General features: G+C 43.9%; 3 protein-coding genes, 1 non-coding gene and 1 pseudogene across 8 annotated transcripts in view; all 5 read left to right on the plus strand.

Moving 5' to 3' along the window:
• The window catches only part of LOC142443376 (uncharacterized), a 20,097-nt gene extending 13,954 nt beyond the window's left edge, over positions 1 to 6,143 (plus strand). For 2 of the 4 annotated variants that reach the window (XM_075544786.1, XM_075544785.1), the window contains exons 2-4: positions 2,533 to 2,659; positions 3,454 to 3,637; positions 4,051 to 6,143. In XM_075544786.1, the coding sequence (XP_075400901.1) occupies positions 2,533 to 2,659; positions 3,454 to 3,637; positions 4,051 to 6,124 (2,385 nt within the window). In that variant the 3' untranslated portion in view covers positions 6,125 to 6,143. Of the gene's footprint in view, positions 1 to 2,531; positions 2,660 to 3,453; positions 3,638 to 4,050 lie in introns of those variants that run through there. The other 2 variants (XM_075544788.1, XM_075544790.1) reach the window with 2 other exon arrangements.
• Positions 6,144 to 33,755: 27,612 nt separating this feature from the next.
• On the plus strand, positions 33,756 to 65,259 carry LOC142443410 (uncharacterized). 2 transcript variants are annotated; one of them, XM_075544798.1, is made up of 6 exons: positions 33,756 to 33,871; positions 40,685 to 40,760; positions 40,878 to 40,990; positions 60,371 to 60,497; positions 60,933 to 61,116; positions 61,686 to 65,258. In XM_075544798.1, the coding sequence occupies exons 4-6, from the start codon at positions 60,464 to 60,466 to the stop codon at positions 63,322 to 63,324; spliced, it is 1,857 nt and encodes a 618-aa protein (XP_075400913.1). In that variant the 5' UTR covers positions 33,756 to 33,871; positions 40,685 to 40,760; positions 40,878 to 40,990; positions 60,371 to 60,463; the 3' UTR covers positions 63,325 to 65,258. The 2 variants fall into 2 exon arrangements, with proteins under 2 accessions (XP_075400913.1, XP_075400908.1); XM_075544793.1 differs by lacking the exons at positions 40,685 to 40,760; positions 40,878 to 40,990 and having other exon boundaries at positions 33,758 to 33,871; positions 61,686 to 65,259.
• An 18,183-nt stretch (positions 65,260 to 83,442) lies between these two features.
• On the plus strand, positions 83,443 to 115,478 carry LOC142443426 (uncharacterized). Its single transcript, XM_075544807.1, has 6 exons — positions 83,443 to 83,558; positions 102,281 to 102,432; positions 107,905 to 108,069; positions 110,272 to 110,398; positions 113,431 to 113,593; positions 113,939 to 115,478. Exons 2-6 carry the CDS (start codon positions 102,388 to 102,390, stop codon positions 114,813 to 114,815), a joined length of 1,377 nt encoding a protein of 458 aa, XP_075400922.1. The 5' UTR covers positions 83,443 to 83,558; positions 102,281 to 102,387; the 3' UTR covers positions 114,816 to 115,478.
• LOC142437875 (small nucleolar RNA SNORA48) lies at positions 95,132 to 95,273 on the plus strand. The gene has a single exon (XR_012782381.1). It is a non-coding gene; the product is annotated as a small nucleolar RNA SNORA48 (small nucleolar RNA).
• Positions 99,232 to 99,721, plus strand: LOC142430359 (small ribosomal subunit protein eS25 pseudogene; annotated as a pseudogene).
• Positions 115,479 to 123,593: the final 8,115 nt, after the last annotated feature.

The raw sequence follows: 123,593 nt of genomic DNA on the forward strand, positions 1-123,593 counted from the left end.
CACTGTTACAACCCATACTTATGAAGCCTATTTTATTAAAAACTCAAGGTACATACAATGGTTCATGATAACAAGTAGGAACTACTTTACAATGTGCATCAAAGCATTATTATGTTCTACTGTATTACTATGTCAAAGATGCTTTATTATCTGGAAGTGTTTCTTCAATGTTATACAAAGAAAAGGACACTATATACTAAGACAGACATTTGACCAAGCAATGTTAGACATGAACCTCACTCTCCGTCAACCTCACTCTCTGTCAACTGAAAGACAGACCTAGGAATGGAATTCGTTCAAAATCTGGGGACTGCCTGTACTTGCTTAGCTTCATTTAGAAATGCGATAGGAAATTTTGATAATCTATAAAGACCTTAGGAAAAATTGTAAATATTCCATTTTTAAAAAATTAACAGAAATGCTTTCCTCTTTAAAATGTAAATATCCAATAAATAAAACATACATGGTACTCCAGGCATAGAAAAACAACAATCCCCTTATGAAAAAGGTGTCTTTGGGTGTTTGATGGCAAGCTTTTTCTTTGTCTCAAGTGTAATGCACTTCGCCAAAAGATCCAGGCCATTATTCTGTACAGATCTACTCTTTCTTAATTGAACAGAAATACATCAATTCCTATAGAATGTTGGCTATAGGACCAGGCCACAGGAAAGGTCTCAAATAGCTGAAAGTTGTTTGGCTAGATAAAAATGTCTTGCGACTTAGAGGCAGGCAGTCATCCATTCATCCTTGAAGGCATTCCTCAGCGAACTACTTCTAGTCTTGAGAGTAAAGCGCAGGATCTGGGCTCCCGGAAGGGCTTGCTTCCTGCTAGAACCCCGACCAAGAGGGCGTCTTGCAGGCGTTCTGCATACAGTACTGTTGAAGCTCTGCAGCTGCCTGAGTAACCTTGATCCTCTCCACGCTGGCTTGCAGCTTGAGCTGCTCCAGCAGGCGCTGCAGGGCGTTCAGCTGGGCCCGGAAGACATGGCAGCGGTGTGGGGAGGCGAGGGCCTAATGGAATGTTTTAACCTTCAATTGACTCCAAGCCAAATGGGAGTCAAGGTTAAGACCTCTATCTCAAGGTTAGCAAAGCCAGCATACTTTTTTTGTGTGGCTTTGATGGAAAGAGATCATTGGGCATCATCAGTAATGACCTTGGGAAAACAGTCTGGGTCACTTCAGAGCTGTTCTTTAAAAGCATGGCATGTTTCCACAAATTTTGCAGTAAAACTTGTGTTAAAATTTGCTGAATGTGTGTTAAAACTTGCTGAACTGAGTTCCAAGATAGCCCAGATAACTTCCCTTTCTCTTCAATGAGCCAAGTGCATGAATTTTGTTGACATTTTCGTCCATTCGTGAAGTTGATGGATATCCAGAACAAGGTTTGTCATCAATCAACGTTTCATCTTTTTTGAAATGAGAAAACCACTCGTACACTTGAGTTTTTCCCATAGTGCTGTCCCTGTAAGCTGTGTTCAACATCACAACCTTTTCTGCGTCATTTTTCCCAAGCAGGAAACAAAATTCCATAGTCTCTTAAATCAGCCATCACAATGAGATTTGAGCAAAACTGCTTTCATGAAAAAATTCACTGTGACCAGAGAGAACCTTCCCAGGCGATGCCACTGGGTACAGCAACTCAGAGCGAGTTGCTCGGTGCTCACCTAGCTGGGGGGTGTGTGTGGGGAGCATGGATGCATACTACGAAAGCTCCGCCCAGCGGATCTTTTCCCAAGGTTTTCTTTTTTTTTTTTGCGGGGTGGGGGGTACTCCATAAGTAATGTGTGGCATTCTAAGTTTTTGTTTTGCTTCTCTGTGATTTTTTTATTTCTTGAACGTTATTTTTAATAACTTACTTTTCATGAAGTAGCTCAAAGAGGAAGATAGAAATAGTTTGTGATAACTATTCCTCAGATAAATGAAATTAGTACTTCTCAAAAAGATATTTTCATCAGTCAGTATGACCTATCTGCTTTAGTTCTGATGGCCTGGAATTCTTGAAAATACTGTCACTAGCTGGCCCTCATGGTAAGTGGGGTTTCCACAGGCACCCTGTCTCTCTTCTTCAGTCAAGGGAATAGTAGCAGTTCTGCTGTAATGTTTTTATTCTTAAAAAAACTCATTCTGGTTTAGCCCCGAGCTTAATGTAGTGCTCAGTGGTGTGATGAACCATAGGGAAGGAGATAAGGAATTGTTTTTTCTCATAAGGAATTGGTTTCAAAATGAAAATGTTTCATTCTTACAGTATTTCTCAAAATTATCCATTTTTCTCTCCATTGTACTACAGATCCTTCTCACAGAGAGGAATAAGACTTGGAAGTAGTCATAGAAAACCCACAGAAACATCTATGTATTAGTAATGCTGTGTAGTTTATGAGTTTAGTGAGTTGCAAGTACAGATGAAGTGTTTTAAGATCAGAGTCATAATGTAGATAGGAAGGGCCCCAGAATCTTGTTTGAACTGCCAGTGAGTTGAGGCCAGTTTCTCAGCTCTATCAGTTGCACTCATCCTCCTGCGCTCATATATCTTAGGAGTCTGTGGTCTTTGAGGATGTAGCTGTGCACTTCTCTCTGGAGGAGTGGGCTCTGCTGGACCCTGTACAGAGGAAACTCTACAGAGATGTGATGCTGGAAACCTTCAGGAATCTGGCCTCACTAGGTAAGGATGACATTACTCTCTCACATTTAGAGAACAAGAAGTTCTTACTCATCGAACTTGTTCCAAGATTTGTAATATGGAAAGAAGAGTATGTTCCTCAGTAACACAGGCATGATTGTAACCTTCATGGAGCTATAATCTAGTAGTTTCTCCATGACAATGAGAATTTGTGTGTAAACAGATTGTCTTGTTAGAGACTCAGAATTATCTCAGTCTCATCAATGTGGATGTAGAAGTCAAGAATCAAGTTTGGCCCTAGAGGATATTGGTTTTGGAAACTGAAATAATTTCATTATATTTAAATTTCTGTCCACTATGTCACCTGGTGACTTTCAATACAAAATTCAGAAACAGCTAAACTCTTCAATGTCTTTTATGCCAACTGTTGTCTTTTCCTTTTTTTTTTTTTTGACCTTTACCATACACATTTTTTTTAATTTTAACAATTTATTAGGGGCTCATACAATTCTTATCACAGTTCATACATATACATACATCAATTGTATAAAGTACATCTGTACAGGCTTTGCCCTAATCATTTTTTTCTCCTCTTTTCTTTTTTTACATTTTATTAGGGACTCATACAACTCTTATCACCATCCATACATATACATACATCAATTGTATAACGCACATCCATACATTCCCTGCCCCAATCATTCTCAAGGCATTTGCTCTCCACTTAAGCCTCTTGCATCAGGTCCTCTTTTTTTTTTTCCCCCTCCCTCTCCTTTCCCCACTCCATCTGTTGTCTTTTCCTTATAACATTTGTGTACACTTTTTTTTTGTTTCAGATACTGAAACTCCATTTAAAGCCTGTGGGTCTGTCTCTCTACCTGGTATATATGGGGGGAAATTGTCCAAGGAACATAAAATCCCAAAGTTCACAAGAAATTATTCTTGGGCCTCCGTTTTAGGAAAACTCTTGGAAGGCAGTAGCACTGTAGATCAACACAAAAACCAGAGAACGCATGTGAGGTGAGTTGCACAAACAAGATACTGCAGTATCCATGGAAAGAGCCTTTGTGTTTATTGAGAATTTAAAAAGCAAACAAACGCCCCCCCCACGACACCATCTTCATTTATTCACAAGAAATTTTTACAACCAGTTTTTCACTAAATGTGAGTTTATCATTATTTAAAACATGAAGAGACCTCAAAAAATTTCATAAAAGTGTAATTGAAACAATGGAATTTCCCCACAAACTTTTAGAGCCCCCCCCCCCTTGTAAATTAGTTAGAAACAGTTGTCTGTGGAATAAATGAGTTACATGCACTGTTCAGCCAGAAAATCCAGTGTTACAATGATCAAAAGGAATCCTAAATTAATTTCTACATATAAATATATCATTAACATATTATTAATAATATACTTCTCTTCATTTTAACAGAAATCATATGAATGAGAGGCTCTGTGAAATTAATGATCATATTCAATGTGGAGAAACCTATAACCAGCTTCTAAATCTTAATCTCTCTAAGGAAGGTTCTGTTCTGTTCAATCCATATGAATGCAACGAGTATCCAAAAGTCATCGTGCATCATTCATGTGAAAGTCACATTGCAAGTGGCACTAGACACGAGCTGTGTGAATATCAAGAATATATGCCGACATGTAATTGCCCATCAGATGTGAAAGTACACGAGCAACCTCACAGCACTGTAAGGCCACCAGCATGTAAATTATGTGGGAAATCCTTTAGTTGTCTCCTATCCTTTCAAAGTCACGGAAGGACTTATACCAAGGAGAAACCCTATGAATGTAAGCAATGTAGGAAAGCTTTCAGTTGGCCCATATCCTTACGAAGACATATGAGACGGCACACTGGCGAGAAACCCTATGAATGTAGCCAATGCGGGAAAGCGTTTAGTTGGCCCATATCCTTAAAAAGACATGTGCGAGTGCACAATGGAGAGAAGCCTTATGATTGCCATCAATGTGGGAAAGCTTTCAAATGGCCCTTGTCTTTGCGAATACATATGAGTACACATACTGGAGAGAAACATCATGAATGTAAGCAATGTGGAAAAACCTTCAGTTGGCCTGTATACTTACGTGCACATATGAGAACACATTCCGGTGAGAAACCCTTTGAGTGCAATCAGTGTGGTAAAGCTTTCAAATGGCCATTATCCTTGCGGACACATAAGAGTATACACAGTGGAGAGAAACTTTATGATTGTAAGCATTGTGGGAAAGTCTTTACTTGGCCTGTACACTTAGAAGCACATTTGAGAATGCATTCTGATGAGAAACCCTATGAATGTAAGCAGTGTGGGAAAGCCTTCAAATGGCCCTTGTCCTTACGAGCACATCTGAGCACACACACTGGTGAGAGACCCTATGAATGCAAGCAATGCAAGAAAGCCTTCAGTCAACTCTCCTACCTTCGAGAACACTTGAAAATACATACTGGAAAGAAACCTTATGATTGCAAAGAATGTGGAAAAGCATTCAAGTGGTCCTCGTCTTTACGGAAGCATACGAGATTGCACACTGGGGAGAAGCCCTATGTGTGTAAGGAATGTGACAAAGCTTTCAACTGGCCCATATCCTTAAGAGCACACATGCGGATGCACTCTGGTGAGAAACCATATGAATGCAAGCAATGCGGAAAAACCTTTAATTGGGCCATGTCTTTACGAACCCACCTGACTACTCACACTGGAGAGAAGCCCTATGACTGTAAGCAATGTGACAAAGCCTTCAGTTGTCCCAAACACTTACGAGAACATATGCGAACACATTCCGGTGAGAAACCCTATGAGTGCAAACAATGTCGGAAAGCCTTCAGTTATCTCCAGAACCTCCGTAGGCACGAAAGGACTCACAGTAAAGAAAAGCTCTATGAATGTAAGGAATGTGGGAAAGCCTTCAGTCAACTCTCATACCTGCGAGGACATGTGAGATTGCACACTGGAGAGAAACCTTATAGGTGTAAGGAATGTGGGAAAGCCTTCCAGTGGCCCTCGTTTTTATCAAATCATATGCGAGTGCATAGTGGAGAGAAGCCCTACCAATGTAAGCAATGTGGGAAAGCCTTTAATTGGCCTGTATCTTTAGAAGCACATATGAAAACACACTCTGGGGAAAAACCCTATGAATGCGATCAATGTGGGAAAACTTTCAAATGGCCATTATCTTTACGAACACACATGAGTACCCATACTGATGAGAAGCCCTATGAATGTAAACAGTGTGGGAAGGCTTTCAGCCAACTGTCCTACCTTCGAGGACATTTGAGGATGCACACTGGAGAGAAACCATATGTCTGTAAGGAATGTGGAAAAGCCTTCAAGAGCCCTTCTTCTTTACCAATACACATGAGAACACACACTGGAGAGAAACCATATGACTGTAAGACATGTGGGAAAGCTTTTAATTCTTCTTCTGCTTTAAAATATCATGTGAGAACACATACAAAAGAGAAATATAAGTGTAAGGTGGGAAAGTGTCTGGATTAAATATGTATCATGAAAGTAATTATGTATCATGCTCTGGGAAGTTCACAGCAGAAGGAAAAAACCTTATAATGTCTACTTTTATTAGTATTTCATCCTTAAAGTACGCTGATAGATATTCTGATAATATTCGCTCTTACCCTCTGAGGAGATGCACAGCAGCCTTGTTCCTACCAGAGTTAATTGGATTCCTAACGATCTTCCTACTCAGGAGTCATACAACAAGGCTTGAGATAGGAACTTCTGAAGCAACAAGTCAAGGGAGAAAGTGCTACAAGAACACTTTTAACTATAGTAAGTTTTAACACTACCTCCCCAATCTCATGATCATAGAATGGATTCTGACCCATAGTAACCCTATGGGACAGAATCGAACCACTCCTAGTGTTTCCCAGGCTGTAATTCTCCTTTTTAAAATTATTGTCATATAATTCACATGTACAACTCAGTAGTTCTAGCATTAAGAAGGATTGTACACACCACATTTTCTTCTTATCGTAGTTGTTAGTATCCCATGTCCCATCCCCACCTCCCCTGCCATGTAATTATTAATCCAGTTACTTCCTCTATAGATTTAGCTACCCTGGATTTCATATACAAAATAAAAACAAGAAATGATGAGAGAAAAACCTAAATTGAAAAGAAAGAAATTAAAATGAACAAATTTAAAATAGCTTAAAAGGAAGATAAAATTATAAGGTGCTACATTGTAACCTAATTACATCTGTCATAATCAGCATTACAGTGCTCGCTCTCTATGATAGCAAGTCTGTGCACATCCCTGGGCTATGGTCAGTAGATTCACTGTAGGCCTAATCCACGTGGTGATCCTACTAATGGATTTTGAGTTCCCATTTTCACCCATAGCCTTCTGCAAACAGGATGTAAGTTTTGATACAATTCTCACCTCCAGATTTGTGTTTAATATTTAGAATCTTTGGATCACACAGTCTGGTGTGCCTTTTCTGTGTATATGTAGCTGAGATCTCACTTGGATGGCTCTTTGTTTTAAGACAGCCTTTAAGATCTCAGAGACTATTCTTTCTGATAGCCAGCCTCCATCTGACTTCTTCACTGAGGGTGAGTATTAAGTAGGGCAGTGCCATAAGAACTAATTGTTCTTAGATCAGGGCCACAATTCAGTGTTAGCCCAATATCTATTCTTACATCTACGGTTTATAGAGGCCCCTGATTCATTTTAAAGACATAATTTTTTCATTGGTGAGCATTAGAAATCATCCCCATTGAACTTAAGGTAATTCTGTTGATAGTAGTATTAGTTTAGCACAGTTGTAATTCTTAGGATTGCAGCCTGTCACATTTTTCTCCTGTTGAGTGACTGATGGGTTTGAACTACCAACCCTGTGGTTACCAGCCAAGCCCTTAACCATCACACTACCAGGGTCCCTTCATCATATATACATACACATGTATATGTTCAAATGTGTAATGTTTTTGAGGAACACAATTCAATCTATAATTAACCACATTACTTTGAGATTTTGTCATAAAATAATAAAGATACCTTGCATACTTCATAAGAGAGACCCTGCTTTTAGCTAGTTTCTAATCCTTTAGCATCAGTTTTACATCTGTGCCTGGCATGACGCCTTTTCCAGTCTTTTAAGTTCCCATCTCAAGCCCTGTTGTAAGACTCCTGGTTGCGAACATCAGTAGGGAGATTTCAGGTGCTGGATGGGTGTCCTTCAGGTTGTTCCCAACATGCAATGCAAAGTCAAATGCAGCATCTCTGGTATAGGGACTCCTGGTAGTTTTCACCATAAAGTGCACAGGTGTAGCTTTTTAAATTGGTGCTCCTTTGGTAGCCACCGTCTCCCATGGTTCACAGAGGCTGAAATGAGATAAAGGCAGGCCTGTTAATAGAATTAGAGAAGCTGCACTCCCCCTACTCACTCATTTGCAAGTCTACTGGTGACTGCAGAGAAGGATGTGGCAGCTTAGCAATGGGCAAGACCCAAGTAGCTTGGTAAGGACATCTCTGAGGTCTAGCACGTTGCTGACTGGGAGTTTGTTAGGTCATGCTTACAAGGTGAGATCCTGGATAGACTTGAGTCTCTGTTCCCCACCAGAAGGAGGCGTGGGTCTTTATGACTGGTAAACAAAGATGGCTGGGTGCCAGGGCCCCATATCTCCCAAGGCCACCTGAGCATAAAAGTAATTTATCAAATAAATAGGTGAGACCAGCATTACTACAACTAAAGGCTCAGTTAATGGGAAAACAGCAAAACAACCCTATACTCAGGAGTAGATCGACACCTAGATAAACCCTGGCCAACTAGAGGAGGAAAACAAGTGGCTGAAGCAGACTAGTCATCAGGCTTGTACAGGGCCTCTGTTCCTTCATTTGACCTAATCAGTGTTTTATTGGTTGTTGGCACATGGGTACAGCATCTGGTCCTCACTGAAGCACATGCCCTAATTAGAGCTTGTCAGTGTCCAAAGCCATCTGATCCTGGAAGGATACTTCCTCATCTGGTTGGTTAAAACAATTAGCCATAATTTTTCCCTGCTGTCATTCAGGGCCTGTTTAGTAAAATTGGTCAGAGCATCAATTTGTCCCATTGTTTTCACAGAATCAGAGGGGAGAACAGAAATAGTCAAAAAATCATCATTGCAGTGGGGAACACCACTTGGTCCACCCCACTTACCCTTCTTGAAGACTGGCGTCATGGCTTCCAATAGTATTTTGCAGTGAAAAATTCACTTTTTTTTCCTTTACCATCTTATGAAGCAAACTCACCATTTGCAGATACTGTCAATCAAAGACAAAGCTCACTTCCACTCAAGCCTTCTACAATTTACTCTGTACCCTCAAGTTTAGCTTTTACAAACTTTCATATTCTGGCACGCATAGACATTTTAATCTCCCATTTAGTCACAGTGGCTCCAATATGCCCTCATATGTCTTCCACAGCATCCCGGTCAGTTGTGGTCACAGGCTCTATGTTTGACCAGGGGAGTTATCCACGAACTCAGCAGAGTTTGTGATTTTTTTGGCAAAGCTGTGAGCTCACCTTAGGACAACATTGATAGCCCTGAAGGGTAGAAACCAAAGTAGAATATCCCCACAGTTGGACAGGTGTTCAGTAGGTACCGAGGGAGGTCAATCTTTCCCTTCTGTTAGGATCTCTTTAGGCAGTAAGAACAGCAGCTCTCAGGTATTTTCTTGGGCTGAATGTATTGCGGGAGATTTTAAAAGTTAAAAGGAAACTTCTATGATCTTTTAACTCAAAATTTCCAACATTTTGAACCCCCCTTTTATGTGGTGCCCCAGAAGGTCACCTGAGGACTTGTGGGACGCCATCTGTTTTGCAGGGTGCCAGTTCTGCTCCTTGTGCTATAGCAGTCCTCCCAGTACAGGTGCAGTGTTCCCTCTCCTCTGGCTGCTTACTAACCAACATGGGAACTCGTGAATCTATTGAGCAGCTTCCCCTTCTGGACGCACAGCTCTAACTTGTGTTACAGCAGATGCTTCTGGGTTTTCCAGTGAAAAAAGGTGTCTGGGCTGTCACATGGAAAGTAGGTTCTCAGCTAAGGTTTTGAGGCAATGTCAGATATCTTTTTTGGATTATGAACAAATCTGTTTGTAGGATATATTTTTATTTTTTAATTAATCGTTTCATTGGGAGGCACTTAAAAATCTTATAACAATCTATCATCCAATTGTATTAAGCACACTTTTACATGTTGCTATCATTTCCTAAACATTTTCCTTCTACTTGAGCCCTTGGTATCAGTGCCTGCCTCCCCGTCGCCGTGAATCCTTGATCAATTACATATTATTTTTTCGTATCTTACACCATCCATTGTCTCCCTTCACCCACATTTTTGTTATTTGTCCCTGGTGTGGGGGGGCTATATATCCAACCTTGTGATAAGTTCCCCCTTTCTACCACCACCCTCCCTCTGCCCTCATGATATCACTACTTCCACTAGTGTTCCTGACAGGTTTATCTGTCCTGGATTCCATGTGTCGAGAGTTCTTATCTGTACCAATGTGTGTACTCTGATCTAGCTGGATTTGTAAGGCAGAGTTGGGCCATGATAGTGGGGGAGAGGAAGCTTTCAGGAACTAGAGGAATGTTGTGTGTTTGCTCGGTGCTACACTGCACCCTGGTTGAATCATCCCTTCCTTGTAACCCTTCTGTGGGGCATGTCCAGTTGTTTCTAGATGGGCTTTAGGTCTCCACTCCAGCCCGGCTCATCTACGTAGATATGGTTGTTTGTTTTTTTTTTATCTTTTGATACCTGATCCCATCGACACCTCATGATCACACAGGCTGATGTGCTTCTTTCATGTGGGCTTAGTTGCTTCCCTGCTAGATGGCTGCTTGTTTACCTTCAAGCCTGTAAGACCCCAGACACTATTCAGACATCTTACTTGACTTTCTCCTATAGGACTTTGTATGTTATCTTCTCCTGTTCTTTATGTCATTGCTGGTTTTCACATAGTCGAATCACAGGTTACTTCCCAGTTGATGAAGGGCCAAGGTTCATGGGTGATGACCATCCAGGTAACCCTGGTATGTTGTTGCCTTGAGCAGGTTTCACATCCTTCACCAAAGCTGTTTGAATACCAGATGTCCGCTGGCAACAGGCCTTCCCTTCTCATCAGAGAGGGACAGTAGCTCCAGGAGGACCCTAGCCTAGCTGAGGGATCATCTTCAATGTTGTCCTTCTTGCACCCAGTGACTTTACTTGTGCGACCAACATGTTCTTTTTCTTGAAAGCTTGCTGTTGATTTTTGCCACAGTCTCAAGAGACATTCTTTTTGCCAGTTGATAGTCTCAAACACTGGACCTTGTAAGGCATACATATCCTCAAATAGCCACAATGCCCTGATGGTGCTGTTGAGTAAGCATTGGGCGGCTAGTTGTAAGGTTAGTGGTTCAAATCTACCAGCTGATTTTTCGGTGAAAGGAGGTTTATAAAGATTACTACGTGCTGGAAGGCAGTGGGTTTGGGTTAATACTCCCAAAGACCCACAAATATCTGTGCTTCATTTTGTATCTTTGGGGGTGTGGTAACCTTGTCCACACATCCAACCAGATGACTTCTAGGAATTGTACTGAAATTCTACACCCTACACCTTTTGGGGGTTCATGCCTTTCCTTTTCACTGTAGGTAATTGAAACAGCTAAACATTTGTGTAACACAGAAACAGCAGCAGCAGCTAACATAAAGTCAGCAATGTGGTGGACCTAACTGATAGTACCAGGGAAATAAAGTCCCTATTAACTGTCCCATGGGAATGATGGGTACAGTGCTAGGTTCATGCTGAATTATTCAGTACTGTTTTCACCTGCAGTTTGAATTTTCCCACAGAGAGAAATAATGAGTGTGGCAGGAAGGGGGACTTGAATCAATCAAGTGCTCCTAAATTTCAGCTTAAAAATTTTTTTTCCCTTCACAATTAAGAGGTACCTCTTTAAGCTCTACTTGTGAGGTGCAGTCCGTTCAGTTCTGACGCATAGTCACCCTGGGTGTACAACAGAACAGAACACTGTCCAGTCATGTGCCCTACTCACAATTGTTATGTGTGTCTGAGCCGATGGTTGCAGCCACTGTGCTAATCTGTGGAGGCCTTCTGCCCTCTTATTAACAGATATGTAGACTTTGATGTTCATTTTTCTTCATCTGAGGAGTTACATTCAGTTAAACATTTCAGAGTGCACACTTGAGGCAAGTCTTTCATCACTGAGTCTGGGTCACAAATAGACGCAGATTCCACAAGTCTCATCCGACCCTGGACGTAGAGGACTCCCGGCCCTACTGTGCCGGCCGGGCCTGAGCGCCCCTGTGGGTCTGAGGCGGGGGTCGGGCCCTGGAAATGGAGTCCGGAGTTCCCGGCGGCCAGCAGATGCCCGGGATCGCTCCGAGCAGGAACACCCGCAGTAACTGCGGACGACCCGGGAGCAGGCGGGTCAGATCCTCGGAGCGCCCACGGACGAGCTTGTCGCTCAGGACGAGACGGCGAAGCCGGTTGGCATAGTCCGGACCGAGTGGGCGGGACTTGAGAAATCTATCCAATTATATGCTTCGGGGGCGGGACCAGGCGCCACAAAGCCGCTCGGACGTCATCACCCTGCGCCGCCGGGGGCCGGCCAGTTCTCTAGGCGCGTCCTTCCGCGGTTGGTACCTGGGTGCCGGCGGGGAGTGCGCCCGACGGTCTCCAGAAGCGGGAGATGGTGAGCGCGGTGCCGAGGTCCAGCACAGGGACCAGGGGAGGGGACGTGGCAGCCGGTTGGAACTGGCCGTGGGCTAAGGCCTCGGCCCCCCGCCTCCGCCTGGGGTCTCCGGACCTGAGTCAGCAGCCGGACAGCTGGACCTCCAGTCCCTTGGCAGCCAAGATCCGGGCGCCCTGTTCCGTTCCCTAGCGCTGGGACCTCCCCCTTCCCCCCGCCGACCCCAGCCCTTGGCTCGCCCAGACTTTGGGGGAAGCTCTGACTCGGTCTGCGGGGTTCTAAGAGGGAGGTACTCTCAGGCCCCCCGTTTACTGGCGGGGTGGCCCCTGCAGCATGAACGGTGGGGCCCCACGGCACGCGGTTCCCCCTAAGACGTTCCCATGTGTGGGAGCAGGTGCCCAAACCCACGGCCCCCTGTGCTTTCAAATGTTTTGTAAAGTCCCTCCCTCCCTGTATTCCTAAAGCTAGATATCCTTTCCTCCTCAGACACCACTCACCTGCCACTGTTTGTGAATAACCGTTCCTTATTATTTCTCCACTTAATGGATGGCCGTTACTAAATAATGCCTTCCCCGGAACTGTCTACGTCTCAGTGTTTAAGGATCGCCCAGACTCCCACAGCTGCCATCTCTCCTGGAGGATCTAGTGAATAACCTGATCCTGAGTTAGTACCTTCCAAGGGATCCCAGCCCACTTCCATCCCTAGGTGGCTTGAGGAATCTCCTGATAAACCCTTTGTGGAGATTTTCCACCCCATCCATAACTTTTCGAGGCACATGAATCGAAGCTCTCACGTAGGGACTCAAACCAGAATCTGCCGTCCGTTCGATTCCGGTTCCTGGGAGCCCTATAAAGCACAGTAGAACTGTGAGTTGCAGAAGCTGTAAATCTTTACGGAGTAGAAAGCCTCATCTTTTGCCCGGAGAGCCGCTGGTGGTTCTCAACTGCTGACCCCAAGGCCACCAGGTCTCCCTAAATTAATGTCAGAGAATTATTGCTGCCAGTGGGTTTTCACGAACAAGTGATGGGGGGTGTGTGAGATAATGCCATGACCACAGCTGAGTAGTGAATTCAACTCATAGTGATATGATAGGGCAGAAGGGCCCCCCAAGAGGGTTTCAAAGGCTGTAAATCTCTTTAAACGCATTGGCCTCCTACAGACCAGCTGGTTGGGTGTGAACTGCTCACCTTGTGGATAGCACCCCAACATTTAGCCTGCTAAAGGATGCAAGCACCCCAGTGAGGAATCCGGAATACCATGAAAAACACCTGATGCTTTTGAGGAGGGGGGCACTGTCTGGTGTTGGCTGGAGGGTGATCAGGGAATGGCTCAAGGTGCAGGGACCTGACTTGGAGCCTTTGAGTCAGACATGTTTATGTTTCAGTTCAATGCTACCCCTCCCTTAGCTGGTCACCGTTAAGGAGATTTACTATTTCAGCTTCTGTTTGTCCTCTAGTTCATAGAGTTTAAAACATTAGGTTAGAATATTTCCAAAGAGACAAAAGGTGAATGTCTAGGGGTGGGAGGTGTTGATTAGAACTTTCCTGCTATTGAGGAGGGGTTTAGAATTTTCCTGTCTGATACGCCTTTTGTTAAAATCTCTACCACACTTCTTTATTTCCAGGAGAATGTGTACTACGTTGTTTGATTTTTTTTTCCTGTAGTAACAAATGAAATTCCAGGGTTTGGCCCTGTAGGAATGCTACCAGGGAAAAGAATTTCAGTGAAAGAGAAAACATCTCTTTTCCTTTATGACTAGACAGAAGAGTACTTTCCAGCAGGGTGGGACAGTGTGGGAGATCAAGGGTTGCTTTATAATGCTTCACCAAAACATCTCATCACGCAGGATGGGGAGTTTGAGATAGTTGATAATTATGTTCTGCCTATATTTGGATTCTGTACACAAAGGGTAAACCACTCCAAATCTAAAAATTATCTACCACCTTATTGTATGAAATAGATAGCTACGTGGTGGGTGTTTTCTTGTTGAGTTATAAATAAATTTTGCCCATTTTATTTCCACTTTTATACATAAACATTGGGTCTGAGTGATTTTGGTGTGTTCCTCACATGCTTTGTCTCGCTTGAAATATCAGTGCTGTCTCAAATGAGTGCATAGCTTGACTGGCTAGTCACTTGCCCAAGGACCATGATTCTAGCCCCAAGCCCACAATGGGAGTAAAGGAGAGGCTGGCTCCTGGGCAGCATCCCCTGTCAGTTTCCTAACCATTGAATAGCTACCAAGGAAGGAGCTGCTTGTGTTCAGAGAAGCTCTAGGGGGTTGGGAAGCTGGAGAACTTCACGAAGATGCTTTTGGCTGATGCCCATTCCAGGTTGTCACTGCCATTGACTTGGGGCTGTTTCTAGACGGTAGGTGTGATTTGTGCATCCACATAATTAGTGCAGTAAGCATGTAGTTTGTGGGAATTGCGAAGGCTGTGAAGGCATCATAGGCTCTGTCTCATGGAGAAAAGATGGATGACGCTGAGGTCTAAGCTGTGATGCAGAGTTGACTTGGGGTGAGTGTCCTCATTCGTAAGAATTGAAGGGAATAACCCAACCTGGGGATTGTGTCTCAGCAGTGAGAGTCTGGGCCTGAGGGCTGGCCATGGATGTAACTTCACTGTTGGTTTTCCTGGTAGACTGTTGAGTACGCGGCTGCTCTGAGCTGGTTCAGGTACGTGCTTTTCTGCCTTTTGGATTTCTGTACCAAAATGGTCGCCATCTACATTGTTCTATGCACATTTGGCCAGCAACTTTCTTCCATTGTGTTCGTGAAACTTCTATTTTATTTTATTTTTATTTTTTTTGAAACTTCTATTTTCTTAAGAGAATGTTGAGAGAAGATGAAAGACTAGAGAATTCTAGAGTCAAATGTCTTCTTGGTGAGAAAGTCTCCTGAGATGGGTATACAAGGAGGCTCCAGGAAGTTGGTGGCAAAGTGGATTGAAAAGATACTAGATCTTCCACCCACTTTGGGGCTACTTTTTATATCTTTAAGTTCTCAGGCATGCATTTCAGTTTATAGACAGTGTGTGTGTGTGTGTGTGTGTGTGTGTGTGTGTGTGTGTGTGTGACCCGTGATGTTGGCATTTACAAGGCTATGTGTACGATGTATTGCCAGGAAGACTGGTGGTGCAGTGGTCAAATGCTGAACTGGGAGCTGAAAAGCTGACAGTTGGAACTTGCCAAGTGCTCTCTAAAAGTAAGATAAGGCTGCCCGTGTCCATGATTTCTGCTAAGTCCTCCAAGGTCTCTCTGCACCGGTAGTAGATTGGGATTTTGGTATGTGATTCCTAAGGTCACCAAACCTCTATTTCAAATGTGAGTAAAACCAAACCTTGTGTTCATACTAGGATTTCTGTCAGCTCAGGCCCAAACACCTAGTGTATGAAAGTGCCGCGCATTCCTGACTCTCCTCTTTTAAACCCAGTGGAAGTATAAGCTCAGGGGCCCTTGATCATTTTACTTACAAAGAGGTAGGAAATTTGTAAGTTTTCATGGTTTGCACTTACAGAAGGCGGTTGAAAGACCCTTTCACAGGGTTGCCTAAGACCATGTTTCCAATGGTCTTAGGAAACGGGCACCCCTCCTCTATCCGTCTCCAGGCAGTCTGCCCACATGCAGATATGCCCACATACGGGGTCACCACAACAATGAGAACTGTATTAAAGGGTCACAGCATTAGGAAGGTTGAGAACCACTGATTTAGAGGATTAGATCTAGGCTTTCCATTTTGAAAAAAAAACAAAACCCAAAACAAACGAGAATCCTGCAAGTCTGTGTGAAGAGAAAAAATAAAACACATAAAAATCCTAACCTTCCATTGAGTAGATTCTCTCGCAACCTTTGTAGGGTTTCTGAGACTGTAAATCTTTCTGGGGCAAACAGCCTCTTTCTCCTGAGGAACGAATGGCTGGTGAGTTTGAACTGCCTGCTTCAAGGTTAGCAGTTCAACACGTAGCTGACATCTCCCCACCGAGGCTCTTAACTTATTACAGCAAAAGAACACTTTGCAAAATGGGAAAATACGAGCGTCGAAAAATTCTGACTAAGTGTTTCGCACACTATAGAGACAGAGGTTAATAAAGCGAGAAAATGCTGGGGAAGGGGTGGGCTCACATTTAGGTGTGTTAAATTGGACAATATTTGTAGAGTCACAGGTGAAGTCTTGATTGACCATCTCTGCAGAAGCTGGTTGTTGTCTGGATGGCACCAGGCATTTTAGCTGCACCCCCACTCCCCAAAGAACAAAAAAACAAACACACCGCCATTTAGTCAACTCAGCGACCCTATAGAACAGGGTAGAACCGCCTCTGGGTTTCCAAGACTAACTCCCTATGGGAGTAGAAAGCTTCATCCCACTCCTGCCGAGCGGCTGGTGGTTTTGAAGTTAGCAGTCCAACAATTAATCACTAGGCCACCAGGGCTTTAGATGAGCATAAGTTTCCTAAAACAGTATCAACCGTGCTGCGGGGATGAGGGGAATTGGACCACCCACCCAAAGCGCGTTTCCTGGCACATTAGATCATTTAAATGTGGTAATAATTTCTTTTAGAAAATTAATACCAGGCTAATCCCAAGGAGTTAGAGATTAAAGATGGACCAAATGTCCAGCTTTTCAAAGGTGCTTTTCTGTTCCATTCTCTTCCCCCACACCACTCCTCCTTTGAGCATATTCTCTTCTGTCCCGAGTTTTGTGATTCACGGAAACTTCAACATTTTAAGGAAATGTCTCAAGTGGTGGTAAGTGCTGTTCAAGTGGAGGCAAGCTGAATGCAGGATCCAGAACCAGAAGCCACAAATGGCCCAAAGTCACAGCAGGTCTTCTCACTTTTATCGAAGCTCACTCAGGAATCGGAGGTGTAGCTTTCCAGGTGAGATGATGTATATTAGAACTGTATGTGGTACCAGTATATATCCAAGGATGACAGGATAGTATTTCAAGTCACAATACAGGATGCCCCCAAGGATCAACAAAGTTGATCCTCTCTACTAAGATCAGGTCTGATCCCAGACCAATCTCATCTATTAGTATAACAGAGAAGGCCCTCCAAATGGGATTATAGCAACAAACAGATGAGTCCAGGATTATACCAAATAGGAATTGTGCCTAGAAGGGCCATATTACTTGACCGTAACTCGGCTCTTCTAGCCATACTTAAACCAGTCAATTCTGACTCATAATGACCCCAGAGGACAGCATAGATCTACCACTGTGGATTTCCAAGGCTGTAACTTTACAGGAATAGAAAGCCTCAACTTTCTCCTGTGGAACGGCTGGTGGTTTCAGACTGCTGACCTTGTGATAACCACTAGACAACCAGGGCTTCTCTGAGATATTATTCCCTTGCTCTGAGTTTTTTTTTTTTTTCAAGAAATAAGCATTAAAAAAAGAAAAGAAAGAAGCCTAAATGTTAGATTTTCCCCACTGCATAACACATTTATTCATTCCTTTTCATTCAGCAATTATTCTTCTATTTGTCATTTAATATTACTCAAACTTTTCCATCAGGTTCAACTGCTGTGCCATCCAGATTGCTGGTAGCAACACCAGTCTAGGAAGTGCTTCTCACGCAGTCTGTTCCCACGCATGGGTGGGGCTACATACAGAGGAACGCAGTGAGCTATCTAGATCATTAGGTATTATGACAGTATGGGCAGTCAACCCCAGCTTTACCAAATAAGGAGAAGGCACAGGGCATCCCAGCAGGCCCTTGGGGATTCGTGGATACAGGTGCAGGAGTTTAGTTACAGTGTCTTGCTGAGGAGTCACCCCAGCTTCTGGCACCTGAAGCTGCATCCCTGGTCCTGGGACTACATCACCTGGCAGGAAAAAATCAATTTCAGGTGATGTGGGCAAGAACTGTACAAAGACACCAGCATCTTCCCCCACCCCTTCTTCTGCAGACGCTTCCTGAGAAATGTAGGAGTCTATCGAGGAGTGAGTCTTCATTTGTCCCCCTCATGTTGAGTGTGAGTACACATTGGTGAAGGTGTGAAAACCAGCCCCTCATGCCTTTATCTCCCCTGATTTTTGGAGCAAAAAAAAGTAATAACTGCCCGCTTCAATTCTCTAGCAAACCATAACTCTGAGGTGCTATGCAACATGGTATGTCCATCTAATGTGTTTCTCGGGCTACTTTATTATATAATAATAGCCATGCAGGAAAATGTGTAAGCACATAATATGAATAGATACTCGTATAGAATATTGAGTGATACAGTGAACATCAAGAGAAGATGGAAAGATTATCCAAAATAACCATACCAAAAAGAATTAGTCAACATTTCAAAATTCCAGGAAGCAGCATATGAGCAAGAACCAAAGGTGCTGAAGGAAGTTCAAGCTATGAAAGTATCAACCAAAAACATGACTCCAGGAATTGATGGAATTCCAATGGAAATGTTTCAAGAAACTGATGAAGCACTGGAAGCATTCACTCATGCATGTCAGGGAATTTGAAAGACAGCTACTTGGCCAACTGACTGGAAGAGATCCATATTTGTACCCATTCGAAAGAAAGGTGACCCAGCAAAATGATCAAATTATAGAACAATGTCATTGGTGCAATATGCAAGCAAAATTTTGCTGAACATTACCCAAAAACAGTTGCAGCAGTACATTGACGAGAGCTGCCAGAATTCAGGCCAGATTCAGAAGAAGACATGGAATAAGGGGATATCATTGCTGAGTAAGCGATCTGATAGCTGTGTCACAGGGTAGTTCAGAGATCCTAGAATCCCATTTCCACTTCCCATGGCTTGAATGCTGTCCCCACTGCTGACTGCTTCACCTATCATGCATACATACCAATACACAGAACACACCGGAGAGAAACCATATAACTGTAAGACATGTGGGAAAGCTTTTCATTCTTCCTCGGCTCTAAACTATCATGTGAGGACACATGCAAGAGAGAAATATAAATGTAAAGTGGGAAAACGTCCTGAAGCGTAATTCATGTATCATGCTCTAGGAAATTCATTCACACCAGAAGAAAAGTCTTATAAAAATTTCAAATGTCTTTCCGGTTTTATTTCTATCTCATCCTTAAAGTTGACTGATAAGTTGATTCTACATAACCACTTTTCAGAAATAAATATGAAGGGAGAAAAAGTTCTGTAAGTATACTTTTAGTATAGTGCAAACATTTTGACAAAGTCCGAAAAGGTTGCCATTGCATCAATTCTGACTCATTGATTCAAAAGGACAGAGTAGAAAGGTTTTAGAGGAATTGCCAGACTGTCAATCTTTACAGAAGCAGACTGCCGCACATTCTCCTGCTAACAGCTGCTGAATTCAGAGTACCAGTCGTAACAACTGCTCCATCAGGGATGCTCATGTTTTGAGAGGTCATATTTTGTTTGTTATTAGTTAATAAAAGTTTCATCTTTCTAGTTTGAAGTCTATATGTCCATGTGTGTTTTAAGATATATTTTCAATGTGAAGATAGACTTTTATATTATTTTATGGGGTTCTATAAGTAATGAGTATTAGAACAAAAAACAATGTGGTATTTGTTGGGATTTAAAAATCAAGTGTGTGATGCAAAGGGCTTAAGTGGAGAGCAAATGCTTTGAGAATGATTGGGGCAGGGAATGTATGGATATGCTTTATACAATTGATGTATGTATATGTACAGATTGTGATAAGAGTTGTATGAGCCCCTAATAAAATGTAAAAAAAGGGAAAAAAATCAAGTGCGATAGGTAATGGATATCAGGTATATGATACACATACAGTCTACTGTTCTTACCAAATCTTAAAAACAAAAATAAATGACCAGTTTTTAGATGGCAGAAATATATATTAATGCAAACTTCTTCCAGGAGCATCGTGTGAGGTACATTATCTTCACTCTTTATTTTTCTTCTTTTCTGTTTATAAAATTGGACAGTGAGCTTTATGTTAAGAGATGCCATGATATGATAATAAAGTACAGAGCTGGAAGTGACTCTGGGATTGTGCTATGTCCACATTGGATGTGTTGGGAAATGATATGAACAAGAATTCCCTTTTCTCTCTGGTCACACATTTCAATTTACCAGTATCATAATGGGTGTGAAATTGGAGAGGCAGAAGTGAAGAAGCTGGTCCTGTGGTTTTGCTAAAACACAGAACAACAGATATAGTGTATACAATTTTTGGCAACCAAATTCCAGCTCCTTTTCTTCATTTCTCCAATATGTTCTGATTGATTTTGTGTTAAAAGCTGTGTGATCTTCACTTTTAACAAAACAGATGCATAAGCAAATGTGGTGAAGAAAGCTGATGATGTCCCCCCCCACCCCCAGCCAGTCCTAGGGTTTTGGGGATTGGCTCAAGGGGAGTCCCTCTGGGACATGGGGGTACAATGAATAATATGACCCTTTGCTGGGCATGCCTACACAGGAAGGGTATGCTGGGCCCCACTAGGGTTTCCCGTGTGGGCTCCAATAAATTTCTTCCCTTTTGCTTAAAAAGAAAGAAAGAAAGAAAGAAAGAAAGAAAGAAAAGCTGATGGTGCCTGGATATCAAAAGATATAGTGTCTGGGGTCTTAAAGGCTTGAAGATAAACAGGCAGCCATCTAACTGCGAAGCAACAAAGCCCACAAGAAAGACACACACCAGCTTGTGTGATCACGAGGTGTCAGTAGGATCAGATATCAGTCATCAAAGAACAAAAAAATCAAATCATTGTGAATAAGGGGGAGTGTGGAGTTGGGGACCCAAAGCCCATCTGTAGGCAACTGGACATCCTCTTACATAAAGGTCATGGGGAGGATATGAGCCAGTCAGGGTGCAGTGTAGCAACGATGAAACATACAACTTTACTTCTTTAATGCTTCCTCCCCCCCACTATCATGATCCCAATTCTACCTTACAAAATCGGCTGGACCAAAGGATGTACACAGGTACAGAAAGGAACTGGAAACAGGGAATCCAGGACAGATGAACCCTAAGGACCAGTGGTGAGAGTGGTGATACTTGGAGGGTGGAGGGAAGGTAGGGTAGAAAGGGGGAACCAATCACAAGGATCTACATATAACCTCCTCTCTGGGGGACGGACAACAGAAAAGTGGGTGAAGGGAGACATCGGACAGTGTAAAACATGATAAAATAATTTATAAATTATCATGGATTCGTTGGGGGGGAGTTGGGAAATGAGCTGATACCAAGGGCTCAAGTAGAAAGCAAATATTTTGAGAATGATGATGGCAACAAATGTACTTGACACTATGTATACATGGATTCTGATAAGAGTTATACAAGACCCCAATAAAATAAAAAAATTTTAAATGCACTTTTTAAAGTATTCAATTGTGTACTTCTTTGCTTTATTTTTCCTTACAGAAAGTCTATGAAAAGACCATTGCAGTGATGGATTTCAAATCACCTATTATCTTTTCAATTTAGAAGCTATACATTCTGAGTCAACATTACTAGGCACATTACAAATTCAGTCTCCCACTCCCACACACTATGTAGGTCTCTTTTGTTGTAATTCTTTTTTTTTTTTTGCTCTTTTGTTGTAATTCTAACCCATTGTAAACATTAAAAAGTTAAATAATGCTTTTATCAATGCTCTCTAGACAAACCCATTCAGATTTCATTTGTAGTTAAAAGAAATTTGGGTATATTGATTGGTGGCAGGTTGAATGAAGACATCATAAAGTACACCTCTATCTGGGGGTGTTCTTTAAAAAGAGTAGGTGGCTGACTTTCACAATGGTTGGGTGATTTGGGTGAGTATTTAAGGAAGACAGGTTGTTTTGCAGTAGTGGTGTCAGGACTTGTCCAGCTTCCTCAGGGATACGAACTAAGATCCACCGAGACGGAGGTCAAGGCACACCTCCACTTTCCAACCCTTCACTGGTTCTGAGACCAATTGTTCCCCCATCCCCTCCACTCTCTGCTTCTTTTAGGTTCAAACATTTATTTCACTGACCACACGGAACTCAGACCACGTGAAGGGCTTTCAAAATGTTTGTGGAAGAATGGAATTAAGAAAGAAAGGGGAAAAAGCCTTTGTACTTGCAAGTACCTAAACCCCTTAGTACTTGGAAGTAAGAGGTTTAGAAAGGAAATAATGGTATATTTGGTGATGGGATCAAAGGGCTACAATTGGGATTCAGATTAAGAAGCTTGTAGACAAGACTTGGCAGGCTCCCCTACAGGGAAGAACACATCCCTGGCCCATCCATTACAGGGAAATTCTCTCAGCCAACTCTTGCTGTACAGGCAAACTATTTCTTCTCTCTGTCATACCCGGCTCTTCTCAGGCCCCTGGGGATAGACCTCCTCTGGGTGTGTCACACCCACCCACCTTGGCCTTCACCTCCCTGCCATCCTTTCCAGTGGCCCTGGGCTCCGTTTATAGCTGCTTCCCTCAGTGCTCTGTTAACCACACACGTTCTTGCCATTGTTGCTGAGTGCCCTGCAGAGAGGGTCCTTCCATTCCCTTTGCAGGCTCCAGCATTACAGCTCTTGACCCTGTGACTACTCTTTTCCGAGGGCCCCCCTCCCCCTCAGGAGCAGACGCAGGAAGCTGTTCCATCCTACACAGACAGAGTGCCAGGAACCCAGAGGGCCAGTTCTGCTCGCTCCTAGAGCGTTACCACGAGTCAGACTTGACTTGAGGCCAGTGAGCTTCAAGTGTGGGCTTTCCTCTTCCCTCTGCCGTGGCTCTTTTCTTGCTTTGTCTTCTCTCTACTTCTGAGGGCGTCGGCTGCTTATTTAAGCAACTCCCTTGTCAATTTCAAGATAGGGGAGGCCCTCCCTGCAGGGTCACAAACGGACCCATCCCCTCTGGGATCCATAGTCACTGCATCTGCAGTCTTCTAAAGCGAACGATACCGATACAGCCCAGCGGTCTGCATGTGCTTACGCTGTATCCTAGATTACAAGTGATTGGACCAAAGTGTTCGATTGTCCTTCAACTGTGATTGGCGCTGAGTAATGCCCCCCCCCCGCGCCCCCTGGAAAGAAGATAGTAGGCCAAATAAATCTGGGAACCTCTGATGTATAGTAGTGTACTGGTTGGGCTGTGACCAGCATGGTCGGCAGTTCAAAACCACCAGCAGCTCCTCGGGAGAAAAAACTGGACTTTCTACTCCTGTTAACAGTTACAATCTTGGAAACCCACAGGGGTCAGTCACTATGAGGCAGCATTGACTTGATGGCCGTGAGATGTTTTATAGTAACTTTAAAAAATCATTTTATTGGAAGCTCTTATAACATTCCATACATCAGTTGTATCTAGCATATTTGTACATATGTTGCCATGATCATTTCTAAAATATTTTCTTTCTACTTGAGCCCTTGGTATAAGCTCCTCTCGTTTCCCCACCCTTGTGAATCCTTGATCAATTATATTTTGTTATTATTAATTTGTATCTTACACTGTCCGTTGTCTCCCTTCACCCACATTTCTATTCATCTCCTTGGGGGTGCTGTATATCCAACCTTGTTATGGGTTCCTCCTTTCTCCCCCTTCCCCTTACCGACCATCCCCCTACCCTCATGATATCGTGACTCCCACTACTGTTCCTCAGGGGGTTACCAGTCCAAAATTCCATGTATTGAGAACTCTTATCTGTACCAATGTGTGTTCTCCAGTCTAACCAGATCTGTAAGGTAGAACTGGGTCATGGTAGTGGGGGCGAGGGTTGGGGAGGAGGCATTCAGGACATAGAGGAATGATGTGTGTTTGGAGCTATACTGCACCCTGGTTGAATCATTCCCTCCTTATAACACTTCTGTAGGGCGATATCCAGTTGTCTACAGATGGGCTTTGGGTCACCACTCCAATCCCCTTCATGCCTGGGGGGTTTAATCAAGTGCATTATATTCAAGAGGAATTACTGAGAGCTGAATGGAGGGTGAGCATGATAGTGGGATAGGAGGAATATGAAACGAAATAGAAGGCAAAAGCTATTTATAGAGATATCACTGCTATAAGCATGTATATATGTAAATATAGTCATTTATAATGAAAGGGTCAAGGTCAATGTAATATATGTATATGTTAAGTATTAAGATAGCAGGTGGACTTTGGGCCTCTTCTCAAGGCCTCCTGTAACATATATAGTGACTTTTGGTAGTGTAAAGACTGTGTGCAGAATGACATGAGGTGTGTGCTAATCACAGGGCTGGCTGGAGTTCGGGGCCTGACAGAAACAATCAAAACATCAAATGGTTTACATCTTACCCAGTGAGTTTCTTTATTTTTAAAAATTAATAAATCATTTTACTGGGGGCTCTTACAACTCCTAACAATCTGTACATCAACTGTGTCAAGCACATTTATACATATATTGCCATAATCATTTTCAAAACACTGTCTTTCTGGTTGAGCCTTTGGTATCAGCTCCCCTTTTTTACCTTCCTTCCCCCACTTGTGGACCTGATAAATTATACATTATTATTATTTTCATATCTTACACTGTCTGCTGTCTCCCTGGACCCATTTTACTGTGGTTTGTCCCCTTGGGGGGGTGTGGGGTTGGGGGTGTTATACATCAATCATTAAAGTTACTTTCCCATTTGTGCCCCTTCTCCACCCACCTTCCCCTACACTCATGGTATTGCTACTCCCATTACTGTTCCTGAGAGGCTTGTTTCTCCTGGATTCCATGTGTTGAGCGCTCTTATCTGTACCAGTGTACATGCTTTGGTCTAGCCGGATGTGTAAGGCAGAGTTGGGATCATGATAGTGGTGAGGAGGAAGCATTAAAGAACTGGAGGAATGTTGTGTTTCGTCCGTGCTATGCTGACTTGTTCCTTCCTTGTGACCCTTCTGTGAGAGAATGCCCAATTGCCTACAGATGGGCTTTGGGTCTCCACTCCAACCCAGATCATTTTAACCAATATATTTGTTTGTTTTGGGTCTTCTGATGCCTAATATCTTATCCCGTCCACACCTCGTGATGACACAGGCTGGTGCGCTTCTTCCATGTGGGCTTGTTGCTTCCCTGCTGCATGGCCTCTTGTTTAACCTCAAGCCTTTAAGACCCCAGATGCTATATCTTTTAATAGCCATTACCCAGTGAATTTCAATCAACCTGAATAAAAGTAATTCTTTGGAGAGAATCACTCACTCTCACTGCTATCAAGCCGATTCTGACTGCTAGTGACCCCATAGGACAGGGTAGCGCTGCCCCTGTGGTTTCTGAGACTGCACGAGGCTGACAGTAACTTCTTGGGCTTAGTGGGAAAAGTCTCAAGCTAATTTTCTAAAGAAGCAAAGCAAAAGGCCACTTAAAGGAACTCATTTCACTGTTAGTTGTCTCAGATAATGAGCATAACTCTGATGGAAAGCCTTTAAAAACTCTCAGGCAGAAAGAATCGAGGAGAGGTAAAACCCACTGCCAGGGAGTCAATCCCCACTCCGCGACGCTGTACAGGGTTTCCAAAACGCTAAATCTTGACTGGCGCACACAGCCTCCTGGTTTTCCTGTGGAGTGGCTGGTGGCCTTGAATGGTCAACACTTCCCCTCAGCACCACTAGGTGGAGGTAAAAGCCACTGCTGAAGCAGCAGCAGACACAGGTTAGCAAGATGGATTTTATCAGTGGGATTTTTGTTTGCATGAGTTTGAAGGCAAGCTCCAGATAGAATTATTTTGATCAGTCCGTAGTGAAAAAGAGGATATATCCTCAGAGAGTTAAAAAATGTAATGAGTTTTTTTTTTCTCTCAAAGCATTTAATCTTTTTTTTTGCCTTTTATTTCTGTTTATTGCCTGGTTCTCTGGCTAGAAGCCCCACTGCCATGTTGAAGAGCTGTAGTCAAAGGAGGCATCCTTGTTTCATTGTTAGGATGCTACTTACGCAGTTTTTCATAAGTGCCCTTTCTCATGATGAGAAATTTTCTTTCTATTCCTAGCTTTTTTGGGAAGGTTATTTTTAATTAAAAATTTTTTATTATAATAGAATATTGGAGTTTGTCAAAAGCCTTTTCTGCATCAATTGAGATGATAATGTGGCTTTTCCTTAGTTCCATTGATGTGGTGTACTGCATTGCCTGGATTTTCTTATGTTGAACCATGTGTTAGGTTGGCTTGCCTAGAGAAACAAATCCACCAACTCTCATATATATGTGTAAGAGAGAGCTTGATATCTCAAAGCATTTAATCTTATTGAGACATAAATAATGCTGACATTTTAAAAATCTTCCTATGACCATACTGACACAGGATGCAGTTTAGAAATTACCGTGGATGATCTGAATTTTTAAATTGCTGTTTTAGCACTACTGTTAATTTTATTTGACTCAATTAAAATAATCATTTTATTGGGGGCTTGTACAGCTCCTATCACAATCCATACATACATCCACTGTGCCAAGCACATCACACACATGTTGCCATCATCCCTCCCCCAAGCCCCTTCCCCCTACTTGAGCCCTTGGTATCAGCTCATTTTCCCCTTCTTCCACCCTCCCTCCCTCATGAGACCCTTCATAATTTATAATTTTTTTGTGGAGGGGGCGGTAATGAGTTTTATATAGAGGTTGGCGGTTTTGGTTTAAATAACTCACAAAACCCCCAAGCCATTTTCCTTTCTCATGGCTATTTCATGCTTGCACGTAACCTTTTGAAATTAGGAATGACCAGAAAAAGTGACACCTTTGTGCATCACTAAAATGGAAATGATATCTACTGTCCCCCTTTAAATATATTACGTGCTTTCATAGCGCTGCAAAGATGAACGTGCTTTTTGCTGATCAGCATCTCAGTTGATCTCCTCTCACTCCAGTCATCAGTCCATCAAACGAAAGTAGACACGTACATGTGGAGGTTGCCCTGAAGTTATAGAACTCCGACAAGCCATGTGACTTCTCAGTTTTGAGGAGGTACTATGTGACGCCTTTTGCATCTGCAGTGTCAAAAATGATCAAATGTGGAACACTTGAAGAAAAAAAAGGTGATGGCTAGGTTTACAGGTTAGGCATCACATTTTACAAGATTCCTAGCCCAGTGGATCTCAGGCTTCCTAATGCTGCCACCCTTTCATACAGTTCATGTGGTGGTGACCCCCCCAACCATGACATTATTTTCATTGCTACTTCATCACTGTTATTTTGTTGTTATGAATTGGGTGACCCCTGTGAAGCAGTCGTTTGACCCCAAAGGGGTCGCGACCCACAGGTTGAGAACCACTGCTCCTAGTGGTGTCTGGCAGCCCATGTATTTGATGTCATGAAATGACACATTCAGACATCACAACTACATCAGGGGTTCAGTGTGGGGATTACAAAGGAGCTCCGTAGGCATGTTCTGTTGGCGTGATTGTTCTGTATTTTAATAATGATGTAAATAAGCATTTATTACAAACTCAGAAAAAATTTTTTAAAAACCCAAAAGTTAGGCGCAACAGGCTAGACGGTAGACAGGTGTTGACTTGGATTAAAGGACGATAGCATTCAGGGAGAAGAGAAATCAAACTGGGAGTTTGATAAGTAGTCTTAAGTTATTGGCTACAAAAATGATCTGAAGTATAAGCGCCCACTGAAGTTACAAGAAAAAATAATATAGCTTAACAATGGATGATCCGAAATGTAAACCCCCAATGTAAACCTAATTTACAATTTGAAAATATCTTTTAAAAAACCTCAGTGCTGCCCTTAAAATTGTGACTTTTTACTTCACTTAAAAAAAAAATGCATGTAAACTACTTAGCAGCGAACACCTAAATGGGCTACAGGTTACTTACACTCATGAGTGTGCAGTGTTGTGAAAAGATAAGTTTTTGAATTTAAAGAGCTTTACTAAGGACAAGAGTGCATTTTGGAGAAAGAAGAAACCATCAAGCTTGTGACAGTCCTCAAGGGCCTTAGAACTGCGAGAGCTCATGAAGGCTCAAATTCCCACAAAGGTGGGTATATTGGGTTGTATTAACATTCACAAAACGTTAGGGGGCAGGGTCGGGTCAGGTTGGTCTTCACTGCAAAAGGGCTGCAGGTGGTAAAATATTGCTGGGTGAGTTTCCTGGAATGTTTTAAAATAAAAGCACAAGGATATCTCAAAAAGTTCGTGGAAAAGAGAATTCAAAGATACTGCATATTTTTCCCATCAAACCCTCACATTACTAAGTTTAGAGCATCTATATGTATGCATGTAATTTCCTTTAATGCTAAAAGGGCATTGAGTTGAGCGTGTGTTAGTGATATAACATAGACAACAATGTCACATATTTAGTGCCATGTCTAACACCAGTTCATACTGAATACATTCAACTTTCACTTCTTTTAAAAAAATCATTTTATTGGTGGCTTGTACGACTCATGACAATCCATACATCGATCCATTGTGTCAAGCTCATTTGTACATATGTTGCCATCATCCTTCTCAAAACATTTGCTTTCTACTTGAGCCCTTGGTATCAGCTCCTCATTTTTTCCCTCCCTCCCTGCCCCCTCCCTCATGAACCCTGGATAATTTATAAATTATTATTATTTTGTCATATCTTATACCATCTAACGTCTCCCTTCACCCACTTCTCCACTGTCCGTCCCCCAGGGAGGAGGTTAAATGTAGATCCTTGTGATCTGTTCCCCCTTTCTCCCCCACCTTCCCTCCACTCTCCTGTCACTTCTTTTTCTTCTATCAGTCATTTCTAGTCACAAATTTGAAATAAGCTAAGCCATCGAGGTATATGGAAGCGAATTGTATCTAAACGTAACGGAGAAGGGCTTTACAGAGACTGGGGAATTGCTCTCCCTGGTCTGCCAGTTTGCGAATACTGTGGTTCCTTGTGTGCAGCCCTGTCACTGGTGTTTCACATGCCAGCAGGGTCACCCAAGGTGAACAGGTTTCAGCGGAGCTTCCAGACTAATAACAGACAACAAAGAAGGAATTGGCTGCCCACTCAGAGGAAGCAGCTGCTGAACACTTTTACGGATTTCTTCTAAAGATGATCAGATACTGAAGGAGTAGTGAATGGAGACCGAACACTGTCTGACATAGTGCCGGAGGACAGGCCCTCAGGTCGGAGGGTACTTGCAATGTGACTGAGGAGGAATTGACTTTTCAAAGTGGAGTTGACCATTGTGGGGGGGATGGAAGCAAGAGCCTGTGGGAGTGGAGTTTGGGGATCACCATTTGCTGCTCAAGCACCTTCAAGAAGCAGCAGCTGCAAAAATCTAGTGACTGGAATTTGGACTAGGCAAAGTATGGATCTAGGAAAACTGGAAGTCAAAAATGAAGTGGAATGCAAAAAGATCGATATCCTAGGCAATTCTGAGCTAAAAAGGGCTGGTATTGGTCATTTTGAACCAGCAAATCATATGGTTCCCTATGTTGGGAATGATAAAAGCAAGCAGGATGCCGTTGCAGTCATTGTAAGGAAGGATATCTCAAAATCAGTCTTTAAAGTCATTGTTGTCTGTGTCCTGAGTACGTCAATTGACACAACTACTAGTACATTTTATGCACCAGTTACTAGAGTTAGGGAAGACATTGAAGAGTTCTACCAATATATTCAGCTAGAAATTGATCAAATGTACTGTCAAGATGCATTGATAATTATTGGTGATTGGAATACAAACGTTGGAAACAGGAAGGAACAGTAGTTGGAAAGAATGAACTTGGTGGTAGGACAGAAGCTGGAACTCACATGATGGAAATTTTGCAAAACAACTTGTTTATAGTAAATTCCTTTTCCAACAGCATAAAGGCTGCTATATGCATGGACTTCTCCAGATGGCATACATGGAAATCAAATTGATTATATCTGTGGGAAGAAACAATGGAGAAGCTCGATATCAGCAGCTAACATCAGGCCAGGGAATGACTATGGAACAGACCATCAATTGTTCATGTGTAAGTTCAGGTTGCAGCTGTAGGACCTATACCTGGACCAAGTGGCAGTCATGCAAACAGACAAGGGCCTGCTGCATGACTTAAAGTCATAGAAGGTGTGTGTTGGTGTGGAATCCTTGCACCGTGTTCTATCTCATATACATCGGCCACACATTCATCCTGGATGTGGACTAGATGAAGAAGAACTTGGCATCAGGATAACGGAGGACGTACTAACAACCTGCAGTATGCAGATGACATGACCTGGCTTTCTGAGGACTTGCAGAGAGGACTTGAAGTACTTGTTGATGCGGACCGAGGATCGGGGCTTTCAGAATGGATTGTAGCTCAAAGAAAACCCCAAATCCTCACAACTGTATCAGAGACAAAGTCACGATAAAAGATGGAAGTGGTCATGGATCTCAGTTGACTTGAATGCAAAGTCAATGCTCACGGAAGCATCAGTTAAGAAATCAAATGGTGCACAAGAGCTCGCTGAAGTGGTGTTTTAGTTGCTTCATATGCATGTGACAGCTGGACCGTGAATAAGGGAAACCAAAGCAGAATGAATGCCTTTGAATTATGTTATTGATGCAGAATATTGGAAGTCCTACAGACTTCCTGGAGAATAAGCAGATCTATTGCAGAAGAAGTACAACCAAAGGCAAGGGTATAAGACATTGTCTCATCGTTGGGGCACATATTCAGGAGGAATCAGTCTCTGGAGGAGGACATCATGCGTAGTAAGGAAGATCCTTTCAAAAGACGGGATCCCTCAATGAGATGCCTTGACACCAGGGCTGCAACCATGAGCTCAAACTTGCTCATGAGGTTTGGTGCAGGACCGGACATTGTTTTGTTGTTCGAGGGTGACTATGAGTTGAAACTGACTCGGGAGCACCAACAATTCTCTTTAGAAGACACTGTCTACTAGACAGCACTCTCTAGGGTCACATCTGTCCTGAACTAACAGTGATGAAACTAACACATCTGGAATCTTTCTTAGAGATTACACTAGAGCCTTAGTTATCGAATGTTGCTATAACAACTATCATGAGTGAGTGACTTTAACAAACACTTATTTTCTCATAGTTAAGCCTTCAAGTTGGGGTTCAAAGTGACTGCTCTAGGTAAAGGCTTCCTCCAAATGTTCTGGGGGAAGACTTGTATTTTTTTTCATAAGCTTGTGTTTATTGAGTCTTTGGAGACCTTTATGAAGCACAATATCTATTTTATCCATCTTTGCTTAATGTACTCTATGTCAAAAGAGATTGATTACAAATACATCCTACAATAATAATAATAGAACCCCTAGACTTTTTGCCCACACCCTCCTCAAAGAACAAAATTTTCTAAATAGAAATACAGAGGTTATAAGGGCCTCAGATACATTTTTAAAAAATTATGCCAACCTTTAAAAAATAGGATATTCCTATGTAGGGATCATCGAGTTCTCTTCCTGTTGTAGTGTTTTTTAAGTATGCCACATCACATGCCCATGACAGTTCATCAACAAAAGTACATCCTCTCTGCCACTGAGTTAATTTGGATTCACAGCCACCCTGTGAGACATGATAGAATTGCCCCTGTGTTTCCACGACTGTAGCACTTTATGGGAATAGAAAACACCCTTTCTCCCAGAGCTGGCTGGAGGTTTTGAGCTGCTGACCTTGCAGATCTCAGGCCAGTGCTTAACTACACCACCTCCAGGGCTCCATTACCAAAGAAAGGTTTGCTGTGGTAGGCCAGGTGGACTATGGAAACAAATCCAGTGACACTCATGTATGTGTGAGAATGAGCTCTGTATCAAGAAAACACCCCAGTCCAGTCCAACTCAAGTCCATTAGTCCAATACAAGTCCATAAATCGCTCCTCAGATTCACCCAGTTACAAGCAATGATGCAGACTGCAGGAATATCACAGGTTGGCGAGTGCAGAATCATGTGAATCCAGGCTCCTGGCAGCAACCAGGGTCAGCTAGCAGGAAGGTGTGGTAGTTACATAATCTGTTGTCAATTTGAGACTTAAGAGGGAAGGGGTGGAGTTTAGCCTGGCAATCAGGTCACAGCTTGTTGATCTCATTTGGAGGTGCTAAGGAGAAAAGTAGCTTGCTGGAGGCGGGACACACACACACTCCCTCTGAGACATTCCCAGTTGAGAAGACACATGGAGTTATGCTAAAGCACCTTGGCACAGGAGGAGACTCTTGGAGACCCATGCAAGTGCTGAGATGCTTACATTACCACTGGATCCACAAGACTTTCCACCGAGTGGCCTGTGATCTTCCTACATTCGGCATCATTGCATGTGTTGCAGGAGTCTGAAGAGGAATTTATAAATTGGTATCGGACATATGGACTAATATTGGACTAATGGACTTGATCTGGACTGGGATGTTTTCTCAATATACAATTGCTCTTGTATATAAAGCTCTTGAGTGTTTATGAATTTGTTTCTCTAGTCCACCGAGACTAACACGGAAGGTGAAGGCAGAGAGAAAAGGGGAGGTTCCCAGGACCATCCCTAAGAGAAGGCCTCGCCCACAAGGAGTCACCTGATCTACAGGCTAAACTCCAACGCTAGACTTTTAAACAAGTTGACGTGAAATTATGTAACTACACATTTAGTTGTGTCCCGTTCAATATATCCGCAGCACTGTACTACCTGGGTTCATGTGTCTTCACTTCCAGTCATATCTGGTTAAGTCATCACTCATCTCATCGCCTGGGCTAACCTCAGCGAATATGAGGGCGCGCTCAGATTTGCCATTCTCATTGCTGTTTGCTTGTGCATATTCATAGTATTGATGTCAAGCCATGGTTTTCATGAAGAAATACATCACATTGAAGATTAGTTGAGCTATGACATGTCCTTAGGAAATTCATTTAGCTAATACTTTACAGAATCTTGGTTGGGGGACACCTAGTTTTTCTTCCACATATTTAAAAATCCAGTCTATGCCCTTTAGTAGTAAGTAGTGGTGACAGGTCAAAACTATAAATCATAAAATATGTCATAGACATATTTTGACCTTGAATTAAACAGGTCTGCCCATTATGCTAATGTAGCTCCTTTTAAGGTGCAAACAGTAGCAGGTAGCCAATGCGGAATGGAATCAGGCAGCCTATTGGTAATATATTTCCCTTGGCTGTATTTCCTAATTCTGTCTGAATGACCACTTGTAAGTCCACAATGGCCAGAGAATAACCAAAAACTCAAACTCACTGCTATTGAGTCAATGCACCGGGAAAGACAAGCTTTCGGCTCCCTAAAAGGTAGTCTTGGAAACCCAGAGGCGGTCCTGCTCTGGCCTATAGGGCCGCTATATGGCAACGGGGTGAGCTAGGAGGGCCATGACTCTTGGTTTAATATGACCTTGGTGCCTCCGTGTCTGTGTCACAAATGGGCGCAGCTTCCAGGGCAGCCCAGTCAGACCCCTGTCCCCGCACCGAGTCTGGAGCACTCGGTGTCCCTCTGGGGCTGGACCGCTTGCGTCAAAAGCGGGCGTCCCAGGGGCGGGAGGAAGCCCAGACGTCTCTGCCCGTGATTTGCGAGCGCACACGTCACTCAGCAATGAGGGGGCGGGACCTGGAAAGCCACCCAATCAGAAGCCTCGGGGGCGGGGCGGAGCGCCGCCCACCCTCCGAGAGTCCAAGCTGCGCGCAGCCGCGGTGCCAAGGCTTCGTGGGTTCCCTGCTTGGTCCCGGGCGTCGGGGTTTCGGCGGAGAGCAGCCGGCGGTCCTCCGGAAGCTGGGAGATGGTGAGCTGGGGTGAGGGCACGGGAGAGGGGCTGGCCGAACCGGCTGGAACCGGCCGGGCGCGCGGCCCTGGGCTCCCCCGGCCGGGAGCGGAGCCAGGCGCGCTGCCCACGGGAGCCCCGGGCGGCCCGGCTTCCCACCCTTCCTGCAGGTGGGCTCCTGCCTGGAGCGATTGGGCCCGGTCAATAACCGCTCCAGGTTGAGCAGAAAATAGTAACATTGTGTTAGAAGACCCATCCCCGGAGAACACTCACAGCCCCCAGGCCTGTAACTGTTTTCCTACATTCCAAGAATTACAAAGTTTTGATACTTGCCTGTTCTCCTGCAGCTGTTGACATACAGCTACGCATCTTCATAAACAGCATACAGCAGTGCAACGGGGGGAAATCGCGTACTCCTAGAGTGCCCGGCTTATCGAAGGCTTCCCCCACTTATCAAAGGCTGCCTTCTTCCCCTTGCACCTCCAAACAAGGAGGCTAATTCGCATATCGATTCCTCTTAGCATTGCGATTTCCTCTTCTCTAGCTTTAGCCAAAGTTGGCAGACCTGTCAGGCTGGACACACCTGGCCAATGTTTATGATGTATGGGTTTGGACCCTCTGGTGGCGCAATGGACTGCGAACTGCAAGGACTGCAGTTCGAAACCATGGGCTACTCCAAGGGGGAAAGACGGCTTTCTGCTCTGGTAAAGAGTTACAGTCTCGGAAACCCACAGGGGCAGTTCTGCCCTGCCTTGTTGGGTGGCTATGAGTGGCAATAGACTCGATGGCAGTGAGTTTTGCTACTATTATACATCGTAACGTGTATATCTGACATGCAGGATGTATTTTCATTTGTTACAAATTGAACATCACTAAACATAATTAAAGCGTAGTGATTGATCACAAAACTATATATCGTGAAATAGTTATTTATGTGTTTCCTGATGGTCTTAGGTGACACTCCCCCCCCCCATGAAAGGGTCTTTCGACCCCCTGAGGGGTTGCGACCCACAGGTTGAGAACTGCTGGCCTAGTTCCACACAACTCATGGGTGGTAGACTCAGGCAGGGTCTGAGGGTTCCAGGGTGGGAGGTGATCTCAGGGCCCTCGGGCTACAGAGCCAGGTAGGGTGAGTAGAAAGCATGGGTGGTGGGGCCTACAGGGGACCCAGTTTTCCACGAGGCTTCCGTATTTGTGGGAAGCTTACATCCATTTGAAGCCATTGTTCCCTTTCCTGTGTTTTTTAGGGGGTTATCAGATTCCTAGCCTGCACCCCAACTCCCAAATGCCAACTTCATACCAATTCATGCCATGATCATCATCAACTTTGTGTGAGCTGTTTGCCCTACTTTATGATTTTGTACCTTGGCATGGGGGGCGGGGAACTGTCATTCATCTCAGTGTGGAGGAATAATCCAGACCCCACAGCGGCCATTGTCTTGGGGAGCTAGTTGTTATCAGCTTACTCACCTGCCCCAAGGTTGGGGTGGGAAGTCTCCTGATAAGGCCTTTTCTTCCCCAAACCCCAGTTTAAAGGCCTTGTGGAGTTATTCGTCTTCAGCTGACAGGAATTCCGGAAAGTAAGGAGAGTGGTAACAACAGTTACCATCTGTGTTGGACAGGGTTCTCTAGAGAGACAAACCAGATTGCTAGTAATTATATATGAATATATTTATAAAGATAGATATATAATACAAGAAATGAACTGTTAAATTATATACGATAGATAATACAAGATATTAACAGTTAAATTATAAAGCAGTGAGACACTAGCAGTCCTTTAAGGCTTGAGAGCCGCCAGTTGCCAGTCCCCTTCTGTAGAGAGAGCTGGGCTATATATGCCCAGGCAGCAAACATCAAGGCAGGTCCCCAACTGTCACCAACTGTCGGTCCCCAGCTCCAGAGATGAACATTCCAATCTTGTGGGCTTAAAGGGACCTCAACTTACAGCGACACAGTCCACAGGCTAGGCATCCCACAGGTAGTGTACCCCTTTAAACTGAGGCACAGAGCAACCAAGGTGAGGCTCACCGAGCCATTTATCCCTCTGCCCTTCAGTTAATCCTACTTGTGTTTCTCGGCCAGGCTGGCACCATAAACGATCGCACCGTCCTCTGGGATCTCTAGCAGTGACAGGAAAACCTAAACCGAAGGCGTCTTACGCCAAGACTTGCACTCTGGGAAACCCACAGGGACAGTTCTGCTGGCCCTTTTGGGTGGTTATGAGTCAGAATGGACTCATAGCGGCGAGTTTGGGGTTTTGTATTTTCTACACAACTGGAGTGAACCAAAGAGGAAATGACTGGTTTTATGGCTCCAGCAGTCAACATACCTACATAACAGGAACTTGTTAAGAGAGCAACAGGATTCAGAAAAACTAAGCATACAAAACTAAGTTAGCAGGAACTGAGTTGTTTGGGTCAACTAAAAACAACAAATAACAATAATAAAACCCTGTGCAACTCAACTGCCATCAAATTGATGCTGACGCATAGTGACCCTGTCTCAGGATGACTGACTCTGTGGGAACAGAAAGCCCACTCTCTCCCAAGGAGCGGCTGGTGGTTTTGAACTGCTGGTCTTGTGGATGGCATCCCGACGCATAACCATTTCCCCTTAACACATTCATTTAAATCTCTCATCAGGGATTGGCAGTTTTCCTTATATTGGTCTTACACTCTCTTTTAAGGTTTAATGTCTTACTTTGTTTTAGTGCTTATCTAAATAACTCCAGATCCTAATTGCTCATGGCAAGTGTGGATGGAAGTAATTGACTTTCCCATATTGACTTATTCCTTCCCGGAGTGCAGTGTTCTGTTTTGGGGGGCGAGGGCGGAAAGGCAATTGATTGAGGAGTTTCTACATAGATGATTCCGTCATCTGCAGATAAGGACAGTTCTACGTCTGCTGGTCGCTTTCCGGTCTACTTGTGTGAGCTAGAACTTCTTGTAGGAGAACCGCAGTGGTACAGCGATAGGTGGTTAAGGTATGTGGCTACTAACCAAAAGGCCTGTGTTTTGAACTCACTTACTGGAGATGCCGTAATTTGCTTCCACAGAGATTTACAGCCTATGGGGCACTCCCCTATCCTCTGTGGTCACATGTTGGGTTGTGAACCACAAGGTCAGCATTTTGAACCCACCAGCCCCTCTGGAGAAAGGTGTGGCTTTCTGTCCCCCTAAAGATGTGTGGTATGGCAGAGAGGCAGTTCAGCTCTACCCCTTAGAGTGTCTAGGGAGCCCTGGTGGTGTAGTGGTTATGAGTTGGGCTGCTAACTGTAAGGTCAGCAGTTCGAAACCACCAGCTGCTCTGCAGGAGAAAGACAGGACTTTCTGCTTCTATAAATAATTACAGTCTTGAATATTCACACAGGCAGTTCTGCCCCATCCAATTGGGTCACTATGAGGTGGGATCGACTCAGTGGCTGTGAGGTGGGTTGTATAGACTGGCTGTGAATTGGAATCTACTCCGTGTCAGTGAGTTTCAGCTTTGAATATGTGTGGTTAGAGGACATGTTGTCTTATTACTGATATTAGGGAGAAGACATCTGTTTCCTCACAATTAAATATATTACTGTTAGGTGTTACTGCGTTAGTTACCAATTAAAGTAGTGCTATGTACAGCAGAGCAAGACGCTGCCTAGTCGTACATGGTGCTCCCAGGTGTTACGTTTTTAACAGTTTTATTAGCACTTCATCCACATGTCATACAAGATAGCAACTCAGCCATATCAAGAAAAGTTATACAGTTATCACTGCATTCAAGTCTAGAATGTTTCCCTTGTACTCATTGTTATAAATATAATGATCTCTTTTTTTTAATTGTGGCAAAAATATACACAACAAAACATTCTCCAATTCCGCCACTTCTACTCCATGTATAATTCAGTTCCATTGATTATAGTCTTTGTGTTGTACAACCATTATTGATACCCTTTCCAAACCGTTCCACCACCATTGACAGAAACTCAATGCCCCTAAGTAACAACTCTTTCACTTCGCCCATGGTAGCCATTGGTCAAGTTTGGTTTCTTTTCTTTTCTTTCAGTAGTTTTCTTGATGTCATATTCACATATCATATACTTAAGGTGTACAAAGTGGGTGCATAAGCAAAAGTGGTGAGGAAAGCTGATGGTGCCAGCTATCAAAAGATATAGCGTCTGAGGTCTTAAAAGCTTGAAGGTAAACAAGCGGCATCTAGCTCAGAAGCAACAAAGCCCACATGGAAGAAGCACACCAGCCTGTGCGATCATGAGGTGTCAAAGGGATGAGGTATCAGGCATCAAAGAACAAAAAATCATTGTGAATGAAGGGGAGTGCGGAGTGGAGACCCCTAGCCCATCTGTAGGCAACTGGACATCCCCTTACAGAAGGGTCTCGAGGAGGAGACAGCCAGTCAGGGTGCAGTGTAGCAATGATGAAACATACAACTTTCCTCTAGTTCATAAATGCTTCCTCCCCTGTGGGGGAAAGGACAGCCCCCAACAAATCATCACTGGTCCTGTAGGCACAATGGTACGGCGATAATAAGTAAAGAGTATAGTGAAGTCATAGAGAGCATGAGAGATCGAAGAGAGACTGAAGTAATGGAGTCAGACACAACTCATGGTACGTGCCCACCTCAAAGCTGCTTGGTGGGCCTCGTGGGGAGACTGTGAGAGCAAGAGCAGGAGAGAGCCCCAACTTTATTGCTCACCAAGGGTTCTATCTCCTTCTGGGGCTGTGACTACAGGTCACCCCACGTCAGAGGAAGGGGCAGTACAATAGGCACACACATCACAGGAAGGGGATGTACGAGAAGCATGAGCGTGACAGGAAGGGGATGAGCTAGGGGCGTGCCCATAGGAATGGGAGGGACTAGAGGTATACATGTGACAAGATGGGCAGACCCTAGATTCATGATGGCAGCCTAACCTTTGTCACCCTTGGGTGGACTTGACCTCTCTGGGGTCTCCTACAAGGAAACGTCCACTACTACCCTTATCAGAAGGAAGTGGGTCCTACTTGTGGGGTACAGTGGTGACTGCTCTAGATGGCTGATAACCCTTAGGGAGAATAGCCCCTGACCTACTTCTGTTGACCTACAAATGTGTAGCAAGCAGCTAAGTTTGGGATATATTTGGGGGAGGCAACTTAGGAGAAATATTTCTGTTTCCCACACTCCCCCCCACCCCACTATCATGATCCCAATTCTACCTTACAAATTCAGCTAGACCAGAGGATGTACACTGGTGCAGATAGAGCTGGAAACAGGGAATCCAGGACAGAAAATTCCTCAGGACCAATAATGAGAGTAGGGAAACCAGGAGGGGAAGGTGGGGTAGAAAGGGAGAACCGATCACAATGATCTACATATAACCCCTTCCCAGGGGGACAGAACAGAAAAGTGGGTGAAGGGAGACATGGGACAGTGTAAGACATAAAAAAAGTAATTTATAAATTATCAAGGGTTCAGAGGGAGGAAGGAAGGGTGGGGAAGGGAGGGAAAAAAATGAGGAGCTGATACCAAGAGTAGAAAGAAAATGGTTTGAGAATAGGGATGGCAACAAGCGGTCACATGTGCTGGACACAATGGATGGATGTATGGATTGTGATAAGCGTTGTAGGAGCCCCAATAAAGTGATTTTTTAAACGCGTTGTGTATATACCGTCACAATCCGCTCTAGTGCTCCCTCCCGCCTGCCCACATTGGTGTTTGAAGTCATTCCTGCAGCAGTCCATCCTGTGGAGGGGCTTCTTTCTCTCGCGCTTCCTGCTTTACCTAGCCGGGTTTCCTTCTCCAGGGACTGGCTCCTCCTGATCATATGTGGGATACAGTGATGAAGTAGCTACGGAAATAATTTCATGGCTGGGGTCCCCACCACCTGAGGAGCTGTGTGAAAGGGTCACGGCCTGAGGAAGGGTGAGACCCGCTGATGTAGAAAGTCCGTGGGACGCAAACATGGAGCACTCGGGGCGGGAATTCACCACGACAGGTAGGCTTGTTCTTCTGGCAGACCATGGTTGGGATAGTTTAGGGTTTCTGTCAGCCTCACTGGGTCAGGATTTTCAGTGAGCATTACTGCTGCAACTGCTTGTGCACGATCTTCAGTGACATTCTGCGGAATTGTTTGACAATTTCTGCATTGTGTTGGTCACTTTCTTTGGAGTGGACACCACTATGGATCTCTTCCAGTCAGGTGGCCAGAAAGCTGAAATGCAGACCGAAGAGGGCTTCCAAGTGTTACGGCACTTTGTTGAGCCATCTCGCTGGTGTCCAGTCAATTCCTCTCTGCGCCTTTGTGGTTTTGCTAATGTCTTCCGAGTAGCTTGGACTAAGTCTTTCAATAGCCTTGACTCTTGATCCTATGCTATCTCGACCTGGTTGAGAGTCGCCATTTCTTTTTAGTACAGTGATTGCCTATTCTTTCCATCTTTTAATGTTTCCTGCATCGTTCAGTATTTTGTCCATAGAAACCTTTAATATTGCAATTTGAGGCTCAATTTCCCGCCCTTAATTCGTTTAGCTTGAGATACGCTGAGTGTTTTTCTTTTTCTTCCATCTCTCACAGCTACGGTAGGTTCCAGATCAAGTTTTCGCCTTTTCCGATACCCAGTTGGTTCTTTCCATCAGGTTTGAATCTTCAGTGTTCAGTGCATCAAATCTGTTCTTCAGATTGTATTGATCTTCAGGTGGGATGTACTCGGGGTCCCAGTTTTACTTTAGTGAACGATTTTAATTTTCTTTAGCTTCCACCGAAACTTGAGCTTGAGCAGTTGCTGGTCTGATTCACAATCGGCTCCTGGCCTTGTTTTGGCTGATAATCTTGGACTTCCCCACCGTCTTTCTTCACAGGAGTAGTCCGCCGGTCCCTGTGCGCTGCATCCGGTGAGGTCCTGCAGGACAGTCGCTGTTTATGCTACTGGGGAAGGTACGTGCGGTGAAGAAGTTGGTGGCCCTGCGAAGTGCCGTCATGCGGTCTTCAGTTTAAATTCTGTCGCCAGGGCTACATATTTCCTGACTGTTCTCCCTCCCAAATTGCTTCCAGCGTTTATCTTCCTATCGCCAGGAAGCACCAGTGCATCTCGATTGCATGTCTGGTCCACTGCAGCTCGCAGAAGTTGATAGAGTCCTTCAATTTCTTCAACGTGGACTTTCCAGGTTGGTGTGTACACTTGAAGGACAGTTGTATCAGCTTGCCTTTCTTGCAGGCGTGCACACATTGCCACTTACACCATTGTGCTTCTTTGTAGAACTTTCCATCCTTTTTTTGTTGTTGATCTCTTTCTTTTTTTTTTAAATCGTTTTATTAGGGGGTTCACACAACTCTTATCGCAATCCATACGTCCATCAATTGTGTAAAGCACATTTATACATTCATTGCCCTCATTCTCAATACATTTGCTCTCCACCTAAATCTCTGGCATCAGCTCCTCATTTTTCCCCTCCCTCCCTGCTCCCCCTCCCTCATGAACCCTTGATAATTTATAAGTTATTATTTTGTCATATCTTGCCCTGTCCGACGTCCCCCTTCAGCCACTTTTCTGTTGTCTGTCCCCCAGGGAGGAGGTCACATGTAGATCCTTGTAATCAGTTTCCCCTTTCCAACCAACCCTCCCTCTACCCTCCCAGTATCGCCCCTCACACCACTGGTCCTGAAGGGATCATCCGCCCTGGATTCCCTGTGTTTCCATTTCCTATCTGTACTAGTGTACATCCTCTGGTCTAGCCAGACCTGCAAGGCAGAACTGGCATCATGATAGTGGGAGAGAAGGAAGCATTTAGGAGCTAGAGGAAAGTTGTATGTTTCATCTTTGCTACATCGCACCCTGACTGACTCGTCTCCTCCCCGAGACCCTTCTGTAAGGGGGATGTCCAGCGGGCTTTGGGTCCCCACTCCGCATTCCCCCCCTCATTCACAATAATAGGATTTTTTGTTCTGATACCTGATCCCTCCGACACCTCGTGATCGCACAGGCTCCTGTGCTTCTTCCATGTGGGCTTTGTTGCTTCTGAGCTAGATGGCCGCTTGTTCACCTTAGAACTTATCATTTTTCTTTTTTTTTGTAGTTAGTTCAAGGATCATTTGTTATAATTTTTCAAAAAGAATATAGACATGTTCTTTGATGATAAATGAGATCCCATTCCTCTTGAAAAAAAAACGGTTATTCCCGGGATGGTAAACTATATGATTATCTGATTCAAAATTACTAATACCAGTCCATTTCACCTCACGAATGCCTAGGATATTGATCTTTGTGCATTTAATTTCATCTTTATGACTTCAGTTTTTGAAGACCCTTACTTTGTATGGTCCACGTTCCCCTCCATGAACCAGGGCTGGGTGGGCTGACAATGTCATGACCAGGTGGTTCCCCTGGTGGTTCCCCAGGTCCTGTTTCGTTCCAGCCCCTCTCACTTGTGGCAGAATACATTCCTTTATGTCCCCTTTATCTTTGTTCCTGGAAAAAACAGCTTGGGAGTTTCCCTCCTGAGCCCTGGGAAGTTATCTTTGCCCTGGTTTTCTACATGGAGGGGTAAGCTGTAAACAACTCGGCTCTTTGTCTGGTCCTGGTCTTAAGCTTGCCCTGTGGTTGCTATGCCCTCCGTACATTATGCAAACAGAGTGACCATAAATAAAGAATTTTAAAACGACTGTTCTGTTGATTCTCACTCCCGGGCCCCCCCTGTAGGATGCAGGAGAACGGGGTTTTCCAGACTGGCCATCAAGGCAGCAGGTGGCCACACCTCTTTCTCTCTGAGAACCTGAGCCAGCTGCTGTTTGAGAACCCACCATGCCCCCAGGGCGCCTTCCGAAGCGACTCTGGGCTATGAGCACGTCCTGGCGACAGCCTGCTTTGCAAATGAAACGTCTGGTCTACCGGGCATAGATCAGTCGGTTCCTGGACCTGGTGGCAGACTGAGAAAAGGTGGGCCTGGTGGCAGTGGTGTCTGACTTCCTCTAGTTTCACAAAAGGAGAGGAGAAGGCTCAGTGTCATCAGAATCAGCTGCTCTCAAAGGTAAAAAGAACTCTGTGAGGTTCAGATCGGGCATGCCTGCACCCTCAGACCTTACCACTAACACTTGGCACCAGCTGTCCTTCCGGCCCACTCCCCATTTTTCAGCTGGGTTCAAGAATTCATTGTACAAGGCGCCCAGGACTTCCAGAACATAGGGTTGTAAGTTTTACTAGGGAAGCTAATAGATTACAGTCAGGCTTCAGACACATGGAATACAGTCCTTCGGTTAGCACAGCCTCTTTTTAACCACGCCCACAGGCATCCCTCTTTCCGGTCCTTGGTGGCTCAGCTACACAGCCCCTTGGCCTCTGGGCTTGCTCAATGTTCCAGATTCCTTTTAGTACTGTCTACAAATGCCAAAAGGGCTTGCCACCACCATAAGCCTCAGCCTAAAGGTGTGCAGCTCTACCTGCATGGGTCAGCAAACCTGGGGCCCCAAGTAAGTGCCTGTGGGCACCCCATTCTACTGACGGCACCTAGCTTTCCTCACTCTGTGGACCAGGAAGCCGCTCGCCATCGTTCTGTCTCATTCCCTGGCGCTCTGTTCTGGCGCCGCCACTTCTCTGGTGGAATAGCTTGCTGTCCCTGTACCAAGAAGGTACAAAGTGTAGGAATCTCTGGGTCCAAATGACATGCTCCGCTCTTGACTTTCTCTGCTGATGGTAATGAGAGCCCCCCTCCAGCTTCTGAGGCGGCTCGTTTCCTATCCAGCAGGACGGCAAATTGCAACCTCCCCTTGCTCGAGTTCCAGGTTTTTACAAGCAGAACACTGTTAACAGTCGCACACAACTGCATCCTATAATTCCATCAGTATCCCCCACCACCGCCCATCCCACTCCCCACCCCCACCTTCTCATCCAGACCCATCAGGAAAAGATCATTTGGTGGGAGTTGCATAAACACTGTGGCTAGAAGAGCCATATTCAGTAATCCATTGCACCACAAATAGGCCATGCTGTGGAATGGATGAAATGTTTGCTCATGTTTGCACCCGACCCCACAGAGGCTGGTAAACTGAAGCACAAAGGAGAGGAAAAAACAGAGAAAGGAGGCAAAGAATCTCTTAAAAGAACTGTAGCACTGAAGATGGTGACAGGACTGGGGTGGTGCTGATGATAGGGGACAGGTGTGTCCTTAAGTTGCCACCAAGAGCTTGGCCTTACACTGAGAAGGCCTGCACAGCCGGGAGAGGCTGAGAAAGACTAAAGAAGGAAGATCTGGGATACATCGTTCCTGGTCCTGAGAGCCTGATTTCCTGTTGTACCTTTTACTTCCTTCGTAAGTCTCGTAACTGTACCTATGGCCTGTGAGTTCCATGTGGCCGTTGAACTAGAATGTCTAACAGCATGAAGTGTCCTGGGGAGGACAACTGGAATCTGAGTTAATAGAAAGGTTGAAGAATGGAGATGTGTTGTACCTCTGTCTTGTAGCGCTCAGCGTTGAACCTATCAGATTGCCCATTCTCCCTCCTGGAGTTAGCAATCCTGGTCTGCCACCACTCTGAGCCCACTTTCCCACCAACTTTCCCACCAGTTGTCAGACATCAGAGTACCCGTGAGGAATTACCCATAGCAAAGCCAGTGTAATATATATATACACTTTTAAACATGACTTTTAATTAAAAAATTTTATACACCAGACCACTTCCAATGCCCTGGCATAGAACGGGTATTGTGGCTGGATGGCCTTTGTGGCCAATGGAGTTTCAATAAGCCTCCTGGGCTCATGTACTTGGTGAAGAAAATAGAAAGAAAAGGTGCTCATCCTTTGTGTTAGTCTGGGTTTACTAGAGAAACATCCAGGGACGTTGTGTGTGTGTGTGTGTGTGTGTGTGTGTGTGTGTGTGTGTGTGTGTGTGTGTGTGTAAGAGAAAACTTTATATCAAAGAGCAATTGTAAATTTTAAAAACATCTCAGCCCAGTTCAGATCAAGTCCATAAATCCAATATTAGCCCATATGTCCGATACTAGTCCATAAATTCTTTAGACTCATACAACACATGTAATGATGCCAATGCAGGAAGCAGGAATATCACAGGCCAATCATGGGTCCAGTGATGGTGGAAGCATCTCAGCCCTGGTGTGGGTCTCCACGTGGCTCCTCCAGCTCCAGGGCTCTGGCTGCTATCTATGTGGCTCCATGTGGCTTGTCAGTAGGAATGTGAGGCAGAGTGTGTGGTCCTCTTCCCAGGAGAAAAAGAGGAAGGTCCCAGAATCCTCCTGGTGGGTGTTACCTTGTCACCTGATTGACAGGTAAAACTCCACCCCTTCGGTCAGGTTGACAGATTATGTAACTGCCACATCCTTCAAAGTTGTTTTTTTTTTAACTTGTGATTTAGTCCTCAAGACTTGAAGGACTGCTAGTGTCTCACAACTCTCCTGGGAGTGAGTTGCACTGAGCCATTTGTGCTGCTTTGTAATTTAACCGTTCATTTCTTGTGTTATATGCCTATCTTTATATATATAATTATCAGCAATCTGGTTTTGTCTCTGTAGGGAACCCTGTCTAACACATTTTGGTACCAGGAGTGCTCCTAGAGAAATAAAATCATAAACATGGGCTTCTTAACTTGGCTTTCCAGCCTGATTAATCCATGGTGTGAAATAGCAAAGGTAATACCTACAGTAGCACCACTGATAGATGAGGCGCTGGATAAAGGAGAGGCTCTGGGTGATCATATGTTTGATATTTTCCAGGAGTTTTGTAAGGATGACAAGTATAGGGAAGCTGGTTGGCTGGTCCTTCTTACAATGGAAAGTGTGATTAAGGAGAGGGGTGATCTGAGAGCCTCAAAAGCACACCTGGATGCAGATTACCAGATTTGAAAACTTCCATCTGTGCTACAAAGGAGAGCCTTCTCTCCTCTAGTAAAAGAGCTGACATTGCTGAGAACCAGGTCCAGAGTCTCATTATACGAGTGGCTGAATTACAACGGCAGCTGAATTGCAGATTTAGAGTAGTGTCTGAAACCAAAGTGAGGAAATTAATTGGGAAAAGTTGGGACCCTGAAACATGGGATGGGAACATATAGGCTGATGATCCAGAAGAGGAGGATATTGAGCCCTAGAAACAATTGACCCACCCCAGTCAATAGATCCACCCCTCCCAGCTGAAAGTATTAATTCACAATCCACACCTGAGCAGATTAGTCAAACTATTCAAGTTGATATGCCAGGTGGGGCTGCATCAGTAGCATTGCTGAGGGAGATGCCTTACAAGATATTGCTGAGAGCACCCAGGAAACACACTTACCACCCATTATTTCCACTAGGCCTGTCACTAAAATTAAGTCTCAGAAAGCTCCTAAAGGTTGAGATGATTACCCAAGAAGAAGTGCGCTATACTCATAAAGACCTGCTCGAGTTCTCAAATACGTACAAGCAGAAGCCTGGGGAATATCCCTGGGAATGGTTACTAAGGGTGTGGGATACTGGTGCACGAAATGTAATATTAGACCCGTCTGAGTTTCTGGATATGGGACCCCTAAGCACAGACTCTTCTTTCAATGTCTCTGTGAGAGAGGCTAAGAGAGGATCTAATTCTTTATTTGGCTGATTCACTGAAGCATGGGCTGCCAAATGGACTAGATTGGACCAACTTGAAGTACCTGACCTACCTTGGTACACTGTAGAGGAAGGCATCCAAAAGCTTAGAGAAATTGGTATGTTGGAATGGATCTATCAGGATTTTCCCATAGACCCCAAAAGGGGGTGTCCTAAGGACATACCCTTCACCACAACCATAAGAAACAAGTTTGCGAAGTGGGCCCCAGCATTTCTTAAGACTCCTGTAATTGCTATTTTATGTGCACCAGGATTAACAGTGGAAACTGCCCTAAGCGAACTCCGACATTTGCCCACAATGGGGTTGATTGGTCCCCGTGATGGTAGAGGGCAGGTGTCAGCACTGACTCAACAGAAACAGGGTGGGCGTGGTTCTAATAGAAAGCAAGATTTCCGTAGTAATCAAAGCAACCTGTCTCATGTGGAATTATGGCATTGGTTACTTGTCCATGGTGTCCCTACTAGTGAAATACATGGGAAACCTACTAAATATTTACGTGATCTGTACAGGCAGAAGAATGGTAGATCAGGTGAACAGCGGAATAGACAGTCACGATCTGTCAGTCAATTCCCAGACCTGAGTCAGTTTACAGACCCACAACCCCTTGAATGAAGGGGAGGCCGGGTCCCTTGTAAGGAGGACCCTGCTATATCAGCAAAGGTCTACACTGTTAGTCTTTCTTCTAGCCTTCCCCAAAGAGACCTGCGGGCTTTCACAAGAGTGACTGTTCATTGGGGGAAAGGAAATAATCAAACTTTTCGGGGATTACTAGACACCGGCTCAGAACTGACACTAATTCCAGGAGACCCAAAATGTTTCGAAGGCCCACCAATCAGAGTGGGAACTTATGGAGGTCAAGTTATCAATGGAGTTTTAGCTCAAGTACGCCTCACTGTGGGTCCAGTGGGCCCCCGGACCCATCCTGTGGTTATTTCCCCAGTTCGAGAATACATCATTGGAATAGACAGACTTAGTAACTGGCAGAACCCCCATATCGGATCCCTGAAATGTGGAATAAGGGTTATCGTGGTAGGAAAGGCCAAGTGGACACCATAAGAATTGTCATTACCTAGGAAAATAGTAAACCAAAAGCAGTACCGCATTCCTGGAGGGATTGCAGAGATCAGTGCCACCATCAAAGACTTGAAAGATGGAGGGGTGGTGATTCCTACCACATCCCCATTTAACTCACCTATTTGGCCTGTCAAGAAGACGGATGGATCCTGGAGAATGACAGTGAATTATCGTAAACCAGGTGGTGACTCCAATTGCAGCTGCTGTCCCAGATGTGATTACATTGCTTGAGCAAATTAATACTTCTCTTAGTACTTAGTATGCAGCTATTGATCTGGATAATGCCTTCTTCTCCATACCAGTCTCAAAGGACCACCAGAAGCAGTTTGCCTTCACCTGGCAGGGGCAACAATATACTTTCACAACTCTCCCCCAGGGGTACATCAGCTCTTCTGCCCTGTGCCATAATTTAGTCCTTAGGGAACTTGATCACCTCCCTAAAGGACAGTGGTGAAGGGAAATCTTCCCAATGGGCAGAACTTTGAGCAGTGCACCTGGCCATTCAGTTTGCATATAAGGAAAAATGGCCAGATGTGACACTGTATACTGATTCATGGGCTGTGGCCAATGGCTTGGCTGGATGGTCAGGGAATTGGAAGGACCATGATTGGAAAATTGGTGACAAGGAGGTGTGGGGAAGAGGTATGTGGATAGACCTCTCTGAATGGGCCAAGAAAGTAAAGGTAATTGTATCTGACGTGAACGCTCACCAAAGGATTACCTCTGAAGAGGAGACTTTAATAATCAAGTGGATAAGATGACACGCGCTGTGGAGACTGGTCCTCCTCTTTCCTCTGCCACCCCTGTTATCACCCAATGGGCACATGAACAAAGTGGACATGGCGGCAGGGATGGAGGTTATGCATGGGCACAGCAACATGGACTTCCACTCACCAACGCTGACTTGGCCACTGCCACTGCTGAGTGTCCCATTTGCCAGCAGCAGAAACCAACATTAAATCCAAGATATGAGACCATTCCTCAGGGAGATCAGCCAGCAAGTTGGTGGCAGGTTGATTACATAGGAACACATTAATCATGGAGGGGACAGCGTTTTGTTCTTACTGGAATAGACACCTACTCTGGATATGGATTTGCCTTCCCTGCACGTGATGCTTCTGCCAAAACTGCTATTCGTGGACTTACAGAATGCCTCATCCACCGGCATGGCATCCCACATAGCATTGCTTCAGATCAAGGAACTCACTTCACAGCAAATGCAGTGCGGCAATGGGCCCATTCCCATGGAATCCACTGGTCGTATCATGTTCCTCATCATCCTGAAGCTGCCGGCTTGATAGAACGATGGAATGGGCTCCTAAGGACACAATTACGGCGCCAACTAGGTGGCAACAACTTGCGGGGTTGGGGTAATGTTCTCCAGGAAGCTGTATACGCTCTAAACCAGCGGCCAATATATGGTGCTGTGTCTCCAATAGCCAGAATTCATGGGTCCAGGAACCAAGGGGTGGAAGCTGGAGTGGCACCACTCACTATTACTCCTAGTGATCCCCTTGCAGCATTTTTGTTTCCTGTCCCAGCAACCCTGTGTTCCTCAGGCCTGGAGGTCCTGGTCCCAAAGAAAGGAACTCTCCCACCTGGAAACACAGCACGGATTCCACTGAACTGGCAGCTGAGAATGGCCCCTGGCCACTTTGGGCTTCTCATGCCTTTGGATCAACAGGTCAGGAAGGGTGTCATTGTACTGTGGTGCGATTGATCCTGATTACCAAGGAGAAATTGGACTGGTGCTACATAATGGAGGTAAAGAAGAATATGTCTGGAATCCAGGAGTCCCAGAGGCCGACTCAGTGCTACCATGCCCTGTGATTAAAGTAAATGGTAAATTACAGCAACCCAATCCTGACAGGACTTATAATGACCCAGACCCCTCAGGAATGATGGTCTGAGTCACCCCGCCAGGCCAAAAACCACAGCCAGATGAGGTGCTTGCTGAGTGCAAAGGTAATACAGAATGGTACTACTACAAAAGCGAGGTTTGTAATTGTCAATGTATTTTCTTTTTATGTGCTTATTGCTTATCTTTCCTTTGTTCAGGTATGATATATCAGGTACATTTAGACTCAGTGTGTTTTCATTTATATGTATGATAGATGATTGATGATACGTATAAGTGTGATTTCATCAATATCCAGAAATTATATAATTATATATGGCTAAAGAATTATATGTACAGGTGCCAGGTTGGTAAGGGGTGGATTGAGATAGTTTATTGTGCCAGGCTGGCCGATAACCACAAGTGGGATTGATTGAAGGGCAGAGAGATAAATAGCTTGGTGAGCCTCGCCTTTCTTGTCTCTCGCTCTTTGATCGTCAGACCAGTGTGCTGCTGCTTTGCTTGTTCTCTGCCTCAATTTACAGGCTACATTACCTGTCAGAGGCCTAGCCTGTGGACTGTGTCACTGTAAGTTGAGGTCCCCCTAAGACCACACGATTGGAATTTACATCTCTTGAGCTGGGGACTGAATGTTGGTGACCTGCCTTGCTGTTTGCTGCCTGTGATGGGATAGCCTAGCTCTCTCTACAGAGGACTACCTGAGGGCCCTCAAGACTTGAAGGACTGCCAGTATCTCACAACTCTCTCATGCACTGAGCCATTTGTACTGCTTTATAATTTAACAGTTCATTTCTTGTGTTATCTATCTATCTATCTATCTATCTGTGTGTGTATGTATGTATGTGTGTGTATATATATATATATATATATATATATATATATATATAGAGAGAGAGAGAGAGAGAGAGAGAGAGAGAGAGAGAGAGAGAGAAACTCTGTCTAACACATCCTGTCTTCCTCCCTGGAGGTGGAACACATGCTCTCTCTCCAAAAATAGTTTTACTTATCTAATTGGAACAGATCACTTCTAATGTCCTAGCATAGAATGCTTCCCCCACCACTGGATCCATAAGGCTTTCCATCCACAGGCCTGTGATCTTCCTGCATTTGGCATCATTGCAGGTGTTGCATGAGTCTGAAGAAGGATTTGCAGACTGGTATTGGACATGTGGACTAATATCAGACTTATGGATTGATCTGGACTGGGCTGGATGTTTCCTCAATATTCAATTGCTCTCTCATATAACATTCTTTCTTATACATATATAAGCCTCTCTGGTTTTGTTTCTCTAGTCAATCTGGACTAACACAAGACTGATTGTTTTTGTGGCCTTTTGATTTCCAGGAATCTTCTTTCCTTTGGACTGGGAGAGACCAATAGTTGCACATTAAATGGCTGCTGACAAACTTTTAAGACCTTGGTATCTATTCACTGAAGTAGAATGTAGAATGATGACTTTGTAAACTAGGTAAATACAGTTGACCTTTGTGGCCCCCGGACAATGGTCCTGAGCCCCCAACCCAGCAACTCGTTCCCGCTAGGTGTTTGATTATGCTCAGCCACGTTTATGGGTCTCTTTGTAACTAAGGTGCACATGTACAAATATCCCCTGTCAAATCTATATATTTGAAGGAGTGCATTCAGTTTACGTTCCACACCTGCTCAGCCTGTGTCTGTTCTAGCTTTTATTCATAGATCACTACTGTCACAGGATTATGTTTACAGTAGTCTTTACCTCTGTATCCTTTAACTCTTGCAAACCTCTCGATGTCTTGTCATGACACCATAATTTTTTACCAACCAGCTTCTTATTTATTGTATGTTGCCTTCCCTTTGACCCAAATTAACACTTGTCTACCCTCTAGCTCATGACTGCCCTTTATTCCCTTCCAGCTCTGCTCCTGGAAACATTAAAGAATGTTTTGTTCTTTCTTTTTTTTAATTATGTTATTGGGGGCTCCTACAACTCATCACAATCCATCCATCCATTGTGTCGAGCACATTTTCACATTGGTTGTCATCATCATTTTCAAAACATTTTCTTTCTACTTGAGCCCTTGTTATTAGCTCCTCATATTTCTCCTCCCTTGCCCACCCTCCCTCCCTCATGAACCCTTGATCATTTATAAATTATTTTATTTTTTCATGTCTTACACTGACCAATGTCTCCCTTCACTCACAAGAATGTTTCTTTTAGAGGCAAGATAGTTGCTTGTTTTTTTATTTTTCCTAATGGCAGTCTTATATAATATTTATCCATAAAAATAATTTTATTGGGACCTTGTACAGCTTATCACAATCCATACATATACATCCATCCATTGTGTCAAGCACATTTGTACGATTGTTGCTATCATCATTCTCAAAAAATTTTCTTTTTTTATAAACGTTTTATTAGGGGCTCATACAAACTCTTACCACAATATATATATATATATATATATATATATATGTTGTGTAAAGCACATTTGTACACTCATTACCCTCATAATTTTCAAAGCATTTGCTCTCCGCTTCAGTCCTTTGCATCAAGTCCTTTTTTTTCACTCCCTCCCTGTTCCCCCTCCCTCATGAGCCCTTGATAATTTATAAATTATTATTTGGTCATATCTTGCCCTGTCCAACATCTCCCTTCACCCCCTTTTCTGTTGTCTGTCCCCCAGGGAGGAGATTACATGTAGATCCTTATAACCGGTTCCCTCTTTCCAAGCCACTCTCCCTCTACCCTTCCAGTATCGCCACTCTCACCCCGATGATCCTCAAGGTATCATCCACCCTGGATTCCCTGTGCCTCCAACTCCTATCTGCACCAGTGTACATCCTCTGGTCTAGCAAGACTTGCAAGGTAGAATTCGGATCATGATAGACTGGTGGGGGCGCGGGGGTGGGTGTGAGGAAGCATTTAGGAACTAGAAGAAAGCTGTATTCTTCATCGGTGCTACATCACACCCTGACTGATTCATCTCTTCCCCTAGACCCCTCTGCAAGGAGATCTCCTGTGGCCGACAAATGGGCTTTGAGTCTCCACTTTGCACTTCCCCCTTCATTCACTATGCTAAGATTTTTTTTGTTCCGATGATGCCTTATACCTGATCCCTTCGACACCTCATGATCTCGCAGGCTGGTGTGCTTCTTCCATGTGGGCTTTGTTGCTTCTGAGCTAGATGGCCACTTGTTTACCTTCAAGCCTTTAAGACCCCAGACACTATCTCTTTTGATAGCCGGGTACCATCAGCTTTCTTCGCCACATTTGCTGATGCACTCGTTTGTTCTCAGCGATCGTATCATGGAGATGTGCACCCAATGATATGATTTTTTGTTCTTTGATGCCTGATAACTGATCCCTTCGGAACCACGTGATCACACAGGCTGGTGTGTTCTTCCATGTGGGCTTTGTTGCTTCTGAGCTAGATGGCCACTTGTTTATCTTCAAGCCTTTAAGATCCCAGACACTATATCTTTTGATAGCCAGGCACCAGCAGCTTTCTTCACCACATTTGCTTATTCACCCACTCTGTCTTCAGTGGTTGTGTTGGGAGGGTGAGCATCATAGAATGCCAATTTATTTATTTATTTATTTTTAATTTTTTTTTTTTATTAAAAAACATTTTATTAGGGGCTCATACAACTCTTATCACAATCCATACATATACATACATCAATTGTATAAAACACATCTGTACAATCTTTGCCCTAATCATTTTTTTTCTTATCTTTTTTTTTAAATTTTAACAATTTATTAGGGGCTCATACAATTCTTATCACAGTTCATACATATACATACATCAATTGTATAAAGCACATCTGTACAGTCCCTGCCCTAATCATTTTTTCTCCTCTTTTCTTTTTTTACATTTTATTAGGGACCCATACAACTCTTATCACCATACATACATATACATACATCAATTGTATAAAGCACATCCATACATTCCCTGCCCCTATCATTCTCAAAGCATTTGCTCTCCACTTAAGCCCCTTGCATCAGGTCCTTTTTTTTTTTCCCCTCCCTCCCCTTTCCCCCCTCCCTCATGTGCCCTTGGTAATTTATACCTCGTTATTTTGTCATATCTTGCCCTATCCGGAGTCTCCCTTCCCCCCTTCTCTGCTGTCCCTCTCCCAGGGAAGAGGTCACATGTGGATCATTGTAATCAGTTCCCCCCTTCCAACCCACTCACCCTCCACTCTCCCAGCATCGCCCCTCACACCCTTGGTCCTGAAGGTATCATCCACCCTGGATTCCCTGTACCTCCAGCCCTCATATGTACCAGTGTACAGCCTCTGCCCTATCCAGTCCTGAAAGGTAGAATTCGGATCATGGTAGTTGGGGGGAGGAAGCATCCAGGATCTGGGGGAAAGCTGTGTTCTTCATCGGTACTACCTCGCACCCTAATTACCCCATCTCCTCTCCTAAACCCCTTTATGAGGGAATCTCCATTGGCCGACACTTGGGCCTTGGGTCTCCACTCTGCACTTCCCCCTTCATTTAATATGGTATATATATACATATACATATACACATATATACACACACTTATATCGTTGTTGTTTTTTTTGCATGATGCCTTATACCTGGTCCCTTGGCACCTCGTGATCGCACTGGCCGGTGTGCTTCTTCCATGTGGGCTTTTTTGCTTCTGAGCTAGATGGCCGCTTGTTCACCTTCAAGCCTTTAAGACCCCAGACACTATCTCTTTTGATAGCCGGGCACCATCAGCTTTCTTCACCACATTTGCTTATGCACCCATTTGTCTTCAGCGATCCTATCATGGAGGTGTGCAGTCAATGATATGATTTTTTGTTCTTTGATGCCTGGTAACTGATCCCTTCGGGACCACTCGATCACACAGGCTGGTGTGTTCTTCCATGTGGACTTTGTTGCTTCTGAGCTAGATGGCCGCTTGTTTATCTTCAAGCCTTTTAGACCCCAGTCACTATCTCTTTTGATAGCCGGGCACCATCAGCTTTCTTCACCACATTTACTTGTTCACCCACTTTGGCTCCAGCCGTTGTGTCGGGAGAGTGAGCATCATAGAGTTCCAATTTAATAAAAGAAGGTATTCATGCATTGAGGGAGTGTTTGAGTAGAGGCCCAAGGTCCTTCCGCCACCTTAATACTTGACCTATAAATATAGACACATAGATCTATTTCCCCATCTTCCTATATATATTTGCATGTACATGTCTTTGTCTAGACCTCCATGAATGCCCTTTGACTCCTAGCTCTTTCCTCCATCTCCCTTGACTTTCCTCCTGCCCTACTACCATGCTTCATTGCCACCTGGGCTAGAGTATACCTCTTCTCTAAGCAACCTTACCCTTGATCATTTCCCACCAGGCCTGCCACTCCCCCTTCTCTACCATTTGGGGTCCCATGTTTTTCCCTTGTCCCTGGGTTTGTTAACACCACTTCCTTACCCCCCCTACCCTCCCCCACCCCATAGAATGCCAATTTAATAGAAGAAAGTATTCTTGCATTGAAGGAGTACTTGAGTAGAGGCCCAATATCCTTCCGCCACCTTAATACTAAACCTATAAATATAGGCACATAGATCTATTTCCCTATCCTTATATATATATATTTGCATATGTACATGTCTTTGCCTAGACCTCTATAAATGAGTTTGTTAACACCACTTCCTTACCCCCCACCTCTCCCTATCCCATTTCCCCCCGGAACTATCGGTCCTGTTGTTTTCCCTCCAGCTTGTTCCTCCAGCCTATCTTATTTAGACAGACCTGCAGAGATAATAACATGCACAAAAACAAGACAGAGCAAAACTAAGCAACAGTATACAACAAAACAACAACAACAAACCACTGACAAAGAACAAAACACAAGAAAGAAAAGCTTTTAGTTAGTTCAAGGATCATTTGTTGGCCTTTAGGAGTGTTTTCCAGTCCAGTCTGTTGGGGCACCATGCGCTGGCCCCAAAGTCCACCTTCAGCATTCCCTGGGAACCTTGCTGCTCCATTCCCTTACTGTTCTGTTGCACTCCCTCAGTGCTTTGCCTCCGTGTGGTGGGATCAGGTCGGGCGCAATTCCAACACTGTGTCTCTAGGTCTGTCCCCCGCAGGGCCATGGGTCAGTGAGTGGCGTCATGTCTCCTAGTGGGGCTGGCCATGTGGTCCTCTCTATGGACTGGCTGCACTAATTGGGGGTCATTGTCCTCAAGGCCTGGTGGGCCAGGATGTGCTGCACTCTCCTACTCCCCCTTCATCTGCTCCCGTGTATTCCGATCAGATATGTCTCTCACCCGGAGCTGCAGATTCAATGCCATCATGTCCTTTGAATAAATGATTCTGGGGGAGGGGCAGGCATCCACTTAGTATTTAGTACTGGGGCCAGCCCTCCAGACCTCTCCACTGGGTCCCTACTCCACGCCGGAATGTTGCATTCACATCTTGGGCCACTGGGTTGAAGTCTGGTCCCTCTTTTCCTGTGGAGATATAAACAACACCCTCCCCTTAGGTGGGTTAGTGCCCCGTGCCCCTGCTACCCATTTCTTCCTTATTTTCATCCTTTTTTATTTCCTTTCCCCACCTCCTCCCAGTTGTCTACCATGGGCATCCCTGCATTTGATCTGGTGCCTGCCATACTACACGGTCCTCACCCCAAGAATGTTTGTATACAGTAGCTTTTTCCCAATGCCCCTTTTGCATTTTTAATGCTTATCTCAGCAGGCTCATGTTGTACTTGTCCTTTTATGCCTGACTTACTTCGCTTAGCATGATTTCCTCCAGTTCTTCCCATGCCACTATGTGCTTCATACGTTTATCATTGCTTTTTAGCAATGTGTAGTACGCCATTGTATGTATATACCAGTTTTTTAATTCAATCATCAGTTGATGGAAATTTGGGTTGCTTCCAACTTCTTGCAATTATGAACTGTGCCACAATGAACATTGGAGCACAAATGCCTGGCCTTGGTTTGTTTCTTGCCTCTTCTGGGTATATGCCCAGTAGGGGGATTGCTGGGTCATATGGTAACTCTATTTCCATATGTTTAAGATATCTCCAGATTGATTTCCATATTGGTAGTACATACTTACAAGTCCACCAGCAGTGGATGAGAGTTCCTGTCTCCCCACAGCCCCTCTAACACTTGTTACTTTCTGATTTTTTGAATTGGGCTACCTTTGAGGGTGTTAGGTGGTATCTCATTGTTGTTTTAATTTGCATTTCTCTTATGGCTAAAAATCAGAAACATTTTCTCATATGTTTGTTGGCCATTCAGATTTCTGCCCCTGTGAAGCTTCTGTTCAAGTCCTTTGCCCACCTCTCAAGTGGGCAATTAGTTTTTTTTTCTTTTTGGGAGCTAGGAGAGTATTGTAGATTTTAGTAATAAGGCCTTTGTCTGATGTGTCATTGCTAAAGATGTTTTCCCAGTCTGTGGACTCTCTTATTACTCTCTTGGTGAATTCTTTCAATGTACACAGGTGTTTTAGCTTCAGTATATCCCATTTGTCAATTTGTGCCTCTTCTGTGTTTGTGTCCTTCCCTATTTTTGATAGCCTGAGCCAAATTTCTCAAGTTGGTCCCAATTCCCTCATTGATGGCCCTAATAGTTTGGGGTTTAACTTCAAGGTCTGTGATCCACCTTGAATTTATTCTTGTGCATGGAGTGAGATAAAGGTCTTGCTTCATTTTTCTGCAGGTAGATATATTGTTTCCAGCATCACTTGTTAAAGAGGGCATCTGCTTCTCATTTGATATTTTTGGGGCCCTTATCAAAGATCAGTTGTCTGTAAGCTGATGATTTTATTTCTGAGTTTTCAGTTCTTTTCCATTGGTCTGAGTATCTGTCATTGTACCAATACCATGCGGTTTTGACAACTGTGGCTGTATAGTATGCGCTAAAGTCAGGTAAAGCAAGCCCTCCCACTATGTCCTGCTTCTTGAGGAATTCTCTGCTAATTCTAGGCTCCTTCCCTCTCCATATGAAGTTGATAGTCAGTTTTTCCATTTATTTGAAGAAAGATGAAGGTAATTGTATCAGGATTGCTTAAATTTATGTAGATTTGCCTTATGCCCCAGCATATGGTCTATCTTCGAATATGTGCCATGTGGACTTGAAAAGAATGTGATTTTTTTTTTATTTGGAAGAAAAGCTCTGTAAATATCTATCAGGTCAAATTGTCTAATTGAGGTGTTTAGCTCTATAGCCTCCTTGTTGAGTTTCTTTCCCTGTGATCTATTTTTCTCAGAGAGTGGTGTGTTGCAGTCACCCACTATAATTGTTGAATCTGATTTCTTTTTTAATATTTTGGAGTGTTTGATTGACATAGTCAGCGGGTCTCTCATTCTGTGTTGGGAGTTTTCCTACTTTCCTTTCTAATTAGTGTGTTGTGCACGTGTGTGTGTGTATCATTCTTGACTTCTTTCCATCCTTAAGCCAATGCTATCTTGGGGTCTGTTTTCTCTTTGTTGCCCTCTGGGTGAGGTTGTTCTATGTGTCGGTCTCTTATTTATGTTTGGTGAGTGTTGTTGTTCTGCCCATACTGGGTCGGCAAGAATCTTTGGTAGGGCTGGGTTTCTTCTAACGTATTCTTTGAGTTTTTCCTTGTCTGGGAAGACTCTTACTTCTCCATCTATTTTGATCGATAATTTGGCTGTGTAGAGTATTCTTGGGTTTGCGTTGTTTTCCTTCAAATTTTGGAATATGTTACTCCACTCTCTCCTCTACTTCATAGTTTCTGCTGATAGGTCTGAGCATATTCTTATGTGGGAACCTTTATATGTGATTGCTTGTTTTTCCCTAGCTGCTCTCATGATTTTCTCCTTTTCCTCAAAGTTGGTTAGTTTAATTAGTATGTGCCTTCTTCTTGGGATTGAGTCTAGCTGGTGTTCTTTCAGCCTCCTGAATGGTTGCCTGATTTTCATTCATTAAGCTGGGGAAGTTTTCCTCCGAGAATTCTCTCACTATTGTTGCAGATGACTTCTTTGCTGTGTCTTCCTCCGGTAAGCCAATAATTCTAATGTTGTTCCATTTCAAAGAATCAGACATAGTGTGGGGTCCTGGTTAAAACTGCCGGCACCAGCACCATGACAGGCCGTATAAAACCAAAGTCTGGGGCAGGCTTAAGCTCTAATTTCAGATTCCTGGACACTGAGGTAATTCTGTCAGAGAAGGCATCACTTGTCCCAGACTGACCAGTAAGGAGCAGCAACCAACATCCCCAATTTACCAGTCAAGAGAATACACGCGAAACTGCTTGCCAACCACCACTGGACAACGCTGATGCCAGAAGTTTTCTCCAATAAGTCTGATAGGGTGCCATGCCCTGGCCCCAAAGTCTACTTTTGGTATTCCCTGGGGACTTTGTTGGTGTTTTCCCATTGCTGTTCTGTTGCACACCCCTAGTGTTCGTCTCAGAGTGGTAGGGTCAGATTGGGTGCAATTCCCACACTGTCTCCAAAATATTTATCCTTTTTGATAGAATAAATTCACTCAGAATAATATCATGTTACGAGGGTACCCCCCCATATTCATATTTTTTTTGCATTGGACATTCTTACATTGTGTATATATACCAATGTTTATCCATATTTCCATTGATGGGCACTTAGATTGTTTCCATCTTCATGCTATTGTGAACAATGCTGTGATGAACATTGGTATACATGTATGTATTTGTGTTATAGCTCTTATTTCTCTAGGACGTATACCAAGTAGAAGGATTGGGGGACCTACGGTATTTCAAATTCCAACTTTTTTAGGGAGCACCATACTGCTTTCCATAGTAGTTTTACTGTCAGAGCAACCAGTCTCTGCAATTGTGTGGGTTCTGTAGGTGCAATTGTACAGCAATAACATATAAAGACCATAGTAGTCATAGAGAATAGGAGAGGCAGGAGAGAAGATAAACGAATCAGAAGCGTTTCATGGTGGCATGCTCACCTCCTGGATGGCCATGATCTCAGCAGCCAGGTCCACACAGAGAGCAGGAGGAGGACAGGGGAGAGAGCCTCTTTATTTCTGACCAAGGCCTATATATACTTGGGAGTGTATAAGCCCCGCCTGATTACAGGTAACCACATACATCACAGAAAGGGGTTGTACAATAGGCATACACATCACAGGAAGGGGACGAGCTAGCTGTATAATAAGGGGAGCAATTAGGGGTTACACACATGACAAGATGGACAGACCCTAGATTCAAGATGGCAGCCTAACTTTGGTTCCCCTTGAGTGGGCTCAACCTTCTCCCTGGACTTTTCCTTCAGGGAAACAATCCACTGTCCTTATCAGAAGGGAGTGGGCCCTACTTAGGGTGGGACAGATTATAGTCTGATTGCTCTAGATGGCTGATAACCCTCAGGGAGATTAACCTCTAAGCAGCTTGTGCTGACCTCCAAGTGTACAGTCATTTACCATGTGATACAAACAGCACCCTAGGTTTGGCATATATTTGGGGGAGACAATCTGGAGAAAAACTCTTTGCATCCCACGGCTGTACCATTTTGTAGACCCACTAGCAGTATGTGAGGGTTACAGTATTTGTTGCTTTGGCTTTAAAAAAAGTTTACTGTTATTATTGGGGTGAAATTGCTGCCTCAATTTGGATCTCTCAATGGTTAATAATTGCAATCATTTCTACATATGTATTCTGACTAAAAGTGTTTTGGATTTATCATCTGATTCCTGTCATGCTAATTAGTGTGGTGCACAGGCTAGAAACTGATGATATAATTTTGGGATGTAGCATTGGTTGTCTTACAATGGAAAGTATTTTGTTTGAATTAGTATTTCTCATTTCCATTGGCACCTGGCCTCTTCTGATAGAGATGACTAGACTTGAAGTGCCCACAGTGAAATTGTGGAGACATTTTCTATGTGTCAGCAGAACTCTTTAATCTTCGAGGTAGTTCAACTAAACACGGAGAGAGAGATCTAATAACTAAATCATAGGGTAGTTAGAATATTCTAGATTCCTGTTTCAACTTCCTTTGGAATTCAGTTTAATTCCCAGTGCTGTCTGCTTTACCTATCCTCCTTCATAAACATGCTGTATGTTTTAGGATTCAGTCATCTTGGATGATGTGGCTGTGGACTTCACTCTGGAGGAGTGGGCATTGCTGGATCCTGTGCAGAGGAAGCTCTACAGAGATGTGATGCTGGAAACCTTCAGGAACTTGACATCTGTAGGTAAGCATGGTATTAGTTCTTCATTTAGTTATTTAGAGAATGAGATTTTTTTGCTTCTCGGGCTGGTTTTAAAGATCGTAAGGTAGAACGAGGAATACATTGGTCAGTAAGATAAACATGGCTCCCACTGTCCAGGAGATAGAATGTAATGTTCTACTCTACAACCGTGAAAACCTATAGATTACGCTGAGTTGTTCTTTTTGCCTTGGGTGTAAGATTTGAATTTCGCTTAGCGTCATCCATGTTTCATGTGAAGACCTAGAGAATTTGTTTTGGGCAAACTTGGAGAAATGTTGCTGTTTCTATTAAGTTTCTTTCCATTTTGACACCTTGTGCCGTTTATGGGTGAAGTCTTTAATACCTAAACTCTTCAGCATATTTGTTTGACAAACTGAAGCTTCCTTCTTGATGAGTTTGTTCTCTTTTTGTTTTCAGATGGTGAGACTCCATGTAAGGCCAATGTGTCCACTTCTGAACAGGAAACTCATTGGAAAAACATATCCAAGAAAGATAAAATACGAAAATTTACAGGAAATGATTCTTGGACCTCCATTTTAGGGAAAATCTGGGAAGGTCGTAACACTGAAGACCATAATGAAAACCAGGATGTACCTTCGAGGTGAGTCGCACACATAAATGAACGAACAAGAAACCCTTCTCCACCAGGCTCCCTCTTTACTTATGCAGGAGAGATTTTCACAGAAACGCGCCTATTTATTGTAACTAGGCATTGAGTATTTGGAACAAAATTTTGTTGGAAAAAGTGATCTATATATAAGAAATAATGTTTAATGATGACTATAAGAAATTCCTGTTTGAATGTATTTTATTTATAACCATTTTATTAGGGGCTCATACAACTCTTTTTACAATCCACACATACATCATTTGTGTCCAGCACATTCGTACATATGTTGCCATCATCATTGTCAAAACATGTACTTTCTACTTGAGCCTTTGGTAATAGCTCCTCATTTTTCTCCTCCCTCCCCACTCCCCCTCACCCTGAACACTCGATTTATAAATAATTATTATTTTATCATATTGTATTTTATTTTTAAATAATTTGGATAGAATAGAAAATAAGGAAGGTTGGATTTATAATTATTACAGTAATTAATAAAATGGAATAATTAACCAATATTAATCTTGACTCTATTACTGATAACATGTTTTGTGTTTTGGCAGCGATTATGTAGTTGAGGAACTCTGTGAAAGTAATGAAGGTAACCAATGGGGAGAAACCTTCAGCCGGATTCCAACTCTTAGTCTGTGCAAGAAAGCAACTCCTAGAGTCCATTCCTATGAATGCCCCGAGTGTGGAAAAATCCTCATGTATCCGTCCTCACTTAAGAGGCACATCGCAAGTCACTCTGGACATAAACCCTATCAATGTCCGGATTGTGGGAAAGGCTTTGCTTTCCCATCAGAACTAAGAAGGCATCTGAGAATACACAGTGGAGAAAGACCTTACACGTGTGAATTATGTTGGAAAACATTCATCCATCTACGATCCTATCGAAGGCATGAAAAAGTTCACAGTAAAGAGAAACTCTATGAATGTAACCAATGTGGAATTGCCTTCAGTTTTCTTGACTCCTTTCAGAGGCATGAAAGGACTCACAATAAAGAGAGATTCAATGAATGTCAGGAATGTGGGAAAGCCTTCAAGTGGCCCTCATCTTTAACAAGACACATGAGGACACACAGTCGAGAGAAACCCTACGAATGCAAGCAATGCGGGAAAGCTTTCAAATGGCCCATCTCTTTAGAAACACACATGAGAACACACACTGCAGATAAATCTTATAAGTGTAAGCGATGTGGGAAAGCTTTTACATGGCCTATATCATTACGCACACATAGGAGGTCGCACTGTGGAGAAAAATCTTATAAGTGTAAGCAATGTGGAAAAGCTTTCAGTTGGCCCATATGCTTACAAAGGCATATGAGAGTGCACACTGTAGAGAAACTTTATGAATGCAGCCAATGTGGAAAAACATTTCGTTGGCACTTTTCCTTACGTAGACATTTGATAACACACTCTGGAGCCAAACCCTATGAATGTAAAGATTGTGGAAAAGCCTTTAGTTGGCCCATATCCTTAAGAGAACATATGACAAAGCACTCTGGCAAGATATTCTATGAATGTAAGGAATGCGGGAAAGCATTCTATTATCTCCAGTCCCTCCGAAGGCATGAAAGGACTCACAGCAAAGAGAAAGTCTATGAATGCAGGCAGTGCGGGAAAGGCTTCAATCAGCTCTTCTACCTTCGAAGACATGTGAGAATGCACAAAGCAGAGAAACCTTATGAATGTAAGGAATGTGGGAAAATCCTCAAGTGGGCCTCATCTTTAACAGTGCACATGAGAATGCACACAGGAAAGAAGCCCTATGAATGTAAGCAGTGTGGGAAAGCTTTTAATTGGTCCATCTCTTTACGAGCACACATGAGAATGCACTCTGGTGAGAAACCTTATGCATGCAAGCAGTGTGGAAAAGCTTTTTACTGGTCCATTTCCTTACAAGCACATGTGATCACACACAGCGGAGAGAAACCTTTTGTGTGCAAACAGTGTGGGAAAGGCTTCAATCAACTGTCATATCTCCAACGCCACGTAAGAATGCATTCTGGGGAGAAACCATATGAATGTAAGCAATGTGGGAAAGCCTTCAAGTGTCCCTCTTCTTTACCAAAACATATGAGAACACACACTGGAGAGAAACCTTATGAATGTAAAGAATGTGGGAAGGCTTTTGTGTCTTCCTCAGCTTTGCGCTATCATGTGAGAACACACAGTAGAGGGAAACACTTATCGGTGTAATGTATGAACGCTTCCTGGATGCTTATTTATGTAAAATGTTCTCAGATACACTAGAAACTCTTAGAAAAGCTGTATAGAGAGTATTGCCTTTGTCAGTACCTCATCTATTATGGACAACTTTTAGGCCTGTATTTTTAGTTAATTCAGAAAGAAGAATTACGGTAGCAAAGACTTCTGTATATACCTTATAGTTATAATATGGAAGTTTGCCCAGGCTGTGTTTTGTTTTGTTTTGTTTTTACTTTCTCATATTAATCTAATACCTTTTAAGTTAGAAGTCACCTGGACCGATTTTTTTTTGTTTTAAACTGTTTTTTAATATGAAATGCATTGTAATTTAAATGTTCTTTTTTGTGTTCCACAAGTAAATGGTTATTAGTACATTGACACGCATTTAAATTTATCCTAATTTACCGATTGTGGTAGGTGATGGATATCTTATATATACTTTCTTATTGACGGAATGTTTTCATTCCAGAGAGGCCTTTTTCCATTTTCCTTTCTAATATTTGATAGAAATTAGCGCTATGCAAACTTTTTCTAAAGGATACTCTAGAATTAATTATTTTCAAACTTTGTCAGTTCAGTGTGGATCATTTTGCTGAATTGCTCCTTTTTGTTTTTACCATGTTTAGATCCACCAATAGCATAGTTGCATGAGATTTGCAAAAGAGAAGTGACGGGTGCATTCTGATTATTTTTAGCCATACAGCAAGGAAACTGATGCCTCTCTGGATACTAGTTTCCTACTAATTTGCTTCACGGCCCTGCTTTGCAAGACTATCCTCAAAACATGCAAGTTTGTGGCCTCGTTTTCCCAGGTGTGGGCTCTAAAGAAAGCTGCATGGACTTGGTGTCAACCAGTCAACCTCTGTGATGAGACAACAACTTGATTCCCCTAGATACCTGAAGATGCGCTCCCCTGAGGAGATTGAGTGGGTGGCCATCTGTCCTGCTGTTCTGCCTTCTGTGTATCTTAGTATATTTCTATAAGATTTAATTTGTAGTCGGAGCATTTTGTTCTCTTAACACTTCTAGTGTTCTGTGTTCCTGATGGAGCCTTGACAGTTAATGGTGACGTAAAAGGACTAGACAAAAACATGGGTTTTGTTACATACCATATCTACTCGAGTATATGCCAATTCGAGTATCAGCAGAGGCACCTAGTTTTACCACAAAAACTGCATTAAAAATGTGCTGGAAAACGCAACTTGTACACGAGTATATATGGTATCTATTTACAATATTTGGGAAAGGGGGTAAGAAAACTCGTAAGATACTTTGTTTTCCTGCCACATTTTTTACTCTGTTCTTTCACTTCCCAGACAGGCATCTTTTGTCATCTAGCATAGCTTTGGAGAGTTTTTTGATACCCACTGCTGAATACAGCTTGTGTATAAAATCAGTTATTATTTTAGATTCTGTATCAATAAAAATGCGCGCGCACACACACAGCTATATATAGATATTTCTTAGAAATAGCCTTTTTTTCTTTCAAAGTAATTGTTCCGTGCCATCAAGTTCTAGAACATAGCAACCCCTGTGCACAACAGAACAAAGCCGTACTTGGTTCTACCCCAAGCTCACAATTCTTACCATATGTTTGAGCCATTGTTGCAGCCTCTGTGCTAATCTCTCTCCTAAAGGGTTTTTCTCACTTTCATTGCCCTTGTATTTTACCAAGAATGAGGTCCTTTTCCAGGGCCTTGTCTCCTGATAGCTTATGCTATCAGGTCTCGGATAGCAAATGTTATTGTCTTCATTTTTCAGACCTGACATAATACATGTAAAAATTCTATTCATAGATTTCAGATTAAAGTAACATTTCCATTATAGCATTATAAGTTCTTAAGCAACATTACCAAGTATTTATATTTGTCTATGTGTTGCGTGTTTGTGCATGTACACACATACATATACAGACATTTCTATTTTATGTAAATTTTTATTATACACAAAATGTTTGTTATTCAAATAAATTTTTATCCATTATTAAATAACGGTTTGGGTCATGATGTCTAAAGAAACTACACAGTGATTACATTAGATGTATTCCATTATGGTAGTTGAGATAAACACATTGTGAGATCCAGCCCCACGGTCCAACAGGTCCTTAGAAGGGATGTGTGCAATTATGGAAATGAGACAGACAAGATGGAGCACAGGGGTCTCATCTTCAATGTGGGAAGAAGAGTGAGCGTTTATCGGCAGTGAAGCTATATAGTACCAAGGCCCGCAAGCCTGATATCCTGAGCTGTTAGAACACTTCATGATAAGCATCAGCATTTAAGAGACAAACGGAGCAGTTGGCTCCTTGGGTCATAGGGACAAAAGGAAACTGGCTGCCCTTAAAGATGGGCATTCCTTAGTGCTTCTTCAGCTGCTGGGTGCCTGTGGGAGACAGCTTTCTATTAGCATTTTAATGGAGGGCAGCTGTGCTGAAACCTCGCTATCTGCAGATTGTGTGTTTTCTGCTTTCTCATCTCGTAACTGTGAAGGTTTTCCTCTAACACTAGCGCTGCTCTTCCAAGCTCTGTGGTCACGAGTGGAGAGAGTAGGCTGCTTACACTTTCATCCGGGTTCTCAGTTTCCCACAATCCACTACAAAGGTGTGTGGAATGCTTTGGTGAATGGGTTTTAAGGACTTTAAGGATCCGGCTGTCCGTTGGATGATTTGGGTCAGTGCCCGTGCTTTGGGCATGATAGATGCTCTCAAGTTGTGAATGTAATGGTTTGGTTCGAACTTTATAAGTTCTTATCTCATCTGAAAAACCAAAACAATTGAGCAGAATTAAATAATACCCTTTGACAGAGAAGCGCAGCTAGTCACGTTGGTGGAAAGTGAGGAATGCTAGCATTTTATAGGAGAAGATGGGAGCTTTTGTTTTCACGATTCCCAAAGACCTAAAGGGGGGGGGTTCCTTTTTTTCACTTACATACACTTATGCTTTTAGAGTCAGCTAGGGGAAGAGAAAGTAGAGTACCTGCTTTCTGTTTTACTAAAGCTCAAATGATAGCCAGTGTTTCTCCATTTGTTCTGGGCTGTGTTCCTGTAGCACTGAAGATATGGCACTTGGAAATTTCATTATCATTCGAGCCCTGCTGGCCCCACACTATCCCTCCTTTCATCCAAATGAAGCCAATCACTAATTGCATTCTTGCCTGTGCTTATGTAGCTCATATTAATGAACTACAAATGGAACCCCAAGTGGGAGTGTAAGATCTCTCTCTCCGGGCTAGAGTTACACTTCGGTCCTTGGCTCCGCATGAGAAAGAATTCACACCGAAGCCTGGCTCGTGATCCAAGTGAGTTTAATGAGAGTTAAAAGAAGCTTCAGGTTTTACGCGGCACCCATAGGATTCCTTTCGACCATGCAGCCTGGCAGAGACTGCTCTGGGTCACGCAAAGATCTCTCTCCCAAGTTCTCCTCCAAAAAAGACCTTTCTCATGTTCTCTCCCCAGTTCCTCTAGTTTCTTCCTCCCTCTCCCTGGCTCCTGCCTTTTTAAGGATTGTAGGGGGAGTCGTGGTGGACGACCCCAGATCGACCCCATTGGCTGGATTGAATTTACCTGACCCAGGTGGGCCGATCCAGGATTAGCGCCCACCCATGCCCACCAGCAGGAAAACCTAGGCTTTTGTTCTTGTGCTTGTGCTTGGCTCTCTTGGGCATGCGTCAATGGACATCCCATCCCTGCTTATCTGCCTAACATTTCCCCCTGAAGAGATATGGAGCCAAATCTTTGGGGTACTGGACGACGACATCTCTAGCTACTTCCTGCTGGCAAAGTGGGTAAAGTGGGGTTTTGGGTCCATATCCTTCGTACTCTGTTAGAAGGGGTTGTCCATTTAGAGCCCAGGATGGATAAGGTCGAGGTGGGTTTAGGAGACGGTGGTCCTGGAGCTGGCACACTTGGTTTAGAGACCTTGGTAACCTGAGAACTGGAAAACAAACAACAGGTGAACAGCTTAAGTGAGACATGGGTAAGATTGTAAGGTGGCCATGCCCTTGAAGCTAGGTTAGTGGCACAGACTTTGGTTATTGTAAACACAGGAACGGAGGAAAGGAATTCACTGGCCTAAAGACTGTGAGGGGTCTGAGGTAGAATCATCTGTGCAGCCCTCATCTGTCCTGGGGTGGCAATGAAATATCATCCTAAGACCGTCCAGTGGCTCACAGGAGTATTTGCCTGTTCCCATGGTTCCTGTGGGGGAATCTGAGGCTCCTCCACTGTGAGGAACAACTGGAAGCTGTAGAGGGACATGAATGAGGCCCGATGACTATGCAGGTGTGCAGCTTGGACAACAGATCTCGGCCTATGAGAGGAGCTGGACATTCAGGTATCACTAGGAAGCTATGAGAAAAATAGAAGTTATCCCAAAGACATCTAAGAGGCTCAGTAAAATGTTTAACTACAGGCTTTCCTGACACTTTCAGGATGGAGCAGGTGCCGGGTACCAGGGAAGAAAATGACAGAGGTGGCTCCAGTATAAAAAGGAGGTTCACTGACCTTCCTGCCACGTCGATGCCCACCTTAGGTTTCAGACCAGTAACAGTTAACTCTTGCTGCCGGGCCGTCCGGACCGGGTGCCTTCAATCCTCCTCCTCCATTGCCAGCTGCCAGCTGGCCTGTGGGTGCCTCCCCTCCAGGTTTTGGGCCTTACGACACAGGCCAGCCCAGTGGCCAGTCTGCTCGCAATGGACGCATGGCGTCTGAGGAGGCTCGTTCCGGTCAGGGCAGTTCCTAGCCCGATGACCCGGTCACCGACAAATGTAGCACTTAGTACCTGGTTCAAAAGTCTGGGTAACCTGGAAAGCATTCGATGGCCATCTGCTATTGAGTGCAGCTAATACCTGAGCATGCCTAATGTCCTTTCTTTCCTCCTTCTCCCAGGCTCGGGGCTCCAGCCTCGCTTTCCTGCTCCCTATTGTAAAAAAAGCCGTATTGGCACAAGCCACCATCTCCTCCAGGGTAGCTCCTTCAGGCTTTTGCACTAGTTTTTGGACTTTCTTGCAAATGTCCTGTGCGGCCTGTGTGACAAATTTGTCCTTGAGCAAGACTTGCCCCTCATAGGATTCAATATCTACAGCAGTATGATTCTTTAAAGCTTCCTTTATCCATTCTAAAAAGCTTACAGGAGACTCAGTAGGTCCCTATGAATCGCTGTCACCTTGGCATAATTAACGGCCGTGATGCACATCAGGAAATGTTCCCGTGCCCACTTGTGCTGAGGCTCACTATGACTCCCAGCAGGGTCTGTGAAGGGTACAGCAGTTTACCCTACAGGGTACCTTTCATTCATCACATGTAACTCCTCTGAAAACTTCCTAGTACCTTTGAGCACATGCTCTTTCTCAAAATCCATCATGGTCTGTCCTAGTATGATCATGACATCTTTCCAGGTCAAATCACAGGCTAGGGTGAGGTGCTGGAAGTATCCTGTGTACTGTTTGGGTTTGTTAGAGTAACTGCCCAAGTCACTTTTAATTTGCTTGAGTTCAATTAGGGTAAAAGGTTTGTAAATTGCTTGGGGACGGTGTTCCCCCGCTGCTTCTACTACAGGTAGAATATTCTGGGCTGCTTCAGGGTTGAGGCAACAGTTTCCCTCTTGTCCAGGGTTCCCCAGGGGGTCCTGGGTGCACTGGGCATAGAAATCCCTATTTTTCCAAAAGGAAAAATGCTCTAATATACGGCATCTCCCACCACTTCATCGTTCCACAGAAATGTTCTAGCTGCTGCAAGGTTGGAAGGGAAAGTGTACCATTGACTGGCCACAACCCCCCTTCCTCTAAAACATACTGCGGCCAAATAGAAATGCAGAGCGTAATCAGCTTCTGTTTGCCCAGCTTTTCCAGATAAAATCTTTCCCAATTGAACAGGATGCATCTGAGGGGGCAATCCCTGGGTATCGAGCTGGTCTGTCCCATCTGGAAGGCAAACACATGAAGGTTATCGAGAGCGTGGTGCCTAATGTCAGATAACTGCAGATTCAGCGCCCACGTCTGGAGTGTCATGAATCTGAGGCCTTAGGCAGGTACCCTGCCCAAGGAAGGAGGAGTCGGAGACCAGTCACGACATTCTGGTCCGACCGCTTCCCAGATTACAAGCTATGAGGGCCACTGCATGGCGTGGCACCCCGGTCCTCGGAGACGCCCGCTGGCAGGGGCAGACTTCCAAATCTCTGAAGGGAAATGGATGTCTATCTGGCAGCTCGGGAACCTCTAAAGAATCGGAATTTCTGTCTGGAGCATCCTGGCGGCAGAGATGTATTAAAGAGCTGTCCCAGAAAGTTCGGGAGGCGGCATCACTGAAAGGCGAAAGTTAAGTAACTCGGGCTCGGCTTCCGGACGCCTTGGGCCGAGGCCTGGGCAACGGAAGACCAGCCGGTCTCAAGGAACAAACCCACACGGTAGAACACCAACGCAGCTTGTTTGGAAGACCAGGGAAGCTAAAAGGGAAAGGGGGGCAAAGGGGAACATTTGGCTCCGGGACTAGAGGAGGGGCTAGCTAACCAGGCACCGCCCCCCCACGCGGTTGGAGCAGTGGGTGCCATCTTGGCAGGGTCACGTGCTCCGCTGACCCGTAGCAAAAATGGCGGACACCAGGTGGCGCCATGTTGCCATGGCGCTGCAACTCATTTGGTCCGGAAAATGGCGGCCGCCACTTGCGGCCTAGAGGGAGCTCAGCATGGGGCAATTGAGATGCAAAGAGGCTTGGGGAACGGCCTTCAGCACACAGCGTCCCAGCCCCCTCCCAGCAATCCAGCCTAGGGAAGCCATGCAAACTCCCAAGAAGGCGAGCACACAGGGGGACAGACGTAAAATCCCGAACACCAAAAGGATGAGGGCGGTACGGGAATATGTTACTGATGTCTTCATGGGTCGCCTCAGGGAGCCATCCATCTCCCAGACGTTGCCGGAGCACTTCAGCCTGACTCCTTCCTGGTTACGTGCTGTGTCCCGGGGGTGGGTGAGGTGAAAAGAGTCCAGAAAGTGCCCGAAACCAGTGAGACCAGGATTAGAGGGAGGGGAGTCCTTGGAGTTCGCTCTTTACCTTGTATATATCCAAGTCACGGAGCACCATTTATGTAAGGTCTCTCTCTCCCCGGGCTAGAGTTACACCTTGGTCCTTGGCTCCGCACGAGAAAGAATTCACGCCGAAGCCTGGCTAGTGATCCAAGTGAGTTTAATGAGAGTTAAAAGAAGCTTCAGGTTTTACGCGGCACCCATAGGATTCCTTTCGACCATGCAGCCTGGCAGAGACTGCTCGGGGTCACACAAAGCTCTCTCTCCCAAGTTCTCCTCCAAAAAAGACCTTTCTCAAGTTCTTTCTCGAGTTCTTTCCCCAGTTCCTCTCATTTCTCCCTCCCTCTCCCTGGCTCCTGCCTTTTCAAGGATTGCAGGGGGAGGCGTGGTGGATGACCCCAGATCGACCCCATTGGCTGGCTTGAATTCACCTGGCCCAGGTGGGCCGATCCAGGTTTAACGCCCACCCGTGCCCACTGGCGGGAAACCCTAGGCCTCTGAGCACGTGCAGTGCGCCGCCCTTTGTTCTCGTGCCTGGCTCTCTGGGTGTGCGTCAATGGACACCCCATCCCTGCCTATCTGCCTTACACAACTTGCAGCAACGTCCTCAGCCAGACCACGTAGGACTGCTCTTTTGTGTTTCTGAAACTGAATGTCTGCAGGAGCAGAGGACCTCACCTGTCTCTGATGAAATGGCGAGGAGCTGCGAACTGCTGATCTTGAAGTTAGCAGGCCACCATGTGACCACCGAGGCCACTGGGGCTCTCCATCACATAACAGACGAGGGGACTTCAAGAAGTTTGTGGGAAATTTCCATTATTTTTTCATTCCGTTGTTCCACGAACTCTTTAAAGTCCCCTGTATTTGGTGAAAGTGTACAAGACATGCCATTTTAACGATTGCTGGGTATATTTTAAACGAAGGCATCCCACTCTGTCAGGCAAGGTGGTGACGACGCATCTAAATCAAATACACACTGGTCATTGTATAAAATGTTAGGACCGAATCTGCAAGGGCTTCAGGCAACTTTCTCACAAAAATTCCTATCAATGTTATTAAAATGTGCTTATCATTTCAGTGCTCTATGTGTGGAAAGTCCTGTTTTCGTTTTTTATGTACCAACAAAGTATATTTTGATAATCTGTGGACAAAGGTGAAAAACAAAGGGAAATTTTCCAATATCCAATTCAAAATACCGACATCACAGTGATCTGTTATCTTGACTCATTTATTTCAATATCATCTTGAGTCTGTCTTCTAATATTCAATGAATTTATTCTAGGAATAAAAGAATTGATTTAAATTACTTTTTGTGATTCTCTCCTTAGTGTTAACGTGAAGTCATAATTTCCTTGCACAAATATAAGTATAAAAAATTAAAGGCTATCCATTTTTTCATTCATTAACCTATCTGTTGTTTTCAAGTTCTGGAAATTATGAAAATTTGTTATAAACATTTCTGTCAACATAAGGTTTTTCATTCATTGAGTTGTGATATTATTCACTTCTTTATTCCAATTGTATATCTGATGTCCAACTTTGATTTAAACATGCATTTGGGGGTGCTGCTGGACTAGCCTTGCATCCAGGGAAAAGAAAACCATTGCTGGCACCCCAGCAATGGGCCACTTTTGATATCTCTTAGATGAGAAAATGCAACCCCCTGGCAAACGTGCTGCTGTGGCAACAATGAAGCTTCCAGGATGGTACAAGCCCATTCTACCATCAATTTAGCGACTGCAGGGATCGTGGAGTCACAAGGAACACAAGACACATTGCATTTTCGGGGAGCAAAAGGACATTCCTCAATTACTGGCTACCTGGATTTGAACAAGTAAGAGCTGCCCAACTTCACCAGAAAGCTACAGTGGCTATTTATGCTTTGCCGCTCAGAAAGCTTCACAGAAGAAATATGATGCGGTCCCTGTCTGTTTCCCAGGCTAGTCCCGCCCAGTTCTCATGGTCTGTCCGGTTTGCCTCTCCACTCCCCAACTCCAGTCTAGTTTATTCCCCTTGCCCTTCTGGTTCTTCCAAGCATCCTCCCTCCAGCTGACAGATAAGCCAGACGAAAGGACATGACTGTTTTCCTGCTTTCAACTCCGTTTAGTTTTGTGTTTAGTGTTTGTTTTCCTGCCAGTTCGTGTTTCCATTTGCCAAGCTTTGTCACAAAGAATCTAGGAAGTAAGGTCACTAAACAATTGCTACCCCTATTGTTTCCAAGATCAGTCAGGAGGCTCTTTTTTAGCACAGCCGTGCCTCCTGACTTCACAATGGATGGGCCCGTATACCAGGTCATTTAGATCCCCGGTACCATTCCATGGGTCAATAAATACCCAGCTAAGGATTGCAATTTCCCTAGAGTTGACTGCGTTCAGATTGAGCCGTTAGACAGGTCCCCTTCCACTGCCACCACCTTCAGAGGTCCTGGTGAGTCATCCATGCTGGTGACCCACTCCAAAGGTCCTGAAATACCATCCTACCTGGTGGTACCCAAATGCCTGGCTTGCTGTCTAGAGACCAGTCAGGGCCTACCCAGGCAGCTAAGGCCAGTTCCTAACACACCACCAAAGACAGAGGCATCTGATCAAGGCAATCAGGTTCCACGGAGTACTGGAAGCTCTGGTTAAGGACTTTGGAACATCGAACACTCTAACCATTTGCTGTGTGTCCATCCCTCAAACAATGCCTCTATACTGTATATTCTCTATTGTTCCAGATTTGACCCACAGATGCAAAAACAGTGGACACTACTATTTGTCTGCACCTCTGTCTGGCTCCAGTGCATTCTAGGTGACGGGAATCCTGGCCAAAGCAGTAACACACCTTCCCTCCCTCCTCTAATACAGCCAGAACCTAATATACATAAAGGATGGGCAAGTGGGCGAAAGTCCCTTTTGTTCAGGCATTTGTTCCAAATGTACCAAGGACCTTATAAGGGATCCTGAGGCCGAGAGCTTCTCAGCCCCTATCCCAGCAACTCTGCCCTTGGTCACCGAGTCTGTAGAAGCTGGGAAGGAAGATGCCCCATCAAAATTCTACCCTTGATTGAGGCGGCTTGGCAATTTGGTCCTGGGATGATTCATAAACCTTTCGCCTTGATTGAACTCAAGCAGATGAAGAGCAACCTACACAGTTAATTGGACAACCAGAACGGTATATAGACACCATTCAGCACCGCACCCGGGCCTATGACTTGGCTTGGAAGTATGTAATGATAATTCTAGGACAGATTATGACAAACAGAAAGCGAGTACTGAAGGAAGCCAAGAAATTTGCGGAATGTTTACATGTGATAAATGATAGGATAGGCAGCTGTGCCTCCAACTGACCCCACCTAGGATTCTAATAATCCCACTGACCAGCGAACATGGGAACATTTTCCAGTGTGTATCAAAAATGGACATACGTAACGACAGCACAAGGCCATCGACTACACTAAAGCAGTAGTCATTAACCAGTCGCTTAATGAAAGTCCTAGAAGCTCCTTGGAGCAGCTGAGAGAAGCCCTAAATAAGCACACCATGGTAGACTTAGGCTCACATGAAGGGAAAGTTAAAAAAAATGATGCAAAGCCAGTATCTTGTTCCAGATGAGGATATTCCAGAAGATGTTCTGAGAGTAGAGTGGAAGAGCTTCTGTAGACACGAAGAGTGCCCAAACATCTACATGAAGAGATGATTTCCCCAAGAGCGTGATCTCTGTCTGAGGGAGGACTGAAATTGCTGAAAATAACAAAGAAATGGTTGAAACCTCTTCGTGTTAGTCAGGGTGGACTAGAGAAACAAATCCAGGGAGACTCATATGTGTGTAAGAGAGAGCTGTATTTTCCTTTGGTATATGTCTTTTATCTCCTCTATCATTTCATCCTTTTTCTGTAGTGTTTCCCTCATATCCTGCATCGCTCCAAGCACCATTCTGAGAGCTTCTTTGTATGGCATCTCAATGTCTGCTTCTTCTATGTATGTTGTTATGGTCAGGACATCTTGGCCCCAGCACCATAAATTAAGTGGATTCCTGCCCCTCCCCCGAAAAGAATTTGTTCCAAAGGACGACATTGACTCTGCAGCTCCGGGAGATGAACATATCTGATCAGAGCACACGGGAGAAGATGAAGGGGCAGGAGGAGAGAGTGGAGCACAGCCTGGCCCACCAGGCTGTGAGGATGATGTTCCTGAGTAGAGCAGCCAGTCCACAGAGAGAACAACATGGCTGGCCCTACTATGAGACATGATGCCCCTCAGTGACTAAGGGCGATACAGGGGACTGCACTGGAGACACAGTGTGGGAATTACACCTGACCTGATGCCACCACACCAAGGCAAATCACTGGGGGAGTGCAGCGGAACAGCAAGGGAATGGAGTGGCAAGGTCCCCAGGGAATGCTGAAAGTGGACTTTGGGGCCAGGGCGTGGTGCCCCAACAGACTGGACTGGAAAACGCTCCTAAGGGCCAGCAAATGATCCCTGAACTAACTACAAGCTTTTCTCTTGTGAACTGTTTTGTTCTGTTCTTTGTCAGTGGTTTGTTTTGTTGTTTTGTTGTCTGGTTGCATACTGTTGCTTTGTTTTCCTCTGTCTTGTTTTCGTGCATGTTAGTGTCTCCACAGGTCTGTCTGAATAGGACAGGCTGGATGAACTATCTGGAGGAAAAACAACGGGACCGACAGTTCCGGGGGGACTTGGGGTGGGGGGTAGGGGGGTAAGGATGTGGTGTTAACAAACCCAGGGACAAGGGAAAAACATGGGACCCCAAATGGTAGAGAAGGGGGAGTGGCAGGCCTGGTGGGAAATGATCAAGGGTAAGGTTGCTTAGAGAAGAGGTATACTCTAGCCCAGGTGGCGACGAAGCATGGTAGTAGGGCAGGAGGAAAGTCAAGGGAGATGGAGGAAAGAGCTAGGAGTCAAAGGGCATTCATGGAGGTCTAGACAAAGACATGTACATGCAAATATATATAGGAGGATGGGGAAATAGATCTATGTGTCTATATTTATAGGTCAAGTATTAAGGTGGCGGAAGGACCTTGGGCCTCTACTCAAACACTCCCTCAATGCATGAATACCTTCTTTTATTAAATTGGCACTCTATGATGCTCACTCTCCCGACACAATGGTTGGAGCCAAAGTGGGTGAATAAGTAAATGTGGTGAAGAAAGCTGATGGTGCCCGGCTATCAAAAGAGATAGTGACTGGGGTCTAAAAGGCTTGAAGATAAACAAGCGGCCATCTAGCTCAGAAGCAACAAAGTCCACATGGAAGAACACACCAGCCTGTGTGATCGAATGGTCCCGAAGGGATCAGTTACCAGGCATCAAAGAACAAAATATCATATCATTGACTGCACACCTCCATGATAGGATCGCTGAAGACAAATGGGTGCATAAGCAAATGTGGTGAAGAAAGCTGATGGTGCCCGGCTATCAAAAGAGATAGTGTCTGGGGTCTTAAAGACTTGAAGGTGAACAAGCGGCCATCTAGCTCAGAAGCAAAAAAGCCCACATGGAAGAAGCACACCGGCCAGTGCGATCACGAGGTGCCAAGGGACCAGGTATAAGGCATCATGCAATTAAAAAAAAGATATAAGTGTGTGTATGTATGTGTATATGTGTGTATATGTATATGTATATATGTATATATATACCACATTAAATGAAGGGGGAAGTGCAGAGTGGAGACCAAAGGCCCAAGTGTCGGCCAATGGAGATCCCCTCATAGAGGGGTTTAGGAGAGGAGATGGGTTAATTAGGGTGCGAGGTAGTACCGATGAAGAACACAGCTTTCCCCCAGATCCTGGATGCTTCCTCCCCCTAACTACCATGATCCGAATTCTACCTTGCAGGGCTGGATAGGGCAGAGGCTGTACACTGGTACATATGAGGGCTGGAGGTACAGGGAATCCAGGGTGGATGATACCTTCAGGACCAAGGGTGTGAGGGACGATGCTGGGAGAGTGGAGGGTGAGTGGGTTGGAAAGGGGGAACTGATTACAAGGATCCACATGTGACGTCTTCCCTGGGAGAGGGACAGCAGAGAAGGGGGGAAGGGAGACTCCGGATAGGGCAAGTTATGACAAAATAACGATGTATAAATTACCAAGGGCACATGAGGGAGGGGGGAAAGGGGAGGGAGGGGAAAAAAAAAGAGGACCTGATGCAAGGGGCTTAAGTGGAGAGCAAATGCCTTGAGAATGATTGGGGCAGGGAATGTATGGATGTGCTTTATACAATTGATGTATGTATAAGTATGGATTGTGATAAGAGTTGTATGAGTCCCTAATAAAATGTAAAAAAAGAAAAGAGGAGAAAAAAATGATTAGGGCAAAGACTGTACAGATGTGCTTTATACAATTGATGTATGTATATGTATGAACTGTGATAAGAATTGTATGAGCCCCAATAAATTGTTAAAAAGAAAAAAGAGAAAGAGGTATCAGCAGTAAGTACAGGAAGAAAATGTTCTGAAATTGAGTGTGGTAATGATTGCACAAATCTCAATATGATTGATTAAATTGTGTGATAATGTGAAGTATATGCCAATAAACTATTTAACAAAAAAAAAAAGAAAGAGCTGTATATACAAAAGCAATTGAATATTGAGAAAACATCTCAGTCCAGTCCAGATCAAGTCCATAAGTCCAATATTACCCCATATGTCTGATATCAATCTATAAAGTCCTCTTCAGACTCATGTAACACATGCAATGATGCCAACTACAGGAAGATCACAGGCCAGTGTGTTTTAAGTCTTGTGGATCCAGTGGAGTTGTAAGCATCTTAGCACTTACCGGAGTCTCCCTGTGGTTCCTTCAGCTCTGAAACTCTGACTGCCTCAGGGTAGCTTCATGTGGCTTCTCCTCAGAAATGTCTCCCAGGGAGTGAGCCTTGTCAGTAGAGAGTCACCAAGGGAGTGAGCAGAGAGAAAGAGAGCGAATGTGTCTCTTGTTTCCAAAGAGGAAGAACAGGAGTTCCCAGGATCCTCACAAGGACATGCCTACAAAGAGGCCTCATTGGCTATATCCTGATTGACAGGCTAGACTCCACCCCTACATTTTAATTCTCAACTTGACACCAGATTATGTAACTACCACACTCTTCCTAACAAGTTTCTGCAAACCTGCAGGACCACGTGAAAAAAGGCTGTCTTTTGACAAGTGACCCGTGGCTGCTGATGACAGTTGTGGGGAAAGGTCAGGAAGAGAGACACCTTCATCACAAAATCGTCGTGAAATAGGGTTGTCTGGAGAAATTGTGCGGATGGCGTAAGACTACTCAGTGTTTTATTTTGTTGTGCATGCGATCGCTGTGGGTCTGAGTTGACTGGACTGCAACTAACAACACTACCTTTTCAGTAGGGACTGTGACTCCATGCAAGCGACACAAACACCCTCAGCACTAGACCAACAGGTCACCTCGTGCTAAACTGAGGCATTACTCAAGTTGTCAAGGATTTACTCTTCTTTGGTCCACAAGTGCTGCTCACGGAAGAAGCAGGCAAGATCCCTTGAGACGTATTGCATTAGGCAAAGCTGCCGCAAAGACCTCTTTAAAGTGTTGAACAAGGATGTCACATTGAGGACTAAGGTGGGCCTTAATATTTTCAGTCACATTTATACGCCTGTGACATTTGGATGTTGACTAACGATGATCACAGAGCAATAAACGCCTTTGAATTACGGTGCTGGTGAAGGATGCTGGAATGACCGTGGCCGCTAACAGAACAACCGGCTGTTTGGGAAGAGCAGCCATGTGCTTCCAAAGCAGGCATGGCAAGTGTTCATCTGTTGTGCTGTGCACATGTCATCAGGAGAGGCCGCTGCTGGAAACGGACATCGTGCTTGCTGAAGTAGGAGGTCAGTGAGAACGAGGAGGACCGGCCACAGCTTGGATGGACACAGCGGCTGCAACACTGGCTTCAAACATAACAAGTCTGAGGCGGACACAGCACTTGGCCATGTTTCATTCTGCTGTGAAGAATTGGAAACAATGCAACAGCACCTACCAGACAGCACCTTTATCAGTTACAGTAGATGCCAAAGAAGTGCATTTCTAAGCCTGTTTGGAGGAAACACTTCGCTGAGAACTCCCTCAGCACTATTACAGCTAAAGTACATACATTTTGGCAGGTGATGTTAGTTTCTCATTCGATAAATGAAAGTTTCATCTTGCTAGTTTGAAAGATTTGTTCAATATATATTACCTCAGCAAAAGGAACATTATAACTTTTATTGTGAATTGCATGAGGGTTTACAGAGAAAATCAGTTGTGCATTCAACAATTCATGCACTGTGCTGCATATCATTGATAAAAATTTGAACAGTTTTATGGGCATATAATTCACATAGCATATAATCCAATAGTTCAGTCACATGGTTTTAAAGTTGTACAGTCATCTTCACAGGCAATTGTAGAACATTTTCTTCTGTCGCACTCATTGCTGGCAGCTCCGTATTTCCTCCCACCCGCCCCTGCCACACATCCAAGAAACCGCCAGTGCAGTCACTGTACAGCTTTACCTATCCTGGATTTCAAATACAGAAAAGCATACCAAAACCAACAACATCACCAAAGTAAAACAAACACCTCAATTGAAAAGAAAGGGTAAACAAGCGGCCATCTAGCTCAGAAGCAACAAAACCCACCTGGAAGAAGCACACGTGTGTGATCACGAGATCAGGGATCAGGCATCAAAGAACGAAAAAAATCACATCAGTGTGAATGAGGGGGAGTGCTGAGTGGGGACCCAAGACCCATCTGTAGGTAACTGGACATCCCCTTACAGAAGAGTCTTGAGGAGGCAATAGCCAGTCAGGGTGTAGTATAGCAACGATGAAACATACAACTTTTCTCTAGTTCCTAAATGTTTCTTTCCCCCACCCTTCCACACTATCATGATCCCAATTCTACCTTACAACTCTGGCTAGACCAGAGGATGTACACGGGTACAGATAGGAACTGGAAACACAGGGAATCCAGGACAGATGATCCCTTCAGGACCAGTGGTGAGAGTGGCGGTACCTGGAGGGTGAGGTAGAAAGGGGGAACTGATTACAAGGATCTACATATAACCTCCTCCCTGGGGGATGGACAACAGAAAAGTGGGTGAAGGGAGACGTTGGGCAGTGTAAGGTATGACAAAATAATAATTTATAAATTATCAAGGGTTCATGAGGGAAGGGGGAGCGGGGAGGGAGAGGGAAAAAATGAGGAGCTGATACCAAGGGCTCAAGTAGAAAGCAAATGTTTTAAGAATGATGATGTCAATAAATGTACAAATGTGCTAGACACATGGATGGATGGATGGATTGTGATGAATTGACGAGCCCCAGATAAAATGATTAAATTTTTTTAAAAAAGAAAAATATATTTAAAAACTAGAGCAAACTTAAAAGAGTCAAAAGGGAAGATCATATGCTAAAATGTTAGTTTTCCACCTACGTAATTGCATCCGCAATAATCACTTTGCACTGTGCTCTGCGTGATAGCAAGGCTGTTCTCATCCCTGGTGGATGGTCAGAGGGGATTCAGCAGAGGCTCGAGCCATGTTTGAATCCTGCAAATGGATTCTGGGCTTTCGCTGCCATCCATCGCCTTCGGCAAACTGGGCGTTCACAACTTAAGCTCTGATACCATTTCCTCCTTTGGATTTGGGTTTTTCTATTTACAATCCTTGGATGATTTTCCTGTTTAAATGAAACCATCCTCAGACACTGCGCTTGCACTTCAGATTGCTCCAAGCGTGTGACACAGGGCACACGGAGGAGCCATGCATTAGAAACTCCTTGGGGGGGGGGGGGTTGCCATTTCTGCGCAAGGACAACTCCACAGAGTAGTGGCCTCCCATAGCAGAGGTTATATCTGAAATGCCTTTCAGGCTAAGAAAGCAGGGGCAGAAACCAAAGTGGGGGAAGACTGGCTCCACCGGCCGGTGCCTCTGTTCCTAAATATTGCATCTCCATGGCTCAGAGATACGTTCCGTGCATTCTTTAGGCATCCTCATTGACAGGGTTTTGGGTGAGCTGCTACTGCTGAAGAAATAATACAGGTACATGGAGCCTCACTAGAAGCAGAGAAAAGGGACCACAACAGATGTGATGGTGTCACAGGTAACTGCGGAGGAAGATGTGGCAGACACTAGTGTTGAGACACCAATGATGGCATAGATGAGACATATCTGGCAAGGTATTCAATCCTGGAAGAATCCTAAAGCAGCAGCCTGAGGTTCTGAAGCATTGTGATTTATGCCTTGAGTCTTGTGGGCTCTGGGTTCTCATAGGGTCATTGTTGGCTCCAGAAGCTTTCCCGAAACCACAATCCCCGAAGGACCCTCCTTTGGAGATAGGGTGCAGGTAGATTGTTTACTTCCATGAAATGAACACACTTCTTTCTTTCCAATACAGCTTGGTGTGGTCCTGTGATGTGGTTTGTGCACAAATCGCATTATGCCATAGTCAATGATTATCTTGAGATGCTCTTGTATCTAATAAGGATCCCTAGTGACGTGGTGGGTCTGTGTTGGGCTGTGATCACAGGGTCAGCAGTTTAAAGCCACCAGCCATTTGTGCAGAGAAAGATGGGCGCTTTCTACTCCCATACAGAATGACAGTCTCAGAAACTCACAGGGGCCAGTTCTGCCCAGTCCCTTAGGGCTGCTATGAGTCAACACAGACTCCCTTGACTGGGGTGTTTTTCTTTGTGAACCTAGCGGGCCTGCTGGCGAGTCCAGAGAACAGAGTAGAGCCTAGCTCCTGTGCCTTGGTCTCTGATACCCTAGGTGGCGTGAAACAAGGGATATAAATAAAATAGAAAATGTATGCACGGAAAAAAGGTATGCAGAGGCCAAGATCTAAGAAGGAAAACAAAGCAGGGCTACAGGAGTGAGTTACAGAGGGCCTGGGCCACAGGATTCTGTGGGAGAAATGTGATGGTTAAATTCCATGTCAGCGTGATGCACCTGGGTATGGGTGGAGCGCAACCTCTTAATTAGGACCCTGCCTAACGAAGTCTCCTGCCTAATGAAGTCTCCTATTTATAAGACTTTGTGAAAGGATGACCATTTCTCTTCCTCTTGCCCCTCCCCGCCTAACTGCTTGCACAGATTCTGAAGCTGGGGCTGGAGGCCCCTGGAGGCTGCTGACCTTGGGAGCTGCCGGTGCCTTGCCAAGCTACTGCTGACTTTGGATACATGCGATGCTGAACCCCCACCAGCCCGTGACCGCCCAGCTTCCCTCTTCCCTTTCCTGCTTCACTGGCTGGAGTGAGTCTGCGTGAGTCTGGAGGGGGCTCTAGCTAGCATCTGACCTATGGACTTGAATTGGATCGGACAGGGCCACTTTCCTGATATAAATTTATTTCTTGGTATAAACTGTGTGTATGTATACATATAATCAACAATGGTAGGTTTTTTGCTTTGTTGGGGTTTAACGTTTGCTCAGGTAATTAAAAACTCAGTAGTCCCCAGGTTTCCTGGTCTAATGTACTGGGTTGGGGTAGGGTGGTGGCAGTTGGGCTCCTTCACCGCTTGTCTGTCAGTTTGTACTGTGGTGGCTTGTGTGTCGCTGTGATGCTGGAAGCTGTGTCAGGGGTATTTCAAATGCCAGCAGGGTCTCCTAAAGTGAGCAGGTTTCAGCGGAACTTTCAGATTAAAAGCAGACTGTGAAGGACTCAGCTTCTGACTTCAGAGGAAGAAGCCGCTGAGAGCCTTTTGCTTAACTTCGGAGTATTTTCAAATACTGAAAGCCTAAACAAAGGGAACAGAACTTTATCTGAGACACTGATGGAGGATGGGCCGCTGAGGTCACTATAAATGTGACTGAAGAGATGATTTATTGGAGGGGAGTCTACCGTTGTGATGTGACTTGGGGAAAGTCTGTGGGAGTGGAGGCTTCAGGAGCTTCGTTTGCTGATGGAGGACAGCTCACGGTAAAGAGAAACAGCTGCAAAACTCTTCTAATGATTTGACCTTGAAATGTATCAAGGATGAATTTAGTAAAATTAACAGTGGCCAAAATAAAATGGAATGCATGAAGTTTGGTACCGTAAGCATTAACGAGCTGAAATAGACTGGAATGAGCCAGTTTGAATGAGACAAAAACACCCATGATTTATTATGCCCAGCATCACACAATCAAGAGTACTGGTGTGGCATTCATTATCAAGAAGGGTCTTTTATTCAGCGAGATAATGAAGTACAGCGCTACCTGTGGTAGGATTATATCATTCTGCCTCCAGGAAATCCAGTCAATACAATGATTATTCAAATTTGTGCACCAACCACAAAAGCTAGCAATGAAGAAATGGAAGAATTCTACCAACAACTTCAGTTGAAAATGGATCAAACGCACAATCCGGATGCATTGATAAGTATTGGTGATTGGAATGCAAAAAGTTAGAAACAAAGAGGAAGGGACCATAGTTAGAAAATAGGAACTTGGTGATAGAAACGAAGCTGAAAACTGCATGATAGAATTCTGCAACACTAACAACTTGTTCATAGCAAATACCCTTTATCAACAACAGGAAAAGCGACTATACACATGAGCTGCAGATGGCCACACAGAAATCAAATTGACTACACCTGTGGGAAGAAACCATGGAGATGCTCAGTATCAGAAGCTGACACACCAGGCTCGGGGATGACTATGGAACAGACCATCAGTTGCTCATTTGGAAGTTCAGGTTGAAGCTGAAGAAAATGAAAAAATGTCCCTAAGAGCCAAAATACAAGGTTGAGCCTATCCCACCTGAATTTGGGTCCCCACAGCGTAGACGGACCTTGACACCTAGGACACCAAGCCTTCCCAGCCTGGGGAGTCCTCCTGCTCTGGACTGGGGTTTTGCACTCGGAAACCAGGTCTTAGCCCCGTGCGCACACCTGTGCCCTCAGATCCAGGAAGAGACAGGAAATCGCCTGGGGCCAAAGCCAGGGTCTGAAGCAGATGCTTTCGGGGCGTGGCCCGGAGCCCGCCTGGCTCCAGCATCTGCGCGCCTGGTCCTATCACTGCGCAGGCCAGAAAAAAATCTGCCCAATCAGGAAGGTCGAGGGTGGGACTTATGGGCCTGCCCAATCAGGAGGCGGGGGCGGGACAACGTTTCTTAAACTCGCCCAGACCGCCCTGCTGGACACATCCCAGGTTTGAAAAGTTACCTTCGGGCCGAACTCCGCTGATCCCTGTCCAGTAGGAGGACGCCGGGCCATCTGCCGGAGTGGAAGATGGTGAGCGCGGGGCCAGGTACCCGAGAGGGGGTGAGGGGGGGCCAGTTCGAACCGGCTGGAAGCAGCTGGGCGCAGTCCGGCTGGAGGCCCCGCCCTAGGGGGCGGATGGCTGGAAGATGGGACCCTTCTGGGGGGCTCGTCACGAGGGCGCACCGGGAGCCCGGGAGCGGACGCAGCCCTGGGGGCGCTGGGGAGGCGCGGTCCCCAGGCCAGCGCGGTGGGGACGATGGGACCGCAGGTGCTGCGAAGTGGTCCCCAGGAGCCGAGTGGAGAGGTGGACCCGGCGGGCAGTGGTCTCAAGGGATTGAAGCGGGAGGTGGTCCCGGTGCGGCGAGCCGACCCGCGGTAGCGGTTGTTGCAGGCAGTGGGGCGAGGGTTACACGGGACCGAGGCGGGAGGGGGTTACGGTGGACACAGAGGTTGAGGGGGCGGTGGTCCTGTTGGGACAAGGGTCCCGAGAACGGAACCGGGCGCTGGACCCGGTGGGGCGAGGGCCACAGGGTCGCAAAGGGGGAGGTATATCCGGTGGGGCGAGGATTATGGGATCGAGGTAGGGAGGTGGACCTGGCGGGGCGAGGGGACGGAAGGGGTGGGGGTCTCGGTGGGTCAGGGTCATCATCGGGTTTGCTGCGTGGAGGTGGACCTGCAGGATGAGGTCAGGAGGAGCTGTGGGGGAGGTGGACACGGGAGGGCAGGTAGACCGGAGAGGGAGAGGGGTCGCCAGAGAATGGGATTCACAGACCATCAGGTCAGTTGTGGGTCCAAGGAGGAGAGAGTGGCTGGCAGTCTCGCGGGAGAGTTACCCCAAATATGGAACGGAGAGATCATCTCTTCTGGGTATCGGGAGATTAAAGCGAGTTGCAGTCATCTCTAAATCAAATAAAGCATGTGTTTACTTAGTAAAGGGACGGCATTAGCCGGGAGATTAGGCTCAGAAGACTGGAAGGGCTGGAACGGAAAAACCCAGGGAACGGTGGGAAGGGGGCTGTGACAACGCGGAACTGCAGTCGTGATTGAATCAAAATGTGTATGAGGGAGAGGCTAATTTGCTCAGTAAACTTGAACTCAATTCACAATAAAAAAAAGTTTCAGGTATAAAAAGAATTATTCATGTGCAGAAGGAGGAAGATGGGGCTTTCTTACTCCTGTAAAGAGGGACAGTCTCAGAAATCCAAGGGGGCAGTTCGACCCTGACCTGTAGGGTCACTCCCCTGGATTGGAGCTTTTCCAGAAACTCCAGAGGTCAGCCAGAAGCTGTGGTCTCAGGCTAACGTACTCTTCTGTAATCGCGATTCAGGAGCTTGGTGGCTCAAACAGTAAAGCACTGGGCTGCTCACAGAAAGTTAATCTCTAAGAACCTACACCTAACTGCCACGGAGTCCTTGCTATCTTATAGCAAGCCTATAGGATAGGGTGAAACTGTCCCCGTTGAGTTTCCAGGACTCATCTCTCTCCTGAGGAGAAGGAGGTGGTTTCGAACTGCTGGCCTTGTGGAGGGAAGCCCAGTGCATAACCACTATGCCACCAGGGCTCCCCAGGAACCCACAGAGCAGCACCAAAGGAGAAGTCCTGGCAATCTGCCCCTATAAAGACTGCACCACAGGGCTTGGGGTCTGTCACATGGGGTCACTGTAAGTTGAAATAAGAAGGTGCTCTTCCACACCCAACAATAGATTAAAACCGCTCATTGCAACAGCTTGAGCTTGATCAGTTTATCTGACTGCCCTAATGTGGTTTTTGTTTTAAGAGCAGCGAAGGGAATTCTGCGGAGGAATTAGGCCTCAAGTGCTTTTGTACCTGAAGGGCACCCATGCATGGGAGCTCTCTGTCACTGGCTTTCCAGGGAGCCATAAGGAACCCTAGTGCTGTATCGGGCTGTTCATTGACCCGCTGACCACAGGTCAGTGGCTAGAACCCAACAGACCGGAGGAAGAAAGAAGAGGTGGTCTGTCCCCATGCAGCTGCAAAGTCTCAGCAACGCAAAGGAGAGATTTTACTCTGCTCTTTCGGGTCCCTGTGAGTCGGTGACAGTAGATTCGGTTTGTTGGGGCCTTGAGCCTGAGTGGAGGTGAGACAGAAACATCTTTCGGTGTCAAATTCCTGTAGTTAAAACATTTTGAACAAACCACCTCTTCTTGGGAAGATCTCACTTGCCACAAAGAGCTGCTAATGTTTATTTTAACAGCATGGTGACCTGATTGAAGGGGGGGGGCCACCTGCTATAAAAATTGCCTTTTTTACTCATGCCTGCTTCTGGGGTCCATTTTAGAGATTTACTGATCACGCTGAGCATCACGAGTCTGTAGGTGCAAGCTATCACATGGTGTGTCTGTTGGGGCATGATGGAGAGGTCCTCTGGGAATAGATTGTGTGATTCCCTGCATCCGCCACACCTCAGAGAGGAAGAATGTCTCCCTCAGGGTATGTGCTTAGGTCAGCACCAAGGTTAGAGGAACTTGTCTTAGAAGGGGTGGCTGTTAAGATTTTAAATAGGAATTGCAGACTCACACTCAGGCTTTAACATGGTGATAAGACGCTTTCAGGGGTCTTTATTTATACATCCACTGGCCCTGAGTCTACGCTCTCATACTTGTACAAAGTGTGGAGTTTGGGACAATTTTGATTCTGCTTAGTTTCCTGTGACTATCCGCATGTCTGGGATTCTTGCACTTTCTGTTGTACACAGGTGCCTGTGAGTCACAGGTCTCAGCTCCGTCTCCTGACTCCTGGGTGTGGGGGGGTTATCAGCCCAGTCACAAGGTCCAAACAATGTGCTCCTGACATGTCTTCTGGATGGGAGTGAGACTCCCCCTAGTTCTCTGGGACTCGTTCTTTTAAAATATGTTACTAGGTGCCATCGAATCGGTTCCAATTCATAGCGACCTTATGTACGACAGAATGAAACTGCCTGATCCTGTGCTGTCCTCAGAGTTGTGAGTTCGACACCATTGTTGCAGCCACTGTCAATCCATCTTGTCACAGGTCTTCCTTTTTTTTCCCCACTGCCCTTTTCTACTTTTCCCAACATGATGTCCTGTTTCAAGGACTGAGCCCTCCTGAGACATCCTGGTTATTTTCCAGTATCTGGCATAATCTATGAAAAAATTCTGTGTATAGCTATCAACTTACTGTAGTATTTTCAATGACAGAATTATGCATTTTGAATCAAAATAACCAGGTGCTTATACATGTACATGTATGTAGAGGAAGGCACTTAACCAGATGGATTTCCACGCTCGCTGCCGCGATGGATTCAAGCACAGGAACAGCTGTGAGGATGGCGCAGGACCGGGCAGTGGTTTCACACTGTTATGTTTAGGGTCGTTATGGGTCGGAACCTACTTGGTGGCACCTAATAACAACATGTGTGTTTGTATATATACACTTGTATATCTGCCATAGAAGCCCTGGTGGTATAGTGGTTACTCTTTAGGCTGTTAAATGCAAGGCCAACAGTTCAAAACCACCAACTGCTTCTAGGGAGAAAGACAGGGCTTACTACTCCCGTAATGAGTTAGTCTCAGAAACCCACAGGGGGAGGTCTACCCTGTCCTATTGGGTCACCGTGAGTCAGAATTGACTCGAGAACAGCACACACACACACACACACACACACACACACACAAAGTATTTTATGTGTGTATGTGGGTATCTTTATTTTTCAATACTCTAAAAAAGGGCTGGCAGCAGATTGACCCAATGCAATGTGTCTATTATTTCTGGATTTATCAATGCTTCCATGAACATTGATTTTTGAATCCAAATAAGACAAAATCTGTGACAAGTTTACCCTTTTCTCCATTCACCATGCTGCCACCTGTTGTCCAGTTTTGAGAATTTGGTCTTCTTACACTGAGTTGTGATCCACGCTGAAGGCTGCATCCCGATCTTCATCAGCAAGCATTCAGGGCCTCCTCCCTTTCCGCAAGCGAGCTTGTGCCCGCTGCATATGGAAGGTTGTTAATAAGCCTTCCTTCCCTCCTGACGCCTCGTTCTGTACATTGTCCAGCGTTTCCGTGGATCTGCTAAGGACGGTGAAAGGATACAACCCCGATGCACACCTTTCCGGGTGCAGGCAGGATGACCGCCTTCTGATCCATGGGCAGGAGCGCAGAGAAGGACTCTGGAACCGCTGTTCCTCTCAAACCTTTCTGTACTTGGTCAGGAGCCACACAGTGGAAGGCCTTTGCGTAGTCAATAAAGCACAGTGAGCATTTTCCTGGTGTTTCTGCTAAGATCCGTCTGACGTCGGCCGTGCTAGCCCACGTGCTGTGTCCTCTTCTGAATCCGACTGGAGGTTTTGGCAGCTCCCCGTCAATGTACCGCTGCAGTTGTTGATGAATGGTCGTCAGCAAAGTTCTGTGGGCTCACCCCTCTTTGGAAAGGTACACAGATGGATCTCTTTCAGGAACCCTGGCGCCTCCTTAGTGGTTTACATGTTGGGCTGCAGTACAAACTGCCAGCCAGTTCCTCAAGCGAACGATGAGGCTCTGTACCCCTGTAAAGAGTTACTGTCTCGGAAACGCACAGTGGCAGCTCTACCCTGTCCTATACGAGCGCTGAGTTCGCATCTACCCGGGGGCAGTAAGTTTAGATGTTTGTTTTGTTGTTGTTGTTGTTGTTGTTTTTTTGGGGGGGGGGGGTGTTCAGTCAACTGGCCAGTAGCTGCCTTCCAAATTTCTTGGTATACATGAGCAAATGCCTCTAAAGCAGCGATTCTCAACCTGTGGGTCACGACCCTTTGCGGGGTAGGGGTGGTCGAACAACCTTTTCACAGGGGTCGCCCGATTCATAACAGGAGCAAAATGACAGTGATGAAGTAGCAACGAAAACAACGTTATGGTTGGGGGGTCACCACACCACGAGGAGCTGTATGAAAGGGTGGCGGCGTGAGGAAGGTGGAGAACCACTGCTCGAAAGTCTCGTCTCCGTGTTAACCGTGTCAGTAGTTGCTCTCTCCCTCCGTGGAGCCTTCTTTTTCTCTGATGCTCTCAGTGGAGCTGGGCCATATTCCTTCAGGACCGGCGGTGCGTGAATATATGCTATCCGCTGAAACGGTTGAATGTCAGCTAGCTGTTTGGGAACAGTGACGCAGTGCTTCCTCCACCGCTCACTGTGTTGCCATGCCATCGTTTAACATTACAGTTCGAGGCTTGGATTTTTCCTCTTGGGTTCTTTCAGCGTCATATATCCTCAGGGTGCCCTTCCCTGTTGTTTTCTCGCCCCAAGTCTTTGCACGTTTTATTCTTATACTCTGTCTTCTGAGCTGCCCGTTGACATGCCGGGTTCACCTCTCGTACGTTGTCATTCTTCCGTTTCCTTGAGCTGCTCAGGACAGTCAAGAGCAAGGCTCGGGCTCGTCTGGCGTCCACGGTCGTCGTCCTCTCTGCCTTGTTAATGACCTGTTGCTGCCTCCAGGAGTGCCGTTCTTGATGCCTCCCTCAGCTCCTCAGGTCTCCTGTCTTGCATACTTGCTAAGTCAACTCTGCGTGGGGCGTTCTCAAAATTCAAGTTGGATATACTCCAGGTCATATTTTGGCTATCCTGGACTGGCTTTAAATTTCTCAACTTCAACCTGAATTTACGTAATTGGTAGTTTGTCCCACGGTCAGACCGTGGCCTTGTTCTCAGTCAGAGTACATTTGAAAGGGGCTTAATGCAGATGGAGTCAGGTTAAAATTTCACACCGTTTCATTTGTTTTTCATGTAAAATTTGTTCTAGCTTTTAATAGTTTCTGTTTCTTTTTTTGTGAATTAGTGAGAGAGAGTGAGTGGTTGAATTAGTGAGAGAGTGAGTAAGTAAGAGAGTGGGTGAGCATGAGAGAGAGTTAGAGAGTGAGTGGGTGAGTGAGAGAGTCTTCTGTTTCTTTTTTAATTGAGTTGTTTTCCCCTAGTTTTATTTCGTTATCGTTGGTGAGTTCGTTGTTGTTTTTACTTTGGGTAGGTTTTCTGGATGTGAAATCTAGTATGTGTGAATCTACAGAGGCAGTAATTGGCCAGACAGTTTCTTAGGGTTATGCCAGGTGAGGTTGGGGAAAATGAAATGAGTCCAAGAACGAAGAAAGTGTTGTAAATTTGATTGTGGCGATGTTCACACAACTTTTTAATATGATTAAACCATTGAATTTTGTGATATGTGAATTATATGTCAATAAAAGTGTTTTTAAAAAATCAGACCCTGGTGTCATTTTAGCTGCTGATATCGACCTTCTCCATGGTTTCTTTCTACAAATGTACTCACGTTCATTTCTCCGTATTCCATCTGGAGAAGTCCGTGTGTGTAGTTGCTGTGTACATGGCTGAAAAACGGTATTTACAACGAAGAAGTCCCGCGTCTTGCAAAATTCTGTCTTTTCTGGCACCGAGGCCGGATGTCCCAGCTGCTGGTCCTTCATCTTGGTTTCTAGCTTTTGCATTTCAGACCACGGTCATTATCAGCGCGTCTTGAGTGCAAGTCTCACTGCGGACGTTGGTCAGCGTCTTCAGTTTCCCCATCGCCAGCTCTGGTGGTTGGCGCATAAGTTTGAACCATTGTGATACTGACTGGATTTCCTGGCATGTGGATCCATGTGATCCTGTCACAGCATTGCACTTCGAGGTAGGTCTTCAAGTGTCAGTGTGACACCACGCCTCTTTAATTTGTCATTCCTAGCACAGCGAACCTCATGATTGTCTGTTTCAAAATGACCAGTTCCGGTCCATTTCAGCCCAGCGCTGTTGGGTGCCGTCAAATTGGTTCTGACCCATAGCAACCCCCATGCACAACAGAAGGAAACTCAGCACGGTCCTGCGCCGCCCTCCCAGTGATTCCTACGCGCGGGTCCCTTGTGGACACAGCCACTGCGTCGGTCCATCTCCCGGAGGGCCTTCCTCTCTTTGATGCCCCCCCACCTTGCCAAGCATGGTGTCTTCTGCAGGACTGGTCTCTTCGGACAGGTCCAAAGTACGTGAGACGAAGCCTTGCCATTCGGCCTGTAAGGAGCACTCTGGTCCTACTTCTTTCAAGACAGATTTGTCTGTCCTTTTAGCAGTCCGTCATACTTTCAGTATGTTCGCCAGCACCACGGTTCAAACGCATGCATGCTTCTCTGGTGTTCCAATTCCATGGCCAACGTTCAGCTTAGTACGGCCTCAGATATCCATTTTGTGGGTGTGGTGCATTCCATTTTTGGTGTGATTTTTTTAATTGTGGCAAGAGTATACACAACAAAACATTCTCCAGTTCAACAACCTCTCCATGTGTTGTCCGACCGTCATTTATGTCCTTTTCCAAACTTTTCCACCCTCATTAACATAAACTCAATATCCCCGAAGCAAAAGCTCTTCCTCCTCCACCCGTGGAACCACAGGTCATATTGGCTTTCTTTATTTTTAGTAGTTTTCTTTATCTAATATTCGCATAGCATACTCTTCCACTGTTGAATTATATTTTAAAGAGCTATGTATACATCATCACGATCGGTTCAAATGCCCCTCCCCCATCCCAAATGCTCTGTTTGACCCAGTGCCCTTCACCCTGCCCACCTCGGTACCTGATAAACCCTGACATCAGTCATTATCTCTATGCATACACTCCCATGCTTCATAAACTGGAAAACCTGACAGAAACAAGAAAAACAATCAAAATGAAACAAAGAAGAAAATGATATTAAAAATAGAGAGAAAGAAAAGACACCAACAATATTTAAAAGGTCAGAGAAGAAATTTCTGTCATGGAACCAGGAAGACATATTTGAGCTTAGAGCAAATTCAACTTGGGTCAAGAAGGAGGCCCACTGACCAAGAATTATATTACACCATGGTTCAATCCACCATCATCAGATTTACCATTATCTCTGATACCTGTGGCTGGAGGGGGTCTACCAGGGGCTTAATCCGACTAGGTACTCTGCAGATGGAGTTTGGGCTCCCATCACCTTCTACAGATTGGGTGTTCACATTTTAAGCTCTGATATTTTTTCCATCCTCATATTTGGGTTTTGTTACTGCTATCTTTGGATCACACAGGCTGGTGTGCTGCTTTGATGTGGACTTAGTTGACACCTCACTTAGATGACTGCTTGTTTGAATAGAAGCCTTTAAGACCCAGACACTATTCCAGTTGATGGCCGGGCTCCATCTGCTTCCTTCACAACACTTTGCTGTAGCACTCTTACTCTCGGTGATTTCTTTATGCAGACGAGTATCGGGCAGGGCCTTGTCAGAACTACCTGCATTTGGATTGGGAGCCCCAAAATCCATCTGCTTCTTCACAGCTTATGAATGACTCTGGTTTACCTTGGCGGTCATGTTATGACAAAAACCAAAACCAACACAAAAAACAACAACAGCAACACCACAAAATCCACACCTAAAAAGTGAAAGAAAAAAGAAAAGACATCGTCAATGTCTCCCCTGGGGTATAACATCAATAATTTACCCAGTGGCATCGGATTTAAAGTAATATTGATAGGAGTTCATGTAAGTGTAATCCAGCTGTGAGCTACAATTCATGAGTTGCTTTGTACAGATTAATTTTTTAATTGATTAAGCTCTATTTACATTGAGCATGGTGGTGGAGGCTAAGGGAAATTTTCCTTTCTCATTTCTTACAAGAGAAGATCCTTGTCTCGGATTAAAACCTGTCATATTAAGGAGGGAGGAGGATTGAGGTTCTAAATATATGGTGGTTCTGAGTCCCCTTTCTTTGGACACCACTAAGGCAGGATCCAATGACTGCCATCTCCACAGTCGTGGGGTGGCCTTCCTTTGCTTTTTCTCCCATCAGAACATAGTTCTAAGTCCCAGGGTGCAGGTAATTTTGAGGTAGGGCCCAGTTTGTTCATTCAGGACATAAGTCCTTCTGGTGTGGCCCTTCATTTAATTTTTGATGACTTCCAACTTTCCTAGATTTATGCTTTGTATAAGCTCCAGTTACTAATAAACAGATGTTTTCAGTTCTCATTTTGGCTTGTGTCCTAGCCACAAACAAAGGTCCAGAAGGCTTGGTCAACTCTGCTTTGAATGAGCAGCTATTCCTCAGTCATACTTTTTTAAAAACAAAAAAAAAATCATTTTATTGGAGGCTCGTACAGCTCTTATAACATTCCATAGATCAACTGTATCAAGCCTATGTGTACATATGTTGCCATCATCATTTTCTAAACATTTACTTTCTGTTTGAGCCTTTGGTATCAGCTCCCATTTTTTCCCCTCCCCTTGATAAATTATTCTTTTCTTTCTAAAAATTATTATTTTCATATCTTACACTGACCACTGTCTCCCTTCACCCACATTTCTGTTGTCTGTGCCCCAGGTGTGTGTGGTGTGATGGTGGTGGTTATGCATCAATCATTGCAATTGGTTTCCCCTACCTCCCTTTCCCCCCTCCCACTGTCCCCCTGCCCTCCTGGTAGCTCTACCCTCATTTCTGTTCCCGAGGGGTTTATCTGACCTGGATTCCGTGTGTGGTGAGCTCTTACCTGTACCAGTGTGCATGCTCTGGTCTAGCCAGAACTGAGAGGCAGGCCTGGGGTTGTGATAGTGGGTTCAGTCTGAGGGGCTCCTCTCCCGGCACCAGGTCTGACAGTGTCCAGCTTCTACTGCTGAGAGTTCTGGTACTTAACACCGTTCTGCTGCGGCTTATAAGACTTTCAGCGGCTAGTTCCTCACAAGTGCACAACCTCTTCCTTCTCTGTAGATGTGCTTATTCTGGGAGGTCTGCTGAAACCTGCCCACCTTGGGTGACACTGCTGGTATATGAAACAGCACTGATAACAGCTTCCAGCATAATAGGAACAAGAAAGCCACCAGAGTGTGACAAACAGAGACAGCTGGGGACTTTCAAAATAGAGTGGGATGGGAAAGCTGTTTAATACCTACGGATTCCATGCACCTTATTTGCATTCTTAGCAGGCTCTCCAGTCCTCTTGGTGAGCCATAAGCACCTTATTTCTCAAGCCCTATTCAAGCATTTTGTAAAAGCTAGAAGAGCATGGTTAAAAACCATAGGAAAATATTCATCACACCAAAGTTGGTGAGCATCTTTTTTTTTAATTTGGATAGCTTCTTTGAAGAACTATCTTTAAATATTTTGTGTATTGTTTTAAATCTGTGATTTGTCTTTATCTTGTCTACTATTGTTTATCGACTCATGTAAGATTTTAAAATTTATATATATATATATAATATATATAATTTAAAATATATAGTATATATTTTATATATGTAAAATTTAAAATATATATATTTAGAATACAAGTTCTTTATCAGGTGTTTCATTTGCCTTCGCTATTTTGAGCATTATTCACCTTTGTGATGGTGCCCTGTGAAACACAATACTTTCACATTTCAAAGAAGTCCAGTTCATCTCATTTTTTTCTCTGATCCTGTGTGCTTTTGGTGTCACCTTGAAGGAACCATTTTTTAACCTAAGGAACGAGGAATCGCATCTTTAAGTTAAGGCCCTGGCATCACCACTACGGAAAATAAAATCACATTAGAATGTTACTGCTAAGAGTGAGAGAAAAATGTGGAACAAAACTCAAAAAAGACCAAGGCTATCGATTGACTCGAGGCTGGCAGAAGGCTGGGCATGCCCCGCAGGTCTGGAAATGAACTCTCACCCATGACTCAGTTTTCAGCCAAGCAATAGGTCCACACGGGAAATAGTTATGCTGGGAAGTATGCATAGTTTAGACTCGTTGACCATGGGAAATTTTTAAAAAGGCTTTTACTGAAAGGCAAAGTTCAGAAGGGCTAAGACAGAAGGAAGAATTGAACCTGGAAACACGGGGAGGAAGTGGGATCAGTGAGATTTCATGGCGGCCGTGGCCATCAATGCCATGAAGCAAATGGGGAGGAATTGTTGAATTAAAAAACTGAGCTCACTCGATTCCCAATAAAATGTTGGAAAAAAACATCGAGGAGGAAACATTGAAATGGACTCAGTAGAAATAAAGAACATGGTGATAGACTATTATGAAGAACTGCACAGTGAGAGATGGCCTAGCCTGGCTCCAGTGTTCTCAGAAACATGCCATCTGATCAAGCTGAAGCACAAAGAAACAAAGTCTCAGCAGACACATCAGCTCAACATGATGCACCAGCTGCAGCAGCACAGCGAAGGCAAAGGACGCCGTGGTCACATGCGTGGACGCAGAATGAGCATTTGGTAAGACTGTGTCCTAGAGCAAATGCAAACATGACATGCCAGCGTTACACTCGAAGGATGAGCCTCTTCCTTTTGGAATTCGGAGCAAGACAAAGGTGCCCTCTCTTTACTTTATTCGATATTGTTTTAGAATTCCATGTGGACTGAGCTCTGTAGGGCAGAGCAGGACTACCCTGGTGAGTTCCTGAGACCGAAACGGCTTACGGGAGTAGAGCGCTTCACCCTTCGCCCTCACAGTGTTGGTGTTTTCAAACTTCTGACCTCGAAACGTGCAGCCCAACGGGTACCCTCGGCCACCAGGCTGGTCAGCCCACATGCAGATACGCCCATCTACGAGGACCCAGCGTGAAGACAGTTACCCATGCGACACCATGCCTTAAGACAAAACTTCATTTATTTGTCATTAAAAATAAATATTTCGATTCCCTGGCTATGGGCAGAGACACCTGATTGGTGGTGGTGCTCCTATATCAGTCAGGGGCAGAGCAGACTGGCAGCCCTTTGTTCATCCTAGCTTGATGCCGAGATCGTGGCCAGAGCTGTTTCATGCCTAGGGCACATTAAATTGTGGGGGGGGGGGGGAAGAAAGAAAGAAATATTTCACAATATAGAATTACATATTGTTTTGTGATTCATCACTATGCTTTCATGATGTTCAGTTTGTAACAATGAAAATGCATCCTGCCTATCAGCTATTTACATGACGATTCCTAACTGACAAAATGGCAGTGATGAAGTAGCAACAGAAATAACTTTATGGTTGGGGGTCGCCACAGCATGAGGAGCTGTATGAAACGGTGGCAGCCTTAGGAAGGTGGAGAACCACTGGTTTAAAGGTTCAGAAACTCCAAAGGGCAGTTCTACTCTGTGCTAGAGGGCTGCTAGAATTGGAATTGGCTTGATGATGGCGGTGGGTTTGGTGTGGCTTTGGTTGATGAAGGACTTAAACAATGAAAGTCATAAAAACCCTACTGGAAGGTTTAAATAAGTGGAAAACTCTTCCATGTTTATGTATTGGAAGACTTAATATTGTTAAGATGTCAATATCACCCAAAGCCATGAGCAGTTTCAACATAATCCCAGTCAATCTCTCAACACCCCTCTTTACAGAAAATGGAAAAACCAACCCTTAATTGTATATGGATTGGCAAGAGGTTCTAAATAGCTAAAGCAACTTTAAAAGAGGACTTCAACTTTTGTTTAGTTAAAAAGTTTTAAACAAAACTTTTTTTTTAGTATCTTAGTAATTTTTGTTTAGTATTTTGTTATAGTATTTTAAACATAGTAATCAGGACAGTCTGGAACTGGTGTAACAACAGAGACCTAGAGAAATGGACTAGCATTAAGAGCCTAGATGTAAACTCACAGATCTGTAGTCAACTGGTTTTTAACAAGGATGTAAAGTCCGTTCAATGGGGAAAGAAGAGTCTTGTCAATAAGCAGTGCCAGAAAAATTAGATTTCCACAGGCAGAAAAATGAATGGTGTCCATGCCCTACCCACACATACTATATTCAAAAAATAAGATTTTACTTGTTAAGCTCTGTTTTTAGAGCTCCTTCATTAAAATGTCTTTTACCTCTTTTGAATAAAAGTATATATATATATATATATATATATATATATATATACATACATACATACATACATATATATATGATTATAAAGAGACTTTTCCTCAGCTTTGTCTCCCCCAAAGATATGGCAAACATTAAAGACTATTTGCCAGCATACGGTGGGCTGAGATGCTTGGAGACATCCTCCCTGAAGGCAATCAGTTGCCAGACTAGGTAGGCCTCACTCCCTGCTGTTAGGACAAGGGGCTACTTCACCCTAAAGGCTTGTGACCCTTAGCTTGGTTCCTGTAGGTGGGGTTTACACCCTACTGATAATGGTTTCTATGGAGATCCAGAGACCAGGTCAAACCCACTCAGGGACATCCAAAGCTGTCATCCTGAATCTAGGATCCACTCTTCTTGTCACATGTATACCCCCAGTCCCTCCTCTTCCGTGTATATCCCTAGATTGTCCCCCTCTTATGGCTGTATAACCTATAGTGCAAGCCCTTCCTGTGACGTATGTCTCTACCTATAATTAGGGGGCTTGCACGCCCCTCCAAAGGTATGTAGGCCTGGGTTAGCAATAAAGAGTTCTCTGGGGCTCCCCCGCCCCTCTCCTGTCCTCCCCTGTTCCCTTTCCCCTTGTCCTCCTTCCCCTCCCCCTCTCTCCACATGGACCACCAAACAGGGCTGAGGTGAGCATGCTACCCTGAAATGTGTCCGACTCCTTGATTTCAATTTCTCTTCTATCTTTCATGCTCTCTGTGACTTTACTATAATCTTTACATATTATATCGCTGTATAATTGCACCTACCGGACCCGTGTTGATGTGTTAGGGGCTGGTTAGCCCTGATGTGTGTGTGTGTGTGTGTGTGTGTGTGTGTGTGTAAAACCTTAAATACACAGATTTTAAAAATAGATTTAAGAGGTAAGCATTTAAAGGTACATATATTCTTTTAAGCATGCAGATTTAAAGAAGTTATATAACATATGTATATATCTTTTAAATATATATATGCCTTTTCCTTGTCCTTGGTAAAATGCTTGTAATTTAAAATTTGTTCTAAGAAATTATAATCATCCATATTCCCATTTTTGCAAACTAGGCTAACACCTACAAAGGTGGTCAACCAAGATATGGTAATGCACTGCTGCAGAAATAATCCAATCAGAAAACGCCCCCAGTGAACCCTTGTTTGTGGTTTTTTGCTTTATAGACAGTTATGATAACAAATATCTCGGAACACATTGTTGAAGCTGCTTGCCTTTGTGCTCCCTATTTGCAAAAAAAAAAAAGCAAACAAAAACCTATCTTTCTGGCATTAATAAAACTCTTTTTCAACTTTAAAGAGATTTGTAGGTGTTGTTTTGTTTTTCCATGGCTGTGGTTGGGATCTGGTGGACAGCTCCCTCAGGCAGCTCCCGGGATCCAAGGAAATCAAAGGGAGATGTGTTGAATCTTACGGACTCTCCTGTTCCTACGGACTTCGGGGGCTGCCTGGGTGAGTACCTCTCAGATCTCTGAAACTGCCTTGTTGTATGTGAGAATTGTTGTCAGCTTCTTTCCATTACTAACCTGTTTTCATTTTTATTCTCCTGAAATTTGATTTTCCTTTCCTCCTTGTTTTGGTTTCTGTCAAAGATAATTCCACTTCTTAGGTCTCAGGTTGGTCACAGAGAATAATTCAGCTTTCAAGAACAGCTCAGGGTCAGCCTCAGTTAAGGTGACCAGATTTTAACATTGGTAACGTGGGACACCATTGACCGGGGTGGGGTAGGGACAGGGGGTGTACTTGATTAAAGATTTGGTCTTTATGGAGCAACAAAAATTTTCATAGAACGCAAAAATCATATTGTAATATATATTTTTAAATTTCAACATAAGTACAATTTACAAAGATAATACATTTTAAAAATTATGAATATTATTATTTTATTCTTTGGCATAGTTCTCATTTGAGTGAATTTTTTTAGTGTATTGCTGTCATTTGAAAGGTCATGAAATTTTTCACAAGAATTTGTTAAATTATATTTCACACATAAGATGGTTTTCAAAGTCTCAACACTTAATTGTGATTTTTCTGATGTCCACACTTTATTTACCATAGAAAATACGTGTTCCATGGCAGCTGGTAAGGACAGTGCATATTCCACAATTTTTAGTGCATTATTGTATAGAACATGGTTTGTTTCAAAATGATGAAATATTTCTAACCATTTGTTCTCTATTGTGATTTTTGCTGATGCCCAAGATTTAACCTTTTCCTTATCAGTATATATATTTTAATAATGATACCTCATTAAAAAGATCATTTTTTGAAATATTACTTCATGGGAAATTTTGAGTAATATGATTGAATGATTTTTGCACATCATTCCAATTAAGTTATTGTTTTAATGTAACCCAGTGAAATGTTCAATATCATTGTAATGTGTACTGTCCACTCTTCTAAATAATCTATGCGGTTACTATAGAACTTTTTAACGTGATTCATGATAGCTGCATGATTTATTGCACCTTGTTCTTCTAGCTGGCTTATGCTATTACAGATAGTTAACAGAAGAAAATTATTTTCTAACCGCTCTTGACACTGACATTTTCAATAATTAACTTCATTTGCTACTTTGATTACCTGAAATTTTGTCACCTTCAATAAGTTTTATAGCATTTTGAAAAAGAGCTGCTTGGTTGTGTAACAACTCTAGCCAAATTTTTGAAGATTCTTTTTCCAAAAACTCTTCTAAAATTCTAGGACATTTATCCTGTGATAGAAAGTAGGATTTCAAAGGGTCATATATTTTCAAAATTTTTTGGACAGCTGACAAAAGAGCTGACCAACTCGTTTTACTATATGCAAGAATTTTCTGATATTCGACTTCCACAGTTTCACAAAATTCTATAAGCATTTCAACGTGCACAGTGTATATATAAAAATAAGAATATATTTTAGTCCTTTTTGTCCGACATCTTAGCGAGGCTGCGTGGTGCTAGCTGCTCTCGAGCTTCGTGATGCCGCCCAAGGACGACAAGAAGAAGAAGGATGCCGGGAAGTCGGCCAAGAAGGACAAAGACCCAGTGAACAAGTCTGGGGGCAAGGCCAAAAAGAAGAAGTGGTCCAAAGGCAAAGTTCGGGACAAGCTCAATAACCTGGTCTTGTTTGACAAAGCCACCTATGACAAGCTCTGTAAAGAAGTTCCCAACTATAAGCTGATCACCCCCGCTGTTGACTCAGAGAGACTGAAGATTCGCGGTTCCCTGGCCAGGGCCGCCCTCCAGGAGCTGCTGAGTAAAGGACTTACCAAGCTGGTTTCCAAGTCCAGAGCTCAAGTCACTTACACCAGGAACACCAAGGGTGGAGACGCCCCAGCAGCCGGTGAAGATGCGTGAGCAGGTCCAACCAACTGTACATTTTGAACAATAAAATTTTATTAGCTCAAAAGAAAAAAAAGAATATATTTTAATAACAATATGAGATAGTTTATTGTGCTGCCAGCCTGGCCAATAAACACAAGTGGGATTAATTGAAGGGCCGAGAGATAAGTGGCTCGGTGAGCCTCGCCTTTCTTGTCTCTCACTCTTTAATCATTGGACCAGTGTGCGGCTGCCTTGCTTGTTCTGTGCCTCAATTTACAGGCTGCACTACCTGTGGGACGCCTAGCCCTTGGACTGTGTCACTGTAAGTTGAGGTCCCTTTAAGATCACACGAATGAAATTTACATCTCTGGGGCTGGGCACTGACAGTTGGTGACCTGGCTGATGGTTGGTGACCTGCCTGGCTGTTTGCTGCCTGTGTTGGGATAGCCTAGCTCTCTCTCAGACCGCTGGTGTCTCACAGCTCTCTCACGCGAGTGAGTCACACTGAGCCATTGGTACTGCTTTATAATTTAACTGTTCATGTCTTGTATTATATATCAATCTGTCTAACACACAATATTTTCCACATCTACGGGCAACAAATCAGCAGCTGTTTGAATGGCGTTACGTATTATGTGCGCTGCACAACCAACACCAATAATGTTTTGATTAAGGTTTTTGTTTAACTTATAAAAAATATTATTTGTACCTCTTCTCGCTTTTTCTCCAAAATTTGCATTCATGTTGTCTGCACAATATGCAATCATTTTATGTTTTAAATTGTTTTTTCCAAAATATTAATAATGGAACTGAAAATTGTTTCAGAAGTTTTGCCGGGCACAGAAATGAAATCTAAAATTCTAATTTTTATTCCAGTTTCCGAATCAAAAAATCTAATAATGGTTGGAAATAACTTTATACCTTTATGATTAGATGTGTCAGAATATATGGATATAAAATTAATTTTTTTCTAGATTTTTGTTTAATTCTGAAAATGCATATGGGGAAAGCACATCACACACAATTGCCTCGGATTTTGTTCTAGCACAGGCACATTTTTTGTTGAATAACTTTTTGACAACTTGTGATGTATAGTTCATAGATCTGAAGGAATGATTGTGATTAATAGCATGAAAAGACATAAGTCCTTCTGCTGATGCTAATTTCTTTTCTTCATCTCCATAAGTTGTTTTCCAAAAAAATTCCTGTATTTTGGAAGAAGATGCAGCAGTTTTTAAATCTCTTTTGTTTCTGTGTCTCCAAGTGCTTTGAAATATCATTCTTCCCGCTGTGTGAAATAGAAAATTCACCATTACATTTCTCACATTTTACCATGTAACCATTTTTGGATTTTTGCTAAAAGGAAATTCACTTCTTAGATCATCATGGAATTTATATCCTCGTTTCTTACTCATTATGTTAAAAATCTAAAACAAAATTTAAATTACATTATAAATTATTATATACATATTACTTAAAAACACAAGTAGGTACATAATTACATGAACATATTTTATTGTTAGTTTATAAATTAAATTAATTTGATTGTTATAAAGTAACTATATATTTTAATTATTTTAATTTTGATCCTATATATCCTTCTAAATATTAACAGTACGAACTTGTATTGTTTTTTCTCTGAATTTGCCATAACGTAAGTCATAAGTGTAACTTTCAAGGCTGGCGCTAGACTTTTTGTCACCACTACAAAATATAAATCATACGAGTACTGTCTGCTAAATTCAAGGAAATGTATGTATTTACCTAAATTATCTGAATAGCTGATTTGTTGACATCACTTGTTTAACTAGCAGTAGCACGCAGTATGATGTGTATCGTCTGAGAGACAGTTACAAAACGTTTCCGTCGTTGCCAATGCCAAGAAATGCCATTGTTCATTAAGTCCACACAATGGTGGTCGAATTCTAACAACTGATCAACAATGCGAACTTTGATAAGCAGTTCTTGATCATCAGTTCTCAACAATTATTTGTTATTAAAGTTTAATATTATGAAACTAACAAAAATAATATAAAACTCATCCTGGTGAAATAGCCACATGGCAGCCGAAAACCGTATATTCCCTTCCCATTTTTCCACCATTCCCTAGCTTGTCGTGTGCATTTTTTCCAAAAATTGGGACTTTTTAAAAAACTTTCTTAAAGATCAGGACGTCTGACCACCTTAACCTAAGTTGTGAAATTTTGGAGGCTGAAAAACCAAAACACTTTCTAAAATCCATGGCATCCGCTCAGCTCATGAAAACTATTGTATCCCAGAGATTATTTCTTGTATTTGTGACCTTTGAAGTCTCTCCATTGAGACGCCCTCAGGGGAATCATTCCTTACGGTTTTCTGCTCACGAACGCAAATGCTTCATTTGTCAGCTCAGATCTAACTCTTCAGATTTGCGGCCCACAGAATCCCAAGTCCTTTGGACCCCATCCGAGAGGATAACAACCGTTGTGTTCTGATCTGAGGGGACACCAAAGGGGGAGCCCGCTCAGGGCTCAACCATTCAGGGCCTCCGCCACCAAGAGCAGCAAGCATTCCGGCCCTGCAGCTCGTTCCTTTTAAAGGCACTAACTGGATCACACGACAGACAATGTCTCACAATCAGTAACTATTTCATGGTGTCCTTTGAATTTATCATCAGGAGGGACCAATCCCTGGAGAAAGACATGGTGCTTGATGACGTGGAAAGTCGGCAACAAACCCCCGAGGAAGACGACCCTGAGATGAACTGACACAGTGGCGGCAGCAATGGGCGCCCACAGAGCAGCCAGTATGAGGACGCCGCAAGGCCAGGTAGGATCTCATTTTCTTGTCTTACATTTGCTGTGAGTCTTAACCTGCTCGGTGGCCCTTCGCAGCAGCGGTTCAAAGGACTTTGCAGTTGAAGGGTCGACTAGGTGAACGTTTGAAAGAAGAGACCAAGTCTCTACTCAATCACATTTAAAAAACAGGGTGGGCAAAAGATTCCATCAAAGATTTTGATAAGTAAGCCTAGATTTGCTCTCGCTAAGACTGGTGTGAAATTCCATCTAAAAGCAATTTAAGAGTTCACCGATCGTTTTTAAATGAATTTTTCAAAAGGAGTTCCCCTTTGCATTGTTCCCTTTAAGAATTTCGTTTTTCACGGCTTGCTTTTAGCCAACAAGTCTAAATTAAACTTCTCCATTTAAGAATCTAGCAAATTATGAACTATCAGAAGTAACTTTTCATAAGGCATAACTATATATTCATACACTTAAGAAACATTACTTGTTTCATATGCTGCTATGGAAACTCATGCACTTCCATGGGTGTGTTTTGTTGTTTCCATATCTGAGTCTTTGTTGTTTTGAGGCCATAATTGACATTGTTTCCTTTCATGAGACAGATTAAAAGCATCGTTTCCGCTAAGTTCAGCTTTCAGTAGCAGTATTAAGGAGATATTACATAAGTAAATATATTTTTAAGGTTTGGATTAGTTAGTTGAAATGTCTCTTAAAAAGGGGCACATTATTTTAAATTGCATCTTAAAAAAAACTTATAAAGCATGTAGAAACAGCTAAACCAGTTTATCAATTTATTACCTCCAGATGATATAAATTAAATGATAAAAAGCTTACTTTTATTAGTATAATGATAAAAGCTTAAGTAAAATAAATAGCCCTAACCTTTCCATGAGGAGCCCTGGTGGTGTAGTGGTCATGCATTGGGCTGAAATCCCCATGGTTGGCGGTTTGAAACCACCAGCAGCTCCTCGGGAGAAAGACAGGGCTTTCTACTCCAATAAACAGCTACAATCACGGAAACCCACAGGAGTACTATGAGTCAGCATTCACTCGATGGCAGTGAGAGGGAGGGAACATTTCAAGGAATTCATGAAAACAAATTTTTCCTGACCATGGTAAGTTTATGCTAACCTTAAAGCAAAAACCAGGGAGGGGGCACGGAGTGGAGCCCCAAAGCCCATCCATAGCCAATCAGACATCCCTTCACAGAAGGCTCACAAGGAAGAGACAAGACAGGTCAGGGTGCAGGGTAGCACCAATGAAACATCCAACTTTCCTCTAGTTCTTCAGTGCTTCCTTCCCCCACTATCATGAGCTCAGTCCTACCTTACAAATCCATGTAGACCACAACATGCACATTGCTACAGAGAGGAGCCTGGGAACCCAGGACAGGGAAGACCCTCAGGACCAGTAATGCCAGTAGAGCTACCACGAGGGCGAGGCGAAGATGAGGGCGAGCGGGGGAACCGATCACAAGGATCGACACACAGCGCCGTTCCAGGGGGATGAACAACAAGACAGTGGGTGAAGGAGACAGCAGATGATGAAAGACATGAAAATAATAAGTTATAATGTATCAAGGGTTCATGAGGGAGGGAGGGTAGGTGAGGAAGGAAGGGGGGAAATGAGAAGCTGATACCAAGGGCTCGAGTAGAAATAAAATGCTTTGAAAATGATGATGGCAAGATATGTACAGAATATATGATTTACTATGTTAATAATTTCATTATGTTGATATATCATTTGAATTAAAGGGAGACATATAGTACATGTCAAAGTTTAGAGTAAATGAGCAATATTGAGAGTAGCCATACCAAGAGGGTTAAGGGGAAGGTGGGGGGAGAACGGGGGAACTGATCACAATGACCTACCTATAACCTCTTCCCAGCTGGGTGGACAACAGATAAGGGAGTAAAGGGAGACCTTGAGCAGTGCAACACATGGAAAAAATAATAATAATTTATAAATTATCCAGGGTTCATGAGGGGGGGGGGGATGAGGGGTTGATACCAAGGACTCAAGTAGTAAGAACATGTTTTGAAAATGATGGCAACAAATGTACAAATCTGCTTGACATGATGGATGGATGGATGGACGGACGGACGGATGGATGGTGATGAGTTGTGGGAGTCCTTGTGAGGGAAGGCCATCCCCCCACAACTAATCGCGGGTTCGATAGGCACAATTGTATGGTGTTTATATATATATATGTATATATATATTATAATAAAGTCAGAGAATAAAGACAGATAGAAGAGAGATAGAAATAAAGGAGTCAGAAACATTTCATGGTAGCATGCTCACCTGGACGGCCATGATTCCAGCAGCCACTGAGAAGTTAGAAGAGGGAGGATGAGGAAGGACATTGGGAGAGGGGACAGTGGGGGGTTGTCAGAGAGCATCAGGGAGAGAGGGACCAGGAGCCAAGGGGGAGAGATCTTTATTTTTAACCAAGGCTTATATATCTTTGTGGGGCGAGCAAGCCCCCTAATTACAGGTAAAGACATACATCACAGGAAAGGGTTGCGCTATAGGTAATACAGTGATGAGAGGGGGACGATCGAGGGGTATATACGCAAAGGAAGGGGAAGGATGGGGGTACACAGGTGACAAGATGGGCGGATCCTGGATTCAGGATGGCCGCCTAACTTTGGATGTCACTGGGCAGTTTTGACCTGTCCTCTGGCTCTCCATGGCAACAATTACCATCTTTATCAGTAGGGTGTGAGCCCCACTGACAGTGGACCAGACAGTAGCCTGAAGGCTGAATGCCTTCAGGGAGGATGTGTCTAAGCATCTGACCTCCCACCATGTGCTGGCAAACAGCCTCTAATGTTTGGCATATCTTTAGGGGAGACAAAGCAGAGGAAAAGTCTTTTTATATCCCACAAGCCCCCAATAAAATGATTTTTTTTTAAGTTTAGAGTAAATGTATGAAAAATTTTAAATGAAAAATTCCAAGGAATAAATACTGAAAAATAATGAAATACATTCATGCATACAGGAAAGGAGGCCTAAAAAAAGTTTGTGAGCAGTTCAATTATCTTTTTATTCAATTTTTTCAATGAACTTTTGAAGCCCCCGCATTCATTTATATACATAAATTTCTTCAAAATAACACTTGACATCTTTACTATTACACCAAAAAGGCATTTCATACCAGTACTGCAACTAATTGTTAATGTTAACTTTTTTGTGTGCATACTTTTCTTGTTTTTTTTTAAAATCATTTTATTGGGGGCTCGTACAACTCTTATCACAATCCATACATCCATCCATGGTGTCAAGCACATTTGTACATTTCACATTTGTACATTTGTTGCCATCATCGTTCTCAAAACATTTGCTTTCTGCTTGAGTCCTTGGTCCTCAGTTTTTATTTTGTTTGATTTTGTTTATGATAAAACATTGCATTTATTCAGCAACTACAAATTTGAAGCAATTTCCAAAAAGATTTTTGCCACATTAGCTCATTTAGTCCTCTTGTCTCTCTCTCTCTCTCTCTCTTTTTTTGCCATTATCATTTTCAAAACTTTTCCTTTCTTTTTTTTTAATTAAAAAAGTCATTTTATTAAGGGCTCATACAACTCTTATCACAATCCATACATACATCAATTGTGTAAAGCACATTTGTACATTTATGGCCCTCATCATTCTCAAAACATTCGCTCTCCACCTAAGCCCCTGGCATCAGCTCCTCATTTTCCCCCTCCCTCATGAACCCTTGATAATTTATAAATTGTTTTGTCAGATGATACACTGTCCAATGTTTCCCTTCACCCACTTTTCTGTTGTCCGTCCCCCAGGGAGGAGGTTATATGTAAATCCCTGTAATTGGTTCCCCCTTTCTACCCCACCCTCCCCCCACCCTCTAGGTATTGCCACTCTCACCACTGGTCCTGAAGGGATCATCTGTCCTGGATTCCCTGTGTTTCCAGTTCTTATATGCACCAGTGTACATCCTCTGGTCTAGCCAGACTTGCGAGGTAGAATTTGGATCATGATAGTGGGTGGAGGAGGAAGCATTTAGGAACTAGAGGATAGTGGTATGTTTCATTGTTGCTACACTGTACCCTGACAGGCTCGTCTCTCCCCGTGACCTTTCTGTAAAGGGATGTCCAGTTGCCTACAAATGTGCTTTAGGTCCCCACTCCGCATTCCCCCTCATTCACTATATGATTTTTTTGTTCTTTGATGCCTGATACCTGATCCCTTCGACACCTTGTTATCACATAGGCTGGTGTCCTTCTTCCATGTGTGCTTTGTTGCTTCTGAGCTAGATGGACACTTGTTTACCTTCAAGTTTTTAAGACCCTAGATGCTATATCTTTTGATAGCCAGTCACCATCAGTTTTCTTCACATTTGCTTATGCACCCACTTTGTGTTCAGCGATTGTGTCAGGAAGGTGAGCATCATAGAATGCCAATTTAATAGAACAAAGTATTCTTTCATTGAGGGAGTACTTGAGTGGAGGCCCAATGTCCATTTGCCACCTTAATACTAAACCTATACATATATGCACATAGATTTATTTCCCCATCCTCATATATAAATATATTTACATATATACATGCTTTTCTTTAGCCCTCTGTAAATGCCTTTTGCCTCCTAGCTCTTTCCTCTATTTCCTCTTGTCCCACTATCATGCTCAGCCTTCATTTGAGTTTCAGTAAGTGAAAGGGTTACATTACCCTTGATTACGCCCTACCAGGCCTCCTACACCCCCTCACCACTGATTTGATCACTTGTTCACTTGTCCCTGGCTTTCTTAACACCATTTCCTTTCCCCCAACCTTCCCCTCTCCCATGTCCTCCCGGAAACTGTCAGTCCTGTTGTTTTCTCCTCTAGATTGTTCATCCAGCCTATCTTATTTAGACAGACCTGCGGATATAACAACATGCATAGAAACAAGACAGAGCAAAACCAAGCAACAAAATAAAACCGAACATCAACAAAAACCCAGTGACCAAAACAACAAAACAACAAAAAAGAAAGGCTTGTAGTTAGTTCAAGGACTGTTTGTTGGCTCTTAGGAGTGTTTTCCGGTTGAGTCTGATGGGCTTCCAAGCGCTTGGCCCCAGAGTCTATATTTGGTGTTCCAAGGGGACTTCATTGCTCTGCTCCCCTTGCTGTTCTGTTGCACGCCCTTAGTGCTTTGCCTCGGTGTGGTGGGATCAGATCATGCACAATTCCCACACTGTGTCTCCAGTGTTGACGCCGCAGAGCTATGGGTCAGTGAGGGGTGTCGTGTCTCATTGTGGGGCCGCCCATATGGTCCTCTCTCTGGATTGGCTGCTCTGAGCAGGAAAATCGTCGTCAAAGCTTGGTGGGCCAGGAAGGTGATAATCTTTTAAAAAGCAGACTTTTCAAAGGGCCCTGGTAACGGAAAAGACATTGACCAAAAGATCCTTAGTGTTCAAATGAGAAGGATTTTATGTAGTACTTTTTACAAACTTAAATGCACTGACTCTTGGATTCATTTGTCTTCGTTCTGAAAGGAGAAACTCATTTGGACTTGCCAGCCCACCATCGGACTGAAACTGAAATTCAAGCGCCATCCTGTGCAAGGACCGGCCACCGCGCGGGAAAAGCCACGGCTGACCCGAAGGCCGAGAAGGGAGCATCCAAGCAGACTGACTGCGTCGCCCAGATTGCCCAGCCAGGCCTGTATACTCCCCTCCGAGAAACCCCCGAGCTCCTTCCACTGCGGCTCCTTGTTTTTGTTACGACATCCTAGCTCTGAGAGGGGGATTTTAAGACAAACACTGTGTTTTATCTCCTTTAACCAGTTTAACTCATAGAATTATAGGATTCTCCTTGCTTTTCAAGACACCCCGTTTGCTCAGTTATTTTCTGTTTTCATCAGCTTTTTGAACCTATAATCATTTCCTCCTTTATTGGCGTATTGCATTACTATAGCACTCATTGATTTTCACCATGTTGTCTTTGCTTCAGTGTTTTGCCACTTGAATGCTTGCCAAGTATTACTCCATGCAACCAATGAATATTATGAAAAATATTCATAATTTTTGCTTTTTAACTTACGTAATTTTGGTAAATGTCCTGCTTTGATGTTTTGGGGTTTTTCTAGCTTTCATGTTTTATAAGGAGTCTGGTGGTGGAGTGGGTTTTGTGCTGGGTTGCTAACGGCAGGTCAGCAGTTGGAACCCACCAGCTGTTCTCGAAGCGGTGAGTCCCTGCAAAGATTTATAGCCCAGAGACGCACAGGGGCTGCCCTTTAGGGTTACGAAGAGTCAGAATTGACTCAGTGAGAGTTGTTTCCTTTTTTCTCCCTTGTTCACCTAAATCCTCACTTTTAATAACAATTAAAAATTAGTTTTTCAATGAAGTACTTATTACATTTTAAATAGTTTCATATTACCATTTAGATATAAAATTTTAAATGTATGTAGGATAAATTATTATTGAAATACTTATTATATCTCCTAAACATAGTATATATCTGTAAGATAGTTATTTACATAGCTGGAAATAGTGCAATATGTGTCCCAGATATATATATATATATATATATATTTATGCAGAACATTACCCTAAGAAATCAAACCACAATTCAAATGATGAACTCTATGTATGGATATTTTAATATTTACATTTAGATAGGTAGCATATGGATAATTAGGAGAATGTTAAATATTTATACTCACAAAGTTCAGCATTGGTCTAGTACTGTAAAAATCTTAAGTCAAAGTAATCATGCTACTATAGAGCCACCTGAAATACGTGAACTGAAGTAAATACTAAAAAAAATTTTATACTTGAATTGGAAGATTTATGTTCAGTAAGAGATTTACCTCTTGTAAAAGATGATTAACCAAAATCCTGCCATCTACAATTTTGCAAATGTTATTCAATCAGAAAATACCTTAAGGGCTCACTCCCCACCCCTTGCCATTGGTGGTTTTTGGCTTTAATTAGCATTTATAATGCCAAATCTTTGGGGTCACACTGCTGGGGCTCCTTAGCTGTGTGTTTCTTCTTTTGAAAAATGCATCTCTGCTATTAATAAAACTTTAATAGATTTGTAGTTTTGTAAAACTGACAGATAACAAAACATACTTCTATATATCCCCACCCAAGAATTGTCCTCTTCCCCTATTGCTCTGAGTTATTGATTAGGGCTGTTTATTTCCATTTCTATTGAAATCATCTATGGCGCCATTCCAGCGCCTCTCTTTATTGATACTGCTTTTTGTAAATGCTGCCACCCAGCTCTTGATTTGAGCCACACTGTTGACCTGGCACATTTGGGGGGAGTTATGTGTTCCTCCTTTTTGCCAGGTGTTGTCTGGTTCCAAGGCCTTGGCTGCCTTCGCTGCGCAGAGTGCCCCATCACCCTGGGGGAAGACCACCTCTACCTCAGCTGAGTCTGAGGGAATCGGGCCAGGCCCTCTGCCTTCAAGTGGAACTCAGTTTGAGCCAAGCACCTTGGTGGTTAGCCCTACGTGTTTGTAACACCCAGATATTCTGGCTCAAGTTCTTTGTATCTGATAAGAAAATAATGCCTAAGCTAAGTGTCCGTTTCTATTGTTTTCTGAATGAGGATTTCCTTTGTCAACTTTTAACCTGCCCCAGAATTCACCTAATGTCACTAGAAAGAATTGCTCTTAATGATTTGAGGAGCATAAATCTATACCCATCACTGTTGCCTCCTTGTTTGTTTTCAAGCACTTAGCACCCTGAGTACATCGTATTTTATTGCCTTAGTGATGATCATTGCACACGAGGGTGCTGAGTCCCTAGGGTCCAGCATCTGTGAATGAGTCCAGCACACACGGCTGGTAGCAGGAATGCATGCACTGGGGATATAGTGCCTTTCTATAATGGTATGTGTCATCTTTTAGGACGTGGTGGTCTTTGAGGATGTGGCTGTTAACTTCACACGGGAAGAGTGGGCATTGCTGGACCCCTCCCAGAGGAAGCTCTATAAGGATGTGATGCTAGAAACTTTGCAGAACTTAGCCTCAGTAGGTAAGGATTTCATAATTTGCTCGCCTAGTCTTTTGTGTATCTTCCACATCGTATTTTTTATTTGGGCTGAGGGGTGAAAATGTGATAGTAAATGATACCATCTGAGACCAGTGGTTCTCAACCTGTGGGTTGAACCTTTGAGGGGTCGAACAACCCTTTCACAGGGGTTGCCTGATTCATAACAGTAGCAAACTGTTATGAAGTAGCAGCGAAAATAATTTTATGGTTGGGGGGGGTCACCACTACATGAGAAACTGTATTAAAGGTTCGCGGCATTAGGAAGGTTGAGAACCACTGTCTTAGACCTTGAGGTCAAAGAACTATGTATTCATAAAAATACTACCATTTATGAAAATTTCAAGGTTTCCTATGATTATAAGGGTGGGCAGTTTATGGAGCAGAGAGATACATGTTTGCTTATTCTTGTCATTTTTGTATAAGTGAGATCATATAAAATTTCTTCTTTTGTGATTGGCTACTTTTACTTATCGTATTCTCAATGTCTCATCAGTGCATTTCTCTTTATAGCTGACATTCTATTGTATGGATTGATTATATTTTGTCTCTACTTTTCCTTTGAGAGACTTTAAGTTTCCACCGTCTGACTGTTGTGGGTAGCGCTGTCGTGAATATTGTCATGTACATCTCTGTTTGCATTGCTACGTTTCCCCCCTGTGTTTGAGATGAACTTGTAAGTTATTAAAGACTCCAAATCCACTTCAGTTTTACTTTTCCTTCTTTTTTAGCCACTCAGACCAATGTTCATATCTGAGGGACCAGGAATCCGAAGGTTTGCGTTGCTCCTTTGTCGGTCCCTTCGGTGTAAACCTAGGCATGGCATTGCTGCGTCCCATGGCGGCTCTAGTTCTGGCTTTTTGAGGAATCTCTATAATGCGTTCCAATTTTTCAACATTCTAATAAACCCTGGTTACTTTATGTTTTTGTCTCATCCTGTTAATCGCGGCCGTGCTAGTGGGAGTGAAGTGGTCATCGCACTGTGGTTTTGATCTGCATTTCTCTGATGACTAAAGATCTTGAACTACTTTTTTATGTGGATATTGGGCTCTTGAATATCCTCTTTGGTGAAATGTCTATTCAAGTCTTTTGCTGATTTTTCTTATTGGGCTATTTGTCTTTTTATTGTTCAGTTATATATATATATATGAATATATACATATATAAAATATTGGACTTTGATCACATACATGGTTCCCAAAGATACTCTCCCAATTCATCGATTGTCTTTAATACCTTTTTATTTTTTTGGCAAAGTCCTCTGATGACAAAATGTTCAATTGTAATGATCTAGCATGTATCTGTTTTGACTTCTGATGCCTGTGCTTTTGCTGTTGTATCAGCTAATCCGCGATTAAAGGCTAGTTCCGACAGTTATGCCCCTGTACTCTCTTCTAAGGATCCTATGATTTTAGTTTCCACAGTACCTTCTCAGCAAAATGGTTTCTACTTTTCCTCTTTTAACTTGGCATTTTGGCATATGTATTTTGCTCAGGTCCTCCCTACTCTGCTTTTCTAATGGTATATGTCGATATCAGGCCCCATCATTTTAGAACTATTCTTTAGTAGGTGGAGATCCTAGGTGGCACAGTCAATGTATTTGACTGCGTTTAAGTCCATCCAGAGGCACCAGAAGAACAACCTGGTGATCCGCTTCAAAAACATCATCCATGAAAGACCTTGTGGAGCAGAGTTTTACGCTGACAAACATGGGATTTCCATGAATCTGATTAGCTTCACAGTAACTTGTTTCTTAGATAGGCCATCATTTTGACCCGGTTCTCTGACTTCCAAAGTCCTCCTAGTATTTTCAAAGACTGCACTGTAAAATGGGGGGAAGTAGTCAAGCCATACTTTTAGCACTATGATCCAATTCCCAGCTGGAAATGTCTCTTCCCACATCTCCATTCCTCATTGCCAGTCACGTTCATGGCCTTTGCTCTAGGACCTGACAAACCAGAGTTGAATCAGGTTTCATTCCCGGTCACCCTAACTGGGCCAGAACATCCTAGACAATGAAGTGCCAGGTCATTCAAGACCAGCTTTAGGCTTAGGGGTCTGTATAAGTCTTACCAGCTGGGTCTCGATTCTCTTTCTGTAGTGTTTGGGAACTAGGCCAGGAACTAGAAAGATTCTGTCCATCACCTGCCCAGGCAACCTTTCCCTCACCACCAGCCACCAGATATGGGAGCACACAGACTCACTGTCCTTCGAGTTCCTGCGGAGTCACTGCTCCTCTGGATTTGCTAAACCTCTGTAGCAGCTCAGAAAACTCACAGAGACTTAGCTCTTCTAAGGAACCCTGGTGGTGTAGTGGGTTTCCCATTGAGTTGCTCACCACAACATCAGCAGTTCAAACCCACCAGCCAATCTTTAGGAGTGTGAGGTGTTGTGTTCTTGTAAAGATTTATGGCCTGGGAAACCTAAAGTGGCTACTTCTACTCTGTTCTGTAGGATTTCTGAGTCAGAATCAGCTTAATGGCAGTGAGTTGGGGTTGGGGCTTATTATTATTTCTACAGTTACTCATTCATTATAACCAAAAAGGAGCCAACTGAAGAGATGTATCATAAAGATCTGGAAGAGTTCTTGGCATAAGGCTTCCACTGTCTCCAGGGACGTTCCATATCTTCTCCTGGGTGTGAATGTTCTCACCAATTCAGGAAAGCCCAAAGAGGAAGCCCCACTGAGACCCAAATGAATATGCACACTTGATTGCGTCATGTCCCTCAACCTTACTGAAGGTAGTTAGCTAGGTGTAAGGCCTACTGTCCTTGCCTAGCGATGTTGAAAAGCAAGGACACGTCAGTTCCTCGGGTCGTTTTCAGAAATCAAAGACACGTGACCAAGTTGAATTCTTTGTTACAGAGTCTTCCTTTGCTCACATGCCCATGAGTCCATATGTTTATGTACTTTCTGGATCGCCACATGAAAAAAAGATCTCCACTTGGTCGATTTTCTTTCCTCTAACCACCACGTTTATCCCCAGGAAATTAACTGTTCTTATCAATTTTTACAGATAGCTATATCCAAGATAATAGCCGTGGATCAAGTCCTCAACAAAGTAATTTTGGAAAAGAAATTTTCAATGGAGAGAAAGACACAAACTTAGTAAGAAAGGATTCCTTGTCCTATTTGGGAAAAAAAGAGAAACTTCATGGCGTACAGGAAAAGCACTCAAGGTGAGTGGCACTCACACGGGAAGGGGGGTTCTCAAAAGAGCTTGAAGATGTTTCAGAATTACAAACATATGTCAATGTAAGCAGTTGTGTACTTAGAATCTTCACAAGACAATATTTTCATAAATATGATACAGATATTGAGGGTCTAAAACATAATTAAGTTGGAAACAATGGTCAGGAACCCCATACTGAGAAAGAGTTTGAGAGTAAAGGCTTTATTTCTGTTTACACCCAAGTGTTGGGGGATTCTCCTCTGAAATGCTGCAGATAGTGCTGAGAACCTACCCAGGCACTGAGATTGGCGTCTGTGGGCATAATGAGTACTTCCTCCCCTTTCACCTCCAGGGAAAACATGAGCGGTCCCAGAGAACAGAAAATGCTTGTATGCGACGTATGTGGGAAAACCTTTATGCATTCCTCCTCCCTGAAACTACATTTAAGAAGACACACTGGTGAGAAACCCTATGCGTGTAAGGAATGTGGGAAAGCCTTCAGTTGTCCCACTTACTTCCGAGAACATGTGCGGACGCACACTGGCGAGAAGCCCTATGAATGCAAGTACTGCCGGCGAGCCTTCACCTTTTACTCATCCCGTCAAGAGCACGAGAGGACGCACACTGGGGAGAAGCCCTATAAGTGCAAGCAGTGTGGGAAGGCCTTCACTTGTTACTCCTCTCTCCACGGACACGAGAGAATACACCGAGAACAGAAACCTTACGAATGCAAGCACTGTGGCAAAGGTTTCAGGTGTCCCAAATACTTTCGACAGCATGTCAACATGCACACTGGGGAGAAACCCTATGAATGTAAGGAATGTGGGAAAGTCTACAGTATGTCTTCCAGCCTGCGGCAACACATGAGTACGCATGCGCTGCAAAAACCCTATCAGTGTCAGCAGTGTGGAAAGGCCTACCCCTGGCAAACATCCCTGAGGTTACATATGAGAGTGCACACCGATGAAGACCTCAGTGAGTGCAAGCAATGTGGGAAGGTCTGCAGTGTGTCTACCAGCCTCCAACAGCACTTGAGCACACACCTTGCAGACAAGCCCTACCAGTGTAAGCAATGTGAGAAAGCATTCTCTTGTCAAAACTCCCTACAATTACATATGCGGATACACTCTGGCAAGGAGCCCTATGAATGTAAGCAGTGTGGAAAAGTCTACAAATACCTCAGCTCTTTTAAAAGACATTTGAGAAAACACGGTACAGAGAAACTTTAAGAAGACAAGACGTGTTGGAAAGCCTTCATTCATCCAGAAAGCCTTATTATGTACACAGGGAACAACTGATGGGGAAAAACAGAACCAAAAGCCCTATGAATGTAAAGAATATAGGGGAGCTTCAGGCTTATTGATTCCCTATGTAAAAACTTTTAGTAGCAACAAAATATTTTATTTTTATACATATGATAATAGCTTTTGTGTCACATTCTTAATATGGATCTTTTGTGTTGATTTCTGGCTCTATTTTTATATAAATGTTTCAGATAAAAAATATCCCACTATGTCCCTGAGTATGGCAAATGACTAAGCACCTGTTTATTTTTTTTAATTGTGGCATAGGTGGGGATTTATATTTCAGAGCATTAACTTTGTATTCCATAATCCAAGCTACTAACCAAAATGATGGCGGTGCTAATGCCCTCGGAGTTCTCACAGTCCACTTCCAAAACCTGGGCGTCAGAATCCTAGAGTACAGCTTTATTATGAAGTAAAAGGGATACTCTCTTACAGAATTGAGTTAATGGTAGCCTTTTAGGTTGTTTTTTTTTTGTTTAACCTTTTAGCTGTACCTGACATATATTGTTAGACACAATTGTAATTCCTTGTACAGTTGTATAAACTATGTCTCATTTGCATTACAGTGTTTGTTGTACCTCAAGTTGTGTGTATGTAATGTTTTTCAATGCTAATGCATCATTTTATGTACATTTTATGCAAAAGGTGTTTTTTAATTTCTACTTTTCATTCTGTTTTTAATGTATACCAATGATGACATAAAGGTTTGATATTGTTCCAATTTATGTTCTGGGCCAATGATTCAATACCGACCTTTTCTTTCGTTCTGAAATATTAGAAAATGTAGCTTTCACATTTCTTTGTTTCTAGTCAGTAGCACTACTCATGTTTCTAACAGAAATTAGAATTTGGAACAAGATATTAGAGGACAGTCTCGTGACTTACGTTCGTTCTTTGAGCGTTCTCCACTGTCCTTAGGAGCTGCGGCGGTGCAGTGGGTCAAGAGTTGGGCTGCTAATTGCAAGGAAGGCAGTTTGAACCCACTTGCCGTCCAGGAGTGAAAGGCAGGTAGGTTGCTTCTATAAGTCTGAACAGCCTCAGAAGGTGTATGGAGAAGTTCTGTTCTCGTTTTTTTGGTAGGGTTATTAGGAGTCACACAAAACTCAATGGCGTGTGGGTTTCACTGCCTTTGACCTTGATTTGAAATTAGACAGGAGGCACTGAGTCCAGAGCATCTTTGTAACGTAAATGACAACGGATTCTACTGAATTTCACTTTTGTAAAAAAGGTAGAGGGAGTAGTAGTAGTAATAGCATCAGTGCCTGTTCTGATTTCATAAGGGGGTGGGGGTATGATGGGAATCAACATTTATACAAAGCTGATGGACATACCACTACTCATCGATCTTTACCAGCTTTAAAAATAGCGTGCTGGTGGTATCTGACCTCCTCTAATTTCACAGTAGGCCAGGAAAGATCACGATCGTCCACATTAGCTGCCCAAGGCTGGTTCCTGTAGGACAGAGGTTAGAGCAACGTCACCTACTCAAACCTGATTCAGTGAGTCAAAGGTCACATATGCACCCTCCCTCAACTTCTTTACTAATCCTGTCACCAAAATCCTCCGCACAGCTCTCTCTGTTTATCTCTACCGCAGAAGTCCACAGTGTCCGCTGTGAGGGGCTTATTAGGGAAGTAACAGATTAAAACTAAAGATTAGACACAACTCAAGACAACGTCTTCACTCAAGACAGCCTTTCCTCACCAGAACTCCTAAGCAGGTCTCTCGCAAGCCCTTGGCCTTTTATCTGGACCCTACCCTACTCTGGCAGGTGTTACAGAACTCTTTTAGCTCTGCTGACTAGGTGGCTGGAATACGGCTTGGCCTGAAGGTGCTCAGCTCTAGCTCTGTTGGTCAGCAAGTCGACCCAGGACCCAGGGGTACCCCAGTCTATCAGCAAGCCTTCTGCTGAAAGGCACTCAACATTCTGGTTCGGTGAGCCAGGAAGTTCCCCTGCTCTTAATGCCAGTGCTATTGCTTCTCAGCATCCCTCCTGGTCTGCAGTAACATAATCTCTGACCCCGCATCAAGGAAATTCCCAACTTAGGGACCCTAGGTCCAAAGGATGTGCTCCTGTTGGTTTATGTTTCTTGATGGTTGTGAGATCCTCCTCAACAATTCTGAGACAGCACATTTTAAACCCAGTGAGATGTTCAAATGGACCAATCTCCGAATTAGGTTTCCATACACCTTATTTGCATGGTCTAACCCCCACCAGGCCACCAGGCAGTTTATTAACAATACCAGAAAACTATCCAACCCCCTTTGGGATGCCAAAAGCACTTATTAATTACATAGTCCAACCCAGTCATTCAGGTGGGAGTTACAAAGACTGGCCAGAAGTAATTCACAACACTACACTAGCGTCCCCTCCCGTAGCATTCCCTACTTCTTGGCTGGGTTCTGCAATCCCCTGGGTCCAAGGGCATCGAAATGTAACTGAGGAAGATGTGCTTGCTTAGAATGGAGGTGAGCACAGTAGTGGGAATGGAGGAAAGCCCGTGGGAGTGGAGCCTTCTGGATCTTCATTTGCTGGTGGCACACAACTCGAGAAGAAACAGCGGCAAACATCTGCTGATGCACATCCACTGGTACAGATAAGGGCTCTCAACACACACAATCCAGGACACATAAACCCCTCAGGACCAGTATTGAGAGTAGCAATACCATGAGGGTAGGAGGAAGGTTGTGGGGGAGAGAAGAGAGAGAAAGGGGGAACCAATCACAATGATCGACATACAAACCATCCTCCCCTCGGAGGATGAATAACAGAAACATGGTGAAGGGAGACAGCAGACAGTATAAAATATGAAAATCAAAATATAAATGATCAAGGGTTCACGAGGTTGGGAGGGGTAGAAAAGAGCTGATACCAAGGGCTCAAGTAGAAAGAAAATGTTTTGGAAATGATGATGGCAACCTGTGTACAAATGTGACTGATACAATTGATGTATGGGTGGTTATAAGAGCTGTAAGAACCCCCAATAGAATAATTTATTAAAATTTTTAAAAGACGAAGAAAGCTGATGGCGCCCAGCTATCAAAAGAGATCACGTGTGAGATCTTAAAGGCTTGAAAGTAAACAAGCGACCACCTAGCTCAGAAGCAACAAAGCCCACATGGAAGAAGCACACTAGCCTGTGTGATCATGAGGTGTCGAAGGGATGAGGGATCACGCATCATCAGAACAAAAAATATTGTGAATGAGGTGTGGAGTGGAGACCCAAAGCCCATTTGTAGGCCACTGGATACCCCTTACAGGAGACGAGCCAGTCAGGGTGTGATGTAGCAACGATGAAGCATACAACTTTCCTCTAGTTCCTAAATGCTTCCCCACCCCACTATCATGATCCCAATTCTACCTTACAAATCTGACTAGACCAGAGGGTGTACACTGGTACAGATAGGAACTGGAGACACAGGGAATCCAAGGCGGATGATCCCTTCAGGACCAGTGGTGTGAGTGGCGGTAATGGGAGGGTGGGGGAGCGTAGGTTGGGAAGGGGGAACTGATTACAAGGATCTACATATAACCTCCTCCCTGAGGGACAGACAACAGAAAAGTGGGTGAAGGGAGACATCGGACAGGGCAAGATATGACAAAATAATGTTTTGTAAATTATCACGGGTTAATGGGGGTGGGGAGGGAGGGGGAAAATGAGCTAATGCCAGGGGTTTGGGTAGAGAGCAGATGTTTTTAGAATGATGAGGGCAATGAATGTACAAATGTGCTTTACACAATTATGTATGGATTGTAATGAGAGTTGTATGAGCCCCTAATAAAACAATTTTTTTAAAAGAAGTAAGGATGATGAGATTTTATCTCACAACCTAAACATGTTTTTAGGCGGCACCACTCCGCAGGGGAGGAAGGCATCGTGGTTGGCCAGTGTAAAGGAGGAAGATCCAACTAAGATGGATTAATCCAGCGGTTGACACAGTGGACTCAAATATATCAGTGACCACGAGGAATGTGTAGAGTCACACTGTGTTGAGTTTGTTGCAAACAGTGTCAGTACACAGTCCAGGGCACTAGCTAACAATTTATTAGTATACACCTGTGGTTCTAAACCTGTGGATCAGGATCCCTTTGGGGATTGAACAACCTTTCACAGGGGTTACCTAAAACACTTATTTCCGATGGTCTTAGGAACCGAGACACCGCTCCTCTCTCCATCTCCAGGTGGGTCAGCCCACATGCAGATACGCCCATACAGGAGTACCCGGTCTGAAGACTGTTGTTCCCCATGCTACACCATGCTTCAAGACAAAATTTCATTGATTTGTCGTGATAAATAAATATTTCACAGTATATAAACAAAAGGGTTTTTTTAAAATAAATAAGCAAAAAATCTGCTGATGTTTGGAACTTGGAATGTGTGACGTATGAATCTAGATAAATTGGAAGTTGTCAAAAGTGAAATGGGAAAAAACACCAAAAAATATAAATTTTTTGAAATGACAAGGTTATGCAAAATTTAAAAATTAAATGGAATTTATAAAGATCAGCATTCTAGGCATTCGTGAACTAAAAGACTAGTACTTTGAGTCAGAAAATTATATGATTTGCTATGCTGTAAATAACAGTCAAGAGGAATGACTTGATATTATCTCAAAGGACATTTAAAAATCGATCTTAAAGTCTAGTTATGTCTGTCATAGGATTATATCTATTCTCCCTTCAAGGAAATCCTGTCAACAGAACTATGACTCAAATGTTTGCTTCAAAAGCAAAAGCTAGTGATGAAGAAACAAGAACTGTACCAACATGTTCAGTCTGAAATTGGATCAAACATGCAACTGAGATGCACTGGTCATTTTTGGTGGTTGGAATGCAAAAGTTTGGTGCCAAAGAAGGAGGAACCGTAGTTGGAAAATATGATCTTGGTGACAGAAAGGAAACTGGAATTTGCATGATAGATCTTGCAGGACTGACAACTTCTTCATAGCAAATATCTCTTTTCAACAACAGAAAAGGCAGCTGACTATACACATGGACTTCTTCGGATGGAATACCCAGAAATCAAAATGACTATATCTGTGGTAAACATGATGAAGACGCTTAATATCAGCTGAAACAAGCCCAGGGGCTGCCTGTGGAACAGTCCTCATATATGAACTCAGGTTAAAAAATTAAAACAAGTCCACAAAGGTGACAATATGACCTTGAGTCTCCCATCTGCATTTTGACACAAGCACAGATTTTATCCATGGAGCACAAATGACCTGAGGAGCAGGAACCTCGCTCGTGAAGAAAGCAGTCATTGAAAAGAAAGGGGGAACCGATGACTAGAATCCACGTATAACCTCTTCCCTGGGGGATGGACAACCGAGGAGGGGGCAAGGGGAGACATCGGACCATGTAAGATATGACAAAATAATTTATGGATTATGAAGGGTTCATGGGGGAGGGTGGAGAGGGGGAAAGTGAGGAGCTGATATTAAGGGCTCAAGTAGAAGGCAACTGTTTTGAGAATGATGATGGCAACAAATGTACAGATGTGCTTGATACAATGGATGGATGGATGGATTGTAATAAGAATTGTACGAGCCCCCAATAAAATGATTACAAAAAAATATGTGCTCGCTTCAGCAGCACATATACTAAAATAAAACGTGTAATTAAAAAAAGAAAAGAAAGATCAACGTTGATGTCAGAGGAGTCTCTAAAACTTACTCTTGATTGTGGATCGGCAGTTCTGCTCTGACCCTAGAGCGGTGGTTCGCAACCTTCCTCATGCGCGACCCTTTCAGACAGTTCCTCATGTGGTGGGAATCCTCCAACCATAACATTATTTCCGTTGCTACTTCGTAACTGTCATTTAGCTAATGTTATGTGAAAGAGTCGTTCGACCCCCGAAAGGGAGGTGACCCACAGGTTGAGAGCCGCTGTTGTATACAAAGAACAGACTACAAGGAAGGAAAAGGCAATCCTTTTTGGAAGAATTAACCCCTGAAAACCTCATACTTAGCATTGAAACATTGTCGTATACGGAAAGCCTACAGAATAGAAGCAGAACATTGTCAGATATAGTGTTGGAAGATGAGTCTCTCATGTCAGAAAACCAAACCAGTCCTCATAGCGACCCTGTAGAACAGGTACAATTACCCCTGTGAGTACCCAAGACTGTCATTGTGTACAGGAGTAAAAAGCCTTGACTTTCTTGCGCCGAATGGCTGATAGCTTCAAACTGCAGACCTTGCAGTGAGCAGCTCAACCACTAGGTCCACAGGTCAGAAGGCACTGAGAAGAGCTGACTTGTCAAGGTAAAGTTGACCAAATTGACGCGACTAGTCAAGCCTGTGGGAGTCAAGCCTTCAGGATCTTCATTTGCTGATAGGACACAACAGGAGAAGAAGAAACAGCAGTAAAAATATGCTAATGGCCAGAACTTGGAATGTACAAAGTATGAAGTTAGGAAAATTGGAAGTCATCAAAAATGAAATGAAACGCATAAAGATCAATAGCTTAGGAGTTACTGAGCTGAAATAGACTGGTGGTATTGGCCATTTTGAATTGGAAAGTCATGTGGCTGACAGTGCTGGGAATGACAGTCGGAGGAATAGGGATGCATTCATCGTTTAAGAAGACATGTGGCTGACAGTGCTGGGAATGACAGTCGGAGGAATAGGGATGCATTCATCGTTTAAGAAGACATCCTGAGATGGACGTTAAAGTACAATGCTGCCCGTGATAGGACTATAGCTATCCCCTTCAAAGAAATCCAATCAATACAACTATTATTCATATTTATGCTTCAACCACCAAAGTTAACGATGGAGAAGTTGAAGAACTCTACCAACATCTTCAGTCTGAAATTGATCACACGTGCAATCAAGATGCATTGATGATTATTGGAGATTGGAATGCAAAATTTGGAGACAAGAAGGAAAAGTAATTGGAAAATAATGGTGTTGGTGATCAAAATGAAGCTGGAGGCCCGTGGCTGCGTAGCCTGGGCGATCTCTCCCCCCTGGACTCTGTAACAAGCAGGGTTGGTCCTCTATCAAACTAGAAAGGATGGAGGCGAGGTTGGGTACGCTTGCGCTGACGGATACAAGCTGGCACACGGTGCGGAACTGGAATCGGAAAGTCGAGAGAATGTGGCCGCTAGCTGGAGATGCAGAGCAACCCGGAGATCTGGAGCGGGCCAGGGGTTCTGGAGCAGAGCTCTGGTCTTCTCTTGGCTGTGGGCACCGAGCTGAGTCCATTTCTGAGGACATCCTCAGCCCATGGCAGCAAGGTGATCCAACTGCCTGCCCTGCCTCCCCTTCCAATCCCAGACATCAGAATTACAGCCTAGAGGGTTCTGGAAGAGAGGGGGAGGAACGAGGAGCTGGTAGCATGGATGACTCTCTAAACCCCACTGAAGGGGAGTGAACACCAGAATTGTATGTGAAAGGATCTAGTGGATGGTGTAAAATACTGCAAAAATAAATAGATATGATAGAGAGATAGATGGATGGATAGATAGATAGATAGATAAATAAGGGTTCCTGGGGGGGGTTGCGTGGGGGAGGGATAAAGGGGAGCTGATATCAAGGAGTGCAAGAAGAAAGTGTTTTGAAACATTGGTAGCAATTGGCCAATAGTGCTTGATGTGATTGAACTATGAAATGTTATGATGTCTCTAAGAGCTCCCAATAAAATTATTAAAAGCAACAGAACCCTCCCTAGATGGCATGGCTACAGAGGACAGCACTGAAGACACAGTGTGGGGAGTGTGGCCAGCCTGACCCGCCCACATGGGGACAAACCAAGAGGGGGGAACGCAACAGACCAGCAATGGGAGCAAAGCCAAGATGCCCCTGAAGAAGCGTGATTGTAGATTTCAGACTTGGGGGGCAGCACTTGGCACCTCACCTTTACTGGTTGGAGGAGATTGACAAGGGGCCACAGAGAAAGCCTAAAGGCGTCACAGGGTGGGGGTGGGGCACTAGACCAATCCGTACTTGACTGCAAGGAGAGCAATGGGGGCTTGTAGAACAGCGGTTCTCAACCTGTGGGTCGCGACCCCTTTGCGGGTCGAATGATCCTTTCACAGGGGTCGCCCGATTCATCACAGTAGCACAATGACAGTGATGAAGTAGCAATGAAAATAATTCTATGGTTGGGGGGTCACCACCACATGAGGAACAGTATGAAAGGGTCACAGGATTAGGAGGTTGAGAGCCACTGCTGTAGAAGGTGCGTCCCTTGGGCTTGAACACTGAGGACTCAAAGGGCATTGGGGATATTCAGTGAGCAGGTCTTGGGAAAGGGACCCTGAAAGAAAAGGGGATTGGACGGTGGGTGATAACAGGGCTTGCTCGCTGTGTAGCAGAGGGATGCTCTGCAACGCTGGGTCAGGACAGCAGCTCGACTCGGAACTACTTGTACGGTCTCTCTTTTTCTCTTCTCTCCTTTGGTGTCTGTCTATAGAAGACCGGCAGAACAAGCAATCCCAAGGAGACAGCAATGGGACTGAAGGTTGCGCAGGGTATAGAAAAGGAGGAGGTATAGGGAGGAGATCCAGGAGCCCAATAATGACAGGGACAGGGGAATAACAAGGGATATAACATCATTGGGGAGAAGGGTGTAGCATTCCGGATTGCATCTGATCCATTGAAATGTATCCAAGAAGAATAACTGAGAGTTGAACAACAGATAAACAATAAGAGTGGGGCAGGAAAAAAAATGAAAAAGAGGAAAGAACTAGA

Source organism: Tenrec ecaudatus, chromosome 1 (genome assembly GCF_050624435.1).
Source record: "Tenrec ecaudatus isolate mTenEca1 chromosome 1, mTenEca1.hap1, whole genome shotgun sequence".
NCBI classification, from domain to species: Eukaryota; Metazoa; Chordata; class Mammalia; order Afrosoricida; family Tenrecidae; genus Tenrec; species Tenrec ecaudatus.

Bases quoted from the DNA above. Each gene is read 5' to 3' on its own strand.
- LOC142443426 (XM_075544807.1), top strand. From the start codon at position 102,388: ATGGGCGCCCACAGAGCAGCCAGTATGAGGACGCCGCAAGGCCAG. The intron at 102,433-107,904 runs GTAGGATCTCAT...TCGTTCTGAAAG, and splicing joins TGAGGACGCCGCAAGGCCAG to GAGAAACTCATTTGGACTTG. The intron at 108,070-110,271 runs GCCTGTATACTC...GTCATCTTTTAG, and splicing joins CGCCCAGATTGCCCAGCCAG to GACGTGGTGGTCTTTGAGGA.
- LOC142443410 (XM_075544793.1), top strand. The intron at 60,498-60,932 runs GTAAGCATGGTA...TTTTGTTTTCAG, and splicing joins CAGGAACTTGACATCTGTAG to ATGGTGAGACTCCATGTAAG. The intron at 61,117-61,685 runs GTGAGTCGCACA...GTGTTTTGGCAG, and splicing joins AACCAGGATGTACCTTCGAG to CGATTATGTAGTTGAGGAAC.